The sequence below is a fragment of the Quercus robur genome, chromosome 8, assembly GCF_932294415.1.
Source record: "Quercus robur chromosome 8, dhQueRobu3.1, whole genome shotgun sequence".
Lineage (NCBI taxonomy): Eukaryota > Viridiplantae > Streptophyta > Magnoliopsida > Fagales > Fagaceae > Quercus > Quercus robur.
The window spans coordinates 19853735-19997913 of NC_065541.1; the positions used below are offsets into that span (position 1 = coordinate 19853735).

Below are 144179 nucleotides of genomic sequence, written 5' to 3' on the forward strand. Positions count from 1 at the left end.
AGTCACACCAGGACAAAAGGAAATATGGCATTGGCAGCCCTCCTATTGGCTAGAAATTTAAAAGTTTGTAATTGGATAAAGGAACATCGTAGTTTCCTTCATGCACAGCTTATACCAGATGTATCTCGTTCAAACAAAATAAAAAAATAACAAAATTGCAGCCTGTAACACTCCCCCCACCCCCTCCCCCTCTCCCTCTCTCCCTCACCTTATAAACTAACCAAAGTTTAAAATAAGAATGAAAAAAAAACATTCTGTAATTAGAGCGTATAATGTAACACCAGTCTTAAGCTACAAATAAAAAGAGATTTGTTTTAATTTTTGTACGAAATTCTTTGCCAAAAATCTATTGAGATATCCTCTCTGTACACCTCCTTCAATATAAGGAAAAAGAAAAAGAAAAATGGGAATTTTGCACAGGCTCAACCATATCAAATCATGCATTAGATCAAACAATAAATAACTATCAATAAGGTGTGGGGCACAACCATCATATTACACTCCTGAATTTACTCTTTACAAGAACCGACTAAAAATTTGAAGAAATTTGTCTTTGTTCATCTCTACAGTGTATTGTACATGGAAAGAAAGTATAAATTCCAATGTACAAGAGTAGGGATGTCACATAAGAGCCAATGTTCAGAACACCCAAAGAATTACCTAAGCCAAACTAAATTAAACTAACTTTTCCGGATTTTCCAACAAACTCAGCAAGTACAGATTTACAATTATCTAGATAATCAAAACCGAGAACCTCCTATTATCTCTATATCTTCCATTTTTGATTAAAATGAAAAACTTGTCCAACCATACGGTGTGTAAAACTATAATGACCTGGGATAAAGTAACCGAAATTCAGGAGGTAAGTAATCATGCCGGAATGCAGAAGGAGGAGCTGAGAGCTGGTGGCAAGACACAAACCAGGTGGGGCCCAGCAGGATTGCAACTTATATTTGTCTCATCGACTTCTGGCAGTCCAAGTTGTGGGGGACGAACATAGCCTGCCACCAGCGGCATGCATAATATTGAGATAACTATCCTTGAACCTGTCATGGTAAAAAAATGATCAAGTTGCTACAGAAATGAGTCATGTAAAACCATATATGTTAAGACAAAAGCTTCCCGGTATTCTTGTTTTTACCAATATAAAAATAATAACAATAACAAAATCTTGTAAGTGGCAAAAGTAGTTTGGCAACCTTGCTTTGTGGAGAGAGAAACATGCCCTCTTTTCCTCCCAGCAAGCATCCAATTATCTGAATTTGCACCGACTTCATATAACACCTCATTCTGTTGTACAAACAAAAAACATAAACTTAAAGCATGTGAAGGGGTTACAGAGTTTGAAAATTTAACGTTCATATTTCAGTTATAGCAGCCTAAAGTATTTTCAGATCTTAACTGACATTTCCCCTATCCAAAAATGGCAGTGGGGAAGAAATCAGACAAAATATGCATAAACTATAATATGAAGTATATAGATACTAAATTGGTGTCCTCTGCTCTTCTGACTTCTAAAATTGAAAAACTCAACTCAACCAAGCCGAGTAGAGCTAAGCTTAGTTGAGGATAGGGTTCCCCTCCCCCCCTTCCCTTTTCTTATTTAGATCTTAAACAATGAAAACATAATCTCCAAGTAATAATTCTTTCTTTTATTAGCCTTTCAGAGGATTCAAATATAGAAAAAGAAAAATTCTGGAAAAAATATTCATATTGTTAAACTAGTTAAAGAATTATGTCATGCTAAAAAAACATGTTACTAAATTAGGGCAAAAAAATCTATGCTATGCTAAATGAGATGATTCAAGTTCAAGACCTACTACAACACTAGAAATTTGTCAACAAAGGACAAATAGGTCATTAAAAACAGGATCCTACCAAGGTCAGATCAAGAATCATAAGATCCTACTCTTTGTTGATAAACAAAAGCAAAAAAAAACATTGGTGAAATAGTCCATGAAAGAGATTGCTTCAATATAGTGTAATTCATATAACGTACGCTGCATCTATATAAACAAAAAAGAAAAACTTTATTTGATAGGAAAAGAGTGATGCTCTAAAATCCTAGGTTTTAGCTTGCTCATATACATTGACGACAAATTATGGACCATTTCTTGACTTACATTGTGTTTAGAAACTTCATTCTCCTCAAAGTCTTTTAACCTTTCAATCCTCCATTCCATGCTAACAAGTTGCCCAACTCTAAGGCCACCAGAAGGCAGAGGAAGAAAACCAACAGCCAGACATGGGTCAAGCACAGGTCTCTGCAAAATAAGAGAACTCCTGAAGATCAAGTCCTGTCTAGCACCCTCAGGTCCAGGAGATTCTACAGCCACAGGTGGGTGTGCTCCAGTGGTTCTATCACCAGAAATGCCATATTTGATATTTAATATGCTCTCTGGTCGCAGTGCCTTAGCTTCATCTGCAAACCAAAAGAAACACTGGTTTTCGTAAATGTAGGCCAAATATGAAAAAGATTAGCTATTGCATTGGCAACAACAAAGCCAATTTGATCTTGACACATTACTGTTTGGCATGTACACAATGTTTCTTATGATTAATCACCTTCAACTTTGGAAACAAGAAATACACCGCATTACTTTTTTTCTTTCCAATCAGTTCCCAAATTGATTGCTTTAAGCCGACCTTTAATGATCAAATCTTGAACTTCAGAAAAGCCATGTTTACTATAGTTTAATCTCCTAGTGTTCCAAGAAAATTAGATAAGGTAGAAAATTGACATGCTAATTCACCCCATGGTAAGACAAAAGAAATAACTTGTGGCTCAATTGAAAATATTGCATTAATCAGGTTGAGTAATGAGCTCAAAGGCGTTGTTTCTATGCTGCATTTAATATGCATATTAACTCATTTTTAGGTTAAAATAGGCATATGAATGTAGTGTTTCTACATATCATGGTTTAAAAAACAGGCTTAATATAATTTATACCAAAATACACACACACACACATAGAGAGAGAGAGAGATGAGTTCAAGTTACATCTGGTGTAACTTTGTATGAGTTGCACCTTTTGTAACCATTGATTTATAATAAATCTAATGGTAGAAAGATATTAGTGGCCATGTTATCATTAAATATTTATTACTTTCCAACTCACTTATTTAATTAAATATTCTCTCTCTCTTCCCCCCCCCCCCCCCCCAATTTATTCATTTACAATAATCTTAACATTTTAGACAATAAAAAAATTGCAAAATCTACAGCCACAGGTCAAAACAGAAATTTCTTTGATAATTTGATTACTGAGTGAAAAGAAAAGGAAAGAAAATAACTTTAACATCTTATTTTGACCATATAAAAAACCATAACACAAGACGTACTGAGTTAATTAGAGACGGAAAAGGAAAAATATTTCACAGATCAGACCATTAAGACTATTTGATCAAACTGATACCATCTAAATCGTAAAAGCTATGATCCTTTATATAATCAATTTCCCATGTTTAACCCACCCAAACGACATGGTCTACAGCCTTGTATTGAAATTGAAGGCATTGGTCTTGATGAACTGGTTCATCTGCAGTTATATTGGCAATGGAGTTCATACTTGTTCCATCTCGTTATCAATTTTAGCAGTGAGCAGTGGCAAGTGCATATGAACTGAAGTCCTTGTTCCATCTCTGCAAATCTTTTTGATATAAAGAGAAAGGGGAGAAGCAAATCAAGTGGCTCACTCTTTCGTTCTTTTTATGCAGATATGGGTATTTTTTAAAGACACAAACCTTACCCAGGAAGAGAGATATTGATTTGGGAGTGTTATCCAAGTATATAAGTTTTGGACTAATTTTTGGTGTTTTCCAATTGCCATGGAGATCAGTTGAGGTGGGAGATATACTATTCTTTTGTGCATAAGAAATTATAGGAAAATGAAGATGGTGTGGTGTGAAAAATTAGAGTAAAGAAATTGCTCATGTTCTACTGTAGTGAAAAATTGCTCATTGGAATTGCCACCGCATCTGTAGGCTTGCTAAACCGGAAGTTTTACAGGGATAAAATATGAGAGAGAAGCTGAAGAAGAAGAAGAGAAAAGCATTGAATTTAGAGAAATTAATGTGGGGGCAAGTAACTCATTGGTTTTTAGACAGAATATCGATGACATAGCATTTGTGTGTTTTTCACCGTTAGATCTTATGAAAATACAATTAAAAAAGGTTTTAATTTCTGTAAAATTATACCCTGTGTAACTTGAACTCATTATATATATATATATTAGAAACTAGGGTATCTAGAGCTGTTCTAGCATCTGACCATTCCCTCAGGTATGTGTAGTCCTCCAGCCCCACACACACGAAGTTATTACATAGAGGAATCCCTTAAGGGTGACCCCAAGATAGAGGTGTCAAACCTAGCACCGCGTAGATATCACGAGGCCTTATGGTTGTGAGAATATGAGCCTTTCCTAGAAAAAAAAATTTCAAGAACAAACTTCAAAAGTGCATGTTTTTAACATCACATAGATGAACATAAGAAGCCACTAATTTCCCAATCATCATGTCCTTGCTAACTTATGCCACAGCTAGAATGACAAAGAAAGCAATTTTTCAGATCTAAATAAAGCTCCAACTATTCTAAAGAACCCTTTCCATTATTTGAATTACTTAAAATTGAAATAAATTATAACCTTAATTTTGTATAGACTGGTCACAGCACTAAATTTGAAAATGGATTCAATAATCCCATTTCTATCCACCACTACTTCCTTATCTTACTCTCCTGACTTGTCTTTTTGTGTCTATGTCAATTGTTAACACAGTGCCAAATCCAACACAAGTCCTTAGTTTTTTTTTAAAAAAAATTTATCATCATAAGGGCCAGGTCACACCACAGGGGCAGGCATGAAAGGCAGGAGTCAGCCATGGCAAGGCCAAGGCATGCTCCTGTAAGCAAAAAGCCTTAGTCCACTTGGGCATGCCAATATACAGCTTAATTAACAAACATCAATCTTGGATTTGAAGCTGCTTCACACTTAACTACATTGAGAATGGCTTAAAATTAACAAGCTTTGATATGCATGAGATTATGAAAACGAACTTGGTTCGAACCTGAACTGTAAAGGCAACAGGACCTTTGCCATCTCACATTTTACCATCACAATAGTCAACAGTTTTTCATGCATATACAGAACTTAAAGATTATATAGCCAAGCTGTATCAAGTTCAGCTCATCAATCATGTTTTGCATAATATTTCAGAATTGATATCTATATCACTCATAGGGAAAATTTTATGGACCTTTGAGAAACGAAACTGGCAAGCACATCAAAATCAGCACTGTGCTATTACTGAATATGAATGAGCTGTACTTAACTTTTTTAAGTAACATGGCATTTATAAATTTATAAATTTATAACCCCATTTGTAGATATCAAAGGGAAGTATGTAACAAAAAGCATGTTAATATGTTAGAAGAATATTATTAGATGGTCCTGATCTGGCACAGATAGTAAAAACAGATCCACATATAAGTGCATTGACTATATCCAGTATTATTTGAAACATAGGGTTACAAGCTAGTTAATTGTTAATGCGTGAGACACTCATCTACAAAGGATGCACCTAAACCTGTTTAACTTCAATTTTGATTAATGAAGATGCCAAAATTTATTTACACAATCAAATTAAAATACCTTCAGCATTCAACATCTCTAAGCATATGCTGAACAGGATTGCTGTTCTGGAATGTGGAGAGATGACAAGTGGGAAGAAGCCTGAAGTTGGTCTCCCATCACCTTTTGTAGTATGAACAAATCCATCTTGAAGATCAAGCCAAGCATCATTTATGGTTAAAGTGGCCTTCACTTCTGATTGTAGTATCACCTGGAAGTAACATAAACCAATGTGGACATTATATGAAAAATTAATAAACCATAACAAGATAATTTCATAGTTATTATTTTCACAATAAGAAATGTGAACTATTATCTTTGGAGGTCCAATCAACAGTAAAATTGATGTAATCCTTCTGATTCTTTTTCTAATTTATAACTTTTGTATTGAAAGGCAACAAAAGTCATTTGGTTCGTGAAAATTTGAGAACACTTCTTCAAAAACAAAAGGCACACAAAAAGAAGAGTGCTTTCAGAAAATCAATGAAAAATTACCTGTAGAAGCAAAGTTCCATCATTGCATTTATCTGCAATACGTGTGCTCACTTGGAAAGGGTCAGTAAAATGGACAGCCAGGGTCCTGTGCATTGGGCCAAGTGATTATTCAGACAAATGCATAACTAAAGAAAAATAAAGAAGTTAAAAAATAAAAAATAAATAACAGGCAAGAAGTCTTTTCAATGAAACTGGAAGAATGATGGAAAATGACAATGCCTCTCAAATATCTGGTTGTGAGATACTCCAAATTCAAGCTTCAGAGCTATTGTCCTCATTCCATCCACAATACTCTGTCTCAGAGGGGAAACTGCCCATGAAACACATGTCACAGACATCAAAGGAATCAGATTCAACAAAAATAATATATGCAAAACTCAAAAGATATGGAAACCATCAAACATCACGAGCTCAACCTGAAGATGATCCTCTTGCAAGCCCATCACTAATGGCACGTATAGGAATCCACAGAATAGAAGTCACATTGTTTGCCCAATTTGGAAACTCTATCCTGCCATCATGGAGCCTCAACTGCTCAAAATTTTTATCAACTGCCAAGGAACCTTCTTTCTGAGCAGCATCAGACTTTGCCATGTCAGCAGCAATCTGTGACACATCAACATAACTCTGCATCTCAATGACATGTGACTCTTCAATCTTCAGACCTGGACCAGTATCTATATGCAATATAGCGCCTTTCAGGGAGTAGTTGATTGGCCGTACTATGATCCCAACCCACTGAGGTTCATTTATCAGCAAAGCAGATGAAATAGATGCAGTAAGATCAACCAGGGCTCTTGGTTTGAAAACCTATGAAGGAAGAGGTTTTCTCAGATGATTGAACAAGTATGTATAAATCTACTTTTTCATTATAAAGTACACAAATATGTACAAAAAGACAGATACTTAGAAATTATTTCCTTATTCTCATTCTACTTTAGAATGATAAGTGGATAATGCAAGAAGAAAACCAAATGTATAAACACAAGTATTTGCCTCATCATCATAAACATCATTATTATCTAAGCTTCTATTAAACCCTTTGACTAATTTTTTTATCCTCTGGCTGCAAAACAGGGTACCTTCAAGATAGGCCTAGTTGGCTTTTCATAAATCATAAAATCATCACTGTCTGCAGGGCCACCCTTCGAAAAGCTATGAGATCTGAACCGCAAGTGCCCAATCTGCCCAGTAAGAACCCCCAAGACATAGGAACCTGGTTTTTGGGGGGGCAAAGGCAGTGTAATAATATTCCGACCAGGTTTTAGAACAATAGCAGAAGGGCACCTTAATGCCTGAAATATCCGATGAAATAATTGTTATTCGAAATTCTATCAAATGCAACCAATAAAACTGCTCAACTGTAATGAAAATGAAAAACATCATGTCCAGAAAAGAATACCTTAACACCCTCATCACCATTATATGTAGCCATCAATGTGAGACTGAGTGAATCAAGAGTTATATCATCAGGAAAGCCACTCCAAACGGTCACAGATAGAGTACCAGGATCACCATCACAGAGCTCCAATGGGGGCCCAGGATTCCCAGAAAATGTAATTAAAGAAGACACATCTAGGGGTACAGGGTCCTTCATTTCACTGTGTGCAAGGCGAAGAACTTCTGACTGAAAAGCTTCACGTTCCTTGGTCAAAAATAAGCCTTTATCTAGTGAAAGTAATCTCACACAAGATGATAGGTAGCCAGCTTGATCATTAAGTATCTTCTGACACTCAGCTAAACTGGGCAGGACTTCAGCCAATAGATCCTGCCATCCTTCGCCCGCATATAGGGCACAAACCTTCTCGTATGACTTTGCAGCCAGATCAAAATTTCCATGTTTGAAGCAGACAGCTGCTATTTCACCATCAAGGACAACTCCATGTCTTTTCCACCAGGAATTATGGTAATTGTCAGCAGCACCCTTAGTTAGCTCCAGATATTTTTTCTGCCAGTGCCAAAATTTAGAAAGCAGCCAAATATCAGACATACAGAGAAGTAAAATAGTTAATGGAAAAATAAGATGCAAAAGCCTAAATAGACTCGAGCTTTTCAGAGTGAGACCACTTAAAGACAAACAGTATCAAAAATCATTTAGAAGTTGCTCTCAAATTTTAAGGAAGGGATTTAATGTTTGATTACATAAAGATGTCATAACATAAAAGAGATACTGTCAAGAAGTTAAAGACAATGAAAGACATTGTGAGAATATTTTTTTAAGGGCAACAAACTTTTACAGGATGCTGTGTGCATGAGTATTCATGTGTGAGCACATATATGTTTGGCCCGATTTATACCTCATACTCCTCTAAAGATGATAAAGATTTCCATAAATCAGTATTAGAAATTGTATGCTGCAAAGCATGCTCAGCAGCAACATAAATCTCAGCAAGTCTCATGGGTCGATCAATTGAGCTCTCAAAACCTCCTGGTGAAGAGTTAGTGCGTGACATGGAACTTGCACGGACTTTTTGTGATGGGGACATCTTTGTGGATGCATCTGAGCCTGATCTGCCAATGCAAAAACCAAAAAGATACGAACTTAAAAATCTAACATAAAAGATAATATATTTAAAACACTTAAAAATAAAATTAATGCATTATTTTTATTACCCATCATTGAAAATGGGGCGACCTTCAAACATTTCAACCATATTTCCAGCAGAAAGAGAAGCCCTTCGCCGATTTGCCTCACGCAAAAGAAGGGAAGGTTCAAGAGGCAATGGTTTCCTCTGAATACCCAAGTGCTTGACTCTTGGAGTTTCTTGGAGAATCATCTATACAAAGGAAAACATGGTCAGTAGTTCTTTTGCAGGAAAGTCGAAAAGAGGCTGTTTAGCGATAATAACGATACTACTAAGCACATTTTCTTGAGAAATTCTGCACTTGGCATACCTAGCATTGTAAGAAATCAGATGTTTTTTAGTCTAAACTACACTTAGTCAATTGGGCTCAGCTTTGTAAGCCGCTGCAGATTGGAGGGTTGGGTATTAGACGATTGAGGAGTTTTAAGTCTGCCTTGTTAGGAAAATGGTTATGGAGGTATGGCATGGAGACTAATGCTCTATGGAGGAGGGTTATTGAGGTGAAATATGGGAATGATTGGGGTGGTTGGTGCATGAAGAAGGTGACCAGTGCTTATGGTGTTAGCTTGTGGAGACATACTAGAAGTGGTTGGATGAATTTTTCTAAACTCTTTCTGTATGATGCGGGGGATGGTACTAGAGTGAAATTTTGGAAGCATGTGTGGTGTGGAGATCGTACTCTCCAAGAGGCTTTTCCGGAACTTTTATTGTATTAGTAGGACAAAGGATTCTCCAGTAGCGGAGGTTATGTGTTGGTCTGGTGGGAGGATTCATTGGGATGCTAAATTTCGTCGTCCTCCATAAGATTGGGAACAAGAATCCTTTGATCTATTGTGGATACGGTCTACTCTTCGAAGGTACGGGGATTGGGTTTGTTGGAAGCCAGCAAGGAGTAGAGGTTTTGAGGTTAGAGGATTCTATCTTTCTTCTACCCTCCTACCCTCTTATCCTTCCCTTGGAGAATGATATGGCAATCGAAGGTTCCTCCAAGGGTAGCTTTTTTTTCATGGTCTGCTTCCTTAGGTAAGATTTTAACAACAGATAACCTTCACAAACGACGTGTGCTAGTTCTTGATTGGTGATATACGTGTAAGAATTGTGGGGAGTCAGTGGATCATCTTCTTCTTCACTGCCCCATTGCTTGTGAGTTGTGTTCGTTGGTGCTTTGTTTGTTTGGAATTCATTGGGTTATGCCTCACAAGGTTATTGAGTTGTTTGAGTCTTGGCAGGGTATGTTTGGACGACATAGAAACACAGAGTTGTGGAGAATTGTGCCTCATTGCTTATTATGGTGTATTTGGCACGAAAGAAATGCTAGAAGCTTTAAGGGATGTGAACGCTCTATGTTAGAGATTAAGTCTTTTTTTTTACACACTCTCCTTGATTGGAGTGTGGTCTTTTGTCATTTTTCTTGTTCTTCCCTTCCTGTTTTACTTGATCATTGTAATCTTGGCTATTGATTTGTGCCCCCATAGTACATTCCCAATGTACTCAGGTTGGCTGTTTTTCGTTACTTATCAAAAAAAATTTGAACTCCAAATTTTTGAAGACCCAAAAATAAACTTCAGCACTCAACTAAAATTATGACAGCAAATACAGCCCACAACAGAGAGAGTAATTGTCAAAGACTAAAACAACTTTCAGCAGATTTCAGTCACTATAATAAGCTCTTTGAAATGACGGCTTACAACATAATTGACAGATCAAATGACAACAGAAGTGCAAGTTTAGTCATGCTCAAGGTTTTTTTCACTTCCAAATATGTTCTACTCGGCAATTTATAACCAAAATTTCTCTCAAATTGTCATCCAAATTTTAGTTCTTTTTTTTTTTTTTTTTTGATGAGTGTCATCCAAATTTTAGTTCTAAATAATCAATATGGTAGAATATCAACCATATGAGGAAAAAGAGAATAATGAATTTTATGACTAGCATTTACATATTAAGGAGTAATGTGTAATAAGGTACTAAGGTTATTAGTTTGAATACTAAGCTTATGTGTTACAGTAAATTAACATATCCTAAATACTTTCCCGTACACAAAATGGTATCATAGCAGTAAATCCCCCTTTGTTGCTGCCATCAACCATCCTCCACTACCAACTTTGCCTTAGCCATTGCTGGTGACCACACCTATTGTAATACCAAGCCTTAGCAACCATCCATATCCAGAAACCCAAAAGTGTAGTCCCACATTCAATGTCAATGACAAGTCCAGTGGTTATCAAAACCACAAATAGGGTCGCTTAACCGAGGCGGCCTCGTTCTCGGTAGAACTATCCTCCTTCTCGGTAGAACTATCCTCTGCTGTTCTCCAGCCATGACCGCGGCCACAACTGTAATTTTGGATTTATCCAACTTCACTTGATTCCACTGGGATTTCAATCCAGGCTGCTGCTTGGACTAACTATGACTCAATCACTAGGAGCAATCACACTTCCGGTATGTTTTATATCGCACGATTCATTCATTGGCAGCTCCACATTCAAGTCAAGGTGTACACAGGAACACTCTGACTTATACACACAATCATACTTACAAAACAAAAATTATATATTGAACTAACCTATTTTGATCACCTTAATAATAAAAATGTTGAACCTAACTAGATAATCACAAGAATTTAGGTTCAACAAGAATAAGAGTAATGCTACTTCTACAACATTTTCACAACAAATCTTATATGGTAAGTTGTTGTTGATTCTAATTTGGCCCAAAATTAACATTACTTTTTTACCCACCAATAACAGCTTTTTACATAATATTTTTTTGTGAAAATGTTGTGGACGAAATATTACTCCAAAAATAATTCTAGCGCCCCAAATATAATCATTAACCCCTTTAATTTTTTTTTTTTTTTTAAAACCCTTAAATAACAACAATAAAAATTATCCCAAATAACAACAAAAATAACCCAAACAAAAACAAAGTTAGGCTAAACAACAACAAGTGAACAAATTATTCAAGTACTTTTTGATATGCTTCGTGCTTCTTTGCATCTTTGCATTTAGTAGTTTATTGAATATACATCTTTCTTACTTATCAAAAATAAAATAAAAAAACAAAACAAAAACAAATTATTCAACAAAAAATCTATTAAAAAAATAAAAATAAAAATCCCTAATCATTTAAATTTGCAAACTGTTGAACCCATTGCATAAAAATAACCTCTAATTCATTTTTCCTAAAAAAATGGTACCAAGAGATATAGTACGGTCATGAGTTCTCCTTGGTGATGCCGATAGTTATGCTCTCTTTGGCTTTGTAGTCATAACAATTCTGCTCTCCTTAGTGACTTGGCTCACAGTTGTAGAAAGTATCATCTCTCTCTCTCTCTCTCTCTCTCTCTATTATCATTTAAGGCTCTCTCTTACTTTATTACTCTCATCCCAACATTTTCAATTCCTAATTTATCTCTTATCAGTCCCTTTTTTTCTCTCTTTGGTTTTTTTTTTTTTTTTTTTTTATAAGTAAGAAAGATATATAATAAGAAGCTACCTCATGAAAACACAAGGCAGAACAGAGAATACAGAGAAGGAAACAAACAAAAAGAGAGAAGAAAAAGAAAAAAAAACCCAGGAAACAAACGGAGACAACAAAGAGCAAATTAATTACAAAGAAGAGAATTAAGGAACATAGGGATAGAATCACTAGAGGTGAGTCCCCAAGCCCTAGACCAATCAAAAAGAGAGCTACTAAAATAAGCGAGCAACTGGTCATCGGATTTGTCCCTATCCTCAAAAGTACGCCAATTACGCTCCCTCCAAATACACCACATTAGGCACAACGGAGCTAGATTCCAAATGCCAGATGAGTGCTTTCCAAACCAATTCCACCAACCGAAAAGCATATCTGCAACCGATCTTGGCAAGACCCAAGAAATCCCAAAGGATCTAAAAACCAAGCTCCACAACTGATAAGCTTTTTCACAATGGAGAAGCAAATGATTCGCCGTCTCCCCATTACAACGGCACAAAAAGTAGAAAGTTATCGTAATACTTCATGTATATGCGTGTTTTTTTTTTTTTTTTTTGGGGGGGTTGATGTTGATATATTCAAGTTGTCTTTTTTTTTTATAAGTAAAAAAGAAGTATATTAAGAGATCTACCTCATGAAAACAGAGGCAGAACAGAAAGTACAGGGAGAGAAACAGACAGAAAAAAGAGAACTATAAAACAAACAGAAAGCAACAAAGAACTAAGTACAGAGAAGAGAGCAAAGGAACAAAGGGAGGGAATCACTAGAGGTGAGTCCCCAAGCCCTAGACCAATCAAAAAGAGAACCACAAAAATAAGCTAGCAACTAGTCATCGGATCTGTCCCTATCCTCAAAAGTTCGCCAATTCCGCTCCCTCCAAATACACCACAAAAGGCACAACGGAGCTAAATTCCAAATGCTAGAAGAGTGCTTTCCAAACCAGTTCCACCAGCTGAAGAGCATTTCTGCAACCGATCTAGGCAAGACCCAAGAAATCCCAAAAGATCTGAAAATCAAGCTCCACAACTTATAAGCTTTTTCACAATGGAGAAGCAAATGGTTCACCGTCTCCCCATTGCAACGACACATAATGCACCAATCAACCAGCTCGAAGCCTCTACGCCGCAAAGTGTCCCCTGTAAGAATCTTCTCCCAAGCCGCCGTCCAAACAAAGAAAGAGACGTACGTAGGGGCCTTAACCTTCCAAATACCTTTCCAAGGAAAAGAAAAAGGAAAGGGGCTTCGAAGCTTGTCATAAAAGGAGCGAATATTGAAGTCCCCCTTCTTCGACAATTTCCAAGCCATGCGGTCTTCTTGCTCGGAGTGAGGTAAACAAGAATCCAAGGTATGGAGAAAATTAACCACCTCTCCCATCTCCCAATCATTAGGATCCCTAAGAAAAGGAACCTTCCAACTTCTACGAGCCTCGGTCCCCAACCTTTCGAGAGATGAGGCCACAGAAGCCTCTCTATTAGAAACAATCCCATACACAACCGGGAAGGAGAGATGGAGTGGAGAGTCCCCACACCACTGATCTGTCCAAAACTTCACTCTATCCCCCACCCCAATCTCAAACCGGATAAACTTGCTAAAAATCTCCCAACCTTTTCGGATACTTCTCCATAAACCACACCCATGAACACCCCTACCCAACTTAGAAGACCAACCCCCCCACTCTTCCCCAAATTTCAAAGCTACAACCCTCCTCCAAAGACGAGACTCCTCAACCCCAAACCGCCATAACCACTTTCCAAGCAAAGCTTTATTAAAGGTAGTTAATTTCCTGATACCCAAGCCACCATTAACCTTAGGAGCACACACCTTATCCCACCCCACCAAATGAACCTTCGACTCCCCCCACAGGAAGTCCCTCTGAATCTTCTCAATTTTATTAGCCACATGCGACGGAATGGTGAAGAGAGATAAATAGTAAGTAGGAAGGCTAGAAAGCGTACTCTTGAGCAGCATCAATCTTCCGCCTTTTGACAAATACAACTTCTTCCACCCGGCTAACCTCCGATTAATCTTCTCCAATATAGGATTCCAAATAGAGGAGGATTTATGAGACGCCCCCAATGGCATACCAAGGTAGGTCATTGGCAAGGACCCAATCCGGCAACCCAAAATCTCTGCCAAGGCATGAATATTATTAACCTCCCCTACTGGAACCATCTCACTCTTCAGGACATTAACCTTCAAACCAGTCACAGCCTGAAAACAAAGGAGAAGCATCCGTACATGAAGGATCTGATCCACGTCCGCATCACAAAACAAAATAGTATCATCCGCAAATAGAAGGTGCGAGACACATTCCCCTTCACCCTGTCTTCCAACAGCCTTGAAACCCCTAATCAGGCCGGCACCTTCAACTCTTTTCAACATCCTACTTAAGACCTCCATCATGACAAGAAATAACAAAGGAGATAGCGGATCCCCTTGCCTCAGACCCCTCGTGCTCCCAAAAAAGTCAGCAGGAGCCCCATTGATCAGAATAGAAAACTGGACAGTCGAGATACAAGTGCGGATCCAACTACACCACTTCTCCCCGAAACCCATTCTCTTCAAAAGGTCCAGAAGAGCCTCCCAATTCACATGATCATAAGCTTTCTCAATGTCTAGCTTACAAATGACCCCCGGGACATTACTCTTCACTCGACTATCAACGCATTCATTAGCAATAAAAACTGAGTCAAGAATCTGTCTTCCTCCCACAAAACTATTCTGAGACTCAGAAATTAGATGATCTAAGACCAGTTTCAAACGATTCGCCAAAACCTTAGACAGGATCTTGTACATGCTCCCCACCAAGCTAATAGGCCTGAAATCTCGAATATTGGAAGCATCATTCTTCTTAGGAATGAGAACTAAGAAGGTAGCATTCAAAGATTTCTCAAACTTACTATGTTGATAGACCTCCTCAAAAACTGCTAGGACATCCCTTTCCACCACTCTCCAGCAATGGTGGAAAAAGGCCATAGAGAAGCCATCTGGACCTGGAGCTTTATCTCCGGCCAGCTCGTTAACGGCTAGAAGAATTTCCTCCTTCTCAAACCTCCTTTCAAGTCAACCCCTTTCCGACCCATCTATCTGATCAAACTCCAAACCTTCCACAAAAGGTCTCCATTCCTCCGTCTCCTGATACAGATTTTTATAAAAGTTTACTGCCTGGGCAGCCACCTCGGATTCCTCCTCATAGATCACCCCATCCACCTCCAAAAAGCTCAGATTATTATACCTTCTGCGGGAATTAGCCACCCTATGGAAAAATTTAGTATTATTATCTCCTTCCTTAATCCATAGCATCCTTGATTTCTGTCTCCAAGAGATTTCTTCCAAAGAGAGAAGATTCTTGACTTCAGACCTCATCGCATCTCTCTCACAAACCTCAGCATCAGAGAGGCCAAATTCCCTTTCCTTGGCATCAAAGGATTTCAGAGCCTCTAATAAATGAGACTTTTTGCGCCCAACATGACCAAACTCCGACCGGTTCCACTGAATGATATCATCTTTCAAAGCCTTCGGCTTTTTGGCAAACACAAAGCTAGGAGTACCGGAGAAGGAATGACGATTCCACCAAGAATGAACTCTATCAATAAACCCCTCCGACTTTAGCCACATATTCTCAAACCTAAACGGACTTTTACCCCTCGCCATTCCCCCTACCTCCACAAGAATTGGGAAGTGATCTGAAACAGGACGAGGTAAAATCCGTTGGGTCACATCCGGGAAGTGCTCCTCCCAATCATGAGACACCAAAACTCTGTCTATCCTAGACATCGAGGACTGATCTGAACCGCTAGACCAAGTATATCTCCCACCCTCCAAAGGCAAGTCAATCAAGTTAAGATCCCCAATGAACTCCGAAAAGAGTTCCATGGCCGGAGTAAGACGAGAATATCTCAACCGTTCGCTAGGAAAACGAACAATATTGAAATCCCCGATGCAACACCAAGGGACATTCCAATATTGCTGAACACCAACCAATTCGTCCCACATAAGACCCCTCTCATTGTTATCAACTGGGCCATAAACCCCCGAACACGCCCAAGTGAAACCGTCCCCCACCCCACGCCACCGAACAGACACGGAGAAAGAACCCACCAAACACTCCAACCTCTCTACAACCCTCCTATCCCACATCAGCAAAACCCCACCTGCCGTCTGGATAGCATCTAGCGCCACCCAATCCAGAAAAGGACAACTCCATAAGCTACCAACCAACTGTCTGTCCAGGCCAGCAAGCTTAGTTTCTTGAAGGCATATTACATCACACTTCCAATCACGCAATAAATTTTTCACTATCAAACGTTTCCGACCGTCATTCAGACCCCTAACATTCCAAGAAAGAATTTTCAAATTCATAAAGACAATATCGCCCCCACTGACCAAAAAACTCAGCAGCCAGCGCGCTGCCTACCATCATAATTAACTGAGGATTGCAAATTCCTCAGTTCTCTCTTCCCTTTCTCCTTAAAGATGACAACTTTTCTAGTATCCGTAGCTTTCCTGTTCAGCTCTTTGGCAGCCTCCGTCTCCCTCTCAATCTTTTGTAACAAGGCAATACATAAGTTCTCATGCCGGCTTAAAGGCAGCCCCACCAGTTTACTAAACCCAGGAAGTCTGTTCTTCACCCATCTAGAAATATCCGACTTGTTCACATACTCCACTGCCTCATTACTCCAATTTAACTCAGCTGCCATAGGGAACCCAAAGGGCGTGATAGATAACAAAGGGGTTAAAAAACTATCCTCTCCCCCCAAACCCATATCTGAGTTGTTCAGTTCTACCTCCACCTAGTCACTCACCCCAGCAACAGCACATAAAGCCTTTGTGGGAGACACCGCTGAACTGAGTTGCACTAATTCAAGGGCAGCATTCGGCTTGGAGATGGCACAACTGTCCCAGCCACCTTCAGCCCCAATGTTGTCCCTCAAGCCCACAAGCCCAGCCCTTGATAAACTCAGAAATAAATCAGATAAAAACCTCTCTGCCGGAGACCACACCGACTCCTTATCTGACTTACCCGGAGACACCGAATGCACATCGGAATTTATTCCGTGGGAGGAGGGGCTGCCAGCCTTGATCAGAGAGATCGGAGGCTCGCCGGAGCAAGGACCTGAGCAAAAAGCGACGGTGCAGGGGTCGCCGGCCTTTCCCGGTGTCATCGGAAGCTCGCCGGAGCTGAATCCGACCGAGGAGGGGCCGTCGTCCTCCACTAGCAGCACCGGAGACCCGACGGTCCCAGTCGCATCCTTTCCCGGTGACTTCCAGGGCTCGTCGGAGCTGGGACCGGCGACGGAGGGGCCGTCGGCCACCACCAGGGGCTTGACGCTCCGGTCCGGCGCTCCTTGCTGGTGACGAGTCTTGGGACGAGCTTCAGAAGTCAGGAACTGGGCTGACTTACCTTCCCCAACCAGAGAACACTCACCCAACTCAAACAAGCTTGGGCCTGAGAAAGAGGAGCCCCTCACTGGGCTTGATCCACGGCCCAAACCAGGCCTAAGAGCAACTTGATTAGTTTCTTGAGGAGCCCAGTTAAGGGCCTTAGAAACATCAGAGTTGCCTTCCCTTTCCACTTCACGTGCCAGCCCTCTGTTCATAGAAGCTCCCCCTTTCTTTCTAACCCAAGAGACCTGTCTCCTCCCTATCACATCAACCTCTATGATAAGACCTCTCCCTGCCCAGCAAGATCTCCTAAAAGCAGACTTCTTCCCCTTTACAACAGCTTTTGAATTCAAAAAGCTTGGGGAAAGTAACCTAGTGTCAGCCAACTTCTGCTGACCCACCTCAGCCACCTCACCCAACCGTTGCTCCCTCCAAAGCCTTCCCACCACCTCCTTCCTTCCAGACTTGCTCACTGGAATTTCCCCCATTTTTGCACCTGAGAGTATCAGATTCTCCCCTTTTTTCTCCTTTCCTAGCTGTGTAAACTTCTCTTTGGCTGTGGGACCAAGATGTGGCAGCTGCTTTCTAACCTCAGTTCTATCATGAGAACCTTGCACAACTTCAGCAAAAGTTCTAGAGTCATGAACCTCTAGCTTATGCTTCCGTGCCTGAGGAATGAATTTAGGGGGACCATATCCACCCACTGCATAATGAGAAGGAAACAACAATTTCCTTAGTTCTAGACCAAACACCCTCCAACCAAATCTCTCATTGCCCTCCGGTACAATAATCGATCTCCTAGTCCCACCAGCTTTGAGTTCAGTTAACAGCAAGAACTGACCTGAGGAGTTGGAACACCACTGGAGAAAGAAAGCAGTGTCACCCTCTCTAAGAGTGAAAAACTGCTTGAAACTCTTCCCAACAACAAAGTGTTCGATGCAAAACATCAGCCAATGGGCTGCATTCTTGCTCATGAAAACTGATCTCATAGCAAACTTGCCCCTCTCAAATATCCTTAATAAGAAAAAACAACCCCCTTCCTCTACAACTAATTGAAAAGATTTAGACTCAATGAGAAAACTACGAACCCCCCCCATAGGTGTTCTTCTCTAAATGATTCAAGTTTGCAAAAGTGCTTGACCAAAGATTCCTGCCAATCAATTATAACTCATATGGTACCTTCTACCTTTATTTTATTTATACTTTATAATTCAATAGTTACAATAAGGGAGGGGGGTTTTGAACCCTTTGTCTTTGTTGGGATGGTTAGGAGGTGCTAGTTGAGCTACAGGGCTCTTTGCAAACCATCTCCCCTTGTAAGAGCAAGTTATCTCTTTATTACACTTTGTATAATTTAAGTTTTTTAGTGGCCACCCTAGAAAAAATGTTCATTGTGTAATATGTGTTACTATTCAAATCGTGTGCTATGTGTTAATGTGTTTGGCATGCCAACTATGCTAATTTGTTGGTCTTTGTGTTGTCATGTTGACGTGTTATTTATTCCACAACAGAATGGCATTGAGACATTTGTTAGAAATTACTTGAGCACAATTGTTTCATATGTATGTTCTACTATTGTAGTGATACTCTATGCTAACAGGTTTTTATATTATCAGTCGCATGCCCTCTGGTGTTCTTAGTGTTCGAATCCCCTTGCAAGTCCTGAAATGTTCTTAGAGGTCAGATCCCATTTAATCTACTTTCTCCTGATAAGCCCTCCATAATTTTTTTTAGTTATTAGCATACGCAGAGACAAGCGTTATTCACCCACACTTTCAGTGCTGATGTCATTATCATTGTAACTACCTCATATTATTCCCCATCATTTCTGGCAATGATTTACCTACCCTTTCATTTCTTCCTTATTTGTCACCACTCTCCTCATCTTCTAGTTCTAATAGTTCTCCAGTTACTGCTTCCGAGAAACCTTTACAGGTACACTGTCATCAAAGAACACATGCTAATAAGCCTCTTCCCAAACTGGACACCCTGCTCCTCCTCTCATTACTTTGTGCAAAAGGCAAGCGTACTTATACTTCTTACCCTATTTCCTGCTATGTTTCCTATGTCCTTTTTTTTTTTTTTTTTTATAGGTAAGAATAATTTTAGTAAAACAAGACTACTTCATGAAAAATACATGACAGCCTAAAGAATTACAATCGGAGAAAATATCTACATGTGAATAGATTCTATGAAAGATTAAATAAAATTACTATATGTGAACCCGAAGCAAATACCACTCATAGAGTGAACAAATGAAGTACGCTAGCAATTGAGTTGACGTATACTCCACATCCTCAAAAGTACATCGATTTCTTTCTCACCATATAGTCCACAACAGACATAAAAGGAACAAGATTCTAGACACCCAAAGAAGAAGTAGACCCTCCAATTAGCCATCCATATAATAAATCAAAAACCTTCTCCAGTAATACCCATTGCATCCCAAACACAAAACTTCACAAATCAGATGCCACACTGCAATGTATCAAAAGGTGGTCTGTAGATTCCCCACAACAACAAGACATACAATACCAACTAACCAATGAATAACCCCTCTTGAAAAGATTATCACCAGTAAGAATCTTTCCTAAAGCCGCTGTCCACACAAAAAAAGGAAACTCTCTAAGAAGCCTTAACCCTCCATATAGCTTTCCAAGGGAAAGACAAAGTGGGTGAACCCTATAAAATCATGTAAAAAGATCACATAGTGAAATCTCCACTACTCTTTGGCTTCCATCTCATCCGATCTTCCCCTCCCTAATAGGAAAATGGGAATTCCACAAATGGAAAAATGCAGCCACCCCATAAATCTCCCAATCATTACAGTTTCTCATGAATCCCACACCCCAACTCCTTCTCCCCCATCCTCCTGACTCTCCAACAATGATTCCACAAAAGCATCCCTATCCATAGCAACTTCAAAAATTATAGGAAACATCATCTTTAACGGTTGATCACCACACCAACAGTCATGCCAGAATCGGATTCGAAAACCAGAGCCTACCTCAAACCAAATGTATTGTAAAAAACTATCTCCCTTCATTCTAATACTCTTCCACAACCCACAACCATGAGCACCACGAACAAGTTTTGAATATCACCCCCCCCCCCCCCCTTTCCCGTACTTCCCAGTGACTACCCATCTCCACAACTGGTTCTCCTCCAACCCAAATTACCATAACCACTTGCCCAACAAAGATTGATTGAAGGTTGTAAGTTTACAAACCCCCAACCCTCCACTAGCCAAGGTTGGGACAAGATCACCCTCAAATAGAAGATCACCCTCAAATAGAAGATCAACTACTAGATATTGCACCTTTCAAGAAAGAAACTTGATTACACGGAAGACTAGAGTGTTATGTCTCAATCTAGTGCAAAAGTGGAGTATAGAGCCACGGCTCGTGTCATTTGAGCTGATGTGGATTAAGCACCTACTTGAGGAATTGAGACTTAGGCTGTGTTTGGTTCCCGTAAAATATTTTCCGGAAAATATCTATTTTCCGGAAATGCTATTTTCGGGAAAGGAAAATATTTTCAAGTGTTTGGTTGCATTCCAAAAAATATTTTGGAAAATATTTTCTGGTGTTTGGTTGTATTCTTGAAAATGCTCTAGAAAACCCATTTTTATCATGTTTCTCATATTTTCTCACATTTTCTCAGCTTCCAAACAAATATTAATATCATTTCTCAGTAAATAAACACAAAAGAAACAAATCCCAACAAAAAAAATTCATCAAATCCGGTCAAATTGAGAGAGAGAGAGGCGACTGGGTTCGATGAATGGGGACGACGAAGCTGGGTCGGGGACGACGAATCTGGGTCGAGGACGATCGGTTTTGGGGTGCGACGAGAACGATCGGTTTTGGGTGAATCGGTGCTGGGGTGCGACAATCTCACTGGTGGTGCGATCGGCGCGATGAGGGTCTGAGATGGTGCGATCGATCTCGTCAGTGGTGCGATCGGCACGATGAGGGTCTGAGATGGTGCGATCGACAAATGGGTTTGGGCATTGCTCGACGAACGAGCTCGGTCTTGGGTTTTCTGGGTTCATCGGAGTCGGTTTCTGGGTTCGGTCTCTTCTTCCTCTCTCTCTCTCTCTCTCTCTCTCTGTGCGTGCGGGCGCGATCTTCCTCTCACTCAGCTCTCTCTATTTTCCGGAAAATGATATTTGAAGGTAAAATAAAAACGGAAATCATTTTACACCCCAACACAAGTCAACTGAAAAGCATTTCCGGAAAATGCATTTTCCATGTGCAACCAAACACCCGCATTTACAGAAAAGCATTTCCGGAAGTGATTTTCACCCAAAACAAACACAACCTTAATGTCAAGTTACCCTTAACTATGCATTGTGATAACCAAGCAACAATCCATATTACTTTAAATCTTGTATTTGATGAGTGGACTAACCATATAAAAGTGGATTGCCATCTTGCTTGGGAAATGGTGGAAAGTGAAATTATTGCTACCTCATATGTCTCTACAGGAGCTCAAATTGCAGATATGTGTATTAAACCCTTATGCAAGACTAGATTGTATTTAATATATAATAAGCTGGGATTATATGATACATATGTCCCAGCTTGAGAAGAGTGTAGAGTTGTGTTTAATATTAAGGGGTGAATGTGTAACAATGTACTAAAAGTAAAAATACTAATCTTATGTGTTAGGGTAAATTAACATACCCTAAACACTTTTCTTGCACGCAACATGATAAAAAGTTCAAGGTAGATGGTGTTTAATATGAGGATGAATCTAGTGTACGTTCTCAAGTGGTCCAATTTTATCAGGAGCTTTATACAGAGACAAACATGTGGCACCCAACTATGGATGGGTTGGATTTTGCTTGTATTGGGGAGGATGATAGGTTGTCCCTTGAGAGGGAATTCTCGAAAGAAGTTACCTAGGTTCTAGCAGAGATGGAGGGGGATAAAGCCCTTGGTTCGAACGGGTTCACCATGGCATTTTTTCACAAATGTTGGAGGGTTGTGGAGGATGATGTTATGGCTGTATTTAAGCATTTTCACAGGTATTCAGTATTTGAACAATCTCTAAATGCTTCTTTTCTCTCTTTAATTCCTAAGAAAACTAATGCTGTCAATATAAAGGATTTTTGGCCTATTAGCTAAGTGGGCAGTGTTTACAAGTTGTTGTCTAAGGTGTTGGCGAATAGGTTGAGAGGGGTGTTAGACAGTCTGATTTCAGAGAATCAAAATTCCTTTGTTGGTGGAAGACAAATTTTGGACTCAATGCTAATTGCGAATGAGTGCCTAGACAGCAGATTGAAGTGTCACTCACCAGATGTAGTTTGTAAGTTGGACATAGAAAAAGCCTACGATCATGTTAATTGGGATGCCTTACTTTATTTGTTGAATAGGATGGGCTTTGGGTTGAAGTGGAGGGAGTGGATTAAAGCTTGCATATCTACTGTTTGCTTCTCTATTCTTGTGAATGGATCCCTGGTTTTTTTGGAAGTTCTCATGATTTGAGACAAGGTGATCCTTTGTCCCCTCTTTTTTTCCTTTTGATTATGGAAGTTTTAAGTCGGATTCTGTAGAAAACTGAGAATAGTGGTCTGCTTCATGGTTTTCATGTGGGACCAGTTAACTCTATTGGGGTATGCATATCACATTTGTTGTTTGTACCATTTTGCTTTGTAATGCTCCTAGAGAACAAGTGTTGTCCATTAGGCTGGCTTTGTCTTGCTTCCAAGCTTTTACTAGTTTGAAAGTAAATGTGGGGAAAAGTGAGATTGTCCCAGTTGGGGAGGTTGGTAATATAGGTGCTTTGGCTAACATTCTCCGTTGTAGCGTGGGTAGCCTGCCTATGAAATATTTGGGAATGACGTTGGGTACTCCATACAAGACTGCATCATTTGGAATCCTATTTTGGAGAAAATGGAGAAGCATCTATATTTGTCTAAGGGTGGTAGACTTACTCTTTTGAAGAGTACCCTTTCTAGCCCTGTAGCTGTGGCTGATAGATTGGAGCGTATTCAGAGGAATTTTTTGTGGCAGTCTTCAAAGGAGTGTTTCAAACATTCTTTGGTGGCTTGGGAGAAGGTTTGTTCACCATTAGAGATGGGTGATTTGGGGGTTAAGAAGTTAGTTCACTTCAATCAAGCCCTGTTAGGAAAATGGTTATGGAGGTTTGGCCAAGAAGGAACTCATCTTTGGCTGAGGGTTATTGCCACCAAATATGGAAAGGGTCAAGTGGGGTGGAATACTAAAGTTTGCAGAAGGGCCCACACGTGTGGTCTTTGGCATGGTATTAATGACAGTTCGGAGAGGTCCTCCAAACAATTGGCCCTCGTGGTGGGTGATGGCTCTCGCATTCTTTTTTGGCATGATAGGTAGGGGATACCTCACTTAAAATGCTCTATCCTCAATTATATGTGTGTTCAAATGACAAGGAAGCTTGCATTTCTGATGTATTGTGTCATCAGGAGGGTGGGAATAATAGATTTTGGAACTTGAGATTTTATAGGAATTTTCATGAGAGGGAATTAGAAGCTGCCTTCTCTTTCCTAGATTTCATTCAGTCTCGGATTTTGATAGGAATTGGGAGTGATAGTTCCCATTGGTGTCTTAATGGGAATGGTAAGTTCGATATTCGGTCCTTTTATAATAAGATGAAGGGTACCTCTCTCTTTAGCTTCCCTTGGAAGGGGATTTGGAAAGTCAATCCAAAAATGGTGGCTTTCTTCATGATGACCACAGCTCATGGTTGAATACTTACCTTGGATAATTTGATGCTCCGGGGTCTCCCTTTGGCAAATAGGTGCTGTATGTGCTGCTGTAATGAGGAATCTGTGGACCATCTTCTCCTACATTGTCCTGTAGCTCATTCTTTGTGGGTGCAAATGTTACAAGTTTTCAGGACCCAATGAGTCATGCCAGGTTCAGCGGAGAGTTTGGTGTTTTGTTGAAGTAATTGGCTGGGGAAATTTTCTTCAGACATATGGAATATGGTTCCTGGCTGTTTGATGTGGGTTGTTTGGATAGAAAGAAATCGGCACTCTTTTGAGGCTAAAGAGAAATCGCTTGTTCAGTTACAAGCTCTATGCCAGAGTACTCTTTTTGATTAGGCTAGGTGCTAGGGTTCTTCAAATTGTTCTTCTACTCTGGAGTTTTTTACTTCCCTTAGTATTGCCCCTTAAGTTGCTTTTCATATCTTTGTTTTTTTTTGCTGCTGTTTCTTGTGTTCACTCATGAACACCTTGTATTTGCTGTTTTCGATTTTTCTTCATGATTAATATGATTCTTATTACTTATCAAAAAAGAAAGAGGGACAATGAAACAAATGTTATTTTAAGTAACATGGCTGCTAACAATGCCAAAAACTAACATTTGTTTGGGATCCATAAGTTCCAACCTAGAAGATGAATTGTTAGACCACTAATTGAGGCCTAACAAATCATATGAATTGTTTGGGATCTAAAGGTTTCACCCCATTATAGAAATTGTTAGGCCACTGATTGAGGCCAACACGGAAGCCAGTAATTAACCATATTAGATTTTGGAGCAAAATGTGTCGCATAATAATTCATTCCTATTATTGACTACCTTGTGGGTTCTGTATTGACTATCATTCTGACAACATGAGTTGATTAGTCAGTAGAGAAAAAGCACAAGAACAATGATGTTTTCAAAGAAAGTAAACATATTAAATGGTCCTTTTGCTAGCACAGTCCTGATTATTCCATATTGAGAACTTACCTTTTCTTTCACGAGAACCTCAGATGAAGCATCAGGTGGAACTAAAGGCCATACTGCTGGCTTGGGCCAAGGTAGCATACTGAGTAAAGCACTGTTTGGAAGAAAAAGGATAAACATTAGATAAAAAATAGGATCTGAGCATAAGATAAATTTTTGCTGCAGTGAAGAATATCATATTCAGCTTGCTCTCTATTAGAAGCAATCAAATATAGAGAATGCTAAAGGTAGATTTGGTCTTCAAACTTTAGCTTCTACCTGTTGACAGGACTTCTTTCTATCTCAGCTCCAAATCCAACTAAATATGCAAGCCTCATGAACTGCCAAAACCATAAATACAATCACACAGAATTTCTCATTGCCAACTAGAAATAGGAATAGGGGAAAAAAATAAGATAAAATTTTGTAGAAACTGTCGACCACCACCAAAAAAAACAGTGTAGAATACAAAATCAATGCATTCAGACAAATATCAGCATGTTACTCCCTCTGTCCCAAATTGTTAGGCCTCTATTCCATTTTGGGATGTCCCAAAAGGATGTCCTCTTTGAAAATACAATCCATAAATTTCCTTAACATACCCCTCACTTTATTAAAAAAGCCAACACCTCTCTTTTACTAAGGTTTTCTTTTTTTGGGATAAATAACAGAATTGTATTAATCAAAAGTCCTAGTACACCGGGGGTGTACATGGATGACAATACATCAAACACATAAATTACAAAGATCAAGCATTTTGAAAAAATTAGAACAAGGAAAAAGATTAAAGGAAGAACTCCACTCCGGCAAGGTATGAAGAAGAAGAGATTTAAATTCTGAAATAGACCGTTACAAAAGTTTAAATTAATAAGGGTAGTTTTGGAAACTTGTACATTTTTATGTAAAAAACCAATGCATTAAATGATGTTCCCCTAAAAAGTTGGATTTTCTGAATAGGCCAAACAATTTGAGATGGAAGGAGTATAAACAATGTCTCTGGTTTTACCACATTCCCAATTCGGTTATAGATATTAGTCACTTATGTAGACTCAGAAATTGGTACATCACCAAATAATACTAAGATGCCGTTTGGAGTGGGCGTTTGCGTTTTCAGATTCTGCGTTTTCAGATTTTTTTTTTCCCCCTACGCGTGAACAATAACATCACATGAGTTCACTGTGCAGGGACAAAAATCACTGTTCATCACTGTTCACAGCATTGTTCACGCACTAAAAAATATTAAAAATGGGTTCTATGGTACTATTCACACATTTAAAAATTATTTTGTTACAGTATTTTCAGTTTTCAATTTTCAGTTTCAACAACAATAAGTTCAATCCAAATGGACCCTAAATGAAACAGAATATGCAGTTCAAGTTATTGAAAAAAAAAATCTACCTTAACTCTGCACAGGGAATAAAGATCACCCTTAAGGCGGTAGAACTCCTTTTCTATATCAGGTGGTCCATCGTTATATTGAGAAGCAGTTGCATTGATCAAAGCCAAGCAAGCAGTTATTACCCAAACTTCACGCATACAAAAGGGTAGAATACTCTGAGAAGAACTCAAAGAAGAAAGGAAATAGAAAAGGGAAAAAAATCAGAACCAACATTCAATTGATGTGCAAAAAAGTAACAATATTATGTTAAGCAAAGACATAACAATAGACTATCAAATACCTCACGCAAAGCCAGGGCCTTCGAGAAGCTTATTATGAATGAATAACCCCTTGATGCAACTTCAAAGGCCCGCTTTAGCTTAAATAAAAGCTGCAATTGACATATATCACTGAGATGCAATACCAATTTATAATTTCAGTAATGAAAAAAGTCACTACATGACTAAACTTAGATAAAAGAAAGGCTCTATTTGAAGAAGCACAAAAATGAATATTTTAGTGATGAGAAATTTGGTGTCATGGAACTAGCATCTAGGGCATCAAATAAAAAGTACTTATTGCTCCAGAAAGCAACTTGAAGCCACACCAATCAAAAGTTAGAAATAACTAACTGCTTTCATAATGGATACTCATAACTAGAAAAAAGATAACAAAGACACAGTTCAGATATTTTTGGTTAAAACAATAACATAATACCACATCATCTTCCACATTTGTTGAATTTACAAGCATAAGGCTCAGTGGGAGTTATTGCTTATATTTGATTCATGTTACTTGGAGGCACTTCTTAACCACTAATTTGGAGTTTATGATAACTGAAACTTTTATTATAATTAAACAAAAAAAAAAGTTGCACCAAAATTTTCTAGAACACTTCAAACCTTCTTTCCCCGTTTGTATTTGTGCATTTGCATCAGTGTGAGACAGAGAAGGCAGATAATGAAAGAACCCAATGACCTTACAAAAGAATCTAACTAAATTTTGAGCACCCACTCAAGAGTACTTGCAGACAGTCATTTTGAAAGTAGCTTGAATTACACATAATGGAGCTACTTGTTACGATAACAAAAACAAACAGAGACTTAGTCCCAAAATGTTAGGGTCGGCTATAGATTCTTGACAGGGTCAGCCATATATATTCTTTTCCTCCATTCTACTCTATCTAAAGTCATACTCTTTGTTACTCCCTTAATTGACATTTCCCTTTTTATTAATTCTATTAATGTGATTTTTGGTCTTCCTCTACTTTTTTTCATTCCCTCAACTTGGGCCAACTCACTCTCTCTTATTGGTCCATTAGTTGCTCTCCTCTAAACATGACCGAACCATCTTAAGCAACCCTCCCTCATCTTTTTACAATAATACAAAAACATTTAATCAAGTTAATTAATGGATTCCACCATCCAATGAAGCACACGTTTGAAAGTAAGCAAAAGTGATTCATGCACAATAAGATGTGCATTGTTGACAAAGCAAACAAAATGACATCTTTACAATGAATTTACCGTCTAATTCAATTTTCTTTAAATGCAACCATTTAATATCAAATGAGGGATTCTCAGTTTTGCAAACCTTTGATTGACAGGAAAAGAGATACTGTCGAAATTCAAACTCCCTAAACGAGTCATCTTGAACAATCTGTGTCAATGGTTTGTTCCCAGGGTTAAGCAAAGCAGCCTGATCATCACCACAGTCTACTCCTCCAAAGTCTCTCAGTTTCCCAGGCATATTAACTGCATAAAATGAGATTAATTTTTAATCCTCTATTTTTTTGTAAGAAGTAATAAAAAGTTGATCCATTAATACTCATTACTTCAATCATACAACGATCCATATTGCTCAAGTACACAATAGATACACCAACAATTAAGATCTAAATTTACAATGCTCAATCAAATCTAATAAATTTGAAAATGAATAAAATCCTGATGCTATCATCCATTCAAACAAGGATCTGAGGTATAACCATTTCAGATCCCCAATATATATTTAAAGGTCATATGATCGTGTGCATATTTGTGTGTATATATCATAGCACTTCTGTTACTGAAAAACACAAGCAGAGTCAAAATTTGTATCTTGACAGCAGAAGTGATAACAAGGTAGCACCTGTTTCCAAATAGCAGAGTTCTAACTCATCATACTCGCGCAATGCATCTTCAAATAGATGAGCCATCTCAAACATAAAAGCCAAACTTTCCTGAGAATAAGTCAGAAACATCTAGAGTAAGCAGAAGAAGAATGTAATAAATAACTGGGTTACATAACTATAAGGACAATAGTTATCTTTGAGACTCATGCTTCCACGTCTATCTTAAGTGAGAAAGATGTCACTTCCATCAATAAAGGTAGAAGACGAAATTTGAAATGTATGCTCTTTAGTAAAATGATATTTACTTGAGAAATAAAAGGCAAAATATGACATTGAAAAATCCCAATTAATAATCAATGCATTCCTCCTTGAAGCCAAAGCACCCTTTACCACATTTTTAATTCAAAGCTTTTGGCAAAAAGGAACAACCTTCAAGATAAAAAAATTACAGAAGTTCCAAACTGGCATTAAGCGTTGTTCACTGAGCTTGCGTATCTCATCCTCATAAAACTGTACACGCCTATCCAATGTATTTCGGATGGACTCCATAATCTTGGATTCCAGGTCTTCCCAAAAATTTGCCTCAGGGCTCTGTATATCTAATTTGCAGCACCTGAACAAAGCATAAGTTAGAAACACTGGAAAACAAGGGAAAGATCTTTCATATCAAGCCCTTTGCACGATACTATACACATTTTTTCCTCACAGTTAGGTCTTTCCAAAACACTACCCTCCTCAAACTTAAAAATGTAATAATGCTGGTAAGGTAGTCAATATATGACCCAATATATTGATTGATTTTATACTTCTCTTATGGTTAATAGGTATAAAGAACGAAAAGCCATTAACTCATGTTTTCATCCAGAGAATGATAATTAATAAATTACCACTTGTCCCAAAGCTTAAGCTATTAGGAAATGAAATGATGAATTTGATCATTTAACCATTATTTTCACACTCCCTCTCAAGCATGGATATAGATTCCGCTTAATAAGTGGGAACCAACATGTGGGATTTTTAACTTTTCAAATGGAAGGTAGAGCAGGGACTAGGAAATGGTAACATTATTCTAACAAAAATAATGATTGAAAATTAATTTTAGTGTCCAAGTATTACTTGTACAATATACTGCCACAATGCTGTTAACTTGTGAACAGGAAAGCAATTTAACATAATGATAATTAAAACATATATTCCAGTGATACTATCACTTATAAAAAATAAACAAATAAATAAAACATGTATTCCAGTTATGTCTGACAACAGAAGTAACTCTTCAATGAAAATGACTCGAGGACAAGCCTAAAGTGCACCAAAAATTCAGTGAAGTATTATGGAGAAACTTAAACCACTTGAGAAAAATCTAAAGCAATGATCATGTCAATTTTTTTTAAATCCATCAAATGAAATATAATACATTATGGAGACCTGCAAACATACCTTTCCCTCTTTTTGGAGCTAAATTCAACTTCAAGTTTGGCGTATACTTTTTTTGCCAATTTTGTGGCTTGATCATTATTTGGGGGAGCTTTAGACACAAATACAATAAACCATTCCCGCTCATCATTTTGGACAATCAATTTCAGGCGTGGTTTAAGGATGGTCCTGAACTCATCAAGATCCTATGGAAAATGAAAATGAAAATGTAGTAAAAGAACCACATTAGCAGTAATACAATCAGAAAAGAAAAATTGGTAGAAAGAAAGAAATCACCAACTAATACTTACTGAATACACGTACATCAAAAGAAATAAAACTTTTACAAATGTAAATATTTGGCTTTATTGATTCACAGATACAGGAGCATTGCATAGGTTTATTTAAGTAAGGGACACATGACAAACCAATATTAACAGTATTTTATTCACATGTAAATAGAATTACTTCAAACAGAATGAGAAGGCACTGGGACATGGAAGGCAATGGAGCTCAGATTGTAGGAAGAAAAATGGACTCTAAATAAATAATAAAATAAAAACACTCATGTAAGGTCCTTTATAGAACTAACAGTGCAGAGGGGAAGTTTTTTGTGATGGTGGGAAAGGGGGGAGGAGGGAGGAATGAAGAGTTTTGTGCACCCAATCATAAGGAATTGGATACTTTGACAAGTCATCTGTCATCTATGCTTTGCACTTGCAATTGATTGAAATTCATCATTCAATAACTTCCGATTAGTAGACCAAGTAAGCATAAAGTTGGCTTATGGAATCAACACTTAATTCATCAACTTATTTATACAAATAGAAAATTCTGTCAGAAATTTCAGGAAATAAATGAAAAATATTAATCATTTCATATCATGCCACTTTTTTACTTTACTTACCCTCTTAACTACTAATATCGCACTACCATTGTATCCATAAATACAAATAGCATGCATTTATCATGTTTTTCTTCATCCCAGGTGATGTGCACACTATTATTTATGTATAGATACTGTGTAGCCTACTTCTACTGTGAAAATATTTAAAAGAAGGGCAAGTGCACTTTTCCCCCTTAAGTATAAGAAAATTGCAAAGCCCCCCTTTAGTTTAAAAATGAAATGTTAACTTTTTAAAATACACACTTTACCCCTCCATTACTATTTTCAGCCAGTTAAACGGAAAATTCAATTTTTTTTTCTGAATTTGTGTCCAGCCCCACACTAATTTGAAGCCTTATATATAGGCAATACTGTAAAGGATTCGGTGGTTTCTGCCCAAAAGGTCCTCCCATGTGAGGAGAGGAGAAGATTGCTAGAAAGCCATGGGTACGAGTTTCTTCAAAAAGTAGTTTGGCAACTCTTTTGAGGTGCAAAACATTGTTTGTTTTGGATTCATTCAGATTTGGATTGGTTTGTAGCTGTAGTTATTAGTGCATTTGTGTCTGAAAGATTTTGAGTATGTGTTTGTAAAGTTTAGTTAAGTGTGAGTAATCTATATAGCTGATAGTGGATTTTGGTTGGCGTTGCCCATTAACATAAGCATGGAATTTAAGTCAACGTGATGATCTATTAAAAATTTGCAAATTCCTATTTTGAGTTAGTTAACTTTTTGGGTTTTCTTGGTATGGAAGGAAAGTCTTTTTTTTTTTTTGATAGGTAATAAGAGTTTTTTTGATAAGAAAAGAACAATGTGTTTACAATTGTAAACTCAATGCACTTGAAAAAAATATAATCAAAGCAAATGGAGAGTATAATAGAAAAAAGGAAATCAAACAAGGAAATACAATGCGTAAGACCCCAAATACGAGTCCACTCAAACAAAGTCCTAGCTAGCAAAGTCTCATGACAACAAATAGGGTTGTAAATGAGCTAAGCCGAGTCAAGTATTAACAGTTTAGATTTCGTTCATTTAATCTTATTTTGAACACTAGCCAAGCCCAAGCTCATCATCAAACAAAATTACATGTTTAAGCTATATTCATTTTTTGGTCAAACAAGCTCAAGCATGTCCATGAGCTACTTAATTAACTTTTTTTTTTTTCCTTTTTTCCCATATATAGTACATTACCAAAAAAATTTACCCCTTCACAAATCTATGAAATTTTATTAATGGACTATTTTTTGATAAGTATTAATGGACTATTTATATTACCACTAAACTCTAAATAATAATTTATTTTACAAACTTATACAATCCAATCTCAAATATATGTAAGTACATTTTTGACACGTATACTATAGTGGGTCCAAATCTAGTTTGGATGACTTTCCTATAATAAATTTATTGATTGAACAAGGCTGTGCTGAAGCCAGGTACCACATGAATCCTATACAAATGAGGAGCGATGCCACACTGGACAGCAGTAGGTTCTTCCTTAGACCAAGTTGTGACCTTGGGTCTGTAAACTTGAAATACCAAAGACAAACTTATACAATCCAATCTCAAATATAAATAAGTATATTTTTGACACGTATACTGTAGTGGGTCCAATTCTAGTTTGGATGACTTTCCTACAATAAATTTATTGATTGAACGAGGCCGAGGCTGTGCCGAAGCTAGGTACCATGTGAATCCTACACAAATGAGGAGCAATGCCATACTGGACAGCAATAGGTTCTTCCCTAGATCAAGCTGTGACCTTGGGTCTGTAAACTTGAAATACCAAAGAGAAGCTCAATTCCTCCATGACCTGACCAACCCTAGGGTTGGCCATGGAGGGTCCAAGGGCTAAGTTAGTGAAGAGCATGAGAAAACTAAGGTCAAAGAGAGAGAGTTGAACGAGCAAAGAGAGAGTCCTCAGACAAATCAAAGAGTGAGTTTGATAAGCAAAGAGAGAGTCCTTAGGAGAATGTCTTTAGGTGAATCAGAGAGTCCCTAAGAGGATCAAAGAGTGTCCTCAGGAGAATGTCCTCAAGCAAGTTAGAGAGAGTTCCTAAGAGTGTCATAGAGAGTTCCTGAGAGGGTCAGAGAGAGTCCTCAGGAGAGTGTCCTCAGGCAAGTCAGAGATGGCCCCTGAAAGGGACCCAAACCAGCTTATCACCACTAGATGAACCAACCTGTGCAGCATACAAATCATCCAAATACTAAGCCATAGACTCCAACTCCTAGTCTTGAGCGTCTCAAATAAAATTAGGTCTCCAGTGTGCCTTGTCATGTAGCCATTCCACACAGTCAGAAACTTGAGCACCTTTGTCTCTAGCAAATCAAAACAACTCGGGATATCTATCTTGAAGGGAACTATTACCATCCCAAAGATTCTTACAAAAAAACACTTGGGAACCATCCCCTACCTCATACCAAATGTGTGATGCAAGCTGGTCCCATCCCTTTTTAATATGTTTCCAAAGTCCCACCCCATAAGTCCCTCAGCCCGTTTAATAGTCAAGCCTAGAATAGGGCTTGAGCTTGGCTTGTTTGCTAAACAAACGAAAACAAGTCTTTTAGCTAGTTGATCTCAAGATTTTCATAGACAACTTGGTTCATTTACATCCCTAGTGACAAATAAGTAACTCGTAGCCCTTTTTTTGGGTTTTCTTGGTCTGGAAAGAAAGTCTACTACATGACAAAGTAATAATTAGTACAGCTTGTTAAAAAAATGGTAGTTCTTGCCAAAAGAAGTAATGTTGTATTACTTGTCTATCAAGAAATTTGAATCCATATATTTAGGCAATATTGTAAAGAATTTGGAGGTTTCAGCGAAGAGATCCTCCTATATTGGGAAAAGAGAAGACTCTTGGTAGAATATGGAGTAGCTTTTTTCAGAGAGTATTTTGGTAGTTCTTTTGGGGTTAAATGATGCCTACGTGTGTAAGTAAAGAGTATTTATTATTTGAGTGAGAGAGAACAATTGGATGTATTGAGGTGTTGCATTGTAAGAGTGTCAAGTTTGTGAATAAGAATCGAGTGATTGTTTTGTGTGTATCATAATTTGTGCTAATTTGTGTTTGTTAGGAGTTGTGAGTGTGTTTATGTCAGTAAAAGGTTTTGAGTGAGTTTGTATTTGTAAGATTTGGTAAAGTGTGACTGTAATCCATAAATTGATGGTGGATTTTAGTTGGTGTTACATAAGCATAGAAGTTGGTCAAACCACATTAAACTTTATCGTCTTGTGTGGATTTTTTTTTTTTTTTTTTTTAATATGAACAAGCTTCTGCTAGCCCGAAATTCCAATAAGATTGATAGCATTGTGAGTACAAGTACAAACTGTGTATTTCCTTAGTTTTAGGAAATGTTGGTGAGTTGCAAGTTGTAATAACAACTAAATCATATATTCCCATCTAACTTAAGAATCAATTGTGCAGCTACGCTATAATTAATACTAGAACATGTGAATGAGGTCACTGAGACAGCAAATTACCTCACAGGTAACAAGAACCACTGTTGCATATGGCTCCCGAAACCAAAATAATGATTGCTCCAAAGGGAACCGGCTACGAAGTCTAGAATCTGTTGTTAATATGAACTCAGCAGTCAAATTCTCTACAAACACAGAGTTACGGGTCTTGTTGTTTAAACTTGCTCTTTTGAATGGTAACCGCCCCTCAAATTCACTCTTAACGATGGGCCACAAATCGCTCACATCTTCCACTGAAAAGCAGCTTAAAAAAATTAGTAGATGGGAAACAAATAGCAAGTAGGACAATGACACATTCTGACATTCAGCCATTGCATAAATATAGAAAATATATTTGCTTCTAACAATGTTGTGAAGTCTATAGATCATGACATATAAAATAAATATCAGAATTGGAAGGCTTGTGCTTCTCATCCCATAAAAAAAGTGAGCACCCTTAGAAATTAATCCTAAAGTAACCATCTTGCAAATAAGCCTACAAAAATGACTGAGTTTTGTGCAAGACATAATAGAATCTACATCAATAACTCTTTCTGACAGCATTTGATGGTTCCAATGAAAATCGTTTTTAGAGACAAAGACAGAAAAAATAATATAAACGAATCATTTCCAAAGCATTGGCGACTCTTAATGGGTTCACATTTCTAAAAAATCCCGGAAAATTACGACACACCAATTCCTTAAAAAAAACCATTTTCAAAAGTATTCCAAAAAATCGCCCCCGAGTACATGTTCCCACTTAAAAAAAGCATTTATTACAACTTACAACCACAAAATGAAATCCTCAATAATCTTTCTAATAAAATCACAAAAAACATAACTGATTCACATAGGATCAACTACATTCGTTCAGAACAGAACTCCCATAAAGTTATACATAATTACAACGCGTACAAACAAAATCACACAAAGTAATGTGGAACAGAGCTGAACACAGAGTGATAATAATGTAGCTTACTTTTTCCCATTATTCACTACGAAAATTTAGTAAGATTCATAGCACTCATAAATTTAAATTTTAAACCTACTATTGTCTGTCATAACGAAATTAAGCAATTCCATCTAGAATTTGAATCCAAATCTAACAGTGTAGGTCACAAAACAATTACGATTCTCGAGGCACTGAATTCAACTGAGAATTGAGCTTAAATTTTAATACCTAAAATAAAAAAAGATTAGAGAGGGAGGGTGAGATTGAAAACCTGCAATAACGAGGTGATCAGAGGAATTCTTGATGGTGTGGAACTGAGCTAGAAAGTTCGCCATCGCCGATCTATACCAACCAATACATGCAAATCATATACATAGAGAAGAGAAAGAGAGAGCGAGAGAGTGAGTGAGAAGTGTGGTTGCTTGGCTCCCGGATCGACTAGATGTTGGGTTCGGAGGTTGGGATCATTTCATTTGGACTTCGGATTCATAGTCTGCTGGTGATCTACTGCTTCGCGTCCTATCACACTCTGTCATTCCGACACTTCATCTCACCGTTGGATGGCCCCTGTTTTTTCTTTTTTTTTTAGAGATATTTTAAATGCCAAAAATACTACCAATCAAACTGCCTATTTAAAAAATAGAGAAATGATATGTCAATTTTCTAAAACGGTTTCATAATAAATTTTATGTAGCAAGTTATTACTTACTGTTATTAATGGATAAAAAAGTTCTTTTAGTAATGAATTTAAATTAAAAAACTGTAATAACTTGTCATTTTGCCAATTAGAATTTATTGTGAAAGTGTTGTAAGCATATTACTTCTCATTTAAAATGCCTAGTTTCTTAAGAAATATTTTGCAAAAATTATATTATTGTTAAGGAATTTAGGCCCCCAATTGTGTTCAATTATTAATTATAAGCCAGATTTAAAATTTAGTCCATTCTCAAAAAAAAAAAAAAAAAAAAAAAAAAAAAAAGAAAGAGAAAAGAAGATGAATAACACACAATATGATTACGAATGAAATATCAATGAAAAAATTGTCTCAAGTAAAAATCATTGTGAAGGCTCAATAATTAACCTTAAGGAAAATAGATTCATTATGTAAAATTGAAGTTTTACAAATAGAATAACCTTATTTTAATGTGCTACCTCATATAGTACTTATTAATATGATTACACGCAACTTTAAATTTACAAACGAACTAAATTGAATGTGAACCCCCGCTCACGACTTCAAGTACCTACTTATAGATTCACTCCAACAACTCCTTGTTAATAGGATGTAGTAACTTCACCTTGATCAGTAGATCTTCAAAAACATGAACTTTGATCTACAATTGATGCTTTGCAAGAGCTTGGAAACCTCCATTAGTTTGTGTACACCACATGACTCTCAAAAAGTCTTTTAAAATGTGCCCTATGGTTGCTTTTATACATTGGCTTCGAAAGCATGAAACTCTAGCTTCATGATGACTGAGTAAAACAAACTTGGAATTTATCGAGATTAGTAATTCTTGGTCTATCGAGATCGTGTTGAGCATGTATTAGAATTTAGAAACTTGATTTCTTCTTAAGCTTTAATGTTGCTCTTGTCGTGGACTTGAATTGAACTTCAAACACGCTTAAGACTCACTAAAACTCTTACAACATGATTACATTTTATCACAGTTGCCAACCTAGTTCCATAGACTCAACAATTATGACCATGTATAATATTTGTTATAAATATTTATCAATTTCAATTATTTTACTTATTTTAATATATATTACTTGAACCATTTGCTTAAGTAAATTAACAAGGACAAAATTTAGCTACAAAATTCGTTGTAGTTTAAGGTTACATTCTTACTCAATATTTTTTTTATTGAAGGTGAATTTTGATAAATCCACCATTGGATTACATTTTCTTCTTATATCCTCCATACTTGCAAAACTTGTTGGAAATTAAAGATCAATAACTATGTCATCAATAAATTATTTAAATGACAAGTTTTGATAGTTTAAAGTTATAAATAAAATATAGGTTTATAGATCATATAGTAAATAATATATGATTAACACAAAATTTGACATGTGTACTAAGAGTCTAAAGAACATGCAATTTAACAGTTAGATTTTAAAATATGTAGTAATGTTTATTGTATTGAATAAGGTTGTAACTTTAAGCTATAAATAATTTTATAGCTAAACTTTGTCCAGTTAACAATTGACGTGTTAACTTTTAAATGCCAAAAAAATCTTAATTTATTATTATGTCGTTGATATGCCACAAATTACATTCATTATTATGTCAGTTTGTAAGTTTTTTTATAGTAAAATTGTGATGTACTATATCTAATTTTTTTTTTCTTTCTTTTTGTTTGGTGTTTAAAAGTTGAGATATCAATTTATAAGACTTATATAATAAAACTATCGGCACTAATTTTTTCCTTTTACCCCAAGTTGAAGGAATTTTGGGTGTTAAGCCTAATGGTTGACAATGGATCTGGCCAGCCCATAGCCCAACCCATAGGCAAAGCCATTGAGCCTATAGCAAGCTGGATAGTTAAGTCAGGCCTACGGGCTACTCATGGCTTTTAACGAGCCTTTACTGGACTTTTAACAAGCCTTTAATAGGCTAATAAAATTTAATAATTTTTTTTAATTATATTATATGTCACAAAATACAAATTGTTTAATTGAACTATTATATGTCAAAAACATAAATTGTCAAATTGAACTATTAAATTTCAAAAAACACAAATTGTCAATTGAACTATGAATGGTAAATTACAAAATTGGCCACTATCCTTTATATCATATGTCAATTTAGTCCTTAACATTTCCATTATGTCAATTTGGTCCATATCTTTTTTAGTATCGCGTGAATTTAATCTATGTTGTTATTTCTTGGATGGAAAAAATTGATGTGTCAAATGGAATAATAAAAAGTATTTTCCATGCCACGTCAACTTTCAATTGTACCACTATGTCAAATTAAAAAAAATAAAAACCAAGTTAAAATGTTTGAACATGGTGTTCATGTTAGGCATAGAGGAGAGGAGTTCAAATTTTGCATAGTAAATACTAATGCTATGTTTGGAAGTTTGAAGGGAGAGGAGGGTAGAGGGGAATGGTTATCCTCCTTATTTGGATATTTTTAAAATTAAGCAAAGGGGAGGAGAATAATTAATCTTTTCATAGTTTGTTATTTTGTTAATATGGAAATGGTAAATTTGGTAATTTATTTTGTCAAGCATTTCTATGCTCTACTTTCCCTCGAAATCTCTCCAATTTGGGAAAATGATAAATGAGAGGTTAGAACTTAGAAGTAGTTAGAACCCCTCCAAACCCCTTCCTTAAAAAACATTCAAATAAGGAAATTTAATTTATTCTCCCTCCCTCTACTCTATTCCCCTCTATTCCCCATCCATCCAAACAAGTTATAAATAATGGCAGAGGACAAAGAAGACACAGAAGAAGGATTCCAAAATCAGAATCCTAACTCTTATAAGAAGAACAACAACAAAGAATCCAAAGGAAAGTCATGCAAGGGATGTCTCTGCTAATTGTCTCTACAAAGATCCAAATCCAAAAACCTCACATGCATTGGCCTCCCTAGAATCCATCTCTCTATAATCCTTCTTTTTTCATTGATTCTTATGATGCTTATGGGTCTAATTGGTTGTCGAGAAAATCAAGGAAAAAGAAAGAAAATCCTTGATTTTCTGTTTTGTGCTATGTTTGTTCACTCAGTTTGATTTTTTTTTTATAGGTTTTTGCATTTTGATTAGACGAGTGGATGTTATTATTTTGATTTGGTTGCTATTGTTGTTTGGGTATTTTTCTAGCAACCAAACAGTGAAATAGGGATTGGTTGTGATGATTTTGATATTCTTAGCATAAGAAGATTTTAGGTGGTGGGCTGAATTAAAGTTTTTTTTTTTTTTTTTAATAATGTAATACATACTGTTACTTGAGTGTTAATAACCATTAGTTTGGATCCAACATTGTAATTTATGTAGAATGGCTAGAAATGTTGAGGGAGTTTAGGGATTTTAGACTCACACGTCAATATTTTAATTTGGATTTTTTAAAAATTTGATGTGGCAGTACAGTTGGCAATTACTGTAGTATGATTTTTTTATTTTATTATTATTCTATTTGACACATCAATTTTTTCCATCCAAGGGATAATAACAGGGATTAAATTGACATCGCACTAAAATGGTTAGAGATCAAATTGACATATGATGTAAATGATAAGAACTAACTTTGTAATTTAGGCAATGTTTGGATCCACGTTTAACCACGTTTGCGTTTACGTTTGTTATAAATTGCTGGGACCCACGCAACAAAATGTGGAAACGGGAAACGCCAGCTGAGGAGAAACGCGCAAAGCTGAAGCTGGGAAACGCAAAAAATCATTCGCAACACACCGTTTCATTAAACTCCTCTAGTCAGTACTGTTCATGGACCAGCTCTCTTCATTCTCATCACAGATACGCACCGTTTAATTAAAAAACCGGTCTTGCGCGTCCTGTTCATCCTTGCGCGTCTTGTTCATTGTTTTGTGAGCGTACTGTGTGAACAAAATGAAGCTGTTCTGATGCCCATCACAAAACGGTACGCAACGGCTATTTTCTTCTATCTCTCACAAACCTAAAAGCTTTCTTTTCTTCTCTCTCTCAACTACCTTGGTTCAATGCCTTCAATGCTGGTTGTTGCTCTGTCCGAGTCGTCTTCAATGCTTTGCACCTACCCACAAACCACAAAACCATCAAAACAGAGAAGGAAAGGAACTCAAAAACCCATTAGCCAAACCTCTCTAAACCACTCCCCCTTGTTCTTCCTTCACTCGAGTGAATCTCCTCTCCGCTGTGGACACCGTTGTCGCCGCTGTGGGTCTCCGCATTCACCAGTAAGAGTCATTAAAATTAAAATGCTCTCTGATCTGTTGGTGCAGTTATATTGTTTTCTCTGATCTGTGTGATTCTCTGATCTGTTTATGTTCAATGTTAGTCCCTTTTTTTTTGTGTTTTCCAAGACAGTATGAAAGTAGGTTCTTTGATCCTCCGTGTAAACCTTTTGTTGTATTTGGATATACGTGTGAGTTTAGTTTTCATTTTGCCTAATTGATTATGATTATGCACATGAACTACTTGTTGAAATGTGTCAATGAGGCATTTCATCAATCCGTGGTTTTATATGATTTGTTTGTGTTCAATGTTTGTGCGTTTTTTTTTTATGTGTTTTCCAAGACAGTATGAAAGTAGGTTCTTTGATCCTCCGTGTAAACCTTTGTTGTATTTGGATATATGTGTGAGTTTAGTTTTCATTTTGCCTAACTAGTTATGATTATGCACACGGACTGCTTGTTGAAATGCGTTAATGAATGTAGAAGGAAGTTCTAGGAAAAATGGTTAAGGAGAAATTGAAGGATGGTGGTAGTAATGATCAGAGAGCTGACTGGAAAGACTCTAAGGAACTACAAACCTTTTGTCAATTATGTGCTGCTCAAGTCCTAGCCGGCCAGAGGAAAGGAGGATTTCTGACCAAACTGGGGGTTGACAACGTGATTGAACAGTTGGGTAACATGGGAAAAGTGGTGACTCCACTTCAGATTAAGAACAAATGGGATCATTTGAAAAAAGGGTGGAGGGATTATAACCAGTGTTTTGACAATGAGACTAGGTTGGATTATGACCCGGGAACTGGGATGCTTGAGGCCCCTGATGAGTGGTGGACTCGAAAGATTGCGGTTAGTTCACGTTACATAATTATGAAATTCTTTATTGTCCACAACTATATTATTGTGTTCTAATTATTGGTTGTCCACACGTAGGTATGTCCCCTTGCAAAAACCTTTAAAAATAAAGGTTTGCCGAATCGTGACTACCTAAACATCATGTATGGAGACACGGTTGCAACAGGGAAAAATGCGTTCTGCACGAGCGGTCAATTACCAAAGGAAACCACCGAAGGTTCTGGGGACTCTGCTGATAGCACAGAATTTGTTGACCCCCAATGTGAACCGTTTGTGAATGTTGATGCAATGGAGGTTGAAGGTCCATCATTGTCGAGGGCAGAACCAGCAGTGAGTAAGGGGAAAGGCTTGGCAACCAGTGTCCACCTTTTCAAGCCAATGTACAAGAAAAAAAAAAAAAAAAAAGGCATTCAGTTGCGCAAGAGATGTCCGACTCTTTGAAGAGCATCTCAAATGTGATTGTTGAGAGTAGAAGTGGAAGTACACGTAAGGATATTGCTTCCACAACAACTACTCAGGTTAAAGCCATTTTGGACATGGTGTTGAGTCTTCCAGGGGTGTACTGGGGGCATTACCTTCATCTGTTTAGCACCATCTACTTCATGGAAAAAGAGTGGGGTAGGCACATGTTTCCTGCCCTTGGCGATGACAAGGATATCCAACTGAAGTGGCTAGAAAAAGAGTACCAAAGGCACCTTAAATTCCATTTTGACTGAAGGAAAGAAAATTGTCTCGATAGGAACACGGGCTTGGTGTAGTAATCGTATTTTCAGCGTTGTACTTGTTGGACCATTGTTTTTCTTTTCTTTTTTTTATTGGTAGAAACTAAAGCTTACCATGGCTGTGTATGTAAGACAAAATTTATCATTTCTATGTCAACTTTTGGGTATATTTATATATGTTTTCCTAATGCCTCTTTTAGCTATCTTTTTTGTATTTTTTATAGTTATGCATTGTTATTTGTGGTAAACTTTGATGATGGTCGTTCATGTTTGGCAAGAAGAAGTCATGGCATATATATATATATATATATATATATATATATATATATATATCATTGAAGCAAGTTCTATGTCTTGTGGTTGTTTTTCTGGTTCTGCATCAGGGCTGCATTAGTCGCTGCATCAGGTGCTGCATCAGAGTGCATCAGGTGCTGCATCAGGGTGCATCAGCTGCTGCATCAGGGGGTGCATCAGTGCTGCATTAGTCGCTGCATCAGGTGCTGCATCAGAGTGCATCAGGTGCTGCATCAGGGTGCATCAGCTGCTGCATTAGTGTTGCATTAGTCGCTGCATCAGGTGCTGCATCAGGGTGCATCAGCTGCTGCATCAGGGTGCATCACGTGCTGCATCAGGTGATTGATAATGAGTAGGTTAGTGAGTTCTTAAGTTATATTTTTATTGATGCTACATGTCCTATATAGTGAAGCACCATATCAGAGTTGGTTAGACTCTACAAAATGAAACTTTTTTTTTTTTTTCATGATTGATACAATTACAAATGGGTATTTCTTGATCTCAAAACTGTGGCAATATATGATTGATACCCGATTTAGGTGAACATGTTTAGGGAAGTTGATAATGAGGCATTAGAGTTTTAAACCAGATCTTAAACATTGAAAACAATGTCTCCTTTAAACATTCCTAGGATACTAGCTATCTTGGCATGAAGTGCAGTAAGGGTTTAGCCTTTGGCTCCTAATGCAAAAATAGGCAGTCAACTATACTTGGTCAATAAGAGGCATGGAGTGGATCTAGTCCAATAATGAATAGATAGAGCTATTATGAATATAAAATATTGGCAATGTCTACTATGCATCCTTCTGCAAGAACATGATCCAGAATAATGCATGGGAAGATACAAGCTGAGAAACACCAGGCATATCCATTGGTAATTGGCAAGTTAATTTCTCACTTTTCTTTCAAAGGGGCATAAGTATTCATTTAACCATCCACCGAAGCAAAAATTTTAATGAATTGATTCATTCAACCTTCCACCTAAATAAAAGTTTAAAAATAATTAATTTTTATTTTTTGTATCAAAATAGAAATAATTTTATGTCTTAGGGTCTGTTTGGATAGAACTTATTTTGCTGAAACTGAAAACTTATTGCTGAAAACACTGTAGCAATTTATATGCAACAGTGTTTTTAGTTCCGCTACAGTACCCGCGTTTGGTTTTTTTCATCTGCATTTTTTCCACTTAATTGCTACAGTGTTTTCAGCAATAAGTTTTCAGTTTCAGCAAAATAAGTTCTATCCAAACAGATCCTTACTCATCTATAAAATATACTTGAAAACCCATAAATACAAATTGGCAAATTGTGAAAATGGCTTGCACGTGACTTGTTTAATGTATTCTCAGATTTTTCAAGTGTCCTACCGGCATAACCCATTTAGCAAAGTCCATGATATGGTCCTTGGAAAAAAGTTTAAATAAATCCAACCATACTTTCAAAACAACACTCAACATGAACTCTTGAGCCATGCAAAAAGAAAATAAAATGTTACAAAATACATGAAATAGGACTAAAAAGTAGCTATACTTAGTGTGGGGCCAGAGAATTCGTGGCCCAGGTCCACTCTACATTAGGGCCCAAGGCCTAAGTCGAGGAGAGCTATTGCCGAGGACGCATAAGGAAAGCCCAAAAGAGGCACAAGGATATGGCCGAGGACGATCTTATGCTCAGCACCTTACAAAACACCCGAAGAAAAGGACAAACTCAGTACAGGAGCAGGACAAGGGAGAAAGCTGCCAACATAGTAGTACACAATCCTGCATCTGACAGGCCCATTCTCCAAACCATGCTATTTAACTTTCCCAACCACCTCCAACCACACTAGGTATGGATCGAAAGGATAGGTCTGCGCCCCAGAAAGTGAAACTGGCACGTGAACACTAAAAGGGAAGTGATCACTAGTATAAAAGGGGGAGAGAACGAAGGGGAAGAGGACCCCCGAGGGAAGGAGGAAAAAATCCTACGAAAAGGGAAAAGGGGAAGGATACTAGGCTCCTCGGACGAAATCCGAGGACCTAAATCCTACAACCCATACCAATGGAATGCTTAGCCAGTCAAGCCAACTCCAACCATGTAAAAGCTCCCATAAAAATCACGACTAAATCGCTGACTGGTGACCAAGGCCCTGCCTTTCAAGTCCACTTCTCTACAAATCATATTGTTAGGGCCCTTTACATACGAGCCCAATGTCATTCTTGGGTCGTTAAATAATCGTGTCCTTACAATTGGCGCCGTCTGTGGGAAGGCTTGCGCGTTGGCACAGGTGGCGATGGAGTTAAGCCTCCGTCAAGCAAAGGTCTGCGAAGGCTCCTCCATTTCCAGCGACACGCTGTTGTTGCTTCGACATAAATTTCCGCTAGGGGCTACGCCTCGCAGTGCCAATGGCACGGACAGCTCTAGAGGTTTCCAACATCAAGCTAACTCTCCCTACCTTGGTCGAGGGGCTAATCTTCGAAAAATAAATAAATAAGCAAATAAATAAATATATGAATACAAGTTTTGGACAAAATCAAGGCCTTGCATGGTTCTCGGACTCAAGCCTCTGGATAAACCAACTACTTAGAAGAAACAATACAAGTTTTGGACAGAACCAAGGCCTTGCATGGTCCTCGGACTCAAGCCTCTAGGGAAACCAACTACTTAGAAGAAACAATACAAGTTTTGGACAGAACCAAGGCCTTGCATGGTTCTCGGACTCAAGCCTCTGGGAAACCAACTACTTAGAAGAAACAATACGAGTTTTGGACAGAATCAAGGTCTTGCATGGTCCTCGGACTCTAGCCTCTGGGGAAACCAACTACTTAGAAGAAACAATACGAGTTTTGGACAGAACCAAGGCCTTGCATGGTCCTCGGACTCAAGCCTCTGGGGAAACCAACTACTTAGAAGAAACAATACGAGTTTTGGACAAAATCAAGGCCTTGCATGGTCCTCGGACTCGAGCCTTTGGGGAAACCAACTACTTAGAAGAAACAATACAAGTTTTGGACAGAACCAAGGCCTTGCATGGTCCTCGGACTCAAGCCTTTGGGGTACTCAATCCTCTGGGGAAACCAACTACTTAGAAGAAACAATACGAGTTTTGGACAGAACCAAGGCCTTGCATGGTCCTCGAACTTAAGCCTCTGGGGAAACCAACTACTTAGAAGAAACAATACGAGTTTTGGACAGAACCAAGGCCTTGCATGGTCCTCGGACTCAAGCCTCTGGGGAAACCAACTACTTAGAAGAAACAATAAGAGTTTTGGATAGAACTAAGGTCTTGCATGGTCCTCGGACTCGAGCCTCTGGGGAAACCAACTATTTAGAAGAAACAATACGAGTTTTGGACAAAACTAAGGCCTTGCATGGTCCTCGGACTCGAGCCTCTGGGGAAACCAGCTATTTAGAAGAAACAATATGAGTTTTGGACAGAACTAAGGCCTTACATGGTCCTCGGACTCAAGCCTCTGGGGAAACCAACTACTTAGAAGAAACAATACCAGTTTTGGACAGAACTAAGGTCTTGCATGGTCCTCGGACTCAAGCCTCCGGGGAAACCAACTACTTAAAAGAAACAATACAAGTTTTGGACAGAACCAAGGTCTTGCATGGTCCTCGAACTCAAACCTCTGGGGAAACCAACTACTTAGAAGAAACAATACAAGTTTTGGACAGAACCAAGGCCTTCCATGGTCCTCGGACTCGAGCCTCTGGGGAAACCAACTACTTAGAAGAAACAATACAAGTTTTGGACAAAACCAAGGCCTTGCATGGTCCTCGGACTCAAGCCTTTGGGGAAACCAACTACTTAGAAGAAACAATACAAGTTTTGGACAGAACCAAGGCCTTGCATGGTCCTCGGACTCAAGCCTCTGGAGAAACCAACTACTTAGAAGAAACAATACAAGTTTTGGACACAACTAAGTCCTTGCATGGTCCTCGGACTCGAGCCTCTGGGGAAACCAACTACTTAGAAGAAACAATATGAGTTTTGGACAGAACCAAGGCCTTGCATGGTCCTCGGACTCGAGCTTCTGGGGAAACCAACTACTTAGAAGAAACAATACCAGTTTTGGACAGAACCAAGGCCTTGCATGGTCCTCGGACTCGAGCCTCTGGGGTACTCAAGCCTCTGGGGAAACCAACTACTTAGAAGAAACAATACGAGTTTTGGACAGCACCAAGGCCTTGCATGGTCCTCGAACTCAAGCCTCTGGGGAAACCAACTACTTAGAAGAAACAATACGAGTTTTGGACAGAACCAAGGCCTTGCATGGTCCTCGGACTCAAGCCTCTGGGGAAACCAACTACTTAGAAGAAACAATACGAGTTTTGGACAGAACTAAGGCCTTGCATGGTCCTCGGACTCGAGCCTCTGGGGAAACCAACTATTTAGAAGAAACAATACGAGTTTTGGACAAAACTAAGGCCTTGCACGGTCCTCGGACTCAAGCCTCTGGGGAAACCAATTACTTAGAAGAAACAATACCAGTTTTGGACAGAATCAAGGCCTTGCATGGTCCTCGGACTCAAGCCTCTGGGGAAACCAACTACTTAGAAGAAACAATACAAGTTTTGGACAGAACCAAGGCCTTGCATGGTCCTCGGACTCAAGCCTCTGGGGAAACCAACTACTTAGAAGAAACAATACAAGTTTTGGACAGAACTAAAGCCTTCCATGGTCCTCGGACTCGAGCCTCTGGGCCAGAGAATTCGTGGTCCAGGCCCACTCTACATTAGGGCCCAAGGCCTAAGCCGATGAGAGTTATTGCCGAGGACGCATAAGGAAAGCCCAAAAGAGGCACAAGGATATGGCCGAGGACGATCTTATGCTCAGCACCTTACAAAACACCCGAAGAAAAGGACAAACTCAGTACATGAGCAGGACAAGGGAGAAAGCTGCCAACATAGTAGTACACAATCCTGCATCTGACAGGTCCATACTCCAAACCATGCTATTTAACTTTCCCAACCACCTCCAACCACTCTAGGTATGGATCGATAGGACAGGTCTGCGCCCCAGAAAGTGAAACTGGCACGTGAACACTAAAAGGGAAGTGATCACTAGTATAAAAGGGGGAGAGAACGAAGGGGAAGAGGACCCCCGAAGGAAGGAGGAAAAAATCCTACGAAAAGGGAGAAGGGGAAGGATACTAGGCTCCTCGGACGAAATCCGAGGACCTAAATCCTACAACTCATACCAATGGAATGCTTAGCTAGTCAAGCCAACTCCAACCATGTAAAAGCTCCCATAAAAATCACGACTAAATCGCTGACCGGTGATCAAGGCCCTGCCTTTCAAGCCCACTTCTCTACAAATCATATTGTTAGGGCTCTTTACATACGAGCCCAATGTCATTCTTGGGTCGTTAAATAATCGTGTCCTTACACTTAGCATAAATTAATTTTTGATATAGGTGAAGATTTCTTATTCAACTAGGAAAGATTTTTTTATTTTTTTTTATTTTGCTAATTTGGAACCACAAATCGAGAGATCATATGCTCTTTTTTAATTTTTTATTTTGTTAAAAAATCACTAAACGGTCGGACTTTTTATTTTTTATTTTTGATGAATAGGGTGGACATTGTCTTCACTTTAATCTACTGTGAAATCAATAAATAAATATAAAAGTCAGGCTATTCTAGTAATTTGACTTCCAGCAACCATACAAAACCAATCAAAACGTTAACAGATAAGACTTTGTAGATGAGGCGCGCCAAAATCTTTCTGCAACTTCCAACTTCCATTCATGGCGTTTCCTCTATCTTCCGCCATTATTTCTTACAAGCACTCTCTCAATGTATCCATCACTCCCTCATTTCCAAAACTAAGTTTTCTCCCTACGCAATTCGTATTTTGCTCTAATCAAATGCCTAGCAAAAACCCAGCAAGACCAGCCCGCCCCAGAATTCATTGCTTGTCCAAGAAAACTCGTTCAGAGGTCGGTTTTGATTCTGCTCAAATATACATTCTTTAGTGATAATGCTTTCTGGGTTTCAACATTCTCTTAATTTCAATTGTGATTTATTGGAATTTCAGCTTTGTTTATATAAAAAAAATGCTGTTTTAGTGATTGCATTATACTTCTTTTGGTCTTAAGTTTATGTTTTTTTTTTTTGGGGTTTCCGTTTTAGGCTGACTGTGTTCATTTTCTGGACATTCTATCGTCTAGTTCAGGAATTACATATTTTCAGTAGCTTATTTTTAAAAAGCTGAAACTTATATTATTTGAAATAAGGCTAAGACAAAAGGTGGTGTGAGACCTGAAATTAGTGGAGAATTTAAGCAAAAAGCTAGCTTATAATTGGCTGCCAAACACACATGGCAATTTACAAGCATTGGCTTATCTGGCTGATGTAATGAATCTTTTTTCATTTTATTTTATATAAGAATTGCTGATGCAATGAATATAATAGATATGATTATGTTGCATTTGGATTTGAGGATGTATGGAAGCAGATAAGGATCTTAGACCACAAAGTCTAATTTTTTAATGAGGCTTTAACTACGCATAAGGTTTAGAGTTGTGAAGGAAGGAGAGAGTGTTTAGTACTAAATACCATAGAATCAGGTAATTGGGATAACACTTTCCGTCTATCAATTATTCAAAGTTGAAATATTAACTAACAAGTCTCTCTTCTTTGGCCATGTGTCCATTAAAACCAAAAAAATTTGAGAATGCATTTGGCTAAGTTCTTTGTTGCTGCCAAGAGTCTTGTAGCTCAACTAGCACAAAGACATCCACGGTTCAAAACCCCCCTCTCCCAATGTAACTGTCAAATTTTCTGCTAGCTTATTTACTAAAAGATGAGCTAGCAGCAAATAAGCTAGCCAAAGACACACAGATCTTACACGAGCAATAATAAAGGATTGAAAGCCAAAATTCCAAAGTCCAAGCCTCTTTATCCAAATTCTTAAATCCAAAACGAGTGTTTAATTTATAGGAAATCGATCGATTCAATTTTTTTTTTGTTTGTTTGTTTGGCTGAGTGTTTTAATTGATTAGTTGCTGAGTTTTTTTTTTTTTTTGATAGGTAACTAGTGCAGCAGTTTTATTGATAAAAAATAATAAAATCTTTGAGTTCATGACGAAGAACACAAAGGAACAATGAAAACAAAAGTACAAAAATAAAATGGCTAGTCTAAGAGAAACAAGGAACTCTATAATGGATGAACAATCTGAGGAACCCCGACACCTTGACTATTCAAAATGAGTGCGCAGGCACAATGCTTTTAGTTGATCCAATGAGTTTTTGGTGTCTTCAAACAAGCGATGGTTCTGCTCATTACATACATTCCACATCAAACAGCCCAAAACCATGTTCCAAATATCTGATCCATGCTTCCTACACCAATTCCTCCAACAAAATAATAAACTCGCAACAAAGCCTGGCATAACCCAATAAATCCCAAATATCTGAAGCATATCCACCCACAAAGCATGGACTACATCACAATGAAGTAGGAGGTGGCGCACAGATTCCCATTACATCGACAGATACAACACCAATTCGCTAATAGATTTAACAATCCACAGATTAGTTGCTGTGTTTTTTTTTAAACATAGACAATGCAGAGGATTTTACTTGATGGATTTTTATTAAAATATATGGTGAGAAACACCATGCAGTATGCCACACTATGGTAGCAAAGTAATGTGTACACACTGGAGTGATATGCATTATTGCATCCAGTTGATTTGTTAACTCTACTGATTTGCAAGTTCTCAAATTAATGCTATTTTCTGCAGTCATCCATTCTACTTTTAACGATGAGGAGTGTCAAATCATCTGAGTAATTCAACCTTCTCAGTTGTAGCCACCTTAGGTACTGACAAGACTAAAATGGCTATTAATCAGGAGAAAAGATGATAATTATGATGCCTTCTGGGAGTCTTCCCACTTTCTGAAATGGGTTGTCACTCATGCAGGAGCTGGCAGACTGGCATGATTTTCCAACCAACTTTTACTTGTCAATTTGCAGACATGGAATTAAGAAGCTTGAGAGTCTGATTGCTGTGATCCTTTTGTCTATTCAAATTTCTTCTCCCCTCCCTTTGGTTGGTTGGGACTCTTTGTCTATATCTCCTGCAACAGCAGTTCTTTATTCTCCAGATACCAAGGTTCCAAGAACAGGAGAACTTGCTTTAAGGAAGGCTATCCCTGCAAATACAAGCATGAAGACCATACAGGTTACTGTTGATGATTGAACTAATTTCTATCCTCTGTTAACTTTAAAGGTAATAATCAGTTTGCAGACCATCTTGCCTCTGCTTCTAGGAATCTTTGGAGGATATCTCATACCTGCTGAGAATTCCACAGAGAAAGCCATTTGGGACCATGGAGGGGAATGTGAAGAAAGCTTTAAAGGTATTTATTTCCTGTTTTTTGGGGAGGCAGGGGAAGTTCATTTCTTTATAGAAGGGAAGCAATCTTAACTAAGCTTTGCTACCATCCAAAAGTTAAGAGAAGTCATTCGATAGGTCTAAATATAAAAAAAGGGGATTTTTTTCAATACCACTTTTAATGTGTTTGTTTTATAAAGTTCCTCCTGCATTGCTTTCTGCTCTTTCACTCGAATAAAGTTTTTTGAGAATATCCCCCCCCCCCCCCCCCCCCTCTCTCTGTGGCATGGCTGCAACTACTGTTTTATTTAGTTGTGTATTGAATCTGATTCTCTTTTTAGCTTTACATTTACTTTGCAACTTGTAAGTTAAATGTTTGTAATTTATACTGTATAGCATGGTGTCATTTCCCTCATTCCCCATCATATGATTTCCTCTTTTGAGTTTTTATAGCTTCATCTTATACTTTCCTTTTTGAGTTTGCATAGTTTAAGCACTTGTTATTGTTATTTGCTTGTTTTTTTCTGTTCATTTATCTGTATATTACGCACTTACCCTAATCTGATTTCTTCTGATTTTTACTTGTTCATTGTGTCCTACTTTCAGATAGCAGTGGATGAAAAGGATTCTATTTTGGCAAGTTTACCAACAAACCTGAAGGAAAAGGGCTCCACATTGTATGCATCACTTATTGATGGGAAGGTATGTGTATGTCCTTATGAAGAAAGAAATTTTATGAGAAGGCTGCCAGCACAATATTTTATTTCTTGCTTTTCTCAGAACTCATATATAGCATCTAGAATAACAGTGTGGGTTGATCTATTATCAAAACAAAAATTTTTATTATCTATAACTAACATTTGAATCAGTTTTTTTGAAGTAGGAGTTCCTTTGGCTACACAGCATAGCCAAACGTTAGAGTCCAATTATTGGACGGTAAAAAGGTTCTTTAATTGTTTATGCATCTCTGGAATGTGATATAATACATGGTATTTTCAGTTTCCTAATTGCCCAGAAGAAAGAAAACTGGAAAAAGAAAGATAGAAAGAAAGGAGGGGTAAAAAGAAAGGCTCCAATTGTACAGTACTGCATCTCAATTCACATATCTTATCTCTTCTTACGGATGAATTTTCTTGATGACCTTGGTTTATTAATAACAACTTGAAAAACTTGGTTGTTATGGTTCACTGCAGAACCTACCAAAATATTATTGAAGTTCCTTTGGTTTTCCAGGGTGGATTGCAAGCCCTTCTTGAATCTATAAAAGATAAGGACCCAGATAAAGTATCAGTCGGCCTTGCATCTTCACTTGATACAGTTGCAGAGATAGAGTTGTTACAGGTAACCAAACTCATCAATAGATATACATTCCTTTTCTAACTCTTAATCTGGGTACAATATATATGTCGGATCATCAATGGATGCATCACGGAAAGCACAGCATGACACTTGACCTATTTTCCTCAAATTGTTGCTGCTTTCATGCTATTGGAAACCTGCAATGTTTTTGACTGAAAGGCTGATGATATTTTTTCTGTATTGTGTGTAATAGCATGATGCAAGAAGCACCAAAATCAATTAATATTTTGCGTTTGAAATTATTTCTGTTTTTGAATTTTGAGTTTAGCTTTAATGTTGAGGGTTTTAAAGGATTTAATTAGGTATTTTTCATATTGGTATAATCTCTAAGCCCTATCAAAGTAGTGCTCTTGTAATCATGAAAGCTGGGTATGATTTTGAATAAGAATTTTATGAGTTTAGAATATCCTCCTCTTTTGTTTGGTAGTAGTGCCTAGGGCTTGAAGGCAGATTCTAGGTGGTGAACCTAGGGTTTGTCCTGATTATCTTTTGTTCCTCTTTTATTCTTATTTTCCTACCCGTGTTCTTTATCATAGCACTTATGTTGCAATCAGCATATAAGCATTTTGAACCCTCAACTTGGTATTGTTTGTAACAGGCTCCAGGCTTGTCATTTTTATTGCCCAAGCAATACTTGAATTATCCAAGGTCAGTCTTTTCCAGAGATCTTTGGCTGATATTTCCTAACTACCTTGATGAGGGACTAATAAATGAATCACAAAAAAGATAGGAGTCAGAGAAATTCTGATGTAATACTAGGAAGATCCTCTCTTTCTTTTATTTTATTTTTTATTTTTTTATTTTTCATTTTTAATATTTGAATCCACAGTAATAAATTAAAGCAAAGGAAAATTCATGGCAGATCTGATTATTTAGTTAGAATTCTTTTCCAAACCCATTATTTGAATGGAATTAAATCTTTTTTTTTCTTTGTACTAATCATGAATAATTTTGTTAATGAGGACATTTTGGGTTTGAAGTGGTTTACATGTTTTCTTTTTTAGCTGGTTATATTAGTGACTAGTTCTGATTTTTTGAAGTAGTTCTTTTCTACCTGTTGTCTCTTATAAGCAGATATCCATACACTAAAACTTTATGCAAAGAAAAGTTATAGTATGTATAATGTATTGAAATATTTATCGGTTGTTTGGACATCCCATGAAAATTGTACCAGTCTATTTGTTTTGGGATATGAGATGAGTCTATCTTTGTTTTCCTCATCATTCTTCTAGGTCTTATAGTTGGAAAGTTTTTTGAGATTGTCCGATAAGTAGACTTTGCATTGGTATATTTGATACTTGAACAGGAAATTAATGTTTCTTTTGGATCTATAGGCTTACTGGGAGAGGAATTGTTGAATTTACAATTGAGAAAGGAGATGGTTCAACATTTTCTCCAGCAGCTGGTGGTGAACTAAGAAAGACTGCTACAATTCAGGTATGCCAAATGTTACATTTTCAGAAGGATGAAATAAATGTATCATGAAATCTTGCATATTGTTGTTATATGACTTCAATTTATATTTTAAGGATGTAAACATTTCTTGGTGATAAACTAACACGTGAGATTTTTAACATTTTAAATGGGAGGTGAAGTGAATACAAGGATTGAACTTAGAACCTCTTGCTCTGATATTATGATAAATTATAGATTCTCCTAAAAGCTTAAACTGTCAGGAAATTGTGAATTTAATCATTTAACCATAATTCTAATACTTGGTTTAAGTTGATTGTTTTGTGGAATCTGGCAATCTCATGCTTTTTTTGGTTATGAGATTCACCATTTCTGCCTTGCAAAAGAAGAGTTACCATTGTTACCACTACTATAATTATCATTATTTCCTTTATTGTAAATAAATCAATAACTTTTAGTTAATATTCTTTTTGTTATCTGTTAATTTTTGGTCTCCATTGAGGGGCTTAACATAGTCACATTAACCTTTGCTGTTGAGTCTTTGTTCTGAACAACCAATCAGCGCCTCAAGTCAGAGTTCTCTGTGAAAGATGTTATACAATAATCAGAAAAGCTGGAATCTGTTAAACAGTACTTAATAAGAGAATGACATATTGGTCTTCAAAAGTTGGTTTTTTTTTTTTTTTTTTTTTAAATGTTTGGCATAGGAAACAGCTGGTTGAAACCGTTTCCTCTTCCATTGTTGAAATTGTTTATGATGTTCTTAACATTATGCATGAGCTGCAAACTCTGGTGGCTATACACTTTAATTATGCCTAGAAAACAGAGGTATCATAGTACGAATAATTTGTGCATTGATCTGTTCTGAACCAGATGCATGACATTTGCATTGTCTTTGGAGTATTGATTTAAGGGTTTGGGATTGATAGTGATTCTTTCAGTGTGTGTATGTCTGTGAAGTGTGTGCATGCCTACGTGGGACATCTCAAACACTGGAACAGCATTAATGTCTGCTGTTCCATTGATTGCCAACTGAGCTAGTTTGTGGGATACTCACGAAATGTCCTTTTACGTTTTTGTTGCACAGTCTGAAATGTTTAATTGGTCAGCTTCTTAATTTACCAATTTGTATGTATAGTTATGACTATGATTCTCTCTCTTACTGGTAAGATTGTAAGAAAGTCTCTAATTTTTTGGGTTGTGATACAAAATGGTGCTTGGACTGAGGCTCTTACTATCAGAACCAATACGGAATTGGCCAGTTGGGTGCATAGCATGTTGTTAAGTGGATGTTGGCTACTAATTATAAAAAATTCAATGTTAACTGATCATAAACCTGTATATTCAGGTTGTTGTGGATGGATACTCAGCACCATTAACGGCAGGGAATTTTGCAAAACTGGTAAGGTAGTTGAACCTCACTTCACCCTTGGGAAATTTATATATATATATTTTGAATTTTGACTTGTGATCCTTTTTTCTTGGTCTTTAATTCTTTACGCCTACACATTTGGTTTCATCTCCTATATTCATAATTTTTAAGGGTGACCAGAAGTGGCTTCTGAATGGAAGATTTTTGTCTTCAAGGCTTATTCTTGCGTAGTCAATGTCTTAACCATCCTCTTTTACTGTTTACAGTATCCTACTCTGGCAGAGTGGCAGTAAATATAACTTCTTGATTCATCTTGAAATCAGATTAATTTGGCAAAATGATATAATACCTTGCAGAAGGATTACGTTTTTCATGGTTCCTAGCTTCACATCTAATTGAGAATTCTTTCCTCCCATATAAAAATATTTAAAAAAAATATGGATGGATGTGAAGTATGAAGATCTAACAAGCTTGCGGGGATACAGCCTATTAAGGATATGTTTGACAAACAAAGAGAAGTTTAATTGATCGGAATTCTACTAGCCTTATGCTGGTCTCACTTGAATACAAAGTCTGTTTATGCTAGTGCCTATGAAGTTTAATCTTTTCCAATATCTTTTTGGTGTCTGTACGTTTGAAATTGATAGGCTGTAAATGCTCTCTGAAAAGAACACATGATCAATTGACAATTCTTCAGGTAATTGATGGGGCATATGATGGGGCAAAACTTAACTGTACTGACCAAGCTGTTCTCTCAGACAGTGGACTTGATAAGAACGGTTATAATGTTCCTTTAGAGATAATGCCATCTGGGCAATTCGAGCCATTGTACAGAACAACATTAAATGTGCAGGTATGTCAATCTCTTATATCAACGAGACATTTCTTGTAACTCTTCTCATTTTCTTTTCTTTTTTGTCCATGCATAAAAGGATGGAGAATTGCCAGTTCTTCCACTCTCTGTATATGGAGCAGTTGCAATGGCACACAGTGAAGTCTCTGAGGATTATTCATCACCATACCAGTTTTTCTTCTATCTTTATGATAAAAGAAATGTAAGTTCAATTGGCTATTTTGTTTAAATTGATAATCAAGTTCAGGCTTTTGTTAGACTAACAATGAAAAGCAGATTTTTGAAATTAGTTTTTCATTTATTATCTATCTTGGTGTGACACTATTCCTTTTTTTTTTTTTTTTGTGTTCTTCTTCAAACTTACATTTTCATATATCATGTGATGCAACTGCATTTGGTAGGCTGGCTTGGGAGGGTTATCATTTGATGAAGGTCAATTTTCAGTTTTTGGGTATGATTTTATACTCCTAAAAATTTTCTTGTTTAGAAATGACTTTGGGTTTCCTTCATTAATAAAGAACAAAAAAATTGTTTCCTATGGATGGTTGCATTATTATTATTTGTTCTTTGCATCTTGTTTCAATATGCAGATACACAATTGTTGGGAAAGATATTCTTCCACAGATAAAAACTGGAGATGTGATTCGATCTGCAAAGCTGGTGGAAGGTCAAGATCGCCTCATTTTGCCAAATGAGAGTTAATTTTCTCTCTCGCCAAGCACATTACTTCCATTCTTTGCATATGCTGCATTTTAAGTGGCATCAGCCTGATTTTATTGCTGCAGGTTGGCTTGTCAAGTTTTTCATTTCCAGTTTTGTTTGATATTTGAAGTTGAGTGATATGTAATGAAATTTATTATGTTTGCTCAACAGTGGAAACTCTCACCGATCCTTATACCAAAGAAACTCTAAAATCACCTTAATATATTTTATTCATCATATATATATATTCTTCTTCAAGTAATTAACTTTCAGTATGATTTCTTTTCTTTATCTTTCACAAATGGAACATGATAACAATATTTGGAACTTGATCTATAAGAACATTGGTGCTGATTTCTATGCATTTAAACAATATAGAAAGGTTTTGTATGGATGGTCAAGCCTTAGTATTGTTGGGTATTTGAGATGATTCCTCATTGAAACATGCCCTATATGAAGTGGCGAACACCATTTTTAGGTAGAAACTCTTTTAGGGTTTTGTATGGAGAGCGCTTCATTTTGGTGGGCATTTCAAATGGTTCCTCGTTCAGTTCAAGGACTTTGGATGTCAAACGATACAAAATAAGATATCTAGAGTATGGATGAGATTGATACATTATGGTGAAGGAACAAAATAAGGTGTGTAGTGTGTACAAAATGAGATCCATCATATGAGAAAGTGGTATAAAAATAATTATTTTTTAATATTTCAAAGTTGATTTTGCAATTGTATTTCACACGTTGAAAATCATACCCTCTGTTTTAATACTTATTTTCAAGGATCACCGCTTACATATGTAAATTGTAATCTTGTGTTTCACTTTATGTCAAAATGTAATAATATTACATTTTGATAGCAATAAATATGGTTCTTGTTATTTTTAAGTTGCAGTTAATTTGGTTCCTATTGTCATTTCTCTAACAGAAAATACATATGTGGCAAACAATTTGCATTTTTAGCATACCTAATGTTAAAAGATTAAATGTGATATTGATGTGTATAAATATTAGTAGCCACATCAATGTTTAGATGGCAAAATAAACCACACAACTTTTAAAAATATAGGAACCAAAAGGATATTTTCACTTTCACTTTGACTTTATTCAAAGATGCATATGGATAAAATAGAGATCTATTGGCAGAGCCAAAATTTTTAGTTCCCAAGGTGGGAGTGGGGCACAAGATTAAAATATAATATTAGAAGCAAATTAAACCAAAAAAATATTAATAGAAATTAACAAAATAAATAAACAATTATATAACATTGTAATGTAAATGTAAACTAGAATTCATATTTCACACCTAAGTTATTTTACTAAGTTGCACTTGACGATTTTTCATGTAGTTGCACGATTTTCCTGGCCCAACTTCTATTGATCAGGCCTTGGCCCAAAGCGCAACCCACAATAAATATTTGTAGAGGATGGGTCAAAAAATTTAGACTCAGTGAACCTATTCGGTCTGGTACATGGACAGTATTGTTTGCAAAAGAATAAAAACACAAGAATGGATCTCTCAAGTATGATTCTATTTCTTCAGTTTCTGATACAGTTTTTCCGTCCATTCTTTTAGGGACTCCACTACATTATATAGTTCCCCTCCTCTCATCTCAACCTTACACCTGTTGATCATCTAAGCATCTACTGGAGCACCTGTCCCATCAGCCGCCCTCATCACTCCCCTTGTGAGTTGCAGAGGCTAAGGTGGTACTGTTCAGGGGTCTTTTCCTCATTAATGCGGCCAAGAGGGTGGTTGGGGTGCAATTAATGTGGTGGTAGCTTTCCATCAGATATTTTGGATTTTATTCATTTTATATGTTGGGAGGATGAACTGAAGTGGCTGGGGAGAGTTCCTCGTCTGGGTTTCGTGATGTCCGAGGAGGAGTTACTCCTCGGACAGGTTTCCTTGGCGTTATTGGGATTGAGTAATGCTTCATATGTGGTTTTTCTTCAGACAAGACGCTCCTCGGACGGGCCTGAATGTGGAATAGCCCATTATTTTTGGGCCGGGCCCCACAATAGCCCCTCAAAACTCCGGTTTTTATCTCCTTCCGAGGAGAAAAGCGGGGTTTTGATGTTTGTGAGAGGATGGAAATAAGGAGATCGTGTGGCGCGCGTGCGGATCGTTGCTTTTGACGCGCTACAATTTACGAGGCGCGGCCATTAACTTCTGGAGGCGTTATGTTCCCTTCATCCAACGGCGTGGCGTGGATCGAACGGCCATCGTTTTTTCTCGTATTTTTAGGCAGGAGTGATCTTTTCTCTCTCCTCCCGGCTATATAAGACGTCAGAGTGGTTCAGTTCCTTCTTTTTATCTGTATTTCATAAACCTCAAAGGACTCCAGAGAACTCCATCGAATCCCAGAGATATAAGAACACTTGCGTCCGTTGCGCCACCGTAACCGTTTTTTGTGAAGCGTTTCGTCCAAGAGAGATTCCCAGGCGTCCCACTGGGCGTTTTGTGAAGGTACCAGTATATTTCGTTCTTCTCGCTGTTTCAATTCCCTCCTCGGACTCTACTTTTCTTCTCAGTCTTTACTTTCATTTCCCCAGTTCAGTTCAGATGGGTAGATTCGAAAAATTAGTAAAAACTCCCGCCGCTATGGAGGCCTTTAGGGCTAAATACCACATTCCCCCGGGGGTTGGGCTGCGGTACTATCCTCTTGAAGGAGTATTGACAGATAGAAGTGAGGGAGAAGTCATTATCCCCATGATTGCTTTCATAGAGGGAGGGATGACACTTCCCATGCGTAGGATTACAAGGGAATACCTGTTCAACCATAGGTTGACGCCGTATCAGTGTGCCCCGAATATGTTCAAGATACTAGGCTGTGTAGATGTCTTAAACGAGCGGATAAATCTAGGCTTTACTTGGCACGATGTGGCTCATCTGTACAAATGTCACCGCCTCGGGGATGATGGGTATTATCTTAAATCCCGGAACGAGGACGTTAGGTTGATCTCTTGTCTCCCAGTATCCAATAAGACCGTGAAGAATGACTTCCTCATTGCTTCTGGGGAGTGGTTCGACGGTATTCATTGTCCAACTCGGGCAGGAAACCCAGGTGCGGCGCTTTTAGGATCGGTCCTTTCTGGGAAAGGATTTAGTATTGAGGGGTTATTTTTCTTGCTTTCTTTGTAATTGGAAAATTTCATGGATTAACCCCACTTTTCTTGGTTGTTTGCAGACAGAGTTCACGTTGCTCCTTGGATAAACTTTGTGAACGTGCCAGCGTTGAACTATCTTCTTAGGTCGGAGATTTATGTTTCCGAGGACGGACGGTTGCGTGCGGCCCATCTGGTTCTGGGCTATCAACCTCTGAGCAGTGCTTTCCAGGCAATCGGTCACGCTATAAGGGCTGGCAGTCCGAGGCTGGCTAGGATTGACGTGTCCAAGGACGGGTTCTTAGCTCAACACGATCTGCCACCAGTTGTGTTGCCTGGTGTCAGAAATCCCTATTTAGCAGAGCAGCTACCTCTGGTAAACGAGCCTGGCGCTGCTGTTTTGGTTGAAGAAGAAGCTGAATCATCTCGTCTTTCCCTTGAGGAAGAGATAGACAAGTTTTACTTCGAGGAGGAAATTCAGCAAAACTTTTTGGTGGAGCTTTCTAATCCCGAAGCAGAGCAGGACCAACATTCCGCAGTTGGTGTTCCCTCAATCGTTATCTGCTCGGACGATACTTCAGACGAAGAGGCAGAGCCCATGGCAGGAAAGGGAAAGTCTCTGAGAGAGTTGATGTCTAGCCGAGGCAAGGGCCAGTCCTCGAAGGCGCCTGCCAAAGCGCAAACCCAGGACCCGCCTCCTATTGCCCCTCAGGTCCCTACTGATCCTGGCCTCAAAGCGATCCCCGACCTGAAGAAGAAGAGGCAGGCTGACATTCCTGAGGAGGGTGAGTTGGTTACCCGGCCTGCTAAGCAGCAAAAGGCTGCCAAGGGGCAGAGGAGCAAGAGGGCAAACTCCTCTGAAAGTAGGGATGAGGAGAACCGCGCTGAGGTGCGTGCTGCCCCGCGCACGTGGAGTCCTAAGCTGGAGTTGGAGGGGGTTGCTATTCCCTACAACTCGTCGATCCGAGAGTACAATCAGGGCCGAGCAGGGTATGTGGTGGAGGCCTTAGAGCAACCCTTATTGCTTCCTCGGGATATGGAGGCCTATAGGCGGTTCTCTCAACCTGAGCTTTTCCTATCCCTTAAAAGGGATCTTGCGATGGTGAGTAATTCTTTTACTGATTTATTGATTTATTTAACCCTGTCAAATTCTGAACTGATTTTGTTTCGTTTACAGATTACTCAACAGATATTTGTGGCTGAGGAATTTTGTCGGGATGATCGAAGTCGGGCTGAGGTTGAGGTCCAGTCCTGGACGGAGATGGAGAAGACCTTGGGATCCCTGAAGCAGGAACATCTTGAACTTCCTGAGAAGTTCAAGGAGTCGGAGAAAAAGCGTAAAAGCGCTGAGGCTGGTCTGAAGAGTGTCGAGACCCAGGCGGAGGATCAGCGCAAGGAGCTACATTTGACCCAGATCAACCTCGCCACCGAAAAGCAGGTAGTGCTGGAACTTAAGACTGCTCTGCAAAAAATCGATAGTGAGCTGCGGCGGGTTAGAGAGGAGGCTCAGCTGATCCGGGAGTCTGTGGAGGCTGAAAAGAATGCTGCTCGCCAGCTTGGGGTCCAAGAAACGGAGGCCAGGCTCTCCGAGGAGATCTCTGAGGTGTACAGGGATTACTACAGCACCTCATGGGCTTACGCCCTTGATGCTGCAGGAGTTCCTGCAGATTCGGCGTTAAGGCTGCCTGAGAACATCTTCTTCCCTCCGGAGATCCGAGAGAATCCTGACGGCGCCCAGGCAGCGACTGAGCAGGATCTGACGGTGCCAGATGCCGTCCCTATGCCTGATATGGCGAAGGATTCCGCCCCAGACTCTACCATCGAGGTTCCTCCTCCTCAGCCCGAGCAGAAAGAAGATCCTCCTGCTAAGGTTTAGCCTTTTAGGCTTTTGATCTTTGTACTCTTTTTTTTTTTTTTTTTGAATGAAAGTCGTCTTATTTTTCCATTCTTTTGTAAGGACCTCTCTTTCTAATGTACTCGGAATATTAATATAAAATGTTCGTTTTGCTTACTATGGATGTATGTCAGTAACGCTCTTTTTTAAACATTTGCAACGATGTAGATACAGGTAAACAGTCAAAATAAAATGGGTTTTTGGGCTGCGCATTTGAGGGTTGCGATGGTGCTAGGCTCTGCGCATGCATTAAAATGATTTCCTTAAAGTAATAATCTCCCAATCTATCATAAGTAATAATTTCCCCTAAGTCTGTGGTCCGAGGAACCATGCAGGACTTAGGTTCTGTTTAAAACTTATGAATAGTTGCCCTAAGTATTAATTTCCCCTAAGTTTGTGGTCCGAGGAGCCATGCAGGATTTAGGTTCTGTTTAAAACTTATTTTGGGTACTTGGTTTCCCCATAGGCATGGTTCTGTCCAAAACTTTTTGAGTAGTTGCCTTAAGTAATAATTTCCCCTAAGTCTGTGGTCCGAGGAGCCATGCAGGACTTAGGTTCTGTTTACAACTTATGAATAGTTGCCCTAAGTATTAATTTCCCCTAAGTCTGTGGTCCGAGGAGCCATGCAGGACTTAGGTTCTGTTTAAAACTTATTTTGGATACTTGGTTTCCTCATAGGCTTGAGTCCGAGGACCATGCAAGGCCTTGGTTCTGTCCAAAACTTTTTGAGTAGTTGCCTTAAGTAATAATTTCCCCTAAGTCTGTGGTCCGAGGAGCCATGCAGGATTTAGGTTCTGTTTAAAACTTATGAATAGTTGCTCTAAGTATTAATTTCCCCTAAGTCTGTGGTCCGAGGAGCCATGCAGGACTTAGGTTCTGTTTAAAACTTATTTTGGATACTTGGTTTCCCCATAGGCTTGAGTCCGAGGACCATGCAAAGCCTTGGTTCTATCCAAAACTTTTTGAGTAGTTGCCTTAAGTAATAATTTCCCCTAAGTCTGTGGTCCGAGGAGCCATGCAGGAATTAGGTTCTGTTTACAGCTTATGAATAGTTGCCCTAAGTATTAATTTCCCCTAAGTCTGTGGTCTGAGGAGCCATGCAGGACTTAGGTTCTGTTTAAAACTTATTTTGGATACTTGGTTTCCCCATAGGCTTGAGTCCGAGGACCATGCAAGGCCTTGGTTCTGTCCAAAACTTTTTGAGTAGTTGCCTTAAGTAATAATTTTCCCTAAGTAATAATTTTCCCTAAGTCTGTGGTCCGAGGAGCCATGCAAGACTTAGGTTCTGTTTAAAACTTATAAATAGTTGCCCTAAGTATTAATTTCCCCTAAGTCTGTGGTCCGAGGAGCCATGCAGGACTTAGGTTCTGTTTAAAACTTATTTTGGATACTTAGTTTCCCCATAGGCTTGAGTCCAAGGACCATGCAAGGCCTTGGTTCTGTCCAAAACTTTTTGAGTAGTTGCCTTAAGTAATAATTTCCCCTAAGTCTGTGGTCCGAGGAGCCATGCAGGACTTAGGTTCTGTTTAAAACTTATGAATAGTGGTCAGTGGACCAGCAAGCAGCGGATAGTCATGAAAGAAAACGTATGCTAAGCCATTCTCATTAATAACAATATCTTCTGAGATTATTTACATTCCATGGTCGAGGTACAGCTTTTTCATCCAAATCTTCTAGGTAGTAGGCGCCTATTCCGGCCACGGATGTGACACGGAATGGTCCCTCCCAATTGGGCCCCAACTTGCCCCAAGAGGGGTTCTTTGCACTGCCAAGAATCTTCCTCATCACGAGATCCCCTGGACCCAGAGGCCGCAGTTTGACATTAGCATCATACCCTTGTCTCAGTTTCTGGTGATAATAGGCCATATGAATCATTGCTTTTTCCCTTCTTTCTTCAGTTAGGTCTAGACTCCGTTCCAATAACTCGTCGTTATCGTTTGGGGTAAACAATCTAGACCTTAGTGTGGGAAAGTTGTTCTCGATTGGGAGCACGGCCTCAGCCCCATAAGTCATCGAGAAGGGGGTCTCACCAGTCGATTGTCGTGGCGTCGTCCGATAAGTCCATAAGACGTGGGGGAGTTCTTCTACCCATCTCCCCTTTGCCTCGTCCAGTCTCTTCTTCAGTCCGTTCACTATGACCTTGTTCACAGCCTCGACCTGCCCATTTCCTTGAGGGTAGGCGGGGGTGGAATATCGGTTAATGATTCCAAACTCGCGGCAATACTCCCTAAAGTTCCTACTGTCGAACTGCAGACCATTGTCAGAAATGAGTGTACGCGGAGTCCCGAAGCGGGTGATGATGTTCTTCCAGATGAATTTTTGGGTGTCCACGTCCCTAATGTTGGCCAAGGGTTCAGCTTTCACCCATTTAGTGAAGTAATCAGTTCCGACTATTATGTATCGCTTGTTCCCCGCAGCTTTGGGGAAAGGTCCGACTATATCAAGGCCCCATTGTGCGAACGGCCATGGGCTAGAGAGGGGGTTGAGGACCCCTCCGGGTTGGTGGATATTCGGGGCGAATTTTTGGCACTGGTCGCACTTCTTAGCGTATTCTTGGGCCTCTCTTTGCATGTTCGGCCACCAGTACCCTTGGGTGAGTGCCCTGTGCGCCAGCGACCTTCCTCCTGTATGGCTTCCGCAAATCCCCTCGTGTAACTCCTCAAGTAAAGACTCGGACTCTTTTGGATGTATGCAGAGTAGGTACGGCCCAGAGTAAGAGCGTCGATATAGTTTGTGGTCCTCTGATAGCCAGAACCGAGGAGCATTCCTGCGTATCTTTTCGGCTTCCAGTTTTTCCTTCGGTAAGATGTCGTTTTGGAGGAAGCTCTTTATGGGGACCATCCAACTAGGACTTTTTCTGATCTGATGGACTTGAGCCGGGTTTCTGCAGATGGGACTTGCCTGTGATAGATCTTCAACAAGGATTATTCGCGGCAGATTATGCGCCGAGGACGTGGCGAGAGTGGCCAGCGAGTCTGCATGGGTGTTTACGCTCCTGGAAATGTGCGTCAGACTGAAGGATTCAAAACTCGTCTGTAGCCGTTTGACTTGTCCCAGATACTCTTGCATCCTAGTATCTCGAGCTTCAAGCTCGCCCATCACTTGTCCGACCACTAATCTGGAGTCCGAGAATGCTTCTATTATTCTTCCACCCAATCTTTGAACCATCGCCATCCCTTGAAGTAAGGCTTCGTACTCGGCTTCATTGTTCGTAGTCGAGAATCCGAGTCTTAACGATTTTTCAATGGCAGCGCCGTCCGGCGATATTAAAACTATCCCAACTCCTGATATTAAAACTATCCCAACTCCACGTAGACCTTCCAATGCATGGTCCCCCCTGTTGAAATTGCGCCAACCAATTTTCCACCCAGGTCTTTCTTCTCGGTCATCGTTTCTATAGAGGGCTCAGCAAACTCCGCTACCAAGTCTGCGAGGGCCTGTCCTTTGACGGAGGGTCTGGGCATATATTTAATATCAAAGGCCCCCAAAAGAGCACTCCACATGGCGATCCTTCCTGTGTAGTCAGCGCTTCGAAGAACGGCTCGAAGGGGAAGCTGAGTTAGAACGATGACCGTATGCGCCTGAAAGTAATGAGGAAGCTTCCGAGTTGCATGCACTATCGCCAGAATTGCCTTTTCTAAAGGTAGGTATCGCACCTCGGCCTCATGTAGTGATTTGCTCACATAGTACACCGGTCGCTGCACCTCATTATCATCCCGTATTAGTACCAGGCTTACAGCGTGGGGAGCTACGGCGATGTAGGCAAACAGCACCTCATCTGCCTCAGGACTGGACATGATGGGTGGTCGGGATAGGTAGTCCTTAAGCTGCTGGAAAGCCTGAACGCAATCCTCCGACCATTCGAACTCTTTCCACTTGTTTATCAGGAGGTAAAAAGGCCGACATCGATCCGCCGATCGCGATATGAACCGGTTTAATGCCGCAATCATGCCAGTGAGCTTCTGCACCTCCTTCGGGTTCTGAGGAGTCTGCAGGCTGTTAATGGCTTTGATTTGGTCGGGACTTACTTCTATTCCCCTGTGGGTGACCATGTACCCTAGGAATTTCCCAGACCCAACCCCGAATGAACATTTGGAGGCATTCAGTCGCAACCGGTGTTCCCTTAAGATAGCGAAGACTATTCCGAGGTCTTTCACGTGCTCGGACACCCTTTTACTCTCCACAACCATATCGTCTATATAAACCTCAATGATCTTGCCCAGTTGTGGCTCGAACATCCGAGTCATCATCCTTTGGTAGGTTAAGCCCGCGTTCTTTAGCCCGAACGGCATCACCTTATAATGATAATTCCCGATGGGCGTCATGAAAGCCGTCTTCTCTTGGTCCTCTAGCGCAAGGGGTATCTGATGATAGCCCTGGAAGGCGTCCAGGAAGCTCATTCGAGGGTGCCCCACGGTTGCATCTACCAATCGATCGATTTTGGGTAGGGGGAATGGGTCCTTGGGGCACGCCTTGTTCAGGTCCGTGAAGTCCACGCAGACCCTCCACTTCCCCGTCTTCTTCCTTACCACCATTGTGTTCGCCAACCATTCGGGATAAAAGACCTCTTTGATAGCCCCTGCTCTTTTCAATTTTGCCACTTCGTCTCTTACGGCACTAGCGTGTTCCTTTGAAGGGCGTCGGGGTGGCTGCTTCCTCGGAGTGGAAGAGGGGTTGACGTTCAGGTGGTGACAAATGAGGCTAGGATCAACTCCAGGGGCATCGTAGGCGTCCCATGCGAATACGTCGACATTTTCTCTGAGAAATCTGACCAGTTCCTCCTTTTCTTGAGAGGGCAATTCGGAGCCGACCTGAAAGAACTTCTCCAGGTCATCGTTGACAGCAATCTTATCTAAACTTTCACACCTTATCTCCTCGGCCATCCCATCATCTTGCCTTGCTGAGGAGGCTGGTTGCTATAAGCTCTCTGGGGCCGAGGACTCGACTGAGGGCCGATGTAAAATGGCGGCCACCATACACTTCCTGGCCACGGCCTGATCTCCTCGGATTTCTTCTACTTGTCCTCTGGATGGGTATTTTACTTTTTGGTGAAGTGTGGAGGTCACGGCCTCTAGGGCGTGGATCCATGGCCTTGCAACTATCACGGTGTAGGGTGAATAAGCGTCAACCACGATAAAATTCACCTCCACCACTTCCGCCCCAGTCTGTACGGGTAGTCGGATTTGCCCCTTCGGCGTAACAATCCTTCCCTCGAAGCTGAGAAGGGGGGAGTCATAAGCTGTCAAATCTTCCGGCTTCAAGTTCAGCCTCTTGTATAGGTCAGGGTACATTATCTCCACCGCACTTCCCGAGTCTACTAACACCCTTTTCACATCGAAGCCCCCAATCCGCAATGTGACCACCAAGGCATCATCGTGAGGCTGAATAGTTCCTCTCTTATCCTCATCCGAGAATCCCAGTATCAAGGAGCTTCCCTTTTTTGGCCTTTTGGGCTCCTTTTGCCTGCCCTCGGAGGGGAGCCGATCAACAGCTAATACCCTGGGGATGGGTGGCCCGGTTCTTCCTGGTGCAGCGAGGATGACATGTATCGTCCTGGTGGGGGGGTCTTAAAGACACGTCCCTTCGAGGCTTTTGTGCTGCTTGGCCGGGATGGCCGCTCGATGAGTGCAGCAGGTGACGTAACTTTCCTTCTCGGACCAATTGATCTAGGTGATTCCACAGATTCATGCAGTCCTCAGTAGTATGCCCATGGTCCCGATGATAGTGGCAGTACAGGTTCTGGTTACGTTTGGAAGGGTCTCCAGCCATCTTTCCCGGCCACCTGAAATAGGGTTCATCCCTTACTTTCTCCAGTACCTGTTGTACTGGCTCTCTGAACACGGCATTCACTGTTTGCGGGATGCTCTGCCCAGTCTGTCGCGGAAAATCTCTCCTCGGCTGACCAGGATTGTGACGTTCCGACCTGACATCATTTGTTTTGGGGTGGATAACCTTCTCCTTTCCCCTCCCTTGTAGCTGATCTTCCTCTACTCTTTTGTACTTGTCGATCCTATCCATTAACTGTTGGACGTCAGTAACTGGTTTTCCAGTGAGGGATTTCCTTAAGCCATGCTCGGTGGGGAGACCGCTTTTGAACGTGCTGATAGCAACATTATCATGGTTGTCATCTAAATCGTTATACACCTCCCAATACCTATCCGAATATGCTTTCAGGGTTTCTCTTTCGTGCATGGATAAGGATAGTAGCGAACTGAGAGGTCGAGGGACTCTGGTGTTTGTAATAAAACGGGAGCAAAAAGCTTGAGTGAGCTGCTTGTAGGAGCCTATGGAGTTTGTCTTCAGGTTGTTGAACCACCTCATTGCCATCGATCCCAAGCTGGATGGGAAGATTTTGCACATTAGGGCTTTGTTTTGCGAATAAATCGCCATTTTTTGGTTAAACTGACTCACGTGCTCTACCGGGTCTGTTCTGCCGCTATAGATGGCGAACACCGGTTGGTTGAAGCGTCTTGGCAGCTTAGCCCCTTCGATTCTATTCGTGAAGGGTGACCTCGAGACCTGATCCAGCGCCTTCTTCATGGCGTCGTTCCCCGAACCTTTGCTGGATGGGCTCTCATACTTCCGTACAGGGCGTGGTTCCTTTTCGTAAGAAAAGGTTTCACTTGGGGGGGTCCTTGACCTTTGTCTGTAACTCACGTCCTCCGCATTAGAAGACTCACCTGAGTCAGAGGGAGATCGTCTTCGCTGTACACGTCGTAACTTCCTTTTTAGGTCATCTATCTCTCGCTGCATGGCCTGGTGACTATTTCGCCTCTGAGACACGTGACTTCCTATCTGAGTGTGACTCTGGCTCGTCCGGATAGTATGCACACTTCCCTCACGATTCCCCTTGCCGCCTGGGTTGGTTGGGTTATTTTGCCTTTGGGACTCGGCGGGTTGTGTTCGTTGGGAGTCAGCTTGGTGAGGATCCTCCTGGTGCGGACCTAGTTCTGCCATGCTCGACCGTTGTACTAGCTGATGCCTTAGTTCTTCCCACAGACGGCGCCAATTGTAGTTGCACGATTTTCCTGGCTCAACTTCTATTGATCAGGCCTTGGCCCAAAGCCCAACCCACAATAAATATTTGTAGAGGATGGGTCAAAGAACTTAGACTCAGTGAACCTATTCGGTCTGGTACATGGACAGTATTGTTTGCAAAAGAATAAAAACACAAGAATGGATCTCTCAAGTATGATTCTATCTCTTCAGTTTCTGATACAGTTTTTCCGTCCCTTCTTTTAGGGACTCCACTACATTATATAGTTCCCCTCCTCTCATCTCAACCTTACACCTGTTGATCATCTAAGCATCTACTGGAGCACCTGTCCCATCAGCCGCCCTCATCACTCCCCTTGTGAGTTGCAGAGGCCAAGGTGGTACTGTTCAGGGGTCTTTTCCTCATTAATGCGGCCAAGAGGGTGGTTGGGGCGCAATTAATGTGGTGGTAGCTTTCCATCAGATATTTTGGATTTTATTCATTTTATATGTTGGGAGGATGAACTGAAGTGGCTGGGGAGAGTTCCTCGTCTGGGCTTCGTGATGTCCGAGGAGGAGTTACTCCTCGGACAGGTTTCCTTGGCGTTATTGGGATTGAGTAATGCTTCATATGTGGTTTTTCTTCGGACAAGACGCTCCTCGGACGGGCCTGAATGTGGAATAGCCCATTATTTTTGGGCCGGGCCCCACATTTCATATTATTAAAATAAATAAAAAATCAAATGAAGAGATTAATATAAAAATATATTAAGTTTAAACATGTAATTTGATTGCTCAAAATAAATTAAGGAAATGTTAGAAGTATTACAATTTACGTAAAAAGTTGTATTTTGCATCACTACCTTGATGTTTTTAAAAAATATGTAAAATTCAAATGTCTCTTTTTGTATTTCTAATTATTTAAAATTAATGTTTTTTTTAGCAAAAATACACTATTTAAATCAATGAAGAGATTGATGGGGGAAAATTAGCAGAGGAAAAGAGGTAATAAGAATTTAATGCTTTTTTTTAATAGTTATTTTAAGCTTAAAAATTTTAGAAGCCTTGTAACATAACTAGTACGTCTTAGTGTTTTCAGTTTAAATCTTTCTTCTTTTATTATAACTATTGATTTATCCAAAAAAATAAATGGTATTTTTTTTTTAATTTTTAATTTTATAAAAATAAAAAGACTTTGTTGAATATAAAATTATATATTACAACCACGGTAGTCTTAGCCTTGTGGCAACCAACTAGCCTAAACATGCTGGTTTAATAAAACTTCTCTATTACACTTATAACATCTTCAACCAATTAACTCTTAGCTTCGGCCTAATGATTACTTTGGCTGGAACCATGAGAAACACCTTTGAATATGATGCTAACACGTGGAATTTAGAGCACATATTGCAAGCCAGCAAGGTCTCCACACACTCTACATTAGCTTTGGAGAACTACGATGTCGGCTTAAAAGCTCTTCTGTTTCCCATCAAAAAAAGAAAAAAAGAAAAAAAAAGCTCTTCTGTTACATGACTGAAACGTGTTATTTATTTATTTATTTTTTATTTTACAAGATATAAATTCTATTTTAATTTAATCTAAATTTATATGTGTATAAAACTTTTTCCTCGAGATTTGAACTCCAACCCTTACTCTTCACATCCCACAAGCATTTATACTTATAGAGTGACCATTGCGCCAATGGTACATAATGGTCATAATATATTTCTTAATTTTTGAAACTTTGTAGCAACAAGAAGACATCATAAAGACCAACCACCAAGAGTCCCTCACAAAATTAAATTTCAATAATTGTTAATGCCCAAAAGTTCCATGAGTCTTCTAATATTTTATAATTATAAAAATTTGTTGTGAGTCCATTATTAAGTTATCTTTTATATGTTTTTTTTGTTTGGATTTGTTTTGTTTTGTTTTGTTTTTTGTTTTCTTTTCATATAATATTTAAAAACTTATCTCTTAGGAAGGAAGAGCAAACTAATCTAAACAATCAAATTATATATATGTATACTATTAATTAGAGGATTTTACTGTTTCATCTTCAATTTTTGGTGTATCAAAATATCTTCATACAAATTCTGAAATAACATATCCTTTAGTTTAATTTATTTTGCTAGAAAAAAAAGCAAAAAAGATTAAAATAGTAATATTATCTCATGTACAAAAGGGAGAAAAACCTTCTCCCCTCTCCCCTTGTGTGTGTGTTAAAATACTTAATATTATAAAAAAAAAATGTACAAAAGGGGGAAAAAACATTTATTCTCACTACCCGTTTGTATTAAAATGTCTGATTCCTATTTGTATTTATTATCTATTTGAATTCAAATAATTCAATTGTCTTCATGAAAAAAAAAATACAAAATTAATAGTTCTTCCAAAAAATGTTAAAAGAATAATACTATCTCACGTACAAAAGGGAAAAAAAAAAAAAACGTTATTCTCACTACTCATTTGTATTTAAATGTCTGATTCTTATATGTATTTGTTATCTATTTGTATTTAAATACTTCAAATATCTTTATTAAAAAAAATTACTTCAAAAAAAAAAAAAAAAAAAACCACTACTTCACGTAAAAATCACTCATTCTTATCCCAAAATTTCTATGTTTTTTTTTTTTTTAATTAATTCTTTAAAACATTCCAAAATTTTTGTTATTCAAGTTTTATACAGTTATCACAAATCCCCCAATCCATCCACACTAACATATATCATCCTTCTTTTGTTTAAATCTCAATTTTTCTTACTTGTCACAATTCTTATCCTAATCCATAAATTCAAATGTCCTATTGGGTTTCAACTTCTTATAGATCTTTATCTCATTTTTAAACAGTATTTTACCTTACCTTAACTCTTTCTTTAAAAAAATAATAAATATACATGGTTATCTATATATCACTTTTAAACATTAGTATAACACTAAACAAAAAAAAAAAGAAAAAAGAAAAAAAAAGAGTATTATTGCATATACAAAACACGTATGACGAGTCTAAAATATATATAAAAAGAAAGATACTTATAATTATTTTTATAATAATTAAGTATGATAGTTTTATCACCACTTTATTTAATAACAAACCAACTCATGATTCTGCCTATATATTGGGATCAACATATTCAAATTGGTACTGAGTCAACAAGCAATGAAGTAACACCCTGTATCAGCACTTCTCCAATATGTGTGTATGCATCTCCATCCTTGTAAAGCAGATCCATCACTTGTGAGAAATTGAGAACTCGTGTGAGGAGAGGCATTGGCACTTGGGTAGGTCTAAGGCACCCTTGGTTTATATCCTTCCATGCATTCTCGATTTGCTTTTGAAATTCGTTATGTGCCTCTTCTTTTGAGACACCATGTTGCTTCATGTAGCAATCGATGCTTGAGACAAAATGCTCTCTCTTTTGCTCAAACTGCAACAAATAAATTCAGAAATACATAAATTTCATTCACTATAGGCCTACAATTGAGTTGCAGTGATGGACTAATCTCTTATGTACCTCTTGGGAGACAATGTCATCCATTAGCCTGCTTATGGTTGATGCTGCTTTAACAATCTTAGGCTCCTGGGAGACCCATTCGAAGGCCTCTTGTGTTACTATATCTCCCATGCCGACAAAAGATATGGTTATGACTGTAGGGTAGCCACTAGATTTTAAAGCATTACTCATATACTCATCCATTGTGGGTATATATCCTTCGTTAAACCACTTGGCTTCAACAAAATAGGCTTGAACAAGTTTTTTCATCTGTTTCCATCAAAGCATAAAATACTGTGACTGTAAAATTCAACTTTAATGAAAAAAAGGGGGATATATAGGCTTAAGCGAATTATTATTATTATTATTTTTTTTTAGTGAAAGTTCAAATGTATTAATTTATAGTATTACAAAATATTGTGACTATAGAATTCAAATTTTATAAAATAAAAAGGGATGTGTTTAAGTGAATTAATTATTATAGTTATTTATTTATTTATTTTTTTTGTGAAAGTTTAAGTGAATTAACTAATAGTATTATACCGCATCTGTTGCAAAGTAAACAAGGTATGATCTTCCTTCCTTGGACATCTCATCCTCAATTTCTTCATAAACATCCAGGAGTGATTTATAACACAACTTCATGTACTCAGGGATTTGGTCTATACAGTTGATATCCCACCTAAAAATTAAACATTTCAATTTAGAGTACAAAATTGATTTAAAGCCCATAAATTTAAAAACATGCTAGGTCATATGCCTATGCTATAAACCTTTTAATCGCGTCTGTGAAGAGCTCAAGTTCTTCATAAGTACCATATGCATCATATATGTCATCTATGGTTGATGCCAAGCAAATTATTTTGGTTAGTATCTTCCTAGCAATTGAGTATTGGGGTTCAAAGTACACCCCCAAAATCCAGAAGTAGCACTCCACCACTCTATCTCGTGCAAAAGATAGTTTATTTGCAAAATCCAAATCTTTCCACCACCTAAGGGACAAATTCAACACAAACTGTCATTTAAAATCATGTCTTGTACAAGCTTTACACCAAGATAGAGGATATTAATTAAAAACATACCTTGAGATATGACTAAGTTCCTTTTGGTGTTGCTTTTGTAATATGTTAAAATCTAGCTTTGCAAACTTTAGTAGAACTTCATTATGTGAAGCATTTTCATGGTAGGTAGAGAAGTAATGCCTTGCCTCTACCCTTTGCAAGCACTTTCGAATTGGTCGCTTTAAGGCACGATTTACTTGTGTAGCAAGAGTAGGGTTTAAATTAGTCACCACTGATTTAAGGTAAGTAGTAGTAAACTTAAGTGCTTCATCAAGTATATCTTCTCCATGCACCCTCATATGTGTAGCTTCGTACAAGTGTAACATTCCCTGCACATCATGAATAAGCGATTCCTTGAAGTTCCCCTTGTTGTCTTTGAATTTGTTGAAGATATCTGCTTCACCAGCCAATACATGACATGAGCCAAATATGAGAATGCAACTAGCTTATGTTTCATTTTTGTTTTTTGTTTTTGGGATAAGTGCTAGCTTTAAGTTTCCTAAAATAGTATACACAAATAAATAGTGCAATCTAATGAATAAATAATAGATCAAAAAAAGAGGACTTACCACTTGGAATGTTATAACCTTGTTGTCTTAGTAATCGAAAACGAAGAGCAATAGTGTAAAGACTATCATTGTCTTCCTGACCAACCTCATTATGATGATCTTTGTAAATTTGTTGTAATATTTCGTCAATTTCACTTTCAAAATGGTACGACACGCCCAAGCGTTGGATTGCATCAATTAACTCCAACTTTTGTGAAGGTTTATCGATGGGATCCATTAGCAACTTCCCCACTTCTTCCTTCAACCTCTGAACTTGCTCCAAGTCGTCATTGGTTTCCTACAAAAGCAAATTGAAGTAAACAATTAACACATTGTGGCACAAATTTATGTGATTTATGCTCCATTTGTTTTGGCGTAAAATATTTGCAGGAAAATATTTTTTCGTTTTACGGTGTTTGCTTTACAGTAAAACATTTAGTCAAAAGTAAAATATTTTCAGTCAACAAAATCAACCTAAGCAAATTTGTGGAAAATATTTTACGCTTAAAATTTTGGTAAAATATTTTACAATTTCTCTTTAACTCTCACCTGACAACTCTCAGGCTATCTATTCTCTCCCTTTCACGCTATCTCTTCTCTCTCTCAAAATTTGGTGGTTGATGGTTGTTTTTTTTGGTAGTTGGTGGCGGTTTTTTGAAGCTTTGGTGGTGGCTACTGGTGGTTTTGATGGCTGTGTTTTGAATGGTTGGTGGTGATTTGGTGGTTGGTGGTGATTCTGATGGCTCTTGGGTGTTTGGGTAGATGATGGTGGCTGATGGAATGGGATTACAATGGGTATATTTTTCATTGGTTGGTGGTGGCTGGGTATGTGGTGGCTAGTGATGGCTGATTTATATTTGCAATATTTAGGTCACAACACTTGCCAAACACTTGCAAATGTTTTACAGTAAAATATTTCAAAAAGAGCGTTAAAGATGATGCAGTTCAAGACTATGACATTTGAATACAAAATTTGGAAAGAATCAATGTTTTACATTAGAATAATAAAGTTACATAGTCTGACACGTCGGGTAAAAGAAGTATTATATCTACGTACCATGGAGTCATTAGCATAAGAGAGGAAATGGTCTCCCCATAAGCTAGGACTGTAATTCACCAAGGGACGTTTTTTATTAGAATTTGGATTCTTGGTTTGAGCAGGGACTGCGGAAACTTGAAGAGACATTTTCGAAGGTGGGAAAACTTAGTGTAGAAATGGTGCAACTGGTTTAAGACTTTTTGTATGCTGCTTGTTCTTCAAGAACTAGCGTGAATGAGATAGCTTATGTGTTTAGGTATTTATAGATTTTTTTTTGGATCACGTTCACAATATTTTTATAATATTTTCACAACAAATCATAAATAGTAAGTGATTATTGGTTCTAATTTAAATCTATAACTTAAATTACTTTTTGACCCACCTATAACCACCAATAAAAACTTACCACTTAGGGTCTGTTTGGATTGAACTTATTTTTACTGAAACTGAAAACTGAAAACACTATAACAAAATAATTTTTAAATGTGTGAATAGTGTCGTGGGACCTATGAATAGTGCGTGAACAGTACATGAACAGTGCATGAACAGTGTTTTTTGTCCCTGCACAGTAAAATCATGTGATATTACTATTCACGCGCAGGAAAAAAAAAAGTCTGAAAATGCAAAACGTAAACCCCACATTCAGTTGAATCCAAATAGGTACTTAATATTGGTTGTAAAAATATTGTGAAAATGTTGTGGACATAACATTTCTCATAGATAAAAGACAAGATTGAAAATAAAATTAATCAAAATAATATATATTTTTGGAGTAAATAATCTAAATTATATTAATTGAGATTAGTAATAACAAAATATATTAAAATTTATATAGGAATTTAATTGTCATACAAAATCTAATATATATAATGTAAATTTAATTTATTTTTCATACCCGAGTTTAGTTTATTCAATCAGAAGATTTGTAAATACCTCAATACAAGTTGGTTTAGAATTTGAATTCAAATCATTACTATAACTAGGTTTCTCTCCATATATAACAATCCAATCAAGAAATTAATTTGAATACCTCCTTCTCAAAAAAAAAAAAAAAAAAAAAAAATTGAATACATAGAATTTAAACATGTAATTTAAATTTTTTTTTAGAGAGAGTTTCAACTTATGACATTTGTTTCTAATAATAGTTCTTTATCATTAGACTAAGATACCAATTAGTTTTTGATATAAGCGAAGATTGAACCTTAAATACTTTATCAGTTGAGCTAATTACAACTCACATAATTTGATTCCTTAAATTAGAGTTTGAAACTGTGATTAAGTAGATAAACATAATAATGAGTACGTTTCTGTCTTTCATTTATCATGATGATTATGTAGGATGAAAGTGAAACTTCTCTAAAAGAAAGGCAGTCGGCAGTCGGCAGTCGGCTAGTACAAATTTGTCATGCCCGTTGTCCGGAACGAAACCACAAATAAAGTCTTTGATTTGAGAACATGTGGCAAGCAAAAAAAAAAGTGTTTTGAGTTTTAATTTTTAAGTGGGTCATACTCATTTAGTTTGTTTGCAAAGAGTCAAAATAGCGTTAGGAATCTATGGACCAGAGTTTTTTTTATTTTTTTTAAGTGGGTCATACTTGTTTTGTTATGTTTTCTATACTACTAGTTATCCATCAACAAATTTATCCATCTTTTTTTAAATTCAATTTGTTTTTCAATTTTCACTCACTCACACTCTCTCTCTCTCTCTCTTTTTAAAAATATTTTGATGGATATTTTCTGGTAGACATTTATAATTAAAAAAAAATATATATAACTAAAAGAAGCATGAAAATATAGAACAATAGAACCTAGTTTACCAAAAGCAAAATTTCAACTTTGCTAAATAAACATATCTAAAAAGTTTATTTATCACATAACTCAATAAATTAGTATTGATACAAAGTAAATTCTAAATTCATATTTTCATTATATTAACTTTTATGCAGATATTTAGATTTGAATAAAATATTTATTATTAAAAAATATATAAAATATAAAAAAATAAACTACTTAAAATAAAATAATCGGATCTATATTAATATATAAAAAATTACCGGGTTAAGGTAAAAAAAAGGGATATAATAAATGGGAAAAGTCAAACAAAAGTATGCTTTTATGAAGTAAAAAAAGTAACAAAAGTGGGTCAAACTTATGTACTATTAAGAAGTAGCAATCCCAATTATGCTTTTGTGCATTTTCTATCACTGTCATATTAAGTTGCTCTATTACACCCCATGAGAATGTATACGGTTAAGCAGATATTTTACAGAAAGATGGCCCAAAAAGAATCCATTACTACAAATTTTTTTTGTTACTTTTATTGCTTTATGGAAACCATTCAGATCGAAAATGGAGAAAGATGTGGAAAAATGTTTGCAGAAAAAGTATCTCAGTTTATCTGTCCTAGCCTCCTAGGTCCGCATCCTTGAAATTTGCTCGTCTATTCCCATGGTAAGTATGCTTAAATGCACCTTATATCACTGTCAAATTAAGTTGCTCTATTTCACCCCAAGAGAATGTAGATGGTTAAACAAATTTTTTACAGAAAGATGATTCCAAAAAATAACTCCATTAGTGCGAATTTTGCAAATTCTCTGTTACTTTTGTTGCTGTTTCCTTCCAGAAAGTGGCAAAAGATAAATCCATTAATGCGAGCTTGAAAAGTATGTCAGTTTATCAGTCCTAGCCTCTATAGGTCCTTCTGAGTTCTGAGTCTGACCCTCCAAATTTGCCTGTCAACTCCCTTGATATGGTAAAATGTTGTTGGAAACATGCTACCCTCTAGATAACCCTTTGAACGTATAGAGGGATTTCTGCCCATTATATTGATAACCCTTTGGATTTTCAGTTGTAGCGATGTTGTCTAAAACTTATCTGTTGTATAAATCTGGTTCATCTATCAATATGTTTTCATAAATTTCATGCTATGGGAATTAAATGATCTACGTGACTTCCAAATTATTGTATAGCAGAGAAATTAGTAGGTGTGCGCACCCAATATGTCTTTAAGGGCCTCAACCTATATTTGGACTCAGAACTAACTTGTATAGTGAGTTTTGAGTTTCCTACTATAGGTAGTCCCTTGCTCGGAGACTCAATTGCACACTCTAGTTTTCGCGAACTCCTCTATTTTTTCTTCTTGGGTTACTCTCTTCACTACTGTTATTAATACCCTTTACCCTCTATTTTCTCTCCAGAATTGCTAATTCCCCCACTTTTCACTCTACCCTCTTATTTATAGCTTGACATAAGTGGAGGTATTATGATTACTTCTTGATCTCACTCGTGTGAATGGGGGTCCAATTTCATCATTTCTAAGTGAATGTTCTGTTGGGAATGGTAGTAATGGCATTGAAACTGGTTCCTATCTCTAAAAGACTGTTCAGCAGTGATATTCCCCATGGCAATACTGAGCCGCCGAGACCTTGTATCTTCGAGCAATCATACTCCTGACCAAGTTAAAGTTGATCGGGAGGGGCTTGCTTCTGACGTTCAAGACAGAATTGTCTCATTACAGTTTTTGGGCCCAGATTGTGCATTAAGGTGTGTCCGGATCAAGGTCATAGGTCAACGAGGACAGGGTCATGTATTGTATCACAAGGTTAGGGCCTAAGGCCCAACGGGCTTGGGGCCCTGCCCCGTGCAGCACCACAAGACTAGGGTCCTAGGAACAATGGGCTTAGGGCCCTGCCCAGTACAGTAGGGATGGTACCCAACTTAACCCTAGCAATAAGGGTTTACAATATTTAAATGGGAACATGTACTTCGACATATCAAACTTATCCTGGTTGAGATCACATTCTTACCAGAAAATAGATTCGCAGGCCATAAGCTTAGTTTAAAAAAAAAAAAAAAATTGATGATGATGATGAGTCTATTAATACACAATTCACTTAACGTTTTAGGAATTAAAGCCTTTTTTTTTTAATAAACTAAGACTCACTGGACTCACCCCATATTTATTTTAAGCCGAATATTTTTTTGGTCATATTTCAATCAACTAATTAAAATTGATTTAAATAATTCCAAATCTCGTATGTTGTTTAGTGGCATGATGAGTTATCCACATATTATAATATATAATTGAAGATCAAATTGTAGTATCTCAAAATTGAAGATCTAATTGAACGAACAATTGAGTTATAATAAACAACTGTATTGGGAAGAAATTAAATAGAAGACATGTGTACAGAAAGACTGTTAGTGCTCCTCTATGAATGTTTGGAAGATTGGAGAAAAGGAGAAAAGAAAAGAAACAAATGTGGTCAGAGTGTCTGTAGGAATTGCCTTTAAAAAAAAAAATGCAATTGAAGATGGGAGACTCGAACTCAAGGTATCTTCATTAGAAAGATCAAGAGATGCTAATTGAACTGTAAGACTCTTGACATCTATTAGAATATTTATATGTAGATAGTTTAAAAAAAATAAAAAAGTTCCCCTCTTTTTGTTACTGAAGCTCTTTACTTTTAAATATTAATTCTCAAAGTCTCAATCAAAGTTTTTTTTTTTTTTTTTTTAATTCCTTTTTTTTTTTTACTAATTAATTTGGACATATAATACAAAAGCTATAGAGTAAGATTTAGGTATAGTACTTAGGTGCTATTCCTTAGATTCCTCTTTTAGATTCTGTCATGTGGTTTTTTTCTCATAGATGGAAGTGTATTTTTTAAGTTAAGTAATCAAATGACAGAATCTTAAGAAAAGAACTTAAAAGACAACATCTAAGATATTGTATATAAGTTTTGTATAAAGCGACAATATTTTCTTATTTTAGATATATATGTACATTTTTTGGAGGAAATATTGTAGATATGTATATTATAATGACATACTCAGCTGTTTATACTTTAGCAATGGTTTTAAATTAAACATAACACTTTTGGAGATTTAAAATTAAATTCTATACTCTTAAAATGTTTCATTTAAACTATACACCTTTTTATGGTAACTTTATTAACATAATTGCTTAAACAAAACAACGTTGCACAGTTTTTATTTATTATTTTTTTAACGTGTGTATATTATATATTGAGACATTATTTCACCTTTAAATAGTACAGTGTCATTCTGTTTAGATATTTTTCATTATTTTATCGCATGTAATGAGTTTTTGGTATAAATTAAAATCGGTGAATAATTGTAACTGTAAGGACACGATTTGCAGCCCAAGCGCAAAATGTATGAGATCTTGGCCCAGTGAACCCAGTACAATAAATTTGTAGAGAGTGGATCAAAGAACTAGGTTTTAGTGAATTGGACAACGGCTAATATGGATGAACTCTTTGTCCGAGGAGGCAAGTGCCCATATAAATCAAGTAAACAGAGTACAAGTGCAATTGTGATTGCTACAGTGTTCTTTCTCTGTTTTCCGATCCCCTTCCTCTAAGGTCTCTATTCTTATTTATACTACATCTCTTCCTTCACATTTACCCTACATGTGGATAGTTGATGGCTTAGGCTGATACTTGTCCCATCAGCCTCATCTAGAAGTCTTTGGAGGATGGTTATAAGACTGGAAAAGTACTGTTCAGAGGTCACTTCCTCATTAATGCGACCAGGGAATTAGCTACAGAGCATTCAATGCTGTGGTAGCAATTTTCCCTTAGATATTTTTGAGTTCCCATCTTTCCTGTATGTTTATGGTGCACGTCCTGATCTACGTTTAGCTTATCCGAGGAGATATTCCTCCTCAGATTCGGACTTCTCACGCTTTCAGCCAAAGTCCAAAACCCAATTGTATGATTTAGGCCCATGACCCCACAGTTTGTTTTAGTTAAATTTTTTTTTTGAAAATTTTATTTAATTGGAAATTATACTAAAACATAGCATTTAAAATATAATTTATTAAAATAATCAAAGAAAAAAAAATATTGTACAACCACATAAGGAGGGCTACCTTTTCAAAAAAAAAAAAAAAAAAAAAAAAAAAAAAAAAAAGGAGGGCTAGTACATTTCAAAAGTGTGACATGGCATCCTATAATATATACTTCATATTACAAATTTCATATCTTTACCGATTGTGGGGCCCAATAATTTGTGACCCTGGCTCATTTTTACATTGGGGCCCAAGGCCCGAGCCGAGGAGGGATATAGCCGATGACATATAATAAAAGTCCAAGTAATCTTGAGACATAGCCGAGGATGACTCTGTCCTCGGCATCCCTGTGGCCCTCCTAAAAGAAAGGGCAAGAACGGTATAGGAATAGTTTTGAGAAAAACCTAAAATATCTGCGTTGATAGAGAAAGGACCGCTGGACAGTATGACGACCAAGGACAAAGGGAAAGCTGCCATTACTGCCATTGAATACTCTGCACCTGACAGAGCCACGCTCTTCAGCTTTTACAACCACCCCCAACCACTTTGGATATGGGCTGATGGGACAAGTATCAGTCCTGGAAAGTCGAATCTACACGTGGACGTAGGATAAGGGATACAGGCTAATATAAAAGGAGAAGCAAGCAAATCGAAAGAGGGCTGGGAAAAAAAGGCCAAGAAGGAGAGCCTTCCAGACCGTATCGAGGAGAAAGAATTCTCGAACGAACACGGTTTAAATTTGTATGAACACTATGATTAACCACCGTTCGGTGACCAAGGTCTAGTCTTTCAAACCCACATTCTACAAATTATATTGTTTGGGCCTTTTTACGTGCGAACCCAATATCATTTTGTGGTCTTCACAAATCGAGTCCTTACACCGACATTTATGGAATAATGGGTGGTCTTTCTCAAAAAAAAAAAAAGGAATAATGGGTCAATTTTCACAATAAATATGTTTGTTTTCACATAACTCCTTTAAGATGATAGTACTCATCATGATGCTAGTGAAAATGATGTGGACGCATGCATAAAAGGACATGTCGAGTTGGAGATGGTATGTCATGTGCGTAGTCCATAGAGCCTGCAAAGTGGGTGTGAATCATGCGTAATGATGAGGTGCAAACTCGTCAGTCACAGTAGGCAGACGGAACTCCCTGTCAGCAGCTGATTATCTACAGGTAAGGTGGTCACCGGTGTGGTGCCTGCCACAGCGCCTCTGATGCCAAAGTTAGAACAATATAACAATTCACAGAACTAGAAGATAATAGGTATTTTTAGTGAGTTTTTGTATATATGTACCTTCTGCTGTCAATGTGTGGACTTTATATATGTGAGCTTGACTGCTAGCCGTTGGGGTGTTAATGCCTCTTTCTTGCAAAACCTTCAGCCCAATTATGGGGCTTTTATTAGGCTCCAACGGTTTGCTTTGTTGGTTTGTAACTGTCCAGGTTACCTGCTGGCGCCATTGAATGATCTTCTTTACCTCGTCAGTGATGACTCGTTTGTCGTCAAGCTTTACCTCGTCACTAGTGTTGATCTCGTTAGGGTAATGTGATCTCGTCATTCCCATCAGTTGCCCCCTAGGTTCTGTGGTCGTCAGTGACGTGTTATGAAGGCCACAGAAGGTGAAGAGTTTCTTTTCCTGAATTGTTTGTGACGCTTGGGGTTTCGTTCCGAATTTAATGTGTGATGGCGGCGCAGTATGGGAAGTGGCCACGTGGTATAGGTTGATTGGGAGTATTGATGGATGACCCATTGGATTTCCCGCTACTTTTCAGTTTCCTTGGGTTATTGGTTTTAGAGACCTTTCATTTTTCTTCACTCTGGTTTTTCTTTATTTTTTTGCTCCGAGTGTTTGTCCTTTTTTCTTTGCTTGTTTCTGCCACCATCCCAATCCTGCTCCGGCGACTCTGACCTTGCTCCGGCGACGAATTTCTTCGGCCTCGATTGTTTCGTTCTTTAAGGTACGCTACTTTTCAATTTCTCAGATTTCTTCTTCAAAGTCTCCTTATAAATCTCTGATTTTTCTCCTTTTGTCTTTTTATTTTCATGTTTGGTATGTTGGGCATTTAGGTTTGGGTATCCCTTTTCATGGTTAATTCCTCTGAGGTTTGGGTAGCTTGCCCCTCAGTTTCTTTCTTTTTTGCTCGCTTAGGGGCGGCTTTGGGTGTTTCTGGGGACTTTTTTCCTTTGATTGGGGACTATCTATTTGAAGGTAGTGGTTTGAGTGTGGTTTTAGGGGAGTTATCTCCGATTTTGGGTTGGTCATTGGCTTGGTTTGAGAGAGAGACGAAGAGGATGTCTGAGGTCAGATCCAGTGAGTTAGACATTGGGTTGTCGTCTAGCGGCGGCCCGGTCGAGGGTGATACAGCCGTTTCTTCCCCTCGTCAAGTTAGGGCTTTTTACGCTCTCAACGAAGAGTGTGGGCTGGATGCTGATACAGTGGCCAGGTTTAAGGACAAGTTCCAGTTCCCTGCGCGAGTCCGGGTTCGTTGGCCTGGTCCTGAGGATCGGGCCTGCCATTTCTTCCCAAGTGAAGTGTGCTTCTACGAGGCTGCTTTCACCTCTGGACTTAGGCTACCCGTCCATCCTTTGGTGATGGAGCTATTGGATCATTTTGGCATTGCCCCCGGGCAGCTCATGCCGAACTCTTGGAGGATAGTCATTAATTGTATGGAGATTTGGCTGGCCGCCAACAAGGATATGATCAAAGTGAGTGAGCTCGTCCATATTTATCGTTTGAAAGAATCAAAAGAGTATGGGTACTATGAATTAGTCCCTTGGATGAGGAGGACTAGAATCATTAAGGGTCTAGCCTTGTCATTCAGGTACTGGAAGTCCCGTTTCATTTTCGTGTCGGGGGATGACTTTGAGACCCCTTCCAGCGAGGCTTGGGGTGATATCCCAAGGTTACTTCGTCGGTGGGGAACCCCAAACTTAGGTGCGTCTATGTTCCTTCTCGTCTGTTTATTTTTTGTCTTGCATGTTTGGTCGTCATTAACCACTCATTCACTTCCTTTTGCAGTAAAACAGCGTCCCAAGTTGAAGAGCAAGTACCAGGAACGTCTTCAAAAGGCAATCGAATATTCCAAATCGATTGAGAGTTGGGACGATCTCCTTGACCCACGGACACTTGCTTTCTACTGCTTGGGCCCGGATCCGTCTCCCTACGTTTTGCACAGCGTTAGCATTGAGGAGAAGAAGAGTAAGTGTTTACTTCATCCATACTGACCTTCAATAGCGTACTTTAGATTTCTTAGTCCTTTTTTTTTTTTTTTTTTTTTTTTTTTTTACAGAGATGACGACCAAATTCAATAAGGATATGTACGCCAAGATGAGGTCCAAAAAAGACGAACCCTCAGCTAGTATCGGCAAGAAAGTGGTTCGTGTGACGGGGAAGGGTCCTTCCACCATTCCTTCCGTGGATGCTACCCTAATTGTCTCAGGAGTAGAGGAAGCCCAAGTAGCTTCGCCTGCTACCTTCGTCGAGGAGATCCCTCCTCCGTCATCAAAGAGGCCGAGGCTGTCAGCCAAGGACAAAGAGAAGGAGAGAGTAGGCTCGTCCGTCTTTGATGACGAGGGTGTGGCTGTGGAGCGGGCACACAACATTGTGAAAGCTGAGGAACTTAAGGTCTTTTCTGGGGTACCTGTCAACGTGGTCGCGAGTCAGCACGTCCACAAGATTGTGCAGGTAAGGCCGTTCATACATTTTTCCTTGGCCTCTTTTTCCACATTTTTTTTTTTTACTGACGTTCTTATCTTGCTTCGTCAGGTGTTGGGGGAGAGCCTTCATCTGGCTTCTGAGTGTCTTACTTAAGAGGCTAAGGTGGCTTCTTTAACTTCTAGGATGGAGGCTCTGGAGAAGGAGAACTCGACTTTGAAAAAGGACCTTATACAGTCGATGGTCGAGTCTGCCACCTTGAAGGAGAAAGTCAAGGCTCTAAACTCTGACCTAAGGGTTGAGCATCAGCTGAATCTGGAGAAGGATGACCAGCTTCAGGCGGCCAAAGAGAAGTTGAAGACAATCGCTGCCAGGTCCATCGAGGCCTTTCAGCAGACGGAGGAGTATTCCACTGTACTTTTTAGTTGGTATTTCAAGGGATTTGAACTCCTACGTCGGTATCTCGTCAAGTACCCTACAGGGGTTGATCTGCCAAATCTGGATTTAGAGGTGGTAGATCAAGTGATGGCTGCTGATGAGGCTGCCCAGTCTTCCGTTCCTGACGGCAATGCCCCTGCTGCTGACGACGCTCCTGTTGCTGAAAACGCTCCTGCTGCTGACGATCATGTTATTGCCGAACCTGACACTTAGGAGATTTTATCTTTCATATCTGCCCGTTGTGTTTTGGGCCTTTTTTGGAGATGTACATATATTTTTTATTTTAATTTTCAGAACAATATCTTTTGGCCCTATTAAGAGAACAAGGATAATTGCCCTATGTTTTTGGGCTTCTCTATGATTTAATGTTTACCTGCTTTTGTGGTTGCACTACTGTCTATGTTTGCGCACATGTGCGTGATTTAGCATAAACTTCTTAGCGTACCTTGTATTTAGCTGGTACTTAGTGCAAATTCCTTGTGATTTGTTCGTCATTTTTTTTTTATCTTTGTTGTGGGTTTCTATCCTTCTTCTTCTTCTTTTTGTTCTTTTCCTTGCGGGTTCGTCAGTGTCCTTAGTTCGTTCAGTGGGACTTTGCCATTCACGTAGGCCTTAGGATTATGTTTATATCTCCAGCACGTCTCGTGTGCCTTCGTTAGTGATTTACATCCGTCTCGGCGGAATCTTATCACTTAGGGTTTCGTCAGTGATTTACATCCGTCTCGGTGGAATCTTATCACTTGGCCACTTTCCCTTTTTTTTTTTTTATATGGTGACTTACATCCATTAAGGAATCTCGTCACTTAGGGCTTCGTCAGTGATTTACATCCGTCTTGGCGGAATCTTATCACTTGGCCCTTTTTTTTTTTTTTTTTTTTTTTTTTTTTTTTTTTTTTTTTTTTTTTTTTTTCTGGTGACTAACATCCCATTAAGGAATCTTGTCACTTAGGGCTTCGTCAGTGATTTACATCCATCTTGGCGGAATCTTATCACTTAGCCCTTTTTCTCATATTTGTTGGTGTTGTCATCGGTAACATACACTCGTCAAGGTGTACTCTTGTTAGTTTGACTTACAATTGATTGGACCTGTCTGCATAAAGACATCAAAGAATAAGAATTTTTTTATTGAATTCAGGAGTAATTGCCTTTGTCTATTACATTTACTAGTGGTACTTTTTTAAATGCTCAATATTCCATGGTCGAGGAAGCCTTTGTCCGTCCATGGTTTCCAGGTGATAACTTCCTTGTCTTGAGTAGTGAATGACTTGGTAGGGAACTTCCCACGTAGGACCCAGCTTTCCCTGGGTAGGGTCTTTAGTTGCCATGGTGGTCCTGCGTAGGACGAGGTCACCTATGTCCAGGTGTCTCAGTTTGACCCTTTTGTCATAGTATTCGACCATCTTTCTTTGATACTTCGTCATCTTGTTGGATGCGTTGACTCTAACTTCGTCTAGACAATCTAGGTTGAGTCGTAGTTCGTCGTCATTGATCTCTTTGTTGAAAGTTCCACGCCTGATGCTTGTGACCCCTACTTCGACTGGGATTACTGCTTCTGTACCATAGGTAAGCCTGAAGGGGGTTTCTCCTGTTGGGGTTTTGGCGGTGGTTCTATAAGCTCACAGGACATTTGGTAGTTCTTCTGGCCAGGCATCTTTTGCATCATCCAGTCTGGTCTTGATAATCTTGAGCAGCGTCCGGTTCGTCACTTCCGTCTGTCCGTTTGCCTGAGGATGCCCTGGGGATGAGAACTGATTCTTGATCCCAAGGTTTGAGCAGAATTCCCTGAAGCCTTGACTGTCGAACTGTCTTCCATTGTCTGATATGATCGTCGAGGGAATCCCGAACCTGCAGATTATGTTCTTCCACACAAAGTTCTGGATCCGAGCCTCAGTGATCGTTGCTAGGGCCTCTGCTTCAACCCATTTTGTGAAATAGTCAATAGCAACAAGAAGGAATTTTACCTGACCTTTACCTTGGGGCAGAGGACCGACGATATCGATTTCCCATTGTGCAAATGGCCATGGGGAAGCTATGGTCGTCATTTTCTCTGCTGGAAGCCGCTGCACATTCCCGTATCGTTGGCCTTTGTCGCACCTCCTGACGATCTCAGCAGCGTCCACCTGCATGGTTAGCCAAAAATATCCTGCCCTTACCACTTTGTTTACTAGGGATCTGGAGCCGGCATGGTCGCCACAAATTCCTCCATGTACTTCCTCCAAGATGTATTTGGCCTCTTCCTCGTCGACGCACTTCAAGTAAGGCATAGAGAAGCCTCTCTTGTACAAGACGTCATTCAGGATCGTGAATCTGGCTGCCCTCTTCTTGATCTTTCTAGCTTCTTCAGTGTTTTGAGGTAGGTGCCCGTTCTGGAGAAAGGACATTATGGGCGTCATCCAGGTATTAGTGCTCTGGATGGTGAATGTTGCAACTTCCTCGATACTAGGGTGTTTTTGGACTTCCATCGCCAGGTCCGTGCTAGTCCCTTCTTCTTTTGATGACGCTAGCTTTGACACTTCGTCAGCCCCCATATTCTGACTTCTTGGGATTTGTATGAACTCCACTGTATCGAATTCCTGAGCTAGTTGTCTTGCCAACTTGAGGTACTTCTGCATCCTTTCTTCTTTTGCCTCGTATTCTCCCTTGATCTGTCCAATCACTAGCTTTGAATCACTTTGGATCAACAAATTTTTGGCACCAAGAGCTTTCCCAAGCCTCAGTCCCGTCAGTATTCCTTCGTATTCAGCTTTGTTGTTGGTGGCTGGGAACTTTAGTTGAACCCCATATTTCAGCACTTCTCCGTCGGGGGTGGTTATGATGGCCCCTACTCCCCCCTTCTTTTGGGCTGACGAACCATCAGTCTGTATTATTAGTTTATCTGTTTCGTCGGTAATCCTGTCTTCGTCAGGGAACGTGAATTCTGCGATGAAGTCCGCCAGAGCTTGTGCCTTGATCGCTGTTCTTGGATAGTACTCGATGTCAAATTGACTAAGTTCAATTGCCCACTGGACCATTCTTCCTGCTGCTTCTGGCTTGCTCATTGACTTCTTGACCGGTTGGTCCGTCATTACGAGAATAGGATTTGACTGGAAATATTGCCTGAGCTTGCGCGAGGCCACTATTAGTGCAAACGCAATCTTTTCGATCCTTGGGTATCTGGACTTAGCCCCTTGGAAAGCTTGGCTGACGTAGTAAACCGGGAGTTGCTTCTTGCCTTCTTCTCTAATCAAAGCTGCACTTACTGCCGAGGCTGACACCGCCAGGTATAGGTATAGGTTTTCTCCTTCTTTGGACGGGCTTAGGAGAGGTGGACTGCTTAGGTATTGCTTCAGCTCTTGAAACGTCGCTTTGCACTCGTCGGTCCAAGCAAAAGCCTGCTTCAAGGTCTTAAAGAAGGGCAGACATTTGTCTGTGGCCCTAGAGACGAACCTGTTTAAAGCTGCTATTCTTCCTGTGAGTTTCTAAACATCCTTGACGGTTTTGGGTGAGGCCATGTCAATGATAGCTCGCACTTTCTCTGTATTTGCTTCTATTCCTCTCTGGGACACCATGAATCCCAAGAAATTCCCCGAGGCTACCCCAAAAACACACTAGCTTGGATTCAACTTCATCTGGTGTTTTTTGAGGGTTGCAAAAGTTTCCTCCAAGTCGTCCAGATGTGTGAGCTCTTCCTTACTCTTGACGAGCATATCGTCCACGTACACCTCCATGTTCCTGCCAATCTGTTGGCTGAACATTTTGTTTACCATTCTCTGATACGTAGCTCCAGCATTTTTCAGCCCAAAAGGCATCACCTTGTAATAGTAGAGTCCTTGACTTGTGATGAAGGCTGTCTTCTCCTGGTCTTCTTCAGCCATCTTTATCTGGTTGTACCCTGAGAAGGCGTCCATGAACGTCAGTAACTTGTGTCCGGCGGTGGAGTCCACGAGTTGGTCTATCCTTGGTAGAGGGAAGCTGTCCTTTGGGCATGCTTTGTTCAGATCGGTGAAGTCTACACACATTCTCCATTTCCCGTTCGCTTTCTTTACCAGGACGACGTTGGTGAGCCATTCAGGGTAATATACTTCCTGGATGAATCCGGCCGTCAAGAGTTTGGTTACTTCCTCTGCAACTGCCTGATCTCGCTCTAGGGCGAAGGTTCTTCGTCGTTGCTGAACGGGCTTCCTGCTGGGGTCCACATTCAGCCTATGCTGGATGACCTTTGGAGATATGCTCGGCATGTCCTCGTGACTCCATGCAAAGACATCTAGATTCTCTTTAAGGAACTTTATGAGTCTTGTTCTCATCTCGGGGCTTAGCGTCGTCCCTATCTTGGTCGTTTTGTCCGCATTTCCTTCTACCAATTCCACTGTTTCCAAGGTCTCCATCCCGTCTTCCTCTTTTTCTTCAATCGTCCACGTGTGGTTCTCATTTCCTGCCAGTACAGCCTGATAGCATTCCCTTGCCAGGACTTGATCACCTTTCACTTCACCCACGCCGTTGTCTGTCGGGAATTTCACCTTCAAACAGTAGGTTGATGTCGCCGCCTTCCACTTGTTGAGGGTGGGCCTCCCAATAATGACATTGTAGGATGAGGGGAAATCTACCACCAGGAAGTCTACTTGTTTGGTCAACTGCAATGGGTAGGTCCCTGCTGTCACCGTCAGTGTCACTATACCCCTGGGGTAGACCCTGTCTCCACTGAAACTGACGAGTGGAGAGTCAAAAGGGCGAAGCCTTTTCGGATCTAATCTCAGCTGCTGGAAGGCTGGGAAGTAGATGATGTCCGCTGAACTCCCGTTATCAACAAGGATCCTTTTGGTATTGAACCCTTCTATATTCAGCATTATGACCAGGGGATCGTTGTGGGGCTGCTTTACTCCCCTGGCGTCTCCTTCACTGAAGGACACATCCTGGAATGTTCGTCGGTGCTTGGACGGAGGCATGGTGTGGACGCTGTTCACCTATCTATGGAATGCTTTTTTGAGTGATCTAAATGATCCTCTTGAGAATGGTCCTCCTGTGATCATGTTTATCTCCCCGATCACCTTGCGTGGAGGCTGGGACGGATGGTCGTCATCCTGAGTGAAGGATTCACGCTGGGTCCTGTTGTCGTCTCTGAACTTGCTATATTCTCTTTTCTTTACATACTTCTGTAACTTCCCTTTCCGTATTAACTCCTCTATTTGCTCCTTCAGGTCTCTGCAATCCTCTGTGTTGTGGCCGTGGTCTCTATGGAACTGGCAATACTTGTTCTTGTCACATACGTTGGGGGATGAGTGTAATGGCCTGGGCCATTTGAGATAGTGCTCGTCCTTGATCTGCGTGAAAATCTTGTCAACAGGCATAACCAAGGGAGTAAATTTTACCGTCCGAGGATTTTTATCATCCTTCCTCCTATTTCCGTCATTGTTCCGACGATCTGGTCTGTCTCTCTTTTGCCCTCTACGGTCGTCTTCCTTCTTGGCCTTGTCTCCTGGCCTCTCGGTATCTTTTATGGTAGCTAGGGCATCTTCCGCGTTCATGTACTTTTGTGCCTTTAGGAGCATCTCCGCCATCGTCTTCGGGGGGTTCTTTGCAAGAGAGCCCACGAGGTCTCTGGATCTCAACCCTGCTTTGAAGGTCGTCAGTTGTACCTTGTCATCAGCTTCGTCTACTTCCAGAGTTTCCCGGGTGAATCGCTTGACATATGACCTCAGAGTCTCCTTCTCTCCCTGTCTTATGGTGAGTAAGTAGTCCACTGGCCTCCTTGGGCGTTGTCCCCCTATGAAGTAGCGCAAGAAGGCACTACTCAGCTGATCGAAGTTGTCTATGGACGAGTTTGGCAACTTTGTAAACCATTCTTTTGCCGCTCCTTTGAGAGTTGTCGGGAAGGAACGGCACAGTATCTCGTTAGGTGGTTGTTGAAGTCCCAAAGTCTTCTTGAAGGTATTAAGGTGATCCTGGGGGTCTTTTAGCCCGTCGAACGGCTCAAGCTGAGGTAAGCGAAATTTTGAAGGAACAGGGCATTCTAGTACCGCGGCGGTGAAGGGTGAATCCGTAGCTCTTACCATTTTGTCCACGCTTCGGTCCGTCTTTTCTTTAATGGCGCTCCTCAGCTCGTCCATTTCCTTCCTCATTTCTCGAAAGAGGTCCGAGTTTTGCTCGTCCGGAGTAGTTGGTCTATGAGGGGTTCCTCTCCGTTGACTATCCCCTTCTTCCTCCAAGTTATCTTTGGACCGGTTCTCTTCCTGTTGAGCCTGTTGGACTTGCTGAAGCCGTAGCTTCATTTCCTGGTTCTGTTTGGTGAGTTCTTCAATGGTGGCTGCAAGGGCCTGGACTTGCTGGGCCAAGGCTGCTGAGTCTGGGTTGGATTCCATCTGAATGTAGAGGGTTGATGGGAACTACGCTCTCAGATATGAATCTGAAAATTTCGTCTCCACAGACGGCGCCAAACTGATTAGGTGCAAACTCGTCAGTCACAGTAGGCAGACGGAACTCCCTATTAGCAGCTGATTATCTACAGGTAAGGTGGTCACCGGTGTGGTGCCTGCCACAGCGCCTCCGATGCCAAAGTTAGAACAATATAACAATTCACAGAACTAGAAGATAATAGGTATTTTTAGTGAGCTTTTGTATATATGTACCTTCTGCTGTCAATGTGTGGACTTTATATATGTGAGCTTGACTGCTAGCCGTTGGGGTGTTAATGCCTCTTTCTTGCAACGCCTTCAGCCCAATTATGGGGCTTTTATTAGGCTCCAACGGTCTGCTTTGCTGATTTCGTAACTGTCCAGGTTACCTGCTGGCGCCATTGAATGATCTTCTTTACCTCGTCAATGATGACTCGTTTGTCGTCAAGCTTTACCTCGTCACTAGTGTTGATCTCGTTAGGGTAATGTGATCTCGTCATTCCCATCACGTAATGTAATCAGTTTGTCATAGATCTTTTATGATATGATGTTAACTATATTTGTATACGAGGAGTAACTACATTTGCAAGTACATTCAAATCAGATAGAACTCCCTCATTCAAGCCAGCAATAAATAACGGTTATAAAACTATTGCCGACACCTTCATGAGCTGCCTCAAGTCTGTTACATACACCTTTATGAACTGGTTAATGACCATTAAACAACCATTAAACTTTCAGCTCAGGCACAATTCACAGAGGAGATCAACAGATCGACCTTGCAATAACTCATAGGTTGGCTATATAAAGCCAACCAAGAGCAAGTGACACACAAACTAATCTACAATACATAGGAGAGATTTCCCCCAAGAGATTATCTAGTTTAAGTATTGGAGGGTCCTTGGCAGGCATCAACCCAATATCATATATTTTATCTCTCGTCTTCTCTTAACAGGTAATCCTGGTCGTCCATCAGGTTGACGAAGAACATATTGGCGATACACATTTCGCGTTTTATTATAGTATATGTCATCATCAACTATTAATGAAATCAATGATGGACTTAGGTTCTGAAATATTAGATTTCGATGCGGGCTTTAGAGCGTGTATTAAAATATCTGAATCCGCCATGAACGAGCAAAAACTTTATTAATATAGTCTGAAAAATACTACTTGTCTTTTTTTTTTAATGGTGCTTGCCCATCAATGTGCCACCTACTTCGGCAAGTAAGGATGATAATAAGCAACATTCAAAAGAGTTATGTGTATTGAGAGAAGAAATTAAACATTGCATGATATGGTACAACTTATTGGAGATATTGATAGAAGGGTAATGGGTTTGTTCGTTTAAGGGGTTGTAGTAATTTTGTGTGTCATGTTTCTATTATTTTTTCAATGTAAACAAATGTGTCATGTACATGTTTTTTTTTTTTCCTTCAATTTTTTTAGCAAGGACTATGATATGGTTATGTAATAGTAAGACTTAATTTATCCCGTGATATGATTATGTAGACTAAATTTAATATATTTTACTGTGAGAGACCAAAATTTTTGGGGTGATCTCTCAAAAGAGTAGGAGATTCTGGCCTTTTACCCTTAATTTTAAAAGAAATTGGCAATATGTCCTTGTTTGCAAACTATATAGGAGCGTGCCCCTGTTTAAATACTCGATTATCCTAAAATCGAGTTCAATTAAATACTCGATTTGTAGAAAATCGAGTTATGCCCGATCAAACTTAAAAAAAATATTAAAAAAAAAAAAATTGCATGGAACTTGAGTTTTAGGAAATCGAGTTCCATGCAAAAAAAAAATTTATAAGTGTGATCGTCCCATATTCAGGGAGCCCTATAGTGGCATTTTTAAGCCCTATAGTGACGTTTTAAAGTCTTATAGCAGCGTTTTCCTGCAAATTTTTTTAAAGTGTGATTGGCCCATATTCAAGGTGCTCTATAGTGGCGTTTTCCTGTAAAATTTTTTTATGAGCATAATCGCCCTGTTCTGGGAGCCCTATAGTGGCGTTTTTATGCCCTATAGTGACGTTTTAGGGCTCTATAGCGGCGTTTTCCTGCAAAATTTTTTTTATAAGTCCCCATACTAGATTCAAGGGGCCCTATAGTGGCGTTTTTAAGCCCTATAGTGACGTTTTGGAACTCGACTTCCCTAAAATCGAGTTCCATGTGTGTTTTTTTTTTTTTTTTTTTTTTTTTTTTAATGTTATTCGGCATAACTCGATTTTCTATGAATCGAGTATTTCATTGAAACTTGATTTTAAGTTAATCGAGTATCGAAACAGGGGCATATCCCTATATAGTTTCGAAATAGGGGCATATTGCTAAATTTTTTAAAAATTAAGGGCAAAAGGCTAGAATTTCCCAAAAGAGTATACGTGGTATCTTTTTAGGTTTAATTAATGTGGAGCCACTACCTATTTTTTATCTTACAAAAAATAAGAAAAATTATAAAATACAAAAGTGTATGATTGAATTGCCTCAAATTTTCATTAATCAAAATATATACAATTGGTAGAAATTACATTGCTTTGGTCCTAGTTACAATCTAAGTAAAAATTACAAAGTTTTGGTTCTAGTTACATTCTACCAAAGAAAATGATAAAACACTAATCTCTAAACCTCAAATCCTAGATTCGGAGACTAGGCTACAAAGTGGGAAGGTGTTAGGTACCCTATCTTGCCCAAACAAAATTTGGTTTTCTAGACTCAAAGTGACCTTTTATGTAGCCACATACAATATGCAATATGATGCAGGCAATTATAAGATGCAATATGCAATTTGTTAGTTCTAGATCTAAGTCTAAATTCTCTTGAAACTCTAAGATCTACCTTATTCCATGTAGAATAATCTTTATGAAAAAGAAAGTAATTTTTTAAGAACATTCAAATTTAATCTTTTAATGATAAATATGATGAATGTGTGGAGAAAAGGAATTTGAATCTAGTTTTTAAAAGAATGACTGAATTTTTATAGAAAACTCTAGATCTGATTTTAGGTGTTGAAAATAAGCAATTTTATGAGAAAATTCCAGAAATGGCTTTATGCATTTAAAACAAGGAATTTTTATGAGAAAATTCTTGATCTGGTCTTAGATTTAAAAGGATGAATGAGATTTAGGATAAAATTTTAGATATAATTTTAGATGTTGAAAAGGCAAAGGAATTTTATGGAAAATCCCAGATCTGATTTTTGGTGTTAAAAATAATAATAATAACGTTTTTTAATCGTGTCAAAATCAAATCAATCAGGATGATGTGAAAATGAATGTATTTTAGTCATGAAAAGTATGCATTTTGAACATATATATCAGGATTGACTTTTGTGCATGGAATTATATGAATAGATCTAAGACCTTAAATGGGAATTTAGTCTTAGATCTAAAATTCAATTAAGGTTAACACATGTGAATGACTGAATTTTTATAGAAATCTCTAGATCTGATTTTAGGTGTTGAAAATAAGCAATTTTATGAGAAAATTCCAGAAATGGCTTTATGCATTTAAAACAAGGAATTTTTATGAGAAAATTCTTGATCTGGTCTTAGATTTAAAAGGATGAATGAGATTTAGGATAAAATTTTAGATATAATTTTAGATGTTGAAAAAGCAAAGGAATTTTATGGAAAATCCCAGATCTGATTTTTGGTGTTAAAAATAATAATAATAACGTTTTTTAATTGTGTCAAAATCAAATCAAATCGATCAAGATGATGTGAAAATGAATGTATTTTAGTCCTGAAAAGTATGCATTTTGAACATATATATCAGTATTGAGTTTTGTGCATGGAATTATATGAATAGATCTAAGACCTTAAATGGGAATTTAGTCCTAGATCTAAAATTCAATTAAGGTTAACACATGTGAATGACTGGATTTTTATAGAAAACTCTAGATCTGATTTTAGGTGTTGAAAATAAGCAATTTTATGAGAAAATTCCAGAAATGGCTTTATGCATTTAAAACAAGGAATTTTTATGAGAAAATTCTTGATCTGGTCTTAGATTTAAAGGGATGAATGAGATTTAGGATAAAATTTTAGATATAATTTTAGATGTTGAAAAAGCAAAGGAATTTTATGGAAAATCCCAGATCTGATTTTTGGTGTTAAAAATAATAATAATAACGTTTTTTAATTGTGTCAAAATCAAATCAATCAAGATGATGTGAAAATGAATGTATTTTAGTCATGAAAAGTATGCATTCTGAACATATATATCAGGATTGACTTTTGTGCATGGAATTATATGAATAGATCTAAGACCTTAAATGGGAATTTAGTCTTAGATCTAAAATTCAATTAAGGTTAACACATGTGAATGATTTGAAATCTAAACATGGATCAGCAAGAATTAAACATGCAAACGAATGAACATGAAAACATAGTATAAGCATACAAGAATTAAATCCACATCTTATATATTCAAGTAAGGAATTTTTAAAAAAAAAAAAAAAATCAACTTGAATGTATTAAGCAAAAAAAAAAAGTAGAAAAAATTGCAGCGTTCCCAAAAGGAAATAATTGTTTTTCTTGTAAATCCACATCTTATATATTCATTATTATGAAATTTCCTTGCTTTGCACGGGAAATAGTACAGACTAGACGTATGTTTGATTGGGTATTTAGAGAGGATGAAAAAAAGAAAAAGAAAATATTTTTGGAGAGTATATGGTTGAAGGAAAGGGAGGAAAAAAAAATTAATAGGGCCCAGGTGTTCAACTACTACTTTTTTGGTCATTTTCTGTTCAACTGCTACCTTTTTTATTTTATTTTATTTTTTTCCGTGTTCGTTTGTTTATTTTTTCATATGTTTTTTTTTGGTTAATCCTTTTTTTTTTTTTTTTTTTTTTTTTCTAATTTGTTACTTTTTTATTTATTTATTAATCTAGTAGGGATATAAAAGTAAATTTATACAAATTACATTTTCTATCCCTCCACTTTTCACCCTAAACCAAACACCATGAGAGAAAACTAAAATATTTTCTATCCTCTCTCTATTTTCTATTTTCCTCTTTTTTTATTCCTCCAACCAAACAGACACTTAGAGTTTTTATACATAAAAAGTCAAGAATGAAAAGATTGAAAGCACCTTATTTATTTATTTTTTGAAAAACATAAAGCACCTTATTTAGAGCTTTAAAAAATCTACTTTATGTACTTTGCATTTGGGATGAAACCACGTACATTTAAATTGTTTTAATGACTCATAGATGAGACGGTGTTTTAATTTAAGGAATCTTTTGAAATTGTTGTGAATTTTTATTGTATCTTTAACATTACTTATATTTTTCTCTGATTTTTCACAATTTCATACTTTTTCTATAAACCTAATTTTTAACTACAAAAAACTAAAGAAAGAAAATTTTAATTGTACATTAATTTTTAAAAGAATTCAAAGCACTGAAGCATTAATACAACTTTATAGGTATATTATTATATTCTTAACACTCTTACATTGATTTATTTTAATTTAAACATTATATATTTAGATTAATCTTTTAAAGTGATTGTTACTAAGTATAATTTGATTGTTTTTGTTTTCTTTATTTTAATGGTATGAAATATATATACATATAATTAATTGAGTTTATAAAAAAAATATCATAATAATAATTATTGGAATTATCATTTAATCTTGTGTCTCTTAAATTGAAATCGTGGCTCCACCCCTACCTTTCATTTAATTAAAAGTTCCAATGGTTTCCAAGAAATCCGTCCACTAGACTACGTTGGTCGGTAGAGATAATTTCAGATGCGTTGATTTTCATGCCCCAGTGGCCCACTGAGTACATGTCACTTGTCATGAGCCCTCGGACCCAAAACTTGTGGAAAATTTGTGGCCTTGGAGTAGTAGCTTTATATTATTAATTATTAATATATTTAGATTAATATTTTAAAGTGGTTGTTATTAAGAATTTGTTTGGATATAATTTATTTTGTTGAAATTGAAAATTGAAAATATTATAGTAAATAATTTTTAAATATGTGAATAATATTGTGAGACTCACAAACTGATGAAAAGTAGCTAAAAAGTCAGAAATATACAGTTACTGTTCATGACATTAGTCGTTTGTCCCCTGAAACGCGTGCTGCAAAAAAAAAAAAAAAAAAAAAACCCCCAAGAAACGCCAAACGCAGTAAACACAACGTGTATCCAAATGGATACTAAGTATAATTTGAAAAAATAAGTGTGAGTTATAAAGGTTTAAAGTCTGTTCTGTATATCCAAGAGTTAAGCCTTTTTAGATATACACTACAGTTAGTTTCTTTAAAACCTTCTCCCCTCTCATTTTGTGTGTGTGAGATAAAATACTAAGTATTCTTAAAATATATATATATATATATATATATAGTTAATTGAGTTTATTAAAAAAATATCATAATAATAATTATTGAAATGATCCGGTTAATATATGTCTTTAGGGCATACATTAAGTCATCTATTTTCAAAAACATTTTCTCAAAAATTAAAAAAATTGTCAATATTTTTTTAATTTAAAAAAAAATATTTTTTAAAAAAATTAATTATTGTGGGAATACTGAATATCATTTAATCTTGTCTCTCTTAAATTGAAATCGTGGCTGCATCCGTACCTTTCATTTAATTAAATGTTCCAATGGTTTCAGAAAGTGGCCTACTGAGTAGTGAGTACATGTCAATTGTCACGGGCCCTCGGACCGAAAACTTGTGGAAAATTTGTGGCCTTGGAGTATTAGCTTTATATTATTAATGGGCCACAAATTAATGGTTGGAGCCTTGGAGTCCCTACTTGTATGGCTTGGAATGGTAGCTTTATATTATTAATGGACCCACAAATGAGACTTGGAGACCTCGACTTGTAGGCTCGTCCTCTCTGATGAAGGGTAATTATTCGGTACTTTCGGAGTATTATAAATGTATATTTTTTTCTTTCACATAAAAATAGGTCTTACTAATTAAATTTATGATGAAACCCACAATTTATATGAGAGAAAAAAGTATGCATTTATGGTATTCCCGGAGTATTCAATAATTTTTCTTGATCAAGATGGAAAATTATTAGGTATTCCCGGAATACTATAAATGCGTATTCCATTCTCTCACATGAATCACCGTTTATATGAGAGGAGGGAATATGCATTTATGGTACTTTGGGAATACATAATAATTTTCCAATTAAGATACCATTGCCAGTGCCAGATAACTAATGAGACATGGACTGAATGAATCTAATTGGTTTATGTTTTTGTAGGAGACTCACTGATGCTAACCGCATTGGTTGTGTGATTGAAAGAGCAGTGGAAGCTATAGCAACGACCCATCAGCGAGTTCCTTCAATTGAACAACAAGATCTGTGCGAGTCGAGCATCATAATCTATTGAATTTTTTGTTGGGTTTGATCAAAGCATATGGAGGAGACCATCAATTTCTGCATGATTAGAACAATGTACAATTATGTGGCTTGATTTTTACTCTAATAAAAAATATCTAAAAAATAACATTGATGTGAGATTAGTTTATCCCTTTCGATAAAAGAACATTTTAATATTGATTTTGCTTTTTATTTTTTTATTTTATTTTTATTTTTTATTTATGGATCATTTTGAAGGTTTTTCCTTCAATTATTTATTTTTTGGGTGATTAATGTTGTTCAATTATCCTTTTATTTCCATTTAGAACATGTACACCATGTGTTTGACAAAATGTCTTACTCACTTTTGCATTTTTCTTTTTTCATAATTCAATAGTTATACTCTTACATAAGTCTACTTCATGGTTTGTGTCTCTTGGTTTTAGTTGTCAATGGAATCACTAAAGCACTAAAAAGCCACCCATGTGACAAACCAAAAATGCTATTGACAATTGGTGGGTGTACTTTTTTTTGGGTTCCTTTGGTTTTGCAGGGTGTTGGGAAAAAGTTGGTAATTGAATGGCTAGGAGGAGAATTTTTGAGTTAGGTTAGTAGGGAGGCATGCGGAGAGGCCTGGGCTTTTAATAAGAAAGGAAGATTATATTTTTTTTATTTGTTGTTAGAAGGTGCACTATTTATAATGCTCTGTTTTCATATCATTCAGATCTGTTGGCTTGTTCCTGAATGCTTTAGAATACATTGCTCTAGAATTTATTTGGTTTCTTCTTGAATGACACCCGGCATGTGAGGTGTCTATCCTTCAAGTTCTTTTCTTCATTTTGTTGTCATCTATTTCCTAACTTCATGATGAAAATTAACCATAGAATATTTACTTTCATGAAGATTAATAGAATATTTATTTTTTTATTATTAGAGACTTTTTTTTTTTTCAGTAAAAGAATTCTTAGTACATTCTTTTCCTACAATGGACCACTTTGCATGTTAAAGCATTCATGGAAGTCATTCCCAATGCACTTGACAATAGCCATGTAAGTCATCCACTATGCTTAGGCAACATGAAATTGTTGTTGAAAAGATACACGTGTTCTCTAAACCTTTTGGGTTTTTTTTTTTTTTTTTTTTTTTTTAACGCATGTGACAATTTTCATTTAATTCTACATGAGTATTTGTTTTTTTGAGTAAAATACTATCTTGGTCCTTAAATTTTATCAAAAGTTTGTTTTTTATCCCTAAATTTTAAGGGCCTGTTTGGTGAGTTAGTTTGAATAATATTGTTTGAGTGTTTTTGATATACGTGTGAGTAAAAAAATGTGTGAAAATGTGTATTATGTTGTTTAAAATGTGTAGTTTTGTGTTTGAATAAGGCTGCTAAACAGGCCCTAAGAAATTCATTTTTCGTCCTTAAATTATTGAAAAGTTTATATTTCGTCCTTAAACTATTAAAAATGTTTTATTTATGTCCTTAAATTTTACTAAAAGTTTGTTTTTCATTCCTAAATTATTGAAAAAGTTCTTTTTTATCTCTAAACTTTAAGAAATTCATTTTTCATCTCTAAATTATTGAAAAGTTCATATTTCGTCCCTAAACTATTGAAAATGTTTTATTTATGTCTTTAAACTTTACTAAAAGTTTGTTTTTCATCCCTAAACTATTGAAAAAGTTCTTTTTTCGTCATTATTTTTGTTTCTATACTATTCAAAAAACTCTTTACAAAGTTTATGGATGAAAAAAGAATTTTTTAAAGTTTAGGGACAAAAAACAAGCTTTTAGTAAAGTTTATGAACCAAAATAGTAATTTACCCTTGTTTTTTTTTGTTTCATTTTAAAAGGACGTTTTTTAATGGATTTGTTACTCTATTTGCTTGGCAAGAAAATCCGGCAAAAGTAAAAGGAAGATAAGAAATTAAGTACTTGGAAGATTCATTAATATCACATTCATGTGTTAGTGTAACTAATTCATTTGTGCTTCTGGGTTTGTTTCAGTTTTAGTTTCTAGGAATTGAGTTGTTGTTATTTGATGGATTGTTTTTGTGCCTTGGGGGAGTGATGGTGTGCATATGTAGTTGATGTTTTTTTTGGCTAGAATGTGTTTGTGGATTTGGCTGTGTGTGAATTGAAGGTAATGGTGGTTGTTGTTGGTAGTGGTGGTGGTTGTGGCCTCACCCTTCATGTACGTGTTTGTTGATTGTGTTTATGTTATTCTATGAATTGCTGTTATATTTTGGTAATTGATGTTATTACCTGAATATTTATAATGGGTTTAATAACATCACCATCTCTGGAAGTATCTCCCATCTTCATAAGATGAGAAGTATTGAGATATACATTTCGACAAAACCTCCAAAATATTTCTAGAAATTCCATCTAGGTTTCACTATTTTTTGTAGATAAGCTTTGGCTTTGGGGAAATTTTTTGTAGATAAGCTTTGTCCAACATAGCAAGTGCTATAATTATATGTGTTTTGGAGATTAATATATGCTTTTTGGGAATATTTAGATTTGCTTAGGAATTCTAAATCATGGGAACTATTTGCCTATGTCATAACATACTACCATGTAATTAATTCACTAATTTAGAAGAATAGTACTTTATTCATGATGTTGTGATCTTTTGTCCTTATTTGTTAAATAAGTGATTGCATTCTAATTCTTAACCAAATTATTTGACCCTTGAAAATTAAGGCTATTTCAGTTCTCTCAGTGTTTCAAATCTACATGAAGCTGTAAAATACTTAATTTCATAGATATCATATGGCAAGGCATTGCATCTTCGACGCTTATTTATATGATCTTTTTCAAGTTTCAATTTTCTTTGATTGATATGGATCAAAATTCATATTGAAATTGGTTTAAATAGAATAGGGTCTCAAAGTTGAGTTTTTATTATATTTGTTTCAATGTTTAGCTGCTGAGAAAGTGTGAGGTAAAGAAGAGAAATAGACTGTTTTGTTTATTTTTGTTTCTTTTGATCTGTGCCTCCTGAAGCATGCTCAAAAAATTGCTCTTGCATAGTTATTTTGCTTTGCACTTACGGTAGTGTGCGTATATATTGTAAAGTTTGAGTTTCCTTTGCACTTATGGTAGTGCGTATACAGAAGCGGAGGCTGGCCCACCTAGCTTTTTGAAATTTTCATTATTTGTTAGTATAATCGGTAATAAACTTGGAAATTAAAGAAACTTTTCTTCACTAGAGACCACCCACCCAAAATTATAGAATCTACTCCTTCAAGCTCAGAATTTTGAACTAAACTAGTAAGTGTAAATCGCCTTAAAAAAATAACAATAAAATGAAATGGACACAAAAAGCCCAAAAAAATTAATCCCCCTTCTGGCCCAATTCTTTGCCCATGATCCTCCAAAGTCCAAATACTAACAAAAACCCAGATCTCCTCTAACAAATCTTGAAATCCCAAATCACCAATATATTTAAAATAAATAAAAGAAGAAGAAAAAAAAATTGTCTACCCCATTGCAGCGCCGCCTTGCCTTGCCCTGTAGTCCTCTGATCGCCTGCTCAACTCCACTCCTAAACCAGTCCAACTGGTGGTACAACTTTCTCACTCTATCTTTGTTCTCTCTCACTCTTTTGCTTTGTCCGCTATCACTACTGTAAAGCAGTTCACAAATGACATTAACCCATTGCCTTTGGCTGAATGTATTGTGAATTGTGATGGTGAACTGGCTGTACAGCTGTACAACAATTCACACATTATATAAAAGTATATAATAGTTTTGTTTTTGTTTAATATAATAATAATGAATAATAGGTGGTTTTTTTTTTTGCTAGTAATTTGTTGAGTTTATGATATGTAATAATTTTTATATACTGTCAAACAGTATAATTTAACCCAAAATTTTTAAAAAATAGTGTAACGTTATATATATGTTTGGTAGGAAAGATTACATAGAATTTAGGATTATCAAATAAATGTTTAAGTGATTGTGTAAAAAATTATTAGAAAAGTTAGTTCAGAATCAAACATAAAAACTTTTAATATAATGGAGAAGGTAAGATATAATTTTATTGAGTTAAAGTTTATTTATGAAATAAAGTATTTAGTTTGGGTTATGGATTTTTTTTCTACTTAAATTTTTTTTAATATTTAACTTGGCTCCCCCTGAAAATTTTTCTAGCTCTGTCACTGTATGTATATATATTGCTCATTTTTATATGAAATTGTTGTGGCTTTGTAAACAACTCTGATTCAAAAATGGTATATCACTTCCTATTTTGATGAGCCTCTATTGAGTGAAATTAAGAATTTATTATCTTCATCTAGCCGTTTGGATCCTCCCCAAGCATCTACAAACTAAGTTTTGATAGTGACCCCACTTACCTATCAGTTATTTTAATCTAGCCTTTAGATTATATACACATGTTTAAACTTATACTTAAGTAATGTGGGAAACTAGAATCGTAACAGCAATCCACCTATCAAAATCATTCTTTTTGCAGTCTTGAACCAATTAACAAAGAAGTGAAGATATTGAGAACAACATAGGCAGAGTTTTAGTATTCATTAAAAATCCAACTAGAACTAATTGGAATAAGGATTCATATAGCATCGCCAATCAATTTGGATTGAGACTTGGATAAGTTGAGTTGAGTTAAAGTTAGAAATTCATATGACAAAGCTAATAGTGATACGCATGGCAAAGCAATGTTGGGAATCCAAAAATTAAATAAAGTGAAACTAATTGTCACATTGAACGAGTTTAAGAATTATACTTCTAAGAAGATGGGGGGCTAACATTTTATGCAGCCTTGAAATATGCTCCTCTTTATTTATATCCTTAAACTCTTCCTAGAACTCCTCTAAACTTCCAAAGTGCATCAAATTAGAAATCCTACATTTAGAAAATGTTCATAATCAATTACTATAACATACTCTTAAGGAATCAAATGACTAAGAAGCATGCAACAAGTTATTGAAGTGAAGGGTAAGCATATGAATGCAAACATAAAAGCTACTAACCAAAAACCAACTCATAATTATATCATGCACATATCAGATAGTAGCCTAACTTTCCTATTCATTCAAAGCAAACCAATCATCCAAGGGGACAAATAACCATGTATTAAGTTAGCCTACCAGTGATTTAAGCATGAAGGCTATTTCTTTAACTTCCAATTAATTAACGTTCAAATTTGGAATAACTTCAAACAAAAAACAAACGCAAGATCATGACTAAAGGGAAAAGTAAAAAAGAAATATAAAGGAACTCTATTTCTATTCAATGGAATTAAAACTGCTTCCGTGTTTAAGAAAAAAAAAAGACTATAGCCTTAGGGGACAAAACAACTTTAAGAGCATTCACATTAGTCATTCTAATATTTTATTTATTTTAGTATAGGAATCCATTTTTTTTTATTTTACATAAGCTCTTTACAAAAACACCTACATTAGATTGTCTATTATACACTCTTTTTTTCTTTAAATAATCATTTTATATTATTTCAACAACCCACGGCAAAACAAACTTTCTCTCTTTTTTGAACACTACTCTCTTTCTCATGGTCACTTTTCTTTCTTTTTCTTCTTCCTTCCCTCTTTCTTCACTGGTCACTTTCCTTCTTCCTCTCCCCTTTCTTCACCCAAAAACTCCATAAACAAACCTCCAAACTTCACTTTGATACAAACCCATGGCAGAGGTGACAGCAACATCAGCTTGGGTTTAGCGCTGATTTGAGTTTTTCAAATCGACTTTTTATTGGGTTTTTTTTTGGGGTTGATTTTGAGTTGGATTTGTGATGAGTTTTCAGATTTATTTGAGTGGTTGTTGTTGTTGTTGTTGTTTTTTTTTTTTTTTTTTTTTTTTTTGATTTTTCAGATTTTTGATGAGTTTTCAGCTTGGGTTTGTTTTAGGTTGAGTCAAGGAAGAGAGAAAGAGAGTCAAGGGGAAAGAGAGAGAAGGAGGTGAAAGAGGAGAGAGAAAGTATATTTAAATAATGAAATGGAAAGTTACAGTAATTGTGTATATTTACACAGTTAATGTAGTATTTTTGTATATGCACAGTATCAGGTAGTTTTTTTTTAGCAAAAATGTGTAAAAATTGACACTTTTTCTATTTTCCAAGGATTGGTGTGATTGCTCTAATAGTGAATGTGAAAGTTCAATTAGTGTGTAAAACACTAATGAATGTATAGGCTCCCAATTACAAAATAACCAACATAAGCTTATATTCAAACAATGTATGTGCGGAATATGAAGTATAAGCAATACCCAATTTGGCAAACTACTTTAGCACATAATCAATTACAAACACAGCAGTAATTAATGGTTAAAGAGTAAGAGAAGAGAGATACAAATACAAGGATAACACCGACACATGTTATCGTAGAGGAAACCGAAGAACTCAGTGAAAAACCTCTCTGCCGCCCTCCAAGCGGTGAAATGATCCACTAAAGAATAAAGCTAGGATACATGAATAGCAATAGACCCTCCAAGCCTAATTTACCCGATGCACCTAAGCACTTCAAGCTTCTTGCTCCAACAGGGTTATGCCTAACCTTGTCTTCTCTAGTTTTCTGGATCCCGCAATAAGCTCCATATTGCATCTGCCATCCTTAGTATCTTCCAATGCTTCCCAAGCTCCAAAAACACTCTCAACACTTTGAATAGGTGTGGTTAGTGTTTGGGTACAAATCTCCTCTTAATAGGTATAACAGTGTGAGAGAGAAAGAGAAGATACTACAAAGATTTTTCTCTAAGAATGAGTAGCTCTCTCTCTAATAAGGTGGGTGTGTTATAGAAACCTTTATTAGAGTTTTTCTCTCAATAGGCTTCCTTTTCAGCACCATACATTTCGTGGGTATAAGGGTATTTATAGTAAGGTATGAGATGGAATGTGAAAAGTCAGTTTTCAACAACATAGGGTACTCTAGCGACATAACCTTGCGATTGGAACGAGTTGCGAGTTAACTGCCAGGCCAAACTGTACTTTTTGTCCTATAGTGCTCCAATTGTCGTGACCCTTTTGCTTCATGCATGCTTCATATGTGTTGCACTTTGACGACTTGCTTGTCGTGAGTCAGTCGTGAGATCCATTCATGAGACTCCCCTTGAATGCACACGACTTGAGTTGTTTTACACTCTCTCACACACAACTCTTACATTATTCTCACCTAAATATAGGGTTTCTACATGCTAAATTACAAGCGAATTTGGCACGGAATAAAGCCAATACATGGTTGATTAAACAATCTCCCCATTTGGCTATTCTGTGACAAAACACTTTAAAATAGACTTTAGACTTAAACGTGAGTTTGGGAATAATGGCAAAACTCACTCACACCTAAATTTAGGAGCTGTAATGTACTTGGAACATATATACTTATAACTTGAAACACTTGCACAAAATACATTAGACCCTCAAGGAAAAGCAAGTAATAAAAGGACAAGTATAATGTAACAGGTCTATTGTGATCAAGTAAACATGATGTAAAACATATGAGTAACTTAACCATACACCAAAACAGTCATAAATAAATGACTACAATGATTACATAGCAAAGCAAATGATTATCCAAACATGCAATTAATAAAGAACAATAGTATAAGGATGTATGCATGTCCAACACAAACATGATGTATGAGAACAACAAAGCAAATATACTAAACATAACTCAAAGTACCATGAAGCAAATAAGAAAACAAACATAAAGAAAAACAAACAAAACAAAGTTTTCTTATTAACTTCATGTCTTCTCCCCCTTATTATATGCATTTCCCTTATGGAATATCTTTCCCTCTACAAATATGCACAAGAAATCGTGAATTTTTGCTCACCCAATTTGATTAAATTAATAAAGAAGTCTAAGAATACAACAAAACATCACAATATTTTCACAATATCTTCCTTTTTAGGATCCGAATAGATATTTTTTTATTTTATTTGAGAGAAATGCTACATTCATAACATTTTTAGAACAAATTCTAAATGACAAGTTATTATTGGTTTTAAACTAATAACATTGTTATTGTTATTCTCCAAACATTTATTTTCAATTGTGGTTGGTCACAGTCTCATATTTCATTATTTTATTTCGACTTGTAAGAAATTGATACTTCAATATTTGTAAAAATATTGTGAAATTTGTTGTGTTAGTATAATAATATATATGCTAGTTTACATAAATATTTAAAAGAAAAAAAACACAAACCGATTACTGGGAAAAAAAAAAAACTTTAGGCATGGTCGAAATTAATGTTAAAATGTTGTGGACTTAGCATTTTTTTATTTGATCTATAAGAAACTGAGATATCAACAATTGTAAAAATATTGTGATAATAGTAAATGTTGTAACACTTTCTTAAAACATTTATTTTCAATTGTGGTTAGTCACAATCTCATATTTTATTATTTTATTTCGACTTATAAGAAATTGGCACGTCAATAATTGTGAAAATATTGTAAAATTTGTTGTGTTAGTATAACAATATATATACCAGCTTACATAAATATTTCAAAGAAAAATAAAACACAAACCGAAAAAAAAAAAAAAAAAAAAAAAACTTTAGGCACTGTAGCTACAATGCCAGTTGAATAAACCAAAAGCACTATAGCTTCAGTGCTATCCATCAATAATAGCTTACCTATGATTTGTTGTGAAATTAATGTTAAAATGTTGTGGATTTAGCATTTTTTTTATTTGATATATAAGAAACTGAGATTTCAACAATTGTAAAGGGAAAAACAATTGTGAAAATCTTGTGATAATAATGAGTGTTGTAACATTTTTTTTCAATTGTGGTTAGCTACAGTCTCATATTTTATTATTTTATTTCAACTTGTAAGAAATTGACACGACAATAATTGTGAAAATATTGTGAAATTTGTTGTGTCAGTATAATAATATAAATGTCAGCTTACATCAATATTTAAAAGGGAAAAATCACACAAACCGATTATTGAAAAAAAAAAAAAAAACTATAGGCACTGTAGCTACAATGCTAGTTGAATAAACAAAAGGGTTGAACAAACAAAAAAAAAAAAAAAATTGTGAAAATTTTTATTTTATTTCGACTTGTGAAAATATTGTGAAAATATTATTTTATTTCGACTTATAAGAAATTGACACATCAATAATTGTGAAAATATTGTAAATAACAATATAAATGTCAGCTTACATCAATATTTAAAAGAAAAAAAAAAAACACAAACCGATTACTAGGGAAAAAATAAAAAAACTGTTGCAGCTATAGTGCTGCATAGTGTCAACACTCTGGATGCACAGTGTCGAAGCACTGTAGCAGCATAGCCACTTTTATTATAAAGAAATATTGTGAAATTTGTTGTGTTAGTATAACAATATATATGGGGGTTCTTATAAATAATTAAAAGAAAAAAAGTACAAACGGAAGACTGAAAAGAAAAAAAAAAAAAAAAGCGTTGTAGCTACTATAGCTACAGTGCCACTCGAACAAACCAAAAGTACTGTAGCTTTTACTCATTCACATAACAAGTGTCACAACATTTTCACAAAATATTTATTTCCAGTTGTGGTTGGTCACAGTTTCATATTTTATTATTTTATTTTAACTTATAAGAAATTGACATCTCAATAATTGTGAAAATATTGTGAAATTTGTTGTGTCAGTTTAACAATATATATGGAAAAAAAAGTACAAACAGATGACAAAAAAATGTAACTACTATAGCTACAGTGCCACTGGTACTGTAGCTATTGTTTGAAACTAAAAAAAAAAAAAAAAAAAAAGGCAAAGTGCCTCACCAAATTTTCACCATAAATAAATAGTGATTTAACACTGCTAAATCACTGTAGCAGCATAGCAGTTTTTCAGTTGTGGTTGGTCACAGTTTCATATTTTATTATTTTATTTTGACTTATAAGAAATTGACACCTCAATAATTGTGAAGATATTGTAAAATTTGTTGCGTCAGTATAACAATATATATGGAAAAAAAAAAGTTCAAATAGATGACAAAAAAAAGTAACTACTGTAGCTACAGTGCCGCCTGGTACTGTAGCTATTGTTCGAAACTAAAAAAAAAAAGGGACAAAGTGCCTCACCAAATTTTCACTGTATATAAATAGTGATTTAACATTGAATGTACAACGCTAAATCACTGTAGCGGCATAACCACTTTTTTATATATATAAGATAAAAATTTGTTGTGAGTCCATTATTAAGTTATCTTTTATATGTTTTTTTTTTTTTTTTCATATAATATGTTAAAACTTATCTCTTAGGAAGGAAGAGGATTTTATTGTTTCATCTTCAATTTTTGGCGTATCAAAATATTTTCATACAAATTCTGAAATGACATACCCTTTAGTTTAATTTATTTTGCTAGAAAAAAGCAAAAAAGATTAAAATAGTAATATTATCTCATGTACAAAAGGGGAAAAACCTTCTCCCCTCTCCCCTCTCCCCTTATGTGTGTGTGTTAAAATACTTAATATTTAAAAAAAAAAATGTACAAAAGGGGGAAAAAACATTTATTCTCACTACCCGTTTGTATTAAAATGTCTGATTCCTATTTGTATTTATTATCTATTTAAATTCAAATAATTCAATTGTCTTTATGAAAAAAAAAATACAAAATTAATAGTTCTTCCAAAAAATGTTAAAAGAATAATACTATCTCACATACAAAAGGAGAAAAAAAAAAAAAAACCCGTTATTCTCACCACCCATTTGTATTTAAATGTTTGATTCCTATATGTATTTGTTATCTATTTGTATTTGAATACTTCAAATATCTTTATTAAAAAAAAAAACCCCTACTTCACGTAAAAATTACTGATTCTTATTCCAAAATTTCTATGGTTTTTTTTTTTTAATTCTTTAAAACATTCCAAAATTTTTGTTATCCAAGTTTTATACAGTTATCACAAATCCCCCAATCCATCCACACTAACATGTATCATCTTTCTTTTGTTTAAATCTCAATTTTTTTTCCTTATCACAATTCTTATTCTAATCCATAAATTCAAATGTCCCATTGTGTTTTAACTTTTTACAGATCTTTATCTCATTTTTAAACAGTATTCCACATTACCTTAACTCTTTTTTTAAAAAAATAATAAATATACATGGTTATCTATATATCACTTTTAAACATTAGTATAACACTAAACCAAAAAAACAAATAAATAAAAAAGAGTATTATTGCATGCACAAAACACGTATGATGAGTCTAGTATATATATAAAAAGAAAGATACTTATAATTATTTTTATAATAATTAAGTATGATAGTTTTATCACCACTTTATTTAATAACAAACCAACTCATGATTCTGCCCATATATTGGGATCAACATATTCAAATTGGTACTGAGTCAACAAGCAATGAAGTAACACCCTGTATCAGCACTTCTCCAATATGTGTATGCATCTCCATCCTTGTAAAGCAGATCCATTACTTGTGAGAAATTGAGAACTCGTGTGAGGAGAGGCATTGGCACTTGGGTAGGTCTAAGGCACCCTTGGTTTATATCCTTCCATGCATTCTCGATTTGCTTTTGAAATTCGTTATGTACCTCTTCTTTTGAGACACCATGTTGCTTCATGTAGCAATCAATGCTTGAGACAAAATGCTCTCTCTTTTGCTCAAACTGCAACAAATAAATTCAGAAACACATAAATGTCATTCACTATAGGCCTACAATTGAGTTGCAGTGATGGACTAATCTCTTATGTACCTCTTGGGAGACAATGTCATCCATTAGTCTGCTTATGGTTGATGCTGCTTTAACAATCTTAGGCTCCTGGGAGACCCATTCGAAGACCTCTCGTGTTACTATATCTCCCATGCCAACAAAAGATATGGTTATAACTGTAGGGTAGCCACTAGATTTTAAAGCATTACTCATATACTCATCCATTGTGGGTATATATCCTTCGTTAAACCACTTGGCTTCAACAAAATAGGCTTGAACAAGTTTTTTCATCTGTTTCCATCAAAGCATAAAATATTGTGATTGTAAAAATTCAACTTTAATGAAAAAAAGGGGGATAGACTTAAGCGAATTATTATTATTATTTTTTTTTAGTGAAAGTTCAAATGTATTAATTATTGTGACTATAAAATTCAAATTTTATAAAATAAAAGGGGAGCGAATAAAAAAAAATAAAAAATAAAAAATAAAAGGGGATGTGTTTAAGTGAATTAATTATTATTGTTATTTTTTTGTATACCGCATCTGTTGCAAAGTAAACAAGGTATGATCTTCCTTCCTTGGACATCTCATCCTCAATTTCTTCATAAACATCCAGGAGTGCTTTATAACACAACTTCATGTACTCAGGGATTTGGTCTATACAGTTGATATCACACCTAAAAATTAAATATTTCAAATAAGAGTACAGAATTCATTTAAAGCCCATAAATTTAAAAACATGTTAGGTCATATGCCTACGCTATAAACCTTTTAATCGCATCTGTGAAGAGCTCAAGTTCTTCATAAGTACCATATGCATCATATATGTCATCTATGGTTGATGCCATACAAATTATTTTGGTTAGTATCTTCCTAGCAATTGAGTATTGGGGTTCAAAGTACACCCCCAAAATCCAGAAGTAGCACTCCACCACTCTATCTCGTGCAAAAGATAGTTTATTTGCAAAATCCAAATCTTTCCACCACCTAAGGTACAAATTCAACACAAACTGTCATTTAAAATCCTGTCTTGTACAAGTTTTAAACCAAGATAGAGCGATATTAATTAAAAACATACCTTGAGATATGACTAAGTTCCTTTTGGTGTTGTTTTTGTAATATGTTAAAATCTAGCTTTGCAAATTTTAGTAGAACTTCATTATGTGAAGCATTTTCGTTGTAGGTAGAGAAGTAATGCCTTGCCTCTACCCTTTGCAAGCACTTTCGAATAGGTCGCTTTAAGGCACGATTTACTTGTGTTGCAAGAGTAGGGTTTAAATTAGTCACCACTGACTTAAGGTAAGTAGTAGTAAACTTAAGTGCTTCATCAAGTATATCTTCTCCATGCACCCTCATATGCGTAGCTTCATACAAGTGTAACATTCCCTGCACATCATGAGTAAGTGATTCCTTGAAGTTCCCCTTGTTGTCTTTGAATTTGTTGAAGATATCTGCTTCACCAACCAATACATGACATGAGCCAAATATGAGAATGCAACTAGCTTATATTTCATTTTTGTTTTTTGTTTTTGGGATAAGTGCTAGCTTTAAGTTTCCTAAAATAATATACACAAATAAATAGTGCAATCTAATGAATAAATAATAGATCAAAAAAAGAGGACTTACCACTTGGAATGTTATAACCTTGTTGTCTTAGTAATCGAAAACGAAGAGCAATAGTGCAAAGACTACCATTGTCTTCCTGACCAACCTCATTATGATTATCTTTGTAAATTTGTTGTAATATTTCGTCAATTTCACTTTCAAAATGGTACGACACGCCCAAGCGTTGGATTGCATCAATTAACTCCAACTTTTGTGAAGGCTTATCGATGGGATCCATTAGCAACTTCCCCACTTCTTCCTTCAACCTCTGAATTTGCTCCAAGTTGTCATTGGTTTCCTACAAAAGCAAATTGAAGTAAACAATTAACACATTGTGGCACAAATTTAGGTGATTTAAAGATGATGAAGTTCAAGACTATGACATTTGAATACAAAATTTAGAAAGAATCAATATTTTACATTAGAATAATAAAGTTACGTAGTCTGACACGTAGGCTAAAAGAAGTATTATATCTACGTACCATGGCGTCATTAGCATAAGAGAGGAAATGGTCTCCCCATAAGCTAGGACTATAATTCACCAAGGGACGTTTTTTATTAGAATTTGGATTCTTGGTTTGAGCAGGGACTGCGGAAACTTGAAGAGACATTTTCGAAGGTGGGAGAACTTAGTGTAGAAATGGTGCAACTGGTTTAAGACTTTTTGTATGCTGTTTGTTCTTCAAGAACTAGCGTGAGTGAGATAGCTTGTGTTTAGGTATTTATAGATTCTTGGAAGTAGCATTTTCTATCACTGTACATTTTTTGACGAAATATTGTAGATATGTACATGATAATGACATACTCAGCTGTTTATACTTTAGTAATGGTTTTAAATTAAAAACATAACACTTTTGGAGATTTAAAATTAAATTCTATACTTTTAAAATGTTTTCATTTAGACTATACACCTTTAACTTTATTAACATAAATGCTTAAACAAAACAACATTGCACAGTTTTTATTTATTATTTTTTTAACATATGTGTATATTATATATTGAGACATTATTTCACCTTTAAATGGTATTATTGAGACATCATTTTTAATTTGATTGTTACAAACTATGATTTAATTGTTTCTGTTTCTTTATTTTAATGATATGATATTTTTTCTCAAAAAAAAAAATGATATGAAATATATATATATATATATATATATATATGCACGTAGTTAATTGAGTTTATAAAGTAAAACGATCATAATAATGAGTATTGGGATATCATTTAATCTTGTCTCTCCTAAGTTGGAATTGTGGCTCTGCCGCTGCCTTCCATTTAATTAAAAGTTTCAATGGTTTCCAAGAAATCCGTACACACTTCTTGCATGACTTTGGAAATATGAGTGGCTTACAAATGTTTGAGCCATAACACAATAATCGTGTCGCAAACTATTCTTGACTGGACATCATTGGTTGGTAGAGATAATTTCAGATGCGTTGGATTTTCATGCCCAAGTGACCTCAGACCCAATACTCGTGGATAATTTGTGGGCTTGGAATAGTAGTTTTATATTATTAAGGGTCTTGTTAAGGGTGCTGTACGGCTCCCATTAAGAAAGAATTAAATAATAAGTAAACTACACGTGAAATCACATTTATTGAAGAAAGAGAAACATTTTTGAAAAGTTAAATTTGTTACAAAAATACCCTTCTCTGAAGCCTTATCTCTCTTCTTCCCTTTTCACTCCTCCTTCTCTCTTGGTCTCTTACTCTCTCTAACGTTTCAATCCCAGGGAAAAAAAAGTCCACCAACGCCACTGCAACTGCTAGATCTGTAACCCATCCACCACCACCAGATCCGTCTCACTCCCTCTCTGCTATCTCAATCCTACCATGTAATTAATTCACTAATTTAGAAGAATAATACTTTATTCACAGTGATGTGATATTTTGTCCTTATTTGTTAAATAAGTGATTGTGTTCTAATTCTTAACCAAATTATTTGACCCTTGAAAATTAAGCCTATTTCAATTCTCTTTGTGTTTCAGATCTACATGAAGCTACAAGAAAGTTGATTTCATAGACATCATATGGCAAGGCATTGCATCTTTGACGTTTATTTATATGATCTTTTTCAAGTTTCAATTTTTTTGATTGATATGGATTAAAATTCAGATTGAAATTGGTTTAAATAGAACAGAGCCTTAGAGTTGAGTTTTTATTATATTTGTTTCAATGTTTGGCTGCTGAGAAAGTGTGAGGTAAAGAAAAGAAATAGACTGTTTTGTTTGTTTTTGTTTCTTTTGATCTGTGCCTCCTGAAAGGTTACTTAAAAAATATCTCCTGTGTAGTTAGTTTGCTTTGCACTTGTGGTAGTGTGTGTATATGTTCTAAATTTTTAGTGTGTGGAGACTTATTCTCAATCTGTCATCAATCATAAGTTTTAGATGATGATTTCATATGATACTTTTGTTTAGAGCTCATATTCTTTGACTGTTCTTTTATGCTTATGTATGTTATTGTGGGGTTTTTTTGTAGCTGTTCATTTGAAACTAATTATAATTTATTTGTACCAGGTTACAAATGTCTTCAAGTACCTCATATGGAGGCTCATATGGAGGCTTGCAGCACAATGATGTTAACTTAAAGGCTAACTAATGTACTAGTTTCAAATGATGTAATTTTGAGTTTGTAATAGATACTACGATGTAATTTGAGTTTGCAATCATCCAAACTCAAAATGACACTAAACGAAAATATCCATTCAAGCACATTGGCAATCATCCATATTTTTTGGCATTAAGAAGTACCAAACTGCAAAGACAATAAGGAAAATAATGGACACGATACATAAAAAACTGGGCATCATAAAATGACACTAACAATAACATCCATTCAAACCTGTTGGTAATCATCTAGAGTACTCAATAGTCAAATTACATGACATATCAAACTTATCAATACACAACATAACTTAAAATGAACATCCAAAGTGCATGAAACGAATTGGTAGTTGACTTAAAATATGAATCCATAATAGAATATAAGTCAAAACAAATAAAAATTCTGACTGGTCTTTAAAATGAATGTAAATAAAAATTAGCCACGACTTCCTTCCTTTCCTTTCTCGCTTTGTCGCCTAAATGATGGTGGTGCATGAATTGATTCCTGACTACCAAGTATGTTGAATGCCTCCCTATACCTTGCAGTTTGACTAGCAGCCATCAATGTTTCTTTGGTTACAGAAGAGTTTCCTTTCCATGAAGGAGGTGGACCCCATATTTCTAGAAGTGGTACATTGCTGACCCAAGGCTTTATTTTCCCCCTTGGCGTATCAATTGCTTTTCTCCTGGGCCTCTTCGGCTTATGCTATCCACTTACACCCATCTTGATAAATTGCCCTCACTCGAAATTTATCATTTTTTTAAAACCAAATACCCTAGCCCCCATGAACTGCATAATCAGTTACAGCATTCTTAAACTGTTCAAGTGAAATAAACAGCATTCCCTTTACAAAGTTGGTATGTTTTGGGTTTGTAGGAGGTACGAACACAGGATAAGGAAGTATAACATTGTTGTCATCATCATCATCCATACTTAAAAGCTCCTCAGATTCATAAGGTTGGTCATTGTCACTAAGACCAATTGCGATCTTGGCATTTGACCCCATCGCCATGTTACTATCTTGTTCTTTGCTTGCCTGGCCTAAATCTACTGGTCCCATCACCATCTTATCAAAAGCATCATCACTACCACTTGAGTCTTTAGAATTTTTAGAATAGTTTATATCATCTCCCACATCATCAATTATGTTAGGCACATCCACACAGTGCTCTACATACAACTCTATCACCTTATGCCCCTGAACAACATCTACCATACTCATAGCCAAATCATCATTGTCAATAGTTACAGGCCTAAGCCCACCATCCTCCAAGCTCACCATAGGCATCCTATACCACAACTTACCATAACTCGTATACCCCAACTTCTCAACCATATTTCTCAATTCTTGGGCAGACCAACAATCTCATTCATTACCATCAAAATAATTTATAGCAACCCCCTAATACGTAATTGGATCACTCAAAAAATTTCCCACCATGATGAACTTCCACAGAAAATTCATCCATTCTTGCAAAAAAAAAAAAAAAAAAAAAAAAAAAACAAACAAACAAACAAAATAAGATACATAAACAATATTATTTTTCACTAGTACCAGTTAGGCTTTTATGCACTTCTTTTATTTCATTAAAGGGAGAAAAAGAAAAATACAAATTTAATCTTTTGTTATCATTCTTAGAAACAAGTCCTCAATTTCAATAACCATTTTTTGGAGAACATATTAACTTTGGAATTTAGTATTTATAAAGAATGAAGTGTCAACTTGACCATCTCCATGTCTTTACTCTTTTATTGAATTTTCTATGTGAATCCGGTACCTTTTGAATCATATGATTTATCATGCAAAGGTTCATTTGAATGTGTTTACTACAAGTGGGTCCTACCATTTAAGGTAGAAATGGTCTCAAACAGATTCACAGTATGTCTTATCATGCAAAGGTTCATTTGAATGTGTTTGTCTATATGTGTACATTACTACAAGTGGGTCCTACCATTTTAGGTAGAAATGGTCCTAAACAGATTCACAGTGGACTATAGCGGAGTTAAAGGGTTTAAAAAAAATGGAGTTTCCACATTGCAACAACCATAGGGCCAATCTCCACCGATGCGAGATTGAGCATAAAAAATTAGTAAGAAAAGAGTATACATAAGCAAAAAAATAGTGATATAAAGTATAAAAATACGAAAGACATAAAGGCTGAGCCAAATGATAATATGAAATTAAGAGCAAGAAAAGACTAAAGCATTGAATTTTGAGGGAGCCAAACATGAAGTAAGGATGAGAGAGAGAGAGAGAGAGAGAGATCGCGAGATAAAGAGACAGACCTGGGGTTGTTGAAGTAGAGAAGGCGTTGCTAGAAGAAAGAAGGCGCTGCTAGAAGAAGAAGGAGTTGCCACCCTCACCGTTAGGGATTTTGGATTTTAGGGAGATGTGTGTTTTAGAATTAATTTGGATCTGCCCCTGTTTAATAAAATCTGCAAATTTTCTTATCAAAAAAAAAAAAAAAAAAAAAAAAACACTAACGTGGCAGGACATGTGTTCGTTGATGTGGCAATAAAAATTAGGCCGTTTGACACGTCAAATTTTTCCATCCATGAGATAACGACAGGGACTAAGCTGACACGACACTAAAAAGTTAGGGACCAAATTGACACAATTGAAAGGTTAGAGACTAAATTGAAATATGGTGTAAAGAATAGGGACCATTTATATAGTTTACCCTAAAATTAAACTGTTTACTTTTAAATTTTTTTCATTTAAACTATACACCTTTTTATGGTAACTTTATTAACATAAATGCTTAAACAAAACAACATTGCACAGTTTTTATTTATTTATTTTTTTTAACATATGTGTATATTATATATTGAGACATTATTTCACCTTTAAATGGTACAATGTCATTCTCTTTAGATATTTTTCATTATTTTGTCACATGTAATGAGTTTTTGGTTTGAATTAAAATCGGTGAATAATTGTAAGTTTTAGTTAAATTTTTTTTTTTTGAAAATTTTGTTTAATAGGAAATTATCCTAAAATTAAACATAACATTTAAAATATAATTAATTAAAATAATCAAAGAAAAAAAATATATTGTACAACCACATAAGGAGGGCTAGTACATTTCAAAAGTCTGACAGGGTATCCTATAATATATACTTCATATTACAAATTTCATATCTTTCTTTACCTACATTTATGGAATAATGAGTCAGTTTCTCAAAAAAAAAAAAAAAAAAAAAAAAAAAAAAAAAAAAAGAAAAGGAATAATGGGTCAATTTTCACAATAAATATGTTTGTCTTCACATAACTCCTTTAAGATGACAGAACTCATCATGATGCTAGTGAAAATGATGTGGAAGCATAAAAAGAAATTAAAGACAACCATACTCAATCAAAAAATGATCATGTCGAGTTGGAGATGGTATGTCATGTGCTTATTCCATAGAGCCTGCCAAGCTGGGTGTGAATCATGTGGAATCAATTTGTCACAGATCTTTTATATATGATATGATGTTAACTATATTTGTATCTGTCATAATGAAATCAATGATGGAATTAGGTTCCGAAATATTATAATTAGATGTCGATGTGGGGCTTTAGAGCATGTATTAATGCCATGAACAAGCAAAAACTTTATTAATATAGTCTGAAAAATACTACTTGTCATTTTTTTTAATAGTGCTTGCCCATCAATGTGCCACCTACTTTCGCAAGTAAGGATGATAATAAGCAACATTCAAAAAGTTGTGTATTGAGAGAAGAAATTGAACCTTGCATGATATGGTCCAACTTATTGGAGATATTGATAGAAGGGTAAGGGGTTTGTTTGTTGAAGGGGTTGTAGTAATTTTGTGTGTCATGTTTCTATTATTTTTTCAATGTAAACAATTATGCCATGCATTTGTTTTTTTTTTTCCTTCAATTTTTTTAGCAAGACTATGATATGGTTATGTAAGACTTAATTTATCTCGTGATATGATTATGTAGACTAAATTTAATATATGTTATTGTGAGCGAACCAAAACTTTTGGGGTAATCTCTCAAAAGAGTATACGTGGTACTTCTTTGGGTTTAATTAATGTGGAGCCACCACTTGTTTTAATATTACAAAAAATAAGAAAAATTATAAAATACAAAAGTGTATGACTGAATTGCCTCAAATTTTCATTAATCAAAATATAGACAATCGGTAGAAATTACATTGCTTCAGTCCTAGTTACAATCTAAGTAAAAATTACAAAGTTTTGGTCCTAGTTACATTCTACTAAAGAAAATGATAAAACACTAATCTATGAATCTAAAATCCTAGATTTGGGGACTAGGTTATAGAGTAGGAAGGTGTTAGACACCCACTTTAATTTGCCTAAACAAAGTTCGGTCCTCTAGACTCAAAGTGACCTTTTATGTAGTCACATACAATATGCAAAATGATGCAGCCAATTATAAGAAGCAATATGCAATTGTTAGTTCTAGATCTAAGACTGAATTCTCTTGAAACTCTAAGATCTACCTTATCCCATGTAGAAGATCTAATCTTTATGAAAAAGAAAGTAATTTTTTTGAGAACATTCAAATTTAATCTTTTAATGATAAAAACGATGAATGTGTGGAGAAAAGGAATTTGAATCTAGTTTTTGAAGGAATGACTGAATTTTTATAGAAAATTCTAGATATGATTTTAGGTGTTGAAAATAAGCAATTTTATGAGAAAATTCCAGATTTGACTTTATGTATTGAAAACAAGGAATTTTTATGAGAAAATTCTTGATTTGGTTTTAGATTTAAAAGAATGAATGAGATTTCGGATAAAATTTCAGATCTGATTTTAGTTGGGTGTTGAAAAAGGCAAAGGAAAGGTTTTGGTTTTTCGTGTTAAAAGTAATAATAAAAACGTTTTTTAATCATGTGAAAATCAAATCAATCAAGATGATGTGAAAATGAATGTATTTTAGTCATGAAAAGTATGCATTTTGAACAAATATGAGACAAAGATTGATTTTTGTGCATGGAATACGAATAGATCTAAGACCCTAAATGGGAATTTAGTCCTAGATCTAAAATTCAATTAAGGTTAACACGTGTGAATGATTTGAAATCTAAATATGGATTAGCAAGAATTAAACATGCAAACGAATGAACATGAAAACATAGTATAAGCATACAAGAATTATTGGTAAAAAAAAAAGCATACAAGAATTAAATCCACATCTTATTCATGTAAGGAATTAAAATATATATATATATATATATATATATATATATATATATTTGAATGTATTAAGCAAAAAAAGAAGAAGATAAAATTGCAATGTTCCCTAAAGGAAATAATTGTTTTTATTGTATTGTGGGGAGTAAAAGACTAATAGGCCCATGTCGATGTTTACACTAGGCCAGGGGCCCAGTCCAAGGAAAACCCCTCCTCGGCCATGGGAGAATCCTCCTCGGCATGGATATAACCGAGGGTAAAAGAGGCAACATACAAAAGGTAGCGACACTCCATATCGTTTCACAAGGCAGTAAAAGCACTATATGAGAAAAAGACAACGGAGAAAACAGAAGCGTCTAAGGGAAAGGCTGCCATTATTGCATTCAGTGCCTTGTGCCTAACACGGCCATACTCCTCTGTCCTTACAACCACTCCCAACAACTGGAGGGAAGGGCTGATGGGACAAGTACCCACCCTAAGGACCCCATTCAGGAGGAAGAGAACGACTATAAAAGGGGAGTAAAGAGAAACGGAAGAAAAAAAAAGACCCTCCCCCTAACACACCAGAGGCACCATGAAAAGCTCCTCGGATTGTGTCGATGACCAATTCTCTTTGGTAAACTCGGCCCATGAGGAACACCGTGATGATTGTTGTCCATACACTAAAGCCCAGCTCTTTGGCCCACTCTCTACAAATTCATTGTATCGGGCTCACTAGTCTAAGGTCCCATGCATCTTGGGCTTGGCCTGAAAAACGTGACCCTACAATTGGCGCCGTCTGTGGGAAGAGCTTGTGCGTTAGCAAGTGCAACGGCTGATCACGGTGGGATCAAGCTCCTGCTAGTAGGAGTCCATTAGGAAGACCGTTGTGGCGGTGGTACAAGCTACACGAAAGCCTCCCCCTTATTTCCTAAAACACATCATCGTTGTCGTAACTTAGCTTCTACTCAGGCCCACACTTCGAAGCGTTGATTACGTGGAAAAGGTTGTTAAGTGAAACGTGGTCCTAGAGGCTTCTAACGTCAGACGTGTGCCCCGGGCACCTGACAAGGGGCTAATTCTCGCGGGCCTAGTAGTCCAGTTTGCTAAATCCCCTACGGAGAGAGAGAAGTTGATGGCCAAACCAAGTGCTAGACAGAACCAAGGTCTTGCATGGTCCTCGGACTCAAGCCTATGGGGAAACTAGACACTCTAAGAGCCTAAGCCCAAGTGCTAGACAGAACCAAGGTCTTGCATGGTCCTCAGACTCAAGCCTATGGGGAAACTAGACACTTTAAGAGCCCAGATGCTAGACAGAATCAAGGTCTTGCATGGTCTTTAGAGACAAACCTATGGGGAAACTAGACACTCTAAGAGCCCAAGTGCTAGACAGAACCAAGGTCTTACATGGTCCTCGGACTCAAACCTATGGGAAAACTAGACACTTTAAGAGCCCAGGTGCTAGACAGAACCAAAGTCTTGCATGGTTCTAGAACTCAAGCCTATGGGGAAACTAAACACTTTAAGAACCTAAGCCCAAGTGCTAGACAAAACCAAGGTCTTGCATGGTCCTCGGACTCAAGCCTATGGGGAAACTAGACATTCTAAGAGCCCAGGTGCTATACAGAACCAAGGTCATGCATGGTCCTCGGACACAAACCTATAGGGAAACTAGACACTCTAAGAGCCCAAGTGCTAGACAGAACCAATGTCTTGCATGGTCCTCGGACTCAAACCTATGAGAAAACTAGACACTCTAAAAGCCCACGTGCTAGACAGAACTAAGGTCTTGCATGATCCTCGGACTCAAACCTATGGGGAAACTAGACACTCTAAGAGCCTAAGCCCAAGTGCTAGACAGAACCAAGGTCTTACATGGTCCTCGGACTCAAGCCTATCGGGAAACTAGACACTCTAAGAGCCCAAGTGCTAGACAGAACCAAGGTCTTGCATGGTCTTCGGACTCAAGCCTATGGGGAAACTAGGCACTCTAAGAGCCCAGGTGCTAGACAGAACCAAGGTCTTGCATGGTCCTCGGACTTAAACCTATGGGGAAACTAGACAATCTAAGAGCCCAAGTGCTAGACAGAACCAAGGTCTTGCATGGTCCTCGGACTCAAGCCTATGGGGAAGCTAGACATTCTAAGGGCCTAAGCCTAAGTCCTAGGTAGAATGGAGGTCTTGCATGGTCCTCGGCCCTCCGGCCTTATGGAAACTGACACACAATGGTGCCTTTCTGAGTGTTTAGACTAGGTACAGTCATGCCTCGGTCCTCGGACCATACACACACAACAAGTTAAAGCTACGAATATCATTAGAGACGTGGAAAAGAACCCTAATACCCAGCGACCCCCTCGGACAGTTTTTTTTGGATTACACATCCTCGGGCGGTCACCCCGTTCACAATACAGAGCGTGCGGCTGTTATCCTGGTTAGTCTTGTATAGTTAACCTATTTAAATTTGGCATTGTTGTGCTCGTCAATTTCAATAAGTTCAAAGTAATAACTCTTTACCGACGAGGGCATCGATTCTAAGTATGGTTCGAAAGAAAAGACACCAGCACATCTATTCACAAGATAATTATTGCAGAAGAGAAAGGATACATAAAATACGACAAAATCATCTTTTATTAGATCAAGAGATAGTACAATATACATAAAAGGGCTTAGACAAGCCTGTAATCATAAGCTAACTAAAAAAAAAAAAAAGATACACAGGGACGATAGATCCTTCAATTTTGCTCTAATAACAACTAGGCAAGTCTGGATGGCACCAGTGATGGAAGAGAAGAAGAAGCGGAGGCACCTGGTCCACAACCTTGCTTTAACAGCGACTAGGCAAGTCTGGATGGCACCAGTGATGGAAGAGAAGAAGAAGTAGAGGCACCCGGTCCGTAACCTGCTCTAGCAGCGACTAGGCAAGCTTGGGTGGCACCAGTGATGGAAGAGAGGAAGAAGCGGGGATGCCCATCCCCATACCTACTTTGGCAGCAACCGAGCAAGTATCATTCTAGCAGCAATCGAGCAAGCACGGATGGTACCAATGATGGGAAATCCAGGCCCTCACGTGCATGACATACGGCACCGAATGGAGGTCTCAGTGCTGTCGCACCAAAAATCTGATGCGACTTCCACCCGCTTCGGATTTTGGCTGAAGGAAGAAGAGGCTCCTTTCTTGCCTTGTCGAGGAGAAAAAATGTCTTGAGCCTTTGCCTCCCTTGTCCTGACCGGGCCATTCTAAATCTCGGAGATACCCAAGGCTTCTGAAGAGGGTTTTGTTCCTTCACCCTCACCCTAACCATGACCATTTCACTCCCTAAATCTCAGTCACTTTCATAGTAGGGACTTTGGGAATATTTGGGGAGTTAGAAACCTGAAAAACTCAAGGGTCTGCAAATAAAGGGGGACTATCTCCCATTGCGCGTCTTATATAGGGGACGAATCTGGAGGCAATCAATTCGCCCTAAATCCCCAAGAAGGAATTACAAACGAGATCAATCTCGCTCGAGTTCCAAAGTAGTCTTCAGCCGTTGGATTTACGTCACCTCTTGAAAGGGCCCTAATTAAAGCGTGCCTCGTGTACCGAAACGACAGGGACGTGGCTTGGATAGACTAAAAGAATGTCTCATAACTAGGAACGCGCCTCGGGCAAACGAAGAGACTCTGGCATTAATGGAAGGAAAGACTTGGCAAACCATGATAGAGGCTCGATATCACCAAAACCCTCATCTCCATCCGAGGAGCCGAACAACAGGATTTTGAGGGGCTATTGTGGGGGGGTAAAAGACTAATAGGCCCATGTCGATGTTTACACTGGGCTAGGGGCCCAGCCCAAGGAAAACCCCTCCTCGGCCATGGGAGAATCCTCCTCGGCATGGATATAACCGAGGGTAAAAGAGGCAACATACAAAAGGTAGTGACACTCCATATCGTTCCACAGTGTAGGAAAAGTACTAGATAAGAAAAAGACAACGGAGAAAACGGAAGCGTCTAAGGGAAAGGCTGCCATTATTGCATTCAGTGCCTTGTGTCTGACACGGTCATACTCCTCTGTCCTTACAACCACTCCCAACAACTGGAGGGAAGGGCTGATGGGACAAGTACCTACCCTAGGGACCCCATTCAGGAGGAAGAGAACGACTATAAAAGGGGAGTAAAGAGAAACGGAAGAAAAAAAAGACCCTCCCCCCAACACGCCAGAGGCACCATGAAAAGTTCCTCGGATCGTGCCGAGGATCAATTCTGTCTGGTAAACTCGGCCCATGAGGAATACCGTGATGATCGTTGTCCATACACTAAAACCCAGCTCTTTGGCCCACTTTCTACAAATTTATTGTATCGGGCTCACTGGTCTAAGGTCCCATGCATCTTGGACTTGGCCTTAAAAACGTGACCCTACATGTATAATTTAAAATATGTTAATGGGTGCTTGATTACACTCGTTAAGGACGAATTGAATGGATTCCTGTATTGAGAGGGTTTGCTTTACCTTTAGTATTTTTTTAACTCGACATGTTTTTTTTTGTTTTATATATACAATGATAAGTGGTAGTAAGTTTTAATCTCAACTTTTTATTTAGTTAGTGGGTAACGTGACAATCTCTCATTAAAATAAAAAGAGATTTCAATTAAAAAAATTCTAGAGGTAAGCCAAACCCGTATTGAGAAGTAGTACAAAGTAAAAACAAATAAATAAATACTCATTTAATTAAATGTTGTGCTGACTCCCAAAAAAAAAAAAAACTTATAGATTACAATACAAAACTCAACCATAACTAATGCTTTTTAATACTTGTTAACCAAACCTTAATATATTTTCTCTCTCTTAAACAAGTCTTGATTTTTTTTTTTAATTCTTTTTATGAAAAATCAAATATGGCACTAGGGTTTTCTTTTCCCACACCCTAAGCTTCCGTTGCGTTTTACATAGTACAGACTAGACTTTTAAGAGTTTTTATATATAAAAAGTAAGGATGAAAAGATTGAAAGCACCTTATTTAGAGCATTAACCAAAAAAAAAAAAAAATCTACTTTTATGTACTTTGCATTTGGGATGAAAACCACATATATTTAAATTCTTTTAATGATAGATGAGGTGGTGTTTTAATTTAAGGAATCTTGTGAAACTGTTGTGAATTTTTATTGTATCTTTAATATGATTCATATTTTTTTTCCAATTTTTCACAATTTCATACTCTTTCTGTAAACCTAAATTTTAACTACAAAAAGAAAGAAAGAAATTTTTAATTGTGCATAATTTTTTAGAAGAAAGCATTGAAACATTAATACAACTTAATAGGTATAATATTATATTCTTAACACTCTTATGTTGATTTATTTTAATTTAAACATTATGTATTTAAATTAATTTTGTAATTTGATTGTTACAAACTATGATTTAATTGTTTCTGTTTCTTTATTTTAATGATATGATATTTTTCCTCAAAAAAAAAATGATATGAAATATATATATATATATATATATATATGCACGTAGTTAATTGAGTTTATAAAAAAAAATGATCATAATAATGAGTATTGGGATATCATTTAATATTGTCTCTCCTAAGGGTGTGTTTGGATTGAACTTATTGTTGCTGAAACTGAAAACTGAAAACTGAAAACACTGTAGCAAAATAATTTTTAAATGTGTAAATAGTACCGTGGGACCAATTTTTAATATTTTTTAATGAATAAAGTAGCTGTGGGTCCCATAAACAGTACTGCTACAATACTGCTACAGTGCTGCTACAGTGTCATTTGTCTCCCTTTTCTGTAAAACGTGTGAAATGTAAAAAAAAAAAAAAAAAAAAAAAAAAAAAAAAAAAAAAAAAAAAAAAAGTGTGAAAACGCAGACGCAGCAACGCAACGCAACGCGGAACCAAACACACACTAAGTTGAAATTGTGGCTTTGCCGCTGCCTTTCATTTAATTAAAAGTTCCAATGGTTTCCAAGAAATCCGTACACACTTCTTGCATGACTTTGGAAATATGAGTGGCTTACAAATGTTTGAGCCATAACATAATAATCGTGTCGCAAACTATTCTTGACTGGACATCGTTGGTTGGTAGAGATAATTTCAGATGCGTTGATTTTCATGCCCAAGTGACCTCAGACCATGGATGTCAATACCGTAACGTACCGGTCGTACCGTACCGGTCGTACCGTACCGTACCGGCCAGCAATCCGGTACACTCGACCCCCCTGTTTCGTACCGGAAAAAATACCGGCCGTACCGGCCTCGTACCGGCCGTACCGGCCAATTTCGAGCAATACCGGCCGGTACCGGGCGTACCGGCCGGTACAGAAAAAAGTTTTTTTTTTTTTTTTTTTAAGTTTTGTAATTTTTGAATTTTTGTTAGGACAAAGTGGTAACTTATTTGTATTAACTTATTAGTATTATTTGTTTTCTTAGTATGCAATGGTAACTTTTAAGCTTTCTATTTTATTTTTTTTCCCTTTTAATTGATACTAAAGTCTAAAACCATGAATAACTAGTTCTAAATTGAGGAAATGTTTTATGGTAAACTTTTATATTTATTATAATATATATATATACACAAACACATACATATATATATATATATATATATATATATATATATATATATATTTATAAATATAAAAAATAGCGGTAAACCCGAAACGGTACACCGGTATTGACCGGTATCCGAAATATATCGTACCAGTGGCCAAACCGGTACGGCCTCCGGTACGGTATTGACATCCTTGCCTCAAACCCAAGACTCGTGGATAATTTGTGGGCTTGGAATGGTAGTTTTATATTATTAATGGACCACAAATTAATGGTTGGAGTCCTCTAGTAGTAGTAGGTTCGTCATATCTGACCTAGATACCACTGCCAGACAGCTAATGAGACGTGGACTGAATGAATCTAAATAGTTTTTGTTTTTTCAATTCCGAGTTGGTCTCCGACAGATTTTCTATTGAAGAAAAAAATCGCGATGGTTAGAGCAGTGTCAATATTAGTGTCACAATTTCCTTTCTTATAATCAATAAATATTATATGGTTGAAGCCTTTAAATTTTTGTTGACCTCTCAAATTGTGCTACGTAAGTTTTAATTTTTAATTTTTAATTTTTATTTGCTTAAGTAAATACCACACAAAAGCTTTGAAAATCCTAACTTGGAAAATGTTTTTGTGGGAGACTCACTGATGCAGACCGCGCTAGCTATGCGATTGAAAGAGCAGTAGAAGCTATAGCAACGACCCATCTATAGGTTCTTTCAATTGAACAACAAGATTTGTGCGATTTGAGCATCACTGTAAAGTTGTTATTTACAACTATTTTGTGTTGGCTTTAATTTTGTACCAAATTTGATTGTATTTTTGTTCAATCATATGTATCCTGTATTTTATGTGGGATTTTATTGTATGAGTTGTGTGTGAGAGAGAGTGTGAAGACTCAAGTGCCTATTGAAGAAAGTGTGGATTTTGTGAGAAGCCGTCCCGCGAAGTGAGCCACGTGCAAAGCACATGATTGGAATGCGAAGAGTCATGATAGTTGGTTTTCACGAGTATTTTGCAAGTAAGGCCTTCCGATGAAATACCTGCGAAATATTCTATTTTGCTATTTTAGCATATCTGTTACACCATGTCTTTACCCACACTATATATACTCACATTACCCACACATTGTAGGGAGTGCTTTCAAAGAGAAAACCCTAGACATAACCCTTGAGAGTTAGAGATTGTCATACCCACAATCCTCTACACAATTTTTTGTGGTTTTCCTCAACTCCTACCTCTCCATATCCAAACCCTTGAGAGGTTGATAGCCCAAACACTTATCACACCCATTCTGAGTGTAAAGTGAGGTTTTGGTACTACTGGGAAGCATTGGAAAAAGCCATTTGTTTGGTGGATGCAATTGGGTTGAATTGCATGATCCGGAGAGTTAGAGAAGACAAGACTTCGTCAAGTCAGTTGGCAGCAGGAGCTTGGAGGGCTCAAGTACATGGAGGTAGACTAGGCTTGGAGGGTCTTTTGTTATTCGTGTACTCCAACTTATTCTCTAGTAGATCGATTTACGGCTTGGAGAGCGGCGAAGAGGTTTTTCGCCGAGTTCTTTGGTTTCCTCTTTGATAACACGTCTCGGTCTTATCTTGTATTTGCATCTTTCTTCTCTACTCTTTTAGCTTTCATTTTATTGTTGATATTTGATGAATATGGCTTAGAGTAGTTTTATTGTTTGTTCACTCGCATTTACTCTATTCCGCAAAGTTAGAGTAAAATCAACTGAGCCGTAATTTTTAATTTGGGGGTCTAAACAGCTCGTGTTTTTCACACAAATTCGAGCTTTCAACAATCTATTAAAATTTTTTTAGGGTTTGAGGAGGCCATCAATTTCTGCATGATTAGAACTGCAAGGGACAGATCTTAAAACCAAGCCCATCTTGCTAAGAATGGGCTAGGATAGGGACCCAATACAACTAATTTGTAGAGATGGGTAGTTCAGGCCAACACTTTGATTTCTAAGGACTACAACTTGATAATTAAATTAAAGGGATTAGCAAGAAAGATAATGCTTGATAGAAATGTAGCAGGAAAAGAGAGATTCTTATTTAACTCTTTCTTTGAGCTGGCTGAGTAGCACTTGTTCTTAAGAAATACAGCTCTTGGTATTACACTAGCCTCTTTCTCTTTCTATTTCTCCCTCTGAACTTTTTCCGATCCCCGCTTAAATGTGACCTTCCTTTCTATTTATAGCCGTTTGAATTGCATCCTAGCCTTCCACTTGGAGGGCTATTGATCTTTCTTTGGATACTTGTTCCATCACTGCCTTGTTGGTGGTGGTAGAGTAAGTTACAGGTCGTGAGGGCACTGTTCAGGGGTCATTCTGTCATTAATGCGACAGGCTGAATTGGTATAGTGCATTGAATGCAAAGGTGATAGATGCTTTCTCTGGAAGTTTCCTCTCGCTCTTATTTGTATGTCACAATGACTCTCTTTGGCTTCCAACCCCATAGTCTTTGTCACTTATCTCCCGTTTGCCGAGAAGTATTTGTTCCTTGGCTTCCTTGGGCGAGTTGCCATTCTTGGCTTCCCTGATCCACCTAGTGCTTCGATTGTTTAGACTGGGCTAGGCATGATTCGATGAACAGTTTGGCCCAATTATTCATCGAGTGGGTCTTGTTGATGGCTCCTTCTCTTCGGGCTTCCTCCACCCCCCCCCCCCCCTTCCCCACAAGAACAATGTGCAAGTATGTGGCTTGATTTTTACTCTAATAAAAAATATCTAAAAAATAACATTGATATGAGATTAGTTTATCCCCTTCGATAATAGAACATTCTAATGTTGATAATGTTTTTGTTTTTGTTTTTGTTTTTGTTTTTGTTTTTGTTTTTTTGTTTTTTGTTTTTTGTTTTTATTTTTTTTTTTTTATTATTATTTTTTTATGGATCATTTTGAAGGTTTTTTCTTTAGTTCTGTATTTTTTAGGTGGATTCATGTTTGTTAAATTGTCCTTTCATTCCCATTTAGAACATGTACACCATGTGTTTGACAAAATGTCTCACTCACTCTTGCATTTTTCTTTTTTCATAATTCAATAGTTATACTCTTACATTAGTTTAAGTCAACTTCATGGTTTGTGTCTCTTGGTTTTAGTTGTCAATGGAATCACTAACACACTAAAATGCCACCCATGTGACAAACCAAAAATGCTATTGACAATTGGCGGGTGTATTTTTTTTTTTTTTTGCGTTCCTTTTGGTTTTGCAGGGTGTTGCGAAAAAGTTCATAAGAAAATTTTTGAGTTAGGTTAGTAAGAAGGCATGCGGAGAGGCCTAGACTTTTAATAAGGAAGGAAGATTATATTTTTTTTCTTTGCTGTTAGAAGGTGCAATGTTTATAATGCTCTATTTTCATATCATTCACATCTGTTGGTTTGTTCTTGAAGGCTATAGAATACAAAAGATATTCTGACTAATTTAGATTCATTGATAAGCTCTACATTGCTCTAGAATTTATTTGGTTTCTTCTAGAATGACACCTGGCATATGAGGTGTCTATCCTTCAAGTTCTTTTCTTCATTTTGTTGGTATCTATTTCCAAACTTCATTATGTAAATTAACCATAGAATATTTACTTTCATGAAGATTAATAGAATATATATATATATATATATATATATATATTTACTATTAGAGACTTTTTTTCAATAAAAGAATTCTTAGTACATGCATTTCCTACAATAGACCACTTTGCATGTTGTAGTGGGCCTTTTTTTACAATGTTGGGTTGGGCTGTCTCCTGTGGTACTAGGCCCAAGTGTTTTGAGTAAGGGAGTTGAGATTGGTCCAACTGCAACTCACTTTGGTCCAGCTTGTGCCCAAACTATGCCCCTTTTGCTAGACTATGATCACATACCCATGGCAGGCAGAACTGCTACGAGTAAGTTATGGCATGCAGACGTAATAAAGATAAAACAAGGAATACTAGACAGAATAAAAGGGAGCAACAAGAAGTAACCCCGTACACAAAAAGTAACAGAAATAAATGGGGAAATAATAACAATGGGCTTCTTGGATCAAGGATGGGAAAGTTAGTCTGCCACGCCAAAGTAATGCTACGGATATAAAACCGAGAAGGGAAACCACTTCCTCAATGCGATTAATCTCCCTAGAAAAAGAAAATTAATTGCTTTAAGGGAATGGACCTAAATGGTTTATGTTCAATGAGGATCCTTTTTCTTTGATAAAGAGCAGGGCCTTAGAGGGAGAGAGGAGACCAACCTATTGGTGCATGCCAGTCATTCTAAACTCTCTGTTTTTTATTTTGTTTTTCTCTCTTCCTTTCTCAATGCTCACTCCTACGTTATAATTTTTTCTTAGCGATTACTATTACTGTGATCGTGATCCCCCCCTCTGTGCACGACAAGGGCCCTTTTTATAGTGCCTGTCGTGACTGGTTTTTACTATTTTAGCCTTTAACTACCTTTGTCTGGTATGGGTGTCCTTGTCGACTACTACTAGTTCGTCAATCGTTCAGCCATTATCACTTACCTATGCTGGCTATACCATCCCATTACCAAACAAAGAAGGCTATTTTGTTTGTTTGTTTGCCGTGGCCCTCCTACCTATTACAGTGTGGGTGCTTTCTCTCTCTATCCCTCATGGCATGCACCTAGTGGTTCTTATTCATCCTTGCTTCTTTTGGGCGGCATGTCATCCCAACAGGACATTTCCCCCAAAAGAGTCTGAGCAGGAACCCCAGAATAGGTTTTCCCCTCTCCCCACCGCCAGAGCATGCCCTCTTACCTCTGACCCATGACCTCACCACTTCCTATATTAGCTAGGTACAGGCTGGTGATGTCTGGGCCTTGCGTGTGCTTCATTTCTATGTATATTTAAAGTTTGTCTGTTGCTCATGCGTTTGCCATGATCTAGAGGCTTGTCTACTCATTTTGCCAGTCATTTTTGGCTTCTTATGGCGTAGGCTGTTTTCTAATCTCCTATTCTCTATGCCTTGCTTCCTTTGGGGGCTGGGCTTTGTTAGATTGTGGGCTTTCCTTCCTTCAGTCTACTCTTTTACTCTTTCCATAGCCTTGCTATCATTTCCTGCCATATCACTCTGCTATTCCTGCTGTGATGTTATTTGATCTAATCCTATTAGGCCTTTTTGGGCTTGCCGTTTATTCTTCTCCTAATGACTCAATATAGTCATTGGTCCTTTTATTTACATGCGGGCTCCTGTGTCTCATTTGTTTCTTCTTGGGCATCCTTGGCCCATTTGCTTTCCTTGGGCTTCCTTGGTCCTTTTCCTAACTCTGTATTCTCATGGGCTTTTACTTAACTTCTTTGGGCTTCCCCGGCCCAATTCCCTTATCCCTCATCCTTGGAGCTCATGGGCTTGCCATCAACCTCTTACTTTCTTTGTTTGCATTATTTCAGGCTTGTTGTGGCCTATTCTCACTTTTCTACATCACATACTGCCCATGGGTTTGCTACTTCTCTCTCTCCGGGCTCTTTTAGGCCCATTTGCTTCCTCAAGGCCCATTTGTTTATTTCATAGGCTTGTAATCCATTATTCTTGCTACTTGGGCTTAATGGTTTTTCTATCCACTTACTAACTTTTTTCTGCCCATGTTGCTGGGCTTCTTCTTTCTTCTGAACTTCCCCAAAATAAGCATCAACACATGTTAAGGCATTCATGGGAGTCATTCCCAATGCACCTGACAATAGCCATGTAAGTCATCCACTATGCTTAGACAACATGAAATTGTTGTTGAAAAGATACACGTGTTCTCTAAACCTTTTAGTCTTTTTTTTTTTTTTTTTTTTTTTTTTTTTAATGCATGTGACAATTTTCTTTTAATTCTACATGAGTATTTGTTTTTTTGTTTCATTTTAAAATTATGTTTTTTAATGGATTTGTTACTCTATTTGCTTGGCAAGAAAAGCCGGCAAAAGTAAAAGGAAAATAAGAAATTAAGTACTTGGAAGATTCATTAATATCACATTCACGTGTTAGTGTTACAATTTCATTTGTGCTTTTGGGTTTATTTTAGTTTTAGTTTCTAGGAATTGGGTTGTTGTTGTTAGGTGGATTGTTTTTCTATTTTGGGGGAGTGATGTGAATATGTAGTTGATGTTGTGAGAGACCTCAATGAAAAGTGTCCCTCAAAAAAGAGATTTGAGTACCTTTTAGGGCACTTCTCTTTTTGGGTAAGTGGTATGGAGTCACCACTTATTTTTCTTTATACAAAAAAAAAAAAAAAAGAAAAAAAAATACTAATTACAAAATATATGACTGAATAGTTCCATTCATTGATTGAATAAAATTACATATCTGAAAGAATATTAAAAAGTTACATAACTTTGGGTCCTAGTTACAATCTACCAAATATTTACATGGCTTGTTGTCCTAGTTACATTCTACCCAAAACAAATGAAGACAAGACTAGATCTACTAAAACCAAAAACCTAAATTCAGAGGCTAGGTTACAGAATGAGAAGGTGTTAGGCACTCATTCCGCCCAAACAAAGTCTGGTCTTTTAGACTCTTGTGACCAATGTACTTTTTTATGCATGTCATGAATGATATGTTGAACATGTGACACTAAAATTAAATCACACAAATTTATTTATATATGAAGTCTCTTTTTTTGTTAAAAAAAAAAAAAAAATATCAGATCTGTTTTAATTGGTAAAAAAATTGATTTTGATTTGTCAAAATACCAGATCTGTTTTGTGGGATGTAAAAAAAAAGTGGTTTTTGATGATAAAAATTCAAATATGTTTTTATTACATAAAATAAAGTCTTTTAATTTGAAAAACATCAAATCTGTTTTTGAAGAACTAAAAAAATGGTTTTTAATGACAAAAAAATCAAATTTGTTTTTATGATGAAATAAAAAGGGTTTTTTCACAATAGAAAAACCAGATCTCTTTTTTATATGTTTTAAAAGAATGAAAAAGATTTTTTTCTTAAGAAGAGAGTTTCACTCATAATATAAATTTATGCAATCATGAATTAAAACAAACACAAACACAATAATACACAATCTCTTTCTTTATTTCAACAATTTGAATGTAAAATCAGATTTGTATCTTAAGAAAGATATAAATCAGTTTTAATTTGAGAAAAATTCAGATAGGCATCTCATAAAGATGCAGATCCATTTTTGTTTGAATAAAAACTCAGATCTACATCTAAGAAAGATGCAGATCTATTTTATTTGAAGAAAAATAGTTGACTACATGCAGATCTTTAAAATTAAGAAACAAATTATATCAACAATAAAGAAATCAAGAACATTTTTTTATAAACCAGATTATGAATATTTGAAACAATTAAACATACATCATCATGATAAGAAAAGCATAAAAATAAAAGGGTTTAGAAAAAAACCTCTTGCATGAGCACTCTTCTACTTGAGAGGATGTTTTAGGGTAAAGAAACTTATTCAGTTATCCTTGAAACCTAAAAACCTTAGTTTCTACAGAAAATCAGAGAGGAGATCAGAAAATATGAGCTATTTAGGAGCCTAAAACGTGTGCCTCTCATAGTGTAAAAATAATGTGCTAAATTATGAGGTTTAGTCTCTATTTATAAAGGCCAGAAGACTCTAAAAAATAGGTACGGACGATTAGGGTTTTAATCCGGATGCATCCTTTTGCGAAAAGATTGAAAAGGGTATGCATAATTGTCACTCGAAGGCCATTGCCCACATCAGGGAAATTCGGCCCTTTTAGAGTGCTATTTGGCACTCCAAAAGTGCTCAATTGGCCCTATGGCTCCGAATGCACATTCGTGTTCGGGTGTCGTTTGGACTCCTCTTCTAGGGTTTTTCGGCCGGACGTTATACCTAGACGCGTTTTCATCCTCCGCCTATGATTTTTCATCTTTTTTTTTTATAATTCAGGATATTTAAGGACAATTATCTTGTAAATAAATACCCTAAAGGTTATCAAATAAATAAATAAATACCCTAAAATAAATCTTGATAAAGTTCAGATTATCCACAGTTTTATTGTTATCCAATCATCCCTTTTATTCCTATGCATGCATCCCTATTTTAAACACTAATTATCAACCAATCACAAAATTATTTAATTAATTTTAATTGTTTGACCAATCGTAATTAATTTAAATTAATCATGTGTAGTCGATTCTACCTAGACACAATGCATGTTGACCGTGCAAACTTGATCATGCAATATCTTTCAATCCAATAGTCTGATTTGATAACTGGAAACACTGCTGCGACTATTAGAATCTCAAGATAATTTTTATGATATGCAATAAATGAATTAATGCATGTAATGCAAAGACAAAATGATCCATGTAATGCAATTATGATTTTTTGGGTACATGGATTGGTCATTCAAGTCATTCTCCTTGATTAAATTATGAGTGCAAAATTGAGTGTCTACAGATGTTTTTTTGGCTGGAATGTGTTTGTGGATTTGGCTATGTGAATTTAAGGTAATGGGTTGTTGTTGGCAATGGTGGTGGTTAAGGTCTTACTTTTCATGGACGTGTTTGTTAATTGTGTTTCTATTATTCTGTGAATTGCTATTGTATTTTGGTAATTGATGTTATTACCTAACTATTAATAATGGGTTTAATATCATCACCATCATTGGAAGTATCTCTCATCTTCATAAGATGAGGAGAGGAGTATTGAGATATACATTTCGACGAACCTCCAAAATATTTCCAAAAATTCCATCTACTATCTTTTGTAGATAAGCTTTGGCTTTGAGGAAGTTTTTGTCTATTAATATAGTTGTCCAACTTAGTAAGTGCTATGCTTATATATCTTTTGGAGATTAATATATGCTTTTTGGGGATATTTAGATTTGCTTAGGAATTTTGAATCATAGGAAATATTTCCTATGTCATAACATGCTACCATGTAATTAATTCACTAATTTAGAAGAATAATACTTTATTCATAGTGATGTGATCTTTTGTCCTTAATTGTTAAATAAGTGATTGTGTTCTAATTCTTAACCAAATTATTTGACCCTTGAAAATTAAGCCTATTTCAATTCTCTTTTTGTTTCAAATCTACATGAAGCTACAAGAAAGTTGATTTCATAGACATCATATGGCAAGGCATTGCATCTTTGACATTTATTTATATGATCTTTTTCAAGTTTCAATTTTTTTGATTGATATGGATTAAAATTCATATTGAAATTGGTTTAAATAGAACAGAGCCTTAGAGTTGAGTTTTTATTATATTTGTTTCAATGTTTGGCTGCTGAGAAAGTGTGAGGTAAAGAAAAGAAATAGACTGTTTTGTTTGTTTTTGTTTCTTTTGATCTGTGCCTCCTGAAAGGTTACTCAAAAAATATCTCTTGTGTAGTTAGTTTGCTTTGCACTTGTGGTAGTGTGTGTATATGTTCTAAATTTTTAGTTTCCTTTGCACTTATGGTAGTGCGTATATATATTGCACATTTTTATATGAAATTGTTGCTGCTTTGTAAATGACTTTGATTAAAAAATGGTGTATCATTTCCTATTAGGGTGAGCCTCTATTGAGTAAATTAAGAATTTTATTATCTTCATCTAGCAGTTTGGATCCTCTCCAAGCATGTACAGACAAAGTTTTGGTGGCAGCTCCACTCACTTATCAGTTATTTTAATCTAGCCTTTTAGGTTGCCTTCTTTGAGATTCGACCACAAAGCCGCAACTCATTTGATCTCATACTCAATGAGCTACTTTTGATTACTCGATGTGGCAGTTGACTCTAATACCAAATGTTAGGAACCCATTAATAGAACTCACATTTGAAAACCAACTTGCAAGGGAAGGGTGCCCAAGAGCTTATATACACATGTTTAAACTTACACTTAAGCAATATGGAACACTAGGATCATAATAGTAATCCACCTACCAAAATCGTTCTTTTTGTAGTCTTGGACCAATTGACAAAGAAGTGAAGATATTGAGAACAACATAGGCAGAGTTTTAGTATTCATTAAAAATCCAACCAGAACTAATTGGAATAAGGATTCATATAGCATCCCCAATCAATTTGGATTGAGACTTGGATAAGTTGAGTTGAGTTAAAGTTAGAGATTCATATGACAAAGCTAATATTGATACGCATGGCAAAGCAATGTTGGGAATCCAAACAATTAAATAAAGTGAAACTAATTGTCACATTGAAAGAGTTTAAAAATTTTATGCAGCTTTGAAATCTGCTCTTCTTTATTGATATCCTTAAACTCTTCCTAAAACTCCTCTAAACTTCCAAACTGCATTAAATTAGAAATCATACATTCAAAAAATGTTCATAATCAATTACTGTAACATACTCTTAAGGAATCAAATGACTAAGAAGCATGCAATAAGTTATTGAAGTGAAAAATAAGCATATGAATGCAAACATAAAAGCTACTAATCAAAAACCAACACATAATTATATCATGCACATATTAGATAGTAGTCTAACTTTCCTATTCATTCAAAGCAAACTAATCATCCAAGGGGACAAACAACCATGCATTACGTCAGCCTACCAGTGATTCAAGCATGAAGGCTATTTCTTTAACTTCCAAGTAATTAACATTCAAATTTGGAATAACTTCAAACAAAAAACAAACTCAAGATCATGACTAGAGGGAAAAGTAAAAAAGAAATATAAAGTAACTCTATTTCTATTCAATGGAATTAAAACTGCTTCCATGTTTAACAAAATTTTTGAGAAGCTATTACAGACTATAATTTACTAGCAAATCATGGCAAATACAAATAATAGCAAAAAAAAGACTGTAGCCTTGGGGGAAAAAACAAGTCTAAGAGCATTCACATTAGTCCTTCTAAAATTTTCTGTTTATTTTAGCATAAAAACTTACTTTTCTATTTTACATAAGCACTTTACAAAAACTCCTACATCAAATTGTTTATTATACACTCTTTTTTCTTTAAATAATCATTTTATATTATTTCAACAACTCACGTCAAAACACACTTTCTCTCTCTTTTTTGAACACTACTCTCTCTCTCTCTCTCTCTCTCTCTCTCTCTCTCTCTCTCTCTCTCTCTCTCTCTCTCTCTCACTTTTCTTTCTTTTTCTTCTTCCTTCCCTCTTTCTTCACCGGTCACTTTTTCTTCTTCCTCCCCTCTTTCTTCATTGGAAAACTCCATAAACAAACCTCCAAACTTCACTTCGACACAAACCCATGGTAGCGGCGACGACAACATTAGCTTGGGTTTGGGGCTGATTTGGGTTTTTCGAATTGGCTTTCTATTGGGTTTTGTTTTGGGATTGATTTTGAGTTGGATTTATGATGAGTTTTCATATTTGTTTGAGTTGGTTTGTTTTGTTTGATTTTTTAGATTTTTGATGAGTTGGATTTGTGATGAGTTTTCAACTTGGGTTTGTTTTGGGTTGAGTCGGGGAAGAGAGAAAGAGAGTCAAGGGCAAAGAGAGAGAAGGGGGGTGAAAGAGGAGAGAGAAAATATATTTAAATAATGAAATGGAAAGCTACAGTAATTGTGTATATTTACATAGTTACTGTAGCATTTTTGTATATGCACAGTATTAGGTAGTTTTTTTTAGCAAAAATGTGTAAAAATTGGTACTTTTTTATTTTTCAAGGATTGGTGCAATTGCTCTAATAGTGAACGTAATTCTCATAATGGTAGTCTACTGGAAGTTGACAAAAAGATCACATGGGGTTATTTTTCATCAAAGATAACCAAAACGATTCAAACTAAGCTAAGCTATATAGGGTTATTTTTCATCAAAAACCTATTTGATTCACCTTAGTATAATATGGATACAAGTATATACACAAACATATGTACTGTACACCTCACATAATATGTGTAATATGTATGTATGTATACAAAACTGATCAATGCCAACTCCAAACCAAATATGTGTAGTATATCAAATTTGAGGTGAGGATCTAAATAGAATTTCTAAAGTACAATTTGACTTAATTGAAACTCAAATTTCAACTCGACTAATTGAATTGCATTTTCATAGAACCAGTAATACATTAGTCGGAGTTGATTGTTAGCCACCGCGCTTCAGCTCTGTTCTTTGAGTTTTCTCAAAGAGAGAGAGAGAGAGAGAGAGAGAGAGAGAGAGAGAGAGAGAGAGAGAGAGAGAGATTGAGAACTTAAAATCAATGAAAATGAGTTTTCTCACTGAACGAAAACTCATTTTTATGCTTTGATTCTAGGCTTTAGGTCTTTATTTTGAGGGTGAAATATTTTGGGACAATTATTTTGGGGGTTGTGTTGAAGTTGTGTCGAAAATTGTAAATATTTGGAGCTCAAACTTGCATGTGAGAGCTAAAATTGGGCTTCTAGGTTTTTATAACGGGTGGAGTGGTTTATTTCAAGGGACAAATGTTTGTTTTAATGATTTCATGAAACCCTAAAAAAATTGGGTCAAAACATGTCAAGTTTGTTGTAGTGCCACTTTATTCAATGTAATTTTTACTTTCTTTAGAATGTAACTAGGACACAAAGCCTTGTATTTTATTTAGAATGTAATTAGGACTCAAAACCTTGCAATTTCTCTTATATGTAATATTTATTCAAATATTCAATAAAATTCAAATGTTTAATTTATTTTTAGTTTTCTTTTTTTTTTTTTCTTGTAAATAAAAATAAGTACACTCTTGATCTAAGGGGAAAGACATTTTAAGTGGGCTTTCCACTAAAGAAATTGAGGGCCGTTATCATGGTCTCTCACATCATGGAACATGTTAGGGTTTTAAACCCCGGTTGTTAATTTTATGTGAATTAACCAAGTTGTTCAATTAGTCCGATTATGCCAAATTGCAACTCACAAATGTGCGCAAAATATATACAATAAAGTACCCTCATATTTACATCTTTAGCTAATGGAAATATGAATGTACGCAGCGGAAAATTAATGGATCTACTTCATTCGCAATTGATAACATGTACTAAGTAAGTTTCAGAATTTAGCAATAAGATAGTGTACCTTAGTATGGTGAATTTCAAAACCAAAGATCAAAAGTTCTTGAGAATACTTTCAATCTTCACTCCAATTCCACTTGTGCTTGAGAAGTGTGGTCTCTCAATCAATTATATGTATATATTCTAGAGAGAATAAAAAATTGTCCAACAACCACATACATACCATTTCATGTTCTTACAAAAATTATGTATATTTCTCTCCACATAACTGATTATCTAATTGGGCTAGTTTTTTGGGCATTTCCAATTGGGCTTTAGTGTGTGGCTTGGAATGGGACCAAAAGGGAACAAATAAGACTCTAGCTCCAATGGGCCTTGGGCTTTTCTGTCAACTCTTGATAAGTTCAAAGTTACCATTAATTATATTTAATACCACTATATAAATATAATTGCACTCTAGACCTTATTAATAAATTATATCCCAAGACTTTATTGTACATGCAACCCTTTCATAAAATATTCATAGTAATACAAAATCATGAATGAAGACTGTCACTTTGTAGATCACTACATCTTAATCCTTGAGTACCCAGTTTAATCCTTTTAAGTTATTTATCATATATTTATGAAATCCAATCTTACTAAAGTGGTTAGGCTTAACACTCTGAATAACCAAACTCATTAAACTTATCTCAAGGAAATATTTTATATCTCCATTAAGAAACTATGAATTCTTTCTTTAGAATATGTGTTCTATCAACACTAAATGTGGCTGCTCAACATACTAAGATTTTGACCATTACTTTATATCTCACTTTTGATATATCAAAGCAACCTATACTCTATAATCAGGTCCATTATTCTCTCAGGATTAAGAGTTCATGTAAATATAAGTTATGAGATTTATTATTCATTTGACAGTCATTAGGAGAATAATAAATTTCACAGTGGTCCAGTTCAATATGTTTTAACTCTTAAAACATATCAACACATCAACTAGAAGTTTTCACTTCCATGATCAAGACAAATCATCTTAGTTGATATGTTATAGTTTTCGCAGATAAAATGCCCAATTTTATTTCCGACTACGAACTAAAATTCTGAGTTTATAAAAAACTTGTGACTTATATCTTCTGTAACTTAATCACATAAATCACATACTATGCATCTCATGTACTATATGATAATGTCCAAATATTCATGTTACTATTATTTCAGATAATAATAAAACAACTTTATTAATCACAATATTAAGTCATACATAATGTCATACATAATATCATACATAGCATCATACAATCGGATATAAAGGTACTAATCCCAACATTAGCCTCATTTTTATGTTAATCTGTGACTGATTATAAATCATCTTTTTTTTTTCGAACTGTTACTGGAATTTCTTTCGAACTGGATTATAAATCATCTTTGTTTTATAGGTGATAATGGATTTACATACTAATGAGATTTATTTTAGGCAGAAGGATAGAACAATCCGCAAGAAGACTCAATGATGCGAGGTGGGCCAGGCCTGTTGATTCAAAAGCCTACATAAAAAGAAGAAGGACCTAGTGACACGGTATCCGTGAAGTGAAAAGAATAAGAAAAGTAAAGAAAGAAAAAAATAGAAGTTTAATTATGTGGAGTCTACAAGTGGGCTCTTGGTCTTTATGCACAGTTGTTAAGTGGGCTTCTTTCTTACTTAAAGTAATTACTCGTTAGAATAGCAGAGGTATTTTTGGGCCATTCGGGTTTTGACCTTGTGAAACTCGTGTGTTCTAGTTCCACTTGTATTAGGATTATGCATAGTATCAGGCGGTGTGTAAGTATATAAATAGGGTAAAAATGGCCCATTACCATCAATTTTCAAAATAATTTGCCCAGAAACACTGTTTCCAAACTATATAGCAATATACCACTTTTTTAGGTACTCGAGCTTGGCAAGCTCGAGTACCATGTTTTTTTAATCCACTATCGCCCCATATTCAAGGAGCTCTATAGTGGCGTTTTTAAGCCCTATAGTGACGTTTTCGGGCTCTATAGCGGCGTTTTTAAGCCCCATACCAGGTTAAGGGGCCCTATAGTGACGTTTTCGGGCCCTATAGCGGCGTTTTCCTGCAAAATTTTTTTTATAAGTCCCTGTAACAGGTTCAAGGGGCCCTATAGTGGCGTTTTTAAGCCTTATAGTGACGTTTTTGGGCCCTATAGCGGCGTTTTCCTGCAAAATTTTTTTTAAGTCCCCATAACAGGTTCAAGGGGCCCTATAGTGGCGTTTTTTGGCCCGAAAACGTCACTATAGGGCTTAAAAACGCCACTATAGGGCTCCTTGAATATGGGGCGATAGTGGATTAAAAAAACATGGTACTCGAGCTTGCCAAGCTCGAGTACCTAAAAAAGTGGTATATTGCTATATAGTTTGGAAACAGTGTTTCTGGACAAATTATTTTGAAAATTGATGGTAATGGGTCATTTTTGCCATATAAATAGAGAGCAAACAGGTATGGAGAAAATAGAGACTAGGGCTGTAGCGTGTAGAGGCAGCCACATGTGACTTCTCTGTAACTTTTATCCATGACAGCATAAATTTATTATTAAGGCTGATGAAGAAACTTTGTTAAAGATTATCTATATAATTAATGTGATTTAATTTTTCCCACAATACTTGTTCATTAATGATTTAAATTGTTCTTGCTTCATATCAGTTGATTAAGATAAGATTCTAGATATGAGTTCAATCTTGTTTTTCTCATGATTTAGGATTTATTTTAATTAATTGAATGTTTGGTTTATTATTTCTTGATTTTTAGAATTGGATATCTATTGTGATTTGTTTGTTAATGGATACTGTAAGGACTCAATTTATAACGATCCCAAACTGGTATTGGGTTCGTACGTTAAGGGCCAAAACAATATAATTTGTAGAGCGTGGGCTGAAAGACTAGGCCTTGGTCACCGGACAGTGGATGGTCATGGTACTCATACAGAGGTGAACCATGTTTGCTCAAGAAGTCTTTCTCCTCGGCATGGCCTGGGAGGCTTTGGTTCTTGGTCTTTTTTCCCAGCCACTTTTCTGGATTGCTTACTTCTCTTTTTATATTAGCTTTTACCCTTCCTCCAACGTCCACGTGTAGGTTCAGCTTTCCAGAGCTGATACTTGTCCCATCAGCCCATACCCAAAGTGGTTGGGGGTGGTTGTAAAAGCTGAAAAGCATTGCTCTGTCTGGCGCAGAGTATTTAATTGAAATAATGACAGCCTTTCCTTTGTCCTTTGTCGCCATATTGCCCAGGGGTCCTTTCTCCATCAATGTGGAGGTGTTCAGCTTTTCCTTAAACTATTCTTATACCGTACTTGCCCTTTCTTTTAGAAGCGCGTTGGGATGCCAAGGACAGAATCATCCTCGGCTATATCTCTAGGCCATTTGGACTTTCACTGTATGTCCTCGGCAATATCCCTCCTCGGCTCAGGCCTTGGGCCCTAAAGCAAAGTGGGCCGGGGTCACAAGTTCTCTGGCCCCACAGATACTATTGATGATTTGATTTTATACCTAAGAAGCGAATAAGAGCATGCTTTATATTTTTAAACATGATTTTTAATGATAATATTTTCCATGATAGCAAGATTGATTTCTAGATTATCATGTAGTGGGTTGGGAAAAATTAATGATCATAAATATATGCTGATATGAATTAACAAGGCGAATTCCAAAACCTTAATTCCTTTCTCCTTATTGTTTAATCTCTTTACTGCTTTATATTATATCTTTTGCTTAGTTTAATTATTTGCTTAGTTTATTTTAATTTCAAAACAATCAATTTTTATTAAACTAGGTTAGGATTAATTTGGTTAAGAATTAATTAATTTTTCTACGTTTATATAAGTCCATGTGGATTTGATCTTGTTCTTGTCAAACTATACTTTAGTACGATTCGTGTACTAGCGAGTATTTTAAAATTTCACAACACTCACAAACACAAATAATTAAATCATATATGGCATATAAATTAATATGTCACCAATCGCATAAAATTAATCGTAATGGAAATTGTGATATGATGACAAAGTGGAAAACCAAATGAAAGGTATCCAAGGGAAAAACTACAATGGGGAAACCTTCCCTAATGAAGCAAATTTACTGTGATAAGAGAAGTTTTATAGTTAAGGAAAAACCTTTTCCTACACTCTATTGACTCATAGATAACTTACTGAGAAAAATTTTCATTGCACCAAAAGCAATTGAACTTTTCAATCATATGAGTTGCTTCTATATATGGATGATGCATCTGTGATCACGATTGGAACCTATGACTAAATTTAATATCCTTTTGAAGGTTTACTTCACAACAAGAAGTCCGTGGTAAGTGCTATGACTTTAACTTCTTCACAAACCAATCTTTAGATTTTATTAAATATCTTCGATATTGTGAAATTGAGAAAAACTTGGTTACATAACTTTAGCTTCGCAAACGGAGCTTTCTCTCCTCTAAAAATCTCTCTTAGGTGAACAATTATAATGTTCCTTTTATATCGCAACTTGTATGACATGAATTGGACTAGAAACAAACAAGTTATTGAGCATTTTGCATTGCAGATTCACAATCTAGATTGCAGATTTCGCAATCCAGGTGGAGCAAACCTTGCAATCGAGCTTAGAGTCAAGGTTATATAAACTTCACGTTTTGAGGCTAAAATGATTGAGGAATTAAGGTTAGTGTTAAGGTAACAAAAACATCATTTTCTTGAGCAGCTCATAAGCAGTCTTTGTGTCTTTAATTAGATCTTCAAACACAACTCCAAGACAATAAAATTCACAATTTGACACAGTTTGCAAACATTAATACCTATGGACCTAAAATAACACATCATTACGGGAAATTTTAATTGTACTCCGATTATCCCAATAAACTGGTACTACAATGGAGCTATGTCTTGCATGAGCAAGAGAGAAAAAGATGTTTGGTTGTAGTGTCAGTTAGTGCTTGATATTCCACTTATGTACTAGTGCATGCAACTAAGTACGTCTGCTTCTCATTGTGCTATGATATAAGTGAATCCCTAAGCAAGAAACAAAATCCTACGGTGAAATAGCAATTAGTGGGATCCCTTACCTATTTGGCATCATTGTATGCCAGGAATGTTGATGGTGACTAGAAGAAGAAATGAAGTCCATGGAACAAGGTGACTTTCATATTTCAAAGGATCCTGTGGACAACAACATAGTGAGATGACCGTGGTACTCTCATGAATTCATTAACAATGTATATTACATAGGAGATGTCTGGTTAAGTGATTGTGATCTACAAAATACTTCTAACTAGATGCTTGTAGAATATACGTAGCATCGTGAATTTCTCCATCATGATCATGTAAACGACTGTTGTACTCCATCTTAATGTCTGTAATACAAGCTCAAAAGATGAGGTCGTAAGATTACTAGGCCTGAGCAGGGCTGGCCCTTCCACTAGGCCCATTAGGCAATGGCCTAAGCCCCTAGTGGAAGGAGGCTCCAAAATTTTGGGGAAAAAAAAAAAAAAAAAAAGGTACTATACATATAGCCTAAAACTTTAAACTTTGCCCCAATATATCAACAAATTATTTTTGGCCCCTAATTGATCTCGTAAAAAATAAAGAAATAAATAAAATCTGCTCCATTCTTTTGACCCTAGAACAAGAAGAAAATCTTCTGGACTAAACAAAATCAATTGTCCCATAAATAAAGTCATTTAACCTCTAGACAAAACAAAATTAACTAAAAGATATGTTTAAAACAATTACACACAAA

The 144179-nt window shown here is 36.8% G+C and overlaps 8 protein-coding genes and 1 long non-coding RNA gene across 14 annotated transcripts; 3 read left to right on the plus strand and 6 right to left on the minus strand.

The window, feature by feature from the left end:
• Positions 1-443: 443 nt before the first annotated feature.
• LOC126694929 (trafficking protein particle complex II-specific subunit 130 homolog) lies at positions 444-35980 on the minus strand. Its single transcript, XM_050391480.1, has 21 exons — positions 35738-35980; positions 34539-34768; positions 30198-30379; positions 29187-29370; positions 28775-28865; positions 28238-28398; positions 26946-27035; positions 26665-26820; positions 25546-25607; positions 25291-25381; positions 8736-8899; positions 8420-8633; positions 7525-8070; positions 7205-7417; positions 6539-6932; positions 6342-6432; positions 6123-6207; positions 5649-5838; positions 2124-2422; positions 1200-1290; positions 444-1046 (listed from the first exon to the last, which is right to left on the minus strand). The coding sequence occupies exons 1-21, from the start codon at positions 35799-35801 to the stop codon at positions 871-873; spliced, it is 3774 nt and encodes a 1257-aa protein (XP_050247437.1). The 5' UTR covers positions 35802-35980; the 3' UTR covers positions 444-870.
• Positions 35981-40867: 4887 nt separating this feature from the next.
• Positions 40868-42501, plus strand: LOC126696007 (L10-interacting MYB domain-containing protein-like). The gene is made up of 4 exons (XM_050392796.1): positions 40868-41209; positions 41294-41545; positions 41659-41897; positions 42321-42501. Exons 1-4 carry the CDS (start codon positions 40868-40870, stop codon positions 42499-42501), a joined length of 1014 nt encoding a protein of 337 aa, XP_050248753.1.
• A 5403-nt stretch (positions 42502-47904) lies between these two features.
• Positions 47905-56521, plus strand: LOC126694930 (peptidyl-prolyl cis-trans isomerase CYP37, chloroplastic). 5 transcript variants are annotated; one of them, XM_050391484.1, is made up of 14 exons: positions 48009-48157; positions 49967-50043; positions 50147-50222; positions 50331-50407; positions 50496-50585; positions 51167-51262; positions 51794-51901; positions 52518-52567; positions 53254-53356; positions 54681-54734; positions 55402-55557; positions 55637-55759; positions 55959-56008; positions 56148-56521. In XM_050391484.1, exons 4-14 carry the CDS (start codon positions 50393-50395, stop codon positions 56257-56259), a joined length of 957 nt encoding a protein of 318 aa, XP_050247441.1. In that variant the 5' UTR covers positions 48009-48157; positions 49967-50043; positions 50147-50222; positions 50331-50392; the 3' UTR covers positions 56260-56521. The 5 variants fall into 5 exon arrangements, 4 of the variants coding, with proteins under 4 accessions (XP_050247439.1, XP_050247440.1, XP_050247438.1 ...); XM_050391482.1 differs by lacking the exon at positions 49967-50043 and having other exon boundaries at positions 47905-48157; XR_007645937.1 differs by lacking the exon at positions 49967-50043 and having other exon boundaries at positions 47906-48157; positions 50147-50407; positions 56148-56342; positions 56431-56521.
• A 14707-nt stretch (positions 56522-71228) lies between these two features.
• Positions 71229-74592, minus strand: LOC126694931 (probable terpene synthase 2). Of its 2 annotated transcripts, none has more exons than XM_050391486.1 (7): positions 74393-74592; positions 73357-73633; positions 72809-73181; positions 72500-72718; positions 72270-72408; positions 71748-71996; positions 71229-71660 (listed from the first exon to the last, which is right to left on the minus strand). In XM_050391486.1, the coding sequence occupies exons 1-7, from the start codon at positions 74519-74521 to the stop codon at positions 71367-71369; spliced, it is 1680 nt and encodes a 559-aa protein (XP_050247443.1). In that variant the 5' UTR covers positions 74522-74592; the 3' UTR covers positions 71229-71366. The 2 variants fall into 2 exon arrangements, with proteins under 2 accessions (XP_050247443.1, XP_050247442.1); XM_050391485.1 differs by having other exon boundaries at positions 72809-73184.
• A 14639-nt stretch (positions 74593-89231) lies between these two features.
• LOC126696008 (uncharacterized) lies at positions 89232-90626 on the minus strand. The gene is made up of 2 exons (XM_050392797.1): positions 89637-90626; positions 89232-89507 (listed from the first exon to the last, which is right to left on the minus strand). The coding sequence occupies exons 1-2, from the start codon at positions 90624-90626 to the stop codon at positions 89232-89234; spliced, it is 1266 nt and encodes a 421-aa protein (XP_050248754.1).
• Positions 90627-109334: 18708 nt separating this feature from the next.
• On the minus strand, positions 109335-110295 carry LOC126696009 (probable terpene synthase 2). Its single transcript, XM_050392799.1, has 3 exons — positions 110194-110295; positions 109698-109946; positions 109335-109610 (listed from the first exon to the last, which is right to left on the minus strand). Exons 1-3 carry the CDS (start codon positions 110293-110295, stop codon positions 109335-109337), a joined length of 627 nt encoding a protein of 208 aa, XP_050248756.1.
• Positions 110296-110395: 100 nt separating this feature from the next.
• Positions 110396-111939, minus strand: LOC126694932 ((-)-germacrene D synthase-like). The gene is made up of 4 exons (XM_050391487.1): positions 111743-111939; positions 111282-111558; positions 110734-111106; positions 110396-110642 (listed from the first exon to the last, which is right to left on the minus strand). The coding sequence occupies exons 1-4, from the start codon at positions 111869-111871 to the stop codon at positions 110411-110413; spliced, it is 1011 nt and encodes a 336-aa protein (XP_050247444.1). The 5' UTR covers positions 111872-111939; the 3' UTR covers positions 110396-110410.
• Positions 111940-112932: 993 nt separating this feature from the next.
• Positions 112933-113935, plus strand: LOC126693928 (uncharacterized). The gene is made up of 2 exons (XR_007645573.1): positions 112933-113096; positions 113778-113935. It is a non-coding gene; the product is annotated as an uncharacterized LOC126693928 (long non-coding RNA).
• A 187-nt stretch (positions 113936-114122) lies between these two features.
• On the minus strand, positions 114123-116245 carry LOC126693929 (uncharacterized). Its single transcript, XM_050389982.1, has 2 exons — positions 116152-116245; positions 114123-115335 (listed from the first exon to the last, which is right to left on the minus strand). The coding sequence occupies exon 2, from the start codon at positions 115199-115201 to the stop codon at positions 114641-114643; it is 561 nt and encodes a 186-aa protein (XP_050245939.1). The 5' UTR covers positions 115202-115335; positions 116152-116245; the 3' UTR covers positions 114123-114640.
• Positions 116246-144179: the final 27934 nt, after the last annotated feature.

Excerpts from the sequence above, each read along its gene's own strand:
- LOC126694929 (XM_050391480.1), bottom strand. The coding sequence starts at position 35,801 with ATGGCGAACTTTCTAGCTCAGTTCCACACCATCAAGAATTCCTCTGAT. Across the intron at positions 29,371-30,197 it reads AGCTCCAAAAAGAGGGAAAG|GTGCTGCAAATTAGATATAC; the intron begins GTATGTTTGCAG and ends TGCTTTGTTCAG. Across the intron at positions 6,208-6,341 it reads CACAACCAGATATTTGAGAG|GACCCTGGCTGTCCATTTTA; the intron begins GCATTGTCATTT and ends CCCAATGCACAG.
- LOC126696007 (XM_050392796.1), top strand. The coding sequence starts at position 40,868 with ATGGTTAAGGAGAAATTGAAGGATGGTGGTAGTAATGATCAGAGAGCT. Across the intron at positions 41,546-41,658 it reads TGTCGAGGGCAGAACCAGCA|AGCATCTCAAATGTGATTGT; the intron begins GTGAGTAAGGGG and ends GACTCTTTGAAG. Across the intron at positions 41,898-42,320 it reads CTGAAGTGGCTAGAAAAAGA|GGCTGCATTAGTCGCTGCAT; the intron begins GTACCAAAGGCA and ends GTTCTGCATCAG.
- LOC126694930 (XM_050391481.1), top strand. The coding sequence starts at position 47,966 with ATGGCGTTTCCTCTATCTTCCGCCATTATTTCTTACAAGCACTCTCTC. Across the intron at positions 52,568-53,253 it reads CAATACTTGAATTATCCAAG|GCTTACTGGGAGAGGAATTG; the intron begins GTCAGTCTTTTC and ends TTGGATCTATAG. Across the intron at positions 53,357-54,680 it reads GAAAGACTGCTACAATTCAG|GTTGTTGTGGATGGATACTC; the intron begins GTATGCCAAATG and ends CTGTATATTCAG.
- LOC126694931 (XM_050391485.1), bottom strand. The coding sequence starts at position 74,521 with ATGTCTCTTCAAGTTTCCGCAGTCCCTGCTCAAACCAAGAATCCAAAT. Across the intron at positions 73,634-74,392 it reads CTTATGCTAATGACTCCATG|GAAACCAATGACGACTTGGA; the intron begins GTACGTAGATAT and ends TTGCTTTTGTAG. Across the intron at positions 72,409-72,499 it reads TTCACAGACGCGATTAAAAG|GTGGGATATCAACTGTATAG; the intron begins GTTTATAGCATA and ends TTTAATTTTTAG.
- LOC126696008 (XM_050392797.1), bottom strand. The coding sequence starts at position 90,626 with ATGGAATCCAACCCAGACTCAGCAGCCTTGGCCCAGCAAGTCCAGGCC. Across the intron at positions 89,508-89,636 it reads ATGATAAAAATCCTCGGACG|TTCCATAGAGACCACGGCCA; the intron begins GTAAAATTTACT and ends AAGTATTGCCAG.
- LOC126696009 (XM_050392799.1), bottom strand. The coding sequence starts at position 110,295 with ATGAAGTTGTGTTATAAAGCACTCCTGGATGTTTATGAAGAAATTGAG. Across the intron at positions 109,947-110,193 it reads TTTACTTTGCAACAGATGCG|ATGAAAAAACTTGTTCAAGC; the intron begins GTATACAAAAAA and ends TGATGGAAACAG. Across the intron at positions 109,611-109,697 it reads ATGACATTGTCTCCCAAGAG|TTTGAGCAAAAGAGAGAGCA; the intron begins GTACATAAGAGA and ends TATTTGTTGCAG.
- LOC126694932 (XM_050391487.1), bottom strand. The coding sequence starts at position 111,871 with ATGTCTCTTCAAGTTTCCGCAGTCCCTGCTCAAACCAAGAATCCAAAT. Across the intron at positions 111,559-111,742 it reads CTTATGCTAATGACGCCATG|GAAACCAATGACAACTTGGA; the intron begins GTACGTAGATAT and ends TTGCTTTTGTAG. Across the intron at positions 110,643-110,733 it reads GAACTTAGTCATATCTCAAG|GTGGTGGAAAGATTTGGATT; the intron begins GTATGTTTTTAA and ends TTTGTACCTTAG.
- LOC126693929 (XM_050389982.1), bottom strand. The coding sequence starts at position 115,201 with ATGGTTGAGAAGTTGGGGTATACGAGTTATGGTAAGTTGTGGTATAGG.